Source organism: Bubalus kerabau, chromosome 2, assembly GCF_029407905.1.
Source record: "Bubalus kerabau isolate K-KA32 ecotype Philippines breed swamp buffalo chromosome 2, PCC_UOA_SB_1v2, whole genome shotgun sequence".
Classification (NCBI taxonomy): domain Eukaryota; kingdom Metazoa; phylum Chordata; class Mammalia; order Artiodactyla; family Bovidae; genus Bubalus; species Bubalus kerabau.
In genome coordinates, this window is record NC_073625.1 from 16,100,122 (window position 1) to 16,244,300 (window position 144,179).

Below are 144,179 nucleotides of genomic sequence, written 5' to 3' on the forward strand. Positions count from 1 at the left end.
TGCCATCCAGCCATCTCATCCTCTGTCGTCCCCTTCTCCTCCTGCCCCCAATCCCTCCCAGCATCAGAGTCTTTTCCAATGAGTCAACTCTTCGCATGAGGTGGCCAGAGTACTGGAGTTTCAGCTTTAGCATCATTCCTTCCAAAGAACACCCAGGACTGATCTCCTTCAGAATGGACTGGTTGGATCTCCTTGCAGTCGAAGGCACTCTCAAGAGTCTTCTCCAACACCACACTTCAAAAGCATCAATTTTTCGGTGCTCAGCCTTCTTCACAGTCCAACTCTCACATCCATACATGACCACAGGAAAAACCATAGCCTTGACTAGACGGATCTTTGTTGATAAAGTAATGTCTCTGCTTTTGAATATGCTATCTAGGTTGGTCATAACTTTCCTTCCAAGGGGTAAGCGCCTTTTAATTTCATGGCTGCAATCACCATCTGTAGTGATTTTGGAGCCCCCCAAAATAAAGTCTGACACTGTTTCCACTGTTTCCCCATCTATTTCCCATGAAGTGATGGGACCGGATGCCATGATCTTTGTTTTCTGAATGTTAAGCTTTAAGCCAACTTTTTCACTCTCCACTTTCACTTTCATCAAGAGGCTTTTTAGTTCCTCTTCACTTTCTGCCATAAGGGTGGTGTCATCTGCATATCTGAGGTTATTGATATTTCTCCCGGCAATCTTGATTCAAGCTTGTGTTTCTTCCAGTCCAGCATTTCTCATGATGTACTCTGCATATAAGTTAATAAACAGGATGACAATATACAGCCTTGACGAACTCCTTTTCCTATTTGGAACCAGTCTGTTGTTCCATGTCCAGTTCTGTCACTTCCTGACCTGCATACAAATTTCTCAAGAGGCAGGTCAGGTGTTCTGGTATTCCCATCTCTTTCAGAATTTTCCACAGTTTATTGTGATCCGCACAGTCAAAGGCTTTGGCATAGTCAATAAAGCAGAAATAGATGTTTTTCTGGAACTCTCTTGCTTTTTCCATGACCCAGCGGATGTTGGCAATTTGATCTCTGGTTCCTCTGCCTTTTCTAAAACCAGCTTGAACATCAGGAAGTTCATGGTTCACATATTGCTGAAGCCTGGCTTGGAGAATTTTGAGCATTACATCTTGTCAGCAATCCCACCTTTCAACTTTTGCTATAAAGTTCAGTTCAGTCGCTCAGTCGTGTCCGACTCTTTGCGATCCCATGAATCGCAGCACGCCAGGCCTCCCTGTCCATCACCAACTCCCGGAGTTCACCCAAACTCACATCCATCGAGTTGGTGATGCCATCCAGCCATCGCATGCTGTCGTCCCCTTCTCCTCCTGCTCCCTATCCCCCCCAGCATCAGAGTCTTTTCCAATGAATCAACTCTTCCCATCAGGTGGCCAAAGTATTGGAGTTTCAGCTTTAGCATGAGCCCTTCCAATGAACACCCAGGGCTGATCTCCTTTAGAATGGACTGGTTGGATCTCCTTGCAGTTCAAGGGATTCATAAGAGTCTTCTCCAACACCACAGTTCAAAAGCATCAATTCTTTGGAGCCCAGCTTTCTTCACAGTCCAACTCTCACATCCATACATGACCACTGGAAAAACCATAGCCTTGACTAGACGGACCTTTGTTGGCAAAGTAATGTCTCTGCTTTTGAATATGCTATCTAGGTTGGTCATAACTTTCCTTCCAAGGAGTAAGTGTCTTTTAATTTCATGGTTGAAATCTGCAATGATTTTGGAGTCCAAAAAATAAAGTCTGACACTGTTTCCACTGTTTCCCCATCTATTTCCCATGAAGTGATGGGACCAGATGCCATGATCTTTGTTTTCTGAATGTTGAGCTTTAAGCCAACTTTTTCACTTTCCACTTTCACTTTCATCAAGAGGCTTTTTAGTTCTTCACTTTCTGCCATAAGAGTGGTGTCATCTGCATATCTGAGGTTATTGATATTTCGCCCAGCAATCTTGATTCCAGTCTGTGCTTCCTCCAGCCCAGCCTTTCTCATGATGTACTCTGCACAGAAGTTAAATAAGTAGGGTGACAATATACAGCCTCAACGTACTCCTTTTCCTATTTGGAACCAGTCTGTTGTTCCATGTCCAGTTCTAACTGTTGCTTCCTGACCTGCATATAGGTTTCTCAAGAGGCAGGTCAGGTGGTCTGGTATTCCCATCTCTTCCAGAATTTTCCATAGTTTATTGTGATCCACAGAGTCAAAGGCTTTGGCATAGTCAATAAAGCAGAAATAGATGTTTTTCTGGAACTCTCTTGCTTTTTCCATGATCCAGCAGATGTTGGCAATTTGATCTCTGGTTCTTCTGCCTCTTCTAAAACCAGCTTGAACATCAGGAAGTTCATGGTTCACGTATTGCTGAAGCCTGGCTTGGAGAATTTTGAGCATTACTTTACTAGCGTGTGAAATTAGTGCAATTGTGCAGTAGTTTGAGCATTCTTTGGCATTGTCTTTCTTTGGGATTGGAATGAAAACTGACCTTTTCCAGTCCTGTGGCCACTGCTGAGTTTTCCAAATTTGCTGGCATATTGAGTGCAGCACTTTCACAGCATCATCTTTCAGGATTTGAAATAGCTCAACTGGAATTCCATCACCTCCACTAGCTTTGTTTGTAGTGATCACACCATCGTGATTATCTTGGTCGTGAAGATCTTTTTTATACAGTTCTTCTGTGTATTCTTGCCACCTCTTGTTAATATCTTCTGCTTCTGTTAGGTCCATACCATTTCTGTCCTTTATCGAGCCCATCTTTGCATGAAATGTTCCCTTGGTATCTCTAATTTTCTTGAAGAGATAAACTCCTCATCAAATCCTCCAAGGTTGAGACACACAGTTGTCAAGGCTAGAGCCTGCTGTGTCAAAGCTGTGCTTTTCTGCTTCATCCCAAACTCTGATTCCAAGACTCGGTAAACTTTCAGTAACAATTCTGGTGACCACAAGGGAACTGACTTGGAGGCGGTCTTGGGGCAGGAGTTCCTAGAGGACAGGTTACCTGGGACCCTTGCCTGGAAAGGACAAATCCGAGGTCAAATCCTCGTTCACCATCCCAGCAGCTGGAATACTGAGGCGGGATTAGACAGTGGAAGAGGGATGATCCAGCAGCTGCCAGGCCCTTTCTGCCTCATGGACAGTTGTCTTCTCCTGCCTGGACCATGCTGGACTTTCTACTCTGAGAAATCATTTTCAATGATTTTGGGGAAGGAGAAAAAATAGCATCCGACATCGCCGCACCTCTGCTGGAATCTGGGTAAGTCCCTGGGAGTGCGTTTCCAGGCTCCTTTGATTTTGTCCCACTGAGGAACTTTGGTTCTGTCTGGGAAACGTCCAGTTCCTGTCTGGGGATTTTTCTGCTTTGGAAATCCAGAATGTAAGGCACAGCTTTGACGAAGGTCGTGGGCCAAGTGGAACATGGAAGCGGCTACTCTGAGCTTTCCGCTACCTGCTTTTTCTGGCCTAAGGCTTCCATCTGCTGACAAGGATTCTGTTCTGTTTTCAGTGTGTGAGTGATCAAACATGCGAAGGACTTTTCCTCCTTCCTTCATCTTCTTCTGCTTCTTCTTTTTTTCTCTTTCTTCTTCTTGTTCTCCTTCTTTTTCTTATTCACCTCCTTCTCCTTTTTCTTTATTTTTCTTCACCTCCCCATCCTTATTCTCCTTCACCTCCCCCTTATTCTCCTTCACCTCCTTATTCTCTTTCACCTCCTTATTCCCCTCCACCTCCTTCACCTTCTTTTTTTTACTTCTCCTTCTCCTTCTCCCTCCAACTGATAGCTCTCACCCCCCAACCCCAGAGAAAATCTGGGCAGAGTAGTCAACCTATAGTTCTAAACCTCTGACTATGAAAAAAATAGAAATTCTATTGTAATTCTGTTTGCCCAACATACATGGCTGAAAATGAGGAAAGATGGCCTTTGAATGGTAGCCTAAATTACTGGACTATTCTCCAGCTACAGCTGTTTTGTCACAGGAATAAAAAGACAGGAGAAGTTCCATAGGTTCAGGCATTCATGCAGTTTGTAATAAAGTGAGCAGCTAGGTAGCAGGCTGATGATACAAAGAGGAAGGAAAGACATTTTGTCTAGAACTGGTTGTTTCTGAAAGGAAAGGAAAATCAGGAACACAGAAAAGAGTTGTACACGTGGTGTTTGTGGGACCATGTTTGCTGTTTGTGTGTGTGTGTGTCAGTGTTTACATTGACCCGTTTTCGAAAAAAGGGCTCATGTGTGACAACACCAGAGTGTCCTTCCCTATTGTGTCTGGTTTTGCCTATGAAAGAATGTTAGTTGCAATTTTGCCTTTTGGACTAGCCTTGTTAGGGGTGGTCAGAGCTCTCTTCCATCTTATAATCCCCCTCCCCCAGAGTATTTTTACAGAACTGAGAGATCTTCAGCTATGTCCCCATTAAAAGAAATCATTCCTCGCCACTGTGTTCAGGCCCTCTGGAACACTTCATCTATACCAGTCTCTAGTTTTTGAGACTGAAGAAAAAGGTGAGGAAAGAAGACCTCTTCAAACTCAAGCAGAAGACCATGAGATTTCTGGTTCTCTCTTTCAATTCAGTTCAGTTGCTCAGTCGTGTCCAACTCTTTGGATCCCATGGACTGCAGCATGGCAGGCCTCCCTGTCCATCACCAACTCCTGGAGCTTGCTCAAACTCACGTCCATTGAGTCAGTGATGTCATCCAACCAGCTCATCCTCTGTCATCCCCTTCTCCTGCCTTCAATCTTTCAATCTTTTCCAGTATCAGGGTCTTTTCCAATGAGTCAGTTCTTCACATCAGGTGGCCAAAGTATTGGAGTTTCAACTTCAGCATCAGTCATTCCAATGAATATTCAGGACTGATTTCCTTTAGCATGGACTGGTTGGATCTCCTTGCAGTCCAAGGGACTCTCAAGAATCTTTCTCCAACACCACAGTTCAAAAGCATCAATTCTTTGGTGCTCAGGTTTCTTTATAGTCCAACCCTTACATCCATACATGACTACTGGAAAAACTATAGCTTTGACTAGATGGGCCTTTGTTGGCAACGTAATCTCTCTGCTTTTTAACATGCTGTCTAGGTTGGTCATAGCTTTTCTTCCAAGGAGCAAGCATCTTTTCATTTCATGGCTGCAATCACCATCTGCAGTGATTTTGGAGCCCAAAAAGATAAAGTCAGCCACTGTTTCCATTGTTTCCCCATCTATTTGCCATGAAGTGATGGAACCAGATGCCATGATCAGTTTTCTGAATGTTTAGTTTTAACGCAACTATTTCACTGTCTTCTTTCACTTTCACCAAGAAGCTCTTTAGTTCCTCTTCACTTTCTTCCATAAGCGTGATGTCATCTGCATATCTGAGGTTATTGCTATTTATTCCATCAATCTTGATTCAAGCTTGTGCTTCATCCAGCCTGGCATTTCACATGATGTATTCTGCCTATAAGCTAAATAAGCAGGGTGACAATATACAGCCTCAACATACTCCTTTCCCGATTTGGAACCAGTCTGTTGTTTCATGTCCAGTTCTAACTGTTGCTTCTTAATCTGCATACAGATTTCTCAAGAGGCAGGTCAGGTGGTCTAGTATTCCCATCTCTTGAAGAATTTCCCACAGTTTGTTGTGATCCACACAGTCAAAGGCTTTGGCATAGTCAATAAAGCAGAAGTAGAGTTTTTCTGGAACTCTCTTGCTTTTTTGATGATCCAATGGATGTTGGCAATTTGATCTCTGGTGCCTCTGCCTTTTCTAAATCCAGGTTGAATATATGGAAGTTCACAGTTCACATACTGTTGAAGACTGGCTTGGAGAATTTTGAGCATTACTTTGCTAGCGTGTGAGATGAATGCAACGGTGTGGTAGTTTGAGCATTCTTTGGCATTGCCTTTCTTTAGGATTGGAATGAAAACGGACCTTCCAGTCCTGTGGCCACTGCTGACTTTTCCAAATTTGCTGGCATATTGAGTGCAGCACTTTCATAGCATCATCTTTTAGGATCTGAAATAGCTCAACTGGAATTCCATCACCTTCACTAGTTTTGTTCGTAGTGATATTTCATAAGGCCCACTTCACTTCACATTCCAGGTTGTCTGGCTCTAGATGAGTGATCACACCATCGTGATTATCTGGGTCATGAAGATCTTTTTTTGTATAGATCTTCTGTGTATTCTTGCCACCTCTTCTTAATATTTTCTGCTTCTGTTAGGTCCATACCATTTCTGTCCTTTATTGAGCCCATCTTTGCATGAAATGTTCCCTTGGTATCTCTCATTTTCTTGAAGAGATCTCTAGTCTTGCCCATTCTATTTTTTGTTTACCTCTATTTCTTTACATTGATCACTGAGGAAGGCTTTCTTATTTCTCCTTGCTATTCTTTGGAACTCTGCATTCAAATGGGTATATCTTTCCTTTTCTCCTTTGCTTTTCACTTCTCTTCTTTTCACAGCTATTTGTAAGGCCTCCTCAGACAGCCATTTTGCCTTTTTGCATTTCATTTTCTCGGGGATGATCTTGATCCCTACCTCCTGTACAATGTCACGAACCTCCATGCATAGTTCTTCAGGCACTCTATCAGATCTAACCCCTTGAATCTATTTCTCACTTCCACTGTATAGTCATAAGGGATTTGATTTAGGTCATATCTGGATGGTCTAGTGGTTTTCCCTACTTTCTTCAATTTAAGTCTTAATTTGGCAACAAGGAGTTCATGATCTGAGCCACAGTCAGCTCCTGGTCTTGTTTTTGCTGACTATATAGAGCTTCTCCATCTTTGTCTGCAAAGAATATTATCAATCTGATTTTGGTATTGACCATCTGGTGATATTCATGTGTAGAGTATTCTCTTGTATTGTTGGAAGAGGGTATTTGCTATGACCAGTGCATTCTCTTGGCAAAACTCTGTTAGGCTTGGCCCTGCTTCATTTTGTACTCCAAGGCCAAATTTGACTGTTATTCCAAGTATCTCTTCACTTTCTATTATTCCATTCCAGTTTCCTATAATGAAAAAGACATCTTTATGTAAAAGTTAATTTGTAATTTAATTGACTTAATTAATTGACTATTTAATTGACTTAAAAGTAAGTGGTTAAAAAATAAGCCTAAATGTCTATAAAACTGATCAAGATAAATTTTAGGACCACATGACCTGGGATATATTCAGTATTGAACTGATATCTGCTATGGAAGGTGGTTTGTGCTTATTACTTTGATTAATATAGACAACTCTTTAGAGTCACCAATGGTGAAGCAATGCAAGTGAGATAAGAGCTTTTGGGTAAGTGAAGTGAAGTGTTACTCACTCAGTCATGTCAGAGTCTTCACAACCCCATGTACTGTAGCCTGCCAGGCTTCTCAGTCCATGAGATTCTCCAGGCTAAAACACTGGAGTGGGTTGCCGTTTCCCCCTCCAGGGGATCTTCCCCACCCAACCTGGGTCTCCTGCATTGCAGGCAGATTTTTTATGTCTGAGCTACCAGAGAAGTGTATAGGAATAAAAAGTCTTTAGGAATAATTGTTTTAGGAATGTGTACTTAAGAGTATTCTCCTCAGCTACTTGGTAACTTAAAATTTTAAAGTTAAGTTAAATCTTAGAAGTTTAATTAAATAGGTAGGTCATTTTCAAATAAAATATGAAACATTAATTAGTGAATAGTGGCTTCCCCTTGGCAGAGAGGAAAACTAAAGATGCCTTTTTGAGATATTCTCCATAAGAAAACATGTTTTTAGAGTTGTGCATGATCAGGATTTTCTAAGATTGGATTAAATCTACTTGTGTAAGTGGATTTTGTTGGGAGTGGACTAAGTACAGTTTTATTGGAATACTGCTTTTGATAACAGCTTGTAAGTCCCTTTGCCTTTAAGTGATCTATATTTAACTAAGATTATTTGGCATGTTAAATGTAATTCTAGTTTTTGTTACCAAGTTCATTTACCAAGTTACACTGAAATCAGGTGCTTAATTATACCCTTTTAATTCTTTATGTCATTTATAATTATTGTACTCTGATGCCTTTGCAAAAATGCTTCATCTTCAAGAAGACTTATGTGAAGGATGCCTTTTGACAAATAAGTTCTCTGATAAATTTCACATCATACTGCTGAGCTGCATGTGGAAAAAAAAAATACTTAATGAAGAATCTGATGCCATCATAAAAAGCTAACAAAGGATTGGTTACTAAGTGAACTGGTGAATATAGTTATAATGTTTATGGGTTTGGGAGTTTTGTATTTTTTCTTTTTTTTAAATCTGAATTATTGCTAGTTTTGAGTCATGTTTTCCAGATATGGGAAAGCCTTCTTCCCAACCCCCTGCTCAGGCTAATTATTACTTAGAGCAATTGGGTAAATTACACATCTCCAGGTAATATTGAAATAGTTTTTTCTCTCTGCCTAGTCCCTCCAGAAATTGGAGACTCTTGGGTTCTGAGCAACCTTATCAGGTGAATGGGAAAGACAGTCTCCTGGCATGTGCAAGAATTTGATATTTGGGGAACTTCTAGAAAAGAGAAAAGGCAATGGCAACCCACTCCAATACTCTTGCCTGGAAAATCCCATGGACAGAGGAGCCTGGTGGGTTGCAGTCCATGGGGTTGCGAAGAGTCGGACATGACTGAGCGACTTCACTTTCACTTTTCACTTTCAAGCATTGGAGAAGGAAATGGCAACCCACTCCAGTATTCTTGCCTGGAGAATCCCAGGGACGGGGGAGCCTGGTGGGCTGCCATCTATGGGGTCGCACAGAGTCAGACATGACTGAAGCGACTTAGCAGCAGCAGCAGCAGCAGAAAAGAGAAATCCACCAAAACAGAATCTGATATAGGCCTTTGGCATAACTTTCCAGGACCCAAGAGGTCTTTTGGATATGTAGTCTGAGACTCCTGAGGAATTATGCCAGAGTCATTGTGGAGGGGCCTATCTGGTCAATGGACTAGATTTCCTTCAAAAACAAAAGTCTTGGCTTGACTATGTTCAATGGAGATGAGGATAATTTTAGGGGAAAAGATTATGTTTCAAAAGGTGTAAAATTCTTGATCTGTTAATTAAAGTCTGTATGTTTAGGAGAAGAGGAAAATTACATAGTGAAGTTATCAAAGTGTAATTACTCTTGATGCATCGCTGCTTGCTTTAGATATACTGCTAAAAGCACATGTACCATGCCTGTGTGACAGTTGGGCATAGATGATACAGTGTATGGTCTACTTCGCATGAGGTGGCCAAAGTACTGGAGTTTCAGCTTTAGCATCATTCCTTCCAAAGAACACCCAGGACTGATCTCCTTCAGAATGGACTGGTTGGATCTCCTTGTAGTCCAAGGACTCTCAAGAGTCTTCTCCAACACCACAGTTCAGAAGTGTCAATTCTTCAGCACTCAGCTTTCTTCACAGCCCAACTCTCACATCCATCTATGACTACTGGAAAAACCATAGCCTTGACTAGATGGACCTTTGTAGGCAAAGTAATGTCTCTGCTTTTTAATATGTTATCTAGGTTGGTCATAACTTTCCTTCCAAGGAGTAAGCGTCTTTTAATTTCATGGCTGCAATCACCATCTGCAGTGATTTTGGAGCCCAGAAAAATAAAGTCTGACACTGTTTCCACTGTTTCCCCATCAATTTCCCATGAAGTGATGGGACCAGATGCCATGATCTTAGTTTTCTGAATGTTGAGCTTTAAGCCAACTTTTTCACTCTCCTCTTTCACTTTCATCAAGAGGCTTTTTAGTTCCTCTTCACTTTCTGCCATCATTGGAAAAGACTCTGATGCTGGGAGGGATTGGGAGCAGGAAGGAAAGGGGACGACAGAGGATGAGATGGCTGGATGACATCACTGACTCGATGGACGTGAGTCTGAGTGAACTCCAGGAGTTGGTGATGGACAGGGAGGCCTGGCGTGCTGCAATTCATGGGGTTGCAAAGAGTTGGACACGACTGAGCAACTGAACTGAACTGAACTGATGGCCTACAAAGGATTTCCTCATTCACATACCTCTGAGCTTGTTCAACATATCTGATCAGTTTTCATGCAGCCTGAATTAACCAGGCAAATATAAAGGAGGTCTAGCACCAAGGGACACGATCTACACCTGTGGCAGAGAGCTAAATCAACCCAGCACCGAGGGATAGACATTTTGATCATCAATGTCTTCTATTGAAAGACTTGGAAGCAAAAAGGGAAATGACAGAGGAAAGAAATCTATGTGTATTGAGGTATGAGAAAGTCACTACAGCCTGTCCACAGTCTAACTTTTAAAAGCAGCCTATTTTGTGGCCTTTCACACATGCCTTGTACATCTGCTTTGACAGTGGGGAGGGGAAGGCATTTGAAAGCCAAACTGGAGTTACTAAGGTAAAACTAGTGGCCACTGTGGATGTGATTTCAGGCCTGTATTGTTGTGAACTTGAATTTTCTGAGCTTTGTCAGACTCAAGGATGCCACCAGGATTTAAAAATTCCCCCTGCCCTCTTCAAAGAGAGATTGGCTAAAGATTTAAGAGGATTACACCTGGATCAAGGTTGAGTGGAGGCCTTTCCAGCCAGAAGGAAAAAAGCAGTGGAAGTGACAAAAACTCTTAAGGACATTCCTATATACAGACCTTCCTTCTACTATTCAAAGCCAACAATGAATCTGCTTTCATTGCAGAAATAACACAAACAGCAAATAAAGCTTTAGTATTAAAAGGGAAGCTTCAGTCATCACAGAGACCCCAAACTGCAGAAAAGGCTAAGAAGATGAATCACACCCTGAAGAAAACTCTCTCCAAGCTATGCCTGGAAACTCATGTAAAATGGGACAAGGTCTTGACAATGTACTGGTGGCCCCTAGAAGTGGGCTAGGATTGAGTCTTTATGAAATTATGTACAGGAGACTAACATTGCTCATGCAGGAAGAAAATAAACAGGTGTCCAAAGCATTGGGCAATCGCTAACTGCTATGAATGGGTTTGTGCTCCACAGGTCTCCTCCTCACCTGGAAGCTCTCTTTCATTCCTTCAAAGCAGGAGATCAGGTGCTGTTGAAAGTATGAAAAGAGCAAGGACATAAGCAGCAGCTTAAAAAGAAATTGAAGGGATTCTATGACATTCTTCTTACTACTCACACCACCCTAAAATGGGATGGAGTGAAATCATGGGTGCCTCTCACCAGAGTAACAAGATTACCATAGCCTGACCAGCCAAGCGTGCCTACAACCAGAGAGCAGGATCCTGAGAAGTAGGCATCATTTCTAACTGCTAGATATGTGGTTAGCTTCCTACTTTCAGGTCTTCATAGGATTGCCTTGAATTGGGTTTTTCCCATACAAGGAAAGGTCTGAGAGCCTAATCTCTCAACTGTAAGTTCCAGTAGTCATTCACCAGTGAAACTCATCAAGATTGGGGACCAACTACCTGAGATGAGAGTAAGGGAATGCAAGCCCTGATCACACCCTAATCTAGTTAGTTAGTTCAGTCGCTCAGTCGTGACTTTGTGACCCCATGGACTGCAGCATGCCAGTTGAGACCATTGTTATAAAACCTTCATCAGATACTCCCAGGTTGGGACACATAGTTTTTGAGGGCAGAAGCCCACTGTGTCTGTCTGGCAAAGCAATAAAGCTATTCTTTTCTACTTCACCCAAAACTCTGTCTCTGAGATTTCATTTGGCACCAGTGTACAGAGAAGCTGAGCTTTCAGCAACAGAATCATTTTTATATCTTGGTTCTTCCCCCATTTGACTTCATGTGATTTTTTTCAAGCATCTTCTCCATACCTCAGACTCCATCTATTCTACTTACTGCTTCTAACATGGCCCTTCATTCTGATAAAATGTTATTGGTTGTTTTCAGTTCCCTTCCTGAACTCTACCATCCATTTTTCATTTTTGTTTTTTGTCATTGAATTCCTACATCTTTTTTTTCAGTTGTTTTTCCTCAAAATTCAGAGTATTATTTTTATTTTCTCTCTAGCATAAACACTAACTATATAATCTTAAGCAAGTCAATTGCATAAGAAAACAACCTCTCATCTCTGCAACAAAAGGCAGTAATATCTCTCTGACAGATCTGTTGTGAATATTAAAAAATGATGTTCAATGCATCTCTTAATCTATAAAGTACTTTACAAACTATTAACAACAAATGGCACATGATAACCGCATAGCAGTACATTTTTTTCCTAACCACTGCAAAGGTTATAATATTAATACAACAAAACCACTACTACCACCATTTACTAAAAACTTATCAAGTCCAACACACTGCATTTCTCACATACGTAGGTCATTTAATCTTGTCAATAATGCCATGAAATCAGTATCGGGGTGGATACAGTATACATTTTATATTTGGGATTACTGAGACTTAGATTAATTTGCCCAAAGCCATAGAGTTTGTAAATAACATAGAGTTAGGATTCAGATGATTGTATCCAACGCCAAGAACATGCTTTTCATATCACTCTAAGCCCTAATAAAGTGAAGTGAAGTCGCTCAGTCGTGTCCGACTCCTTGCGACCCCATGGACTGTAGCCTATCAGGCTCCTCTGTCCATGGGATTTTCCAGGCAAGAGTGCTGGAGTGGGGTGCCATTTCCTTCTCCAGGGGGTCTTCCCAACCCAGGAATCGAACCCGGGTCTCCTGCATTGCAGGCAGACGCTTTACTGTCTGAGCCACCAGGGAAGCCCATGCCCTAATAAGAAACAGACTAAAAAAAAAAAAAAAAAAAATTTTTTTTTTAAGCCCTAATAAGAAACAGACAAAAAAAAATTTTTTTTAGTTTCAAATTCCATATTCATTACAGCCTCTTCTGGTAACTTCCAATTTATTAATTGGTGCTTATCCATGTATCTTAGGTGTTTTTCTTTAATAGATTTTACTTTTTAAAATTCATTTTATTTATTTTTGGCTGTGCTAGGTTTTCGCTGTTGTGTGACCTTTTCTCTAGTTGAGGTGAGCAGGGGCTACTCTCTATTTGTGATGCATTGGCAGGTGGATTCTGAAGCACTGGGCCACCAGGGAAGTCCTTAGACTTTGCTTCTTAAAGCAGTTTTAGGTTCATGGGAGACTGAGTGGAAGGTACAGAGGATTCCTGTGTTCCCTCTGCTCCCTGCATGTGCACAGGCTCCTACGCCATCAACAGGCCCCATCAGAGTGGTCCAACTGTTACAAATGATGAAGCACTACTGATGTCCTTACCACTCAGAGCCCATAGTTTAATTAACTTTTCTAATTTATTTCTCTGCTCTTCCATCTCCTGATTCATCTTATTCCTTTGGAATACCAGAATTGGGAGACAGAGGCCATAAAGGGATTGGTGAATAAAAATTTCTCTTTCTGTTCTCCTTGTCCCTCTGCTAACATTGAACTGTTATTCTGGAGTTTGTTATTTTTTTCTCTTTTGGCCCACACCACATGGTTATGGGATCTTTGTTCCCTGACCAGGGGGTTGAATCCAGGCCCTCAGCAGTGAGATCACAGAGTCCTAATCACTGGACCGCCAGGGAATTCTCATAGAGTTTGTTATTTCTTTTGAAGTGATATTTTGTCTTTACATTAGGTTGCCATTTTCAAAGGCTCTCACAACCATTCATGTCATGGAGGTCTCATTACATTTCATTGGCAAGTTCAAGGAAGCCTGCATCTTCACGTCTAGTGCTCAGTTGGGAAGGAGATGGGTTTTGGACACTATCTTCTGTAGACCAGCCATACCATTCCCGTTCTTACAGAGTTAATAATTCACCCCTCAGCTTTAATTTAAAAGTTTCTAATTCATTAACAATGCAATTTTCAAAATGAGATTTGGTATGAGATGCTTAATAACTAAAATGCTCTATCAATCTTTTCCCCCCTTAGAATCTAGTTTCTAGGCTGGGATTTCAGACAGCCAAGCTCATGCGCCACAGGGCAGTCATCCGAACGTAGATGTCAGAATAATACTGACACCACAGTCTTCAGCAGCTCTTTACAGTTTACGAAACACATCCATATGCATCATTTCACTTCAGCTTGGCAACATCTTTGGAGAGGACCTGGGTCTGCCTGTAATTAATGAGAACCGTGAGTTACTGTTCTCTGGTCTCACCTTGGAGGTGGCGGTATTCGTCTAACCCAGACTGAGGCCTCTGGCCATTGACTACATTATGCGGCACTAATGATGCAATTAATTCCTACATTAGCTGACACATCATTCCTTAAAGTAAAAATTCTCAAGTTGAAATAAAAAAAAAGTTGAAAAGCCAAAGCGGAGGGCCAGCTAAAAAGACTGTATAAGGAGTCTTAATTCATTCCCAGTTTCTGTCTATTGTATTGACAAATACACTACTTTAATCTCTCCCTACCAGACCTCGTACACAGTGGTCAAGAGACCACTTTATTAGAGTTCCTTTTTTCATCCTTTGGTTGTGAGAAAGGTTATGGGTACAAATACCTCACCACCAGTATTAAAAGGACATGCTGGCAGGAAAAAAAATGATATAGTCAGTCTTGCTAAATTAGTTTACCTAAAATTGTATGTGTGAGTGATTTTAATCAAAATCTAATTTCCCCTCTTTTTAGAGTAACTGAAATGAGATTTTTCTAATTTACTTTTTGCGGTTCAAGTTTCTCATAATTCTTCGATGGTCGTGACAGCACCGTGAATGCGTCTGCCGCTACAAAGCATTAAAAAAAAATTAGATTTTCAAATTGATGTACTAAATTAAAAATGTTTAATGTTTCTCATCAAAAGGCACAGGAGTATACATGGGGCCTCCAGTACAGTTAAAGGCGTGATATTTTTTTCATCTGTTTCTTTAATTCACAACCCAGGGCAACTGTACTGTGAAAATTAACAAGCTCTAAGTAAAGAATCCTTGTAAGCAGTATCCTCTCAGATGCTTCCTTTTAATCTCCGTTCATGCCTTGACATGGTGACCCTAAGGATGTCATAATAAAAATGGATGATGGTGCCTTGGGTTTGTTTCTTGTTTATTTGCTTGTTGTGTATGGTGTGAGGTTGTTTTTTGTTTTTTGTTTTTTTTTTGCTTTGTTTCCTTCTCCCCCAGCTGGAGTTTGCTAGATGTTATTAGGGCTTCTGAGTCTCTGAATAATTGTAACTCTCAGGCTTGACTAGCTAATTCCAATGATTTAGAAAATCATATTACTCCTGTAAATTGGCTGTGTTGTTATATTAAAAATCCAAGCCTCTGCCCTTAGTAGATGTTTGCCGCCTAGCTCAGAGCAAGGCTGGACATATTCCAGGGGCCACGTATTCAGACTTAGGAAGATGACTCTGAAGGTGAAGAAGGTTTGGGAAGGCTTTTGGGTGGGGAGCCTGGATCTCAACCCTAGTATACAATAAATTCTCTCCAAGTATAATAACAGGATTAGAACTTAGCAATTTTTCCAGTAGTCATGTATGGATGTGAGATTTGGACGATAAAGAAAGCTGAGTGCTGAAGAATTGATGCTTTTGAACTGTGGTGTTGGAGAAGACTCTTGAGAGTCCCTTGGACTGTAAGGAGATCCAACCAGTCCATCCTAAAAGAAATCAGTCCTGAGGATTCATTGGAAGGACTGATGTTGAAGCTGAAACTCCAATACTTTGTCCACCTGATGTGAAGAACTGACTCATAAAAATAAAATAAAATTTAATTAAAAAAAAAAAGAGCACCTTGTACAAGACACAACCCTGCATATTAATCATCTAACACATTTGTGATTTTACTTGTTTATATGTTAAATATGTTACCTTATGAGTTGCCCCCACCCTACCCCCAACTAAAAAAAAAAAAAAAAAGAAAAGACCTGATGCTGGGAAAGATTGAGGGCAGGAGGAGAAGCAGGTGACAGAGGATGAGATGGCTGGATGGCATCACCAACTCGATGGACATGGGTTTGCATAAACTCTGGGAGTTGGTGATGGACAGGGAGGCCTGGCGTGCTGCAGTCCATGGGGTCACACAGAGTCAGACATGACTGAGCGACTGAACTGAACTGAACCCCAAGAAGCACTGCAATGGAATTGGTCCCCATGGTCCTTTCCACCCTCCTCCCCACTGCTCACCCCCACCATGTCCTCCACCTGCCTTTTTTTTTTTTTCTTGTGGAAAAACTTTAGCAAAAAGTAAGTTTAGTCAGAAAAGTAAGAACACACAGAAATGAAGGAAAACAATCATAGGAGACCAAATAATTGTAATGCAGTCATTAAGCATAGTCAAGGGCTTCCCTGGTGGCTCAGTGGTAAAGAATCTGCCTGCCAAGCAGGAGACTCAGGTTCGATCCCTGGGGCGGGAAGATCCCCTGGAGAAGGAAAAGGCAACCCCCTCCAGTATTCTTGCAGGGCAATTCCGTGGACAGAGGAACATGGCAGACTACAGTCCATGGGGTCGCAAAAGAGTCAGACACAACTTTGAGGCTGAACAACAATAACAACTAAGCATAGTCAAGAGCCTCTAGTTCCTTCTCAAGGGCTATAGATAATATTCTGAGCCATATCCTGTGAGCTGTCTTGTAGATACTGAAACCCCCACCAGGTGGAAGAAGTTACTATATGGTGACCAGACTGTAGTCATGACAGAAACTGCCACAACTCCAAGAACTGGCCTCAAGGAAATGAGATAAAAAACAAGCCTGGATCAGAAGATTAACTGTACCTGAAACAACCAAAATGACGCAGGTCAGACCACCGATGACCAATTGCAAGGTGACCACCAGAACAGACTGTGCTGTTTCTGCATGCAGCCCCTCCCTCTGTCTATAAAAGCTCTTGCCCCCTGATTGTCAAGGAGGGGAGTCAGCTTTTGGGCAAGAGTCTGCCCTCTGCCCCCTAGTTGCCGGCCTTCAGAATAAAGCAAACTTCCCCTTTCACCATCCTTGCCCCTCTATTGCCTCTTAAGCAGTGAGCAGCTGGACCCCCCTTTTAGTTACAGCATGTGGGAGTTGAGAACCACATCTTCCAGTGAAACTGAAGTTTAAATATTTCTGAGACCATTCTGGGTAAGATCCAGTTCTCAAATACTACAGATTTCTCTGCTTTTATAAAACATGACATGATGTCCAACTAGAGCCAAGACAACTACTCCTATACTCCCCCTCCCTCCAACACCCCTGGCATGGATAGTTAGTGAAACTGGGTCTCCAGGAAAAGGAACAGCTTGACCTAAGGCCACCCAGTAAATCCTGGCAGAGCCAAGCTGGGGCACTAGGGAACCTGGCATGCAGTCCAGTGCTATCTCCAGCCCCATGGAAATACTCTCCTACCCAGGACAGGAATTTCCTGGTGCCTGGTTTGGTTCATAGCGAAACCATCAGTCCTGACCTTACAAGTAAGCTCACACATGTTACCATTTGATGCTGAGTGACCTCAGCCATCCCTCTGGATCAGGAAAAGATAAAGAAAAGAGAAGGCAAGACTATAGTTTCTCTGGCCCCCGGAAGATCAAAACCTTCAACACATTTTTCTAAAGCCAATTAGCAACTCTAAATTGTTTTCTCTCTCCTCTCTCTCCTACCCACCCTTCATCAAACTTTATCAATTTCTCATTCTTTTCCCCCAGCTCACTTCACTCCCTTGTTTAGTTGCTAAGTCATATCCGACTCTGCAGCCCCATGGACCGTAAGCTCTTCTGTCCATAGGATTCTTCAGGCAAGAATACTGAAATGGGTTGCCATTTCCTCCTCCAGAAGATCTTCCTGACACAGGGATCGAACCCACGTCTCCTGCATTGGCAGACAGATTCTTTACCACTGCTCCACCTTTGTTGCTGTTGTTCAGTCGCTAAATCGTGTCTGACTCTTTGGGACCCCATGGACTGCAACAGGCCAGGCTTCTCTGTCCTCCACTGTCTCCCAGAGTTTGCTCAAATCCATGTCCATTGAGTCAGTGATGCTTTCCAACCATCTTGCCACCCTTAGGGGAAACTTAATCTTATGGGCTGTTAGGGCTACCTAAGAATCCGCCTGCCAAGCAGGAGACAATGGGTTCAATCCATGGATCTGGAAGATCCCCTGGAAAAGGAAATGTCAACCTACTCCATTATTCTCGCCTGGGAAATCCCCATGGACAGAGGAGCCTGGCGGGTTACAGTCCATGGGGTCGCAAAGAGACACGATTTAGCAACTGACCAAGCACTAGATAAATAAAGCTGTGCTATAATAAGCTATCTAAGACATTAACCTTCTAGGTAACAAAGTCTTAATCCATCTGTGGAGTAAATATCTCCAGAAAGCACCTACCTGCAAACACTAATGGTGGGAGTTTTGCTTGCTGCCATCCAGGAGAAGAACCGTGGCAAGTCATCTTGGCCTTGAGGTCACACTATGCAGATGGCATACCTGGCTTTGCTTCTCTGTCAACAGGTAAGGGTAGTCAAGACCCTAGCCCATTTTTTTTTCTTCCTTCATGTGAGCTATCACTTGATGCCACTTTGAGCCAAGATTCTCCTTATCCCTTCCCTCCAACCCACTACCAACAACTGACTTTAATTTCTTGTTTCAAAACAAAAATGAAAAAAATCCCATTATTCTTTATCCCTATTCACTTGTTCTGGGATTTTCAACATATCACTAGGCTATTTTATAGTTTCCAATAATTTAGTAAATTGTTTGCTTTATGGAAGCTGCAATTAAGCCAAGTAATGTTGTCTTGAGGTCACTTCTCTCTTGGCGTAGTTTAAGCCTAATCACAAGTGCACCTTTTGTTGTCGCCGCTGCAGAAAAGGTGATAGCTTCTTTCTGAAGAATGTGGTAGATACTGAAGCCTGAGGACAAAGGAAAAATCAGTTCTCCTAGAAAATAGAAATTTAATTATAAAAGAATTAGCCTTCTCTACTAGGGTGTAAACAAGCTCCTAAGAGCAGAGCTGTGTCTTATTCATCTCTGTTCAGTCCTCTGCAGTTTACTTATGGTAGGTATTCAACAAATGGGCTTCCCAGGAAGCACTGGTGATTTAAAAAAAAAAAAAAATAGGAAAAGCCACCTGCCAATGCAGGAGACAGCAAGAGACACAGCTTCGTTCCCTGGGTCTGGAAGATCCTCTGGAGTAGGAAATGGTGACTTACTCCAGTATTCTTGCTTGGAAAATCCCATGGACAGAGGAGCCTGCTGCTGCTGCTGCTAAGTCGCTTCAGTCGTTCCCGACTCTGTGCGACCCCATAGACGGCAGCCCACCAGGCCCCACCGTCCCTGGGATTCTCCAGGCAAGAACACTGGAGTGGGTTGCCATCTCCTCCTCCAATGCCTGAAAGTGAAAAGTGAAAGTGAAGTCCCTCAGTCGTGTCCGACTCTTAGCAACCCCATGGACTGCAGCCTACCAGGCCCCTCCGTCCATGGGATTTTCCAGGCTAGAGTACTGGAGTGGGGTGCCATTGCCTTCAGGCTGCAGACCATTGGGTCACAAAATAGTCAGACATGACTGAGCAGTTGAGCATGCAGCCATAGGATAAGAAAATAGGAACGAAGTTTCCAGTCATTACAAAGATAGAATCTGGAGAGCAGAGGGTGCTCAGTGACTCGCTGAGTAAAAGAGATTCAACTCCAAAGAACCTCTTGGAGTTTTCAAGTTAAGCTAAAACTTCAAGCTGAACCAAACAAGGAAGCAAAACTTCTGAATCAATGGCACAGATATGAAGAGAAATCTTGCAAAGATTCCAGGATTCTAGAGCTTCATAATGATTGATAAATATGCATCCAGGAATTCTCTGGTGGTCCAGTGGATAAGAATCTGCCAGCCAGTGCAGGGAACACGGGTTCAATCCCTAGTCCAGGAAGCCTAGAGCCTGTGCTCTGCAGCAAGAGAAGCCACTGCAATGAGGAGCCCACCCACAGCAATGACGAGTAGCCCCCTGCTCGCCACAACTAGAGAACGCCTGCACGCAACAAAGAAGATTCAGCAAACCAAATAAGCAAATGAAAGCTGGAAAAGCTGCAGAAAAATGCATCCAGCAAAATCTTGAAAATACCAACTCATCATTCCAAACATAGTAAACACTCGTCTTTAAGGTCTGGTAGTAGAGAAAAACACTATTTCAGTTTTATCTCTGCACCGAATTTTACACAGGATATCATGTAAATAAGAGTCTAGAGACAAAGGTACTTGTGAAACCACTTAAGGGAATAAACAGTTTTTAAACATTTTCAGAGCTCACACTGATGTATCAACAATAAAAGTTAATTACCTATCAGTCTGATACATTCACACAAAGATCTATATTTGGCAAAACACCCTGGCAACATTTTGTTAGCCTAGTGTATTTACTGTGCCTGTTTGAAAGTAATAAAAATGGCATTTCTGAAAAACTATCCCATAAATCAAACTATTCACTGCCCCCCCCACCCCCCAAGCACAGGAGATTTCCCTGTAAATCTCAAGAAAAATTTCTCCCTTATAAAAGTGATGCTGATTGGCACTTTAAGTAATGTTAAGTATAGGAGTCGAGGCACATTAACTAATCATAGTTTTAAACTATTAGAATTAGTTAGACAGGAACTTCCCTGGTGATCTAGTGGTTAAGAATCCACCTTCCAATGCAGGGGATGTGGGTTCGATCCCTGATCAGAGAACTGAGATCCCACCTGCTGCAGGAAAACTAAACTCGTGAGCCACAACTCAACTAGAAAGAACTTGGCATGCGTCAACAAAGATCTGTGTGCCACAACTAAGACACAACACAGCCAAAAATAAAATAAATATTAAAAAATAAAATGTATTTGTTAAAGGAAAAAGAAGAACTAGTTAGGCAAACTGTAACCCCCACACATATTAAAAAGCAGAGACATTACTTTGCTGACAGAGGTCCCTATAGTCAAAGCTATGGTTTTTCCAGTAGTCATGTATGAATGTGGGAGTTGGACTATAAAGAAAGCTGAGCACTGAAGAATTGATGATTTTGAACTGTGGTGTTGGAGAAGATTCTTGACAGTCCCTTGGACTGCAAGGAGATCCAACCAGTCCGTCCTAAAGGAAATCAGTCCTGAATATTCATTGGAAGGACTGATGCTGAAGCTGTAACTCCAATACTTTCTTTGGCCACCTGATGCGAAGAACTGACTCATTGAAAAAGACCCTGATGCTGGGAAAGACTGAAGGTGGGAGGAGAAGGGGACGACAGAGGATGAGATGGTTGGATGGCATCACCGACTCAACGGACCTGAGTTTGAGCAAGCTCCGGGAGTTGGTGAAGGACAGGGAAGTCTGGCGTGCTGCAGGCCATGGGGTCACAAAGAGTCGGACACGACTGAGCGACTGGACAACAACAACCCCCACACAATACTGATGAAGAAGTAGTTCCAAAGAAGTTAAACATTCTGCCCAAAGTCAAACAATAAGTTGTAGAGTTGGGACTTGAACACTTTTGCCTTCTTCCTCCCAAACTATACTAAATTCAGAAGATGCCAGATCCAGGGCTTTACGCTGCCATCTTTTGACAATTCCGGAATGACAGAGAAAGTTGCTATGGAACTGAGACCCACACTGACTCCAGTACTCTACCTGCACAATGATCCTGTCCACCCCTGTTCTACTCTTCCATAGAACAGCTCCTTTTCTAAAATATAGCTTGTGCTTCTGTACCATCCATAAGCCTGTTTGAGGCGGCATCCAATCATATACAGGAAACTTCCCTCCTTGGTAGTTTCATGGGGAGATAATGTAATTTTTTCCCTACTTGGCCCCAGAGCCATCAGTTGACAAGTCCACCATAGACGCCTGTGGTAAAGTGAAACATAAAGACTCTCTGGGTAGCAGGTGTTCCCTTTTCAATGACAGCTTAACTGGGGAAGAGTTGAGCAGGGCATGGTCGTTTCTCTCTGCTGTTTGCATCGGACTGAGAGCCAGCACAAACCTGCCTCGGTGGCATCGCAGGTCAGACCACTAGGTCAGAAATTTCCCTTGCAGCCAGTGGAGGGAGGAAGGGCTGGCTGCAGCCTGCACACCTGTAATGAGATTCAGAAAGGGAGGAGCCAGAGGAAAGAAGGGCACTCCCGGAGCTGTGCTCCATGATGAGGGCTTTAAGGTGGCAGAAGGGAACAAAATGTGGACCTTGCCTGAAAATAGTGGCCCATCTACATGTATGGAGCTAAAGAAAAGTGTCGTGTGATGGGATGAATGGAGAACAATAGGACTCATATATAGGACTGGGGTGACTATTTGCCCCATCCTTTTCTCTTCTTCTTTTCTTTTTTTGATATTTATTTGGCTACACAAGGTCTTAGTCGCCGCACACAGGATCTTTAGTCGCAGTATATGGGATCTAGTTCCCTGACTGAGGATTGAACCCAGGCCCCCTGCATTGGGAGCACAGAGTATTAACCATTGGATCACCAGGAAAGTCCTCCCATCCTTTTTTCATTCTGTAGATTTATGTCATTAAGCTCCTTCAAGTGGCTAAGAACCTACTAAAGAGTGGGAAACTAAAAGCTAATGTGCTTTAGCTTCTGTCTTCAATAAATTTATCATCTGGAAAACTAGGGAATATGTATACAAATAACTCTGAAGCACAGTAAAATATGACCTAAAAAGAAAGTACTTTCCTAATTCAAAAGCAGCAGAGGATACTTTTCTGATTGGGGGTAATAAGAAAGGATTAAGGGGAAAATGAATTTGCTAAAAGAGTGGAGTTTCTATAGATTGGGGAAATAAAAGAATTTTTTATGTTTAACAACCAGGATAAATCAAAGATTAGCACATCATGGAAATAGATCTATTTCATGTCAATATATAACCTTCTTAGGGCAGCCTTATTTATCATGTAAGAGATACCTCAAAATCTTAAAAGGATAGAATGATTCCTAGAATAATCTATATCCCCTGCTTCTAAAATGTCTTGGCGCATAATAGATCATCAACAAATATTAGATGGTTGAAGATGAATAAGAATTGATTTTAATTAGGCCAAAGATCCATGTCTAAGGAAACGTGATATCAGTGAGGAATTGGGCTGATGAGAGGTGAAACGATGAAAAGGCAGATGTTGGGCATTTTCATTCAAAGCATTTGATCTTTCCCAGTGGTCCCTGGGCAAACTGATGCAGACCATGGAAATGAAAAATAAGAGTATTTCAGGTACAAACTACCAAGACTTAGTTTTGTGAATAAGTGTTTAAAGCCCTCAGGCTATTAAAAACAGTGAACTCTCCTACTTAAGTTTCTAGGCACATTTGGAAAACTGCACATGATCATTTGGCTCCGACAAAGCTTTTCTACAGGGAGAAAGAGTGTCATCAAATAGAAATAAATTTTTGTTCTCTTTGATCATCATATGTCTCACTGTAAATTAATAAATTACCATTGTGTTTCATGGATCAGTGTTTGATGAACTTTGTATCCTGATTTCTCCAGCGTGGCTGAGTTTACTCATTTCTGGAACACCAAAAGGATCAGGCTTCTGGTTTTCAGAGCTGAGAGCAAGTTTCTGGGCCATGGGGAACCCAGCAAGTTCATGACATTCTGAAAGATCTCTCAGGAGTCAGCCTACTGACATCCTTTAATTAACTGATGGGAATGTGCTATGCTGAACCACACTGCACAGTTTTTGGAAAAATTAAATTGAAATTCAATAAATTTTGCACAACTTTCCAAGATGAGAAATAGATGAACTTTCAAACTGGCAGAGGAAATATTAAAAGCCTTTCTCTCCTATACTGATGGAAAGACCATCAAAGCAGAGTATAATACTAAGGGCATGTGTTCTGAGGTTAAACTGCCTGGGTTTCAGTACCGTTCTGCCACCTACTGGCTGTGCAATCTTAAGACAGTAATTTGATGTCTCTTCTAGTTTCTTCATCAGTAAAACTGATGAGGTATCCATTATTAAATAATTGTTAAATTTTTATTACTATTATTTATTGTGAGTTACAGAGAAATAATACTATTCATCTAATAGGATTAAGTAAGTTAGTATTTATAAATATTACAGATATCAGCTACTATTAAAAAAAAAAAACTGACAATACCAAGTGTTTGACAAGGAGGCAGAGGAACTGGAACTCACATACCTTACCAGTGGGAGTACAGAATGGTACAGCAACTTTGGAAAACACTTAGAATCTGAAGAAGAATGAATATATGTATATGTATAACTGAATGGAGATCCAACCAGTCCATTCTGAAGGAGATCAGCCCTGGGATTTCTTTGGAAGGAATGATGCTAAAGCTGAAACTCCAGTACTTTGGCCACCTCATGCGAAGAGTTGACTCATTGGAAAAGACTCTGATGCTGGGAGGGATTGGGGGCAGGAGGAGAAGGGGACGACAGAGGATGAGATAGCTGGATGGCATCACTGACTTGAGGGACGTGAGTCTGAGTGAACTCCGGGAGTTGGTGATGGACAGGGAGGCCTGGCGTGCTGCGATTCATGGGGTCGCAAAGAGTTGGACACGACTGAGCGACTGAACTGAACTGAACTGATAACTGAATCACTTTGGTATATACCTGAAACTAACACAAAATTGTAAATCAACTATACTCCAAAAATAAAACAAATGAACAAAAAAAGAAATAAAAACACAGTTGAAAACTAATTCATAGCCCGCCAGACTTCTTCCTATACCTGAAAAAGCAATTTTTAATTATAAAATGGCTCCATACCTTACATTTTGTTTTGCTTTTACTTAACACTATATTCCAAAAAAACATAGACCTGCACCCTCCATGTTCATGATTGCTAATTTATGCTACCAAGTCTCTGCTCCTGAATATTTACTTTGGCTCCAATTTTTGGCACTATAAGCCAAACTGTGTGGAATATTTCTGATACATGCAGCATATCTTTATACACACATTATTTCTTCATGGTAAACTCCTAGAATGGGAGTTGCTGTATTTCTTTAAATGTATATTATACAATTTTTCATTCAAATTGCCAAATGATTATATAATCTCCAGAAGATTATATGACTTATTTACAGCAGCTGTGAATGAAGTTTGGGGCTGTGATTCTGTGGTCCTTTTCCTTTAACATCTGACAGATCTGTTTTCCTAACTACTTTATAGATTATAAAATGTTCACCTTTTTTTTTTTGAAAGATTAATTCAACTTTGAACAATACGAAAATATGCTGTTTTTATTGGATGTCAAGTGATGTGAAACATAATTGGGAAGGTAAATCAACTGGAGCATCTAAAGTTACTTTTGAATTATTTGGGGGTACACTTCTGCTGGCCACTTTTATTGAGTAGTTCTGGGAGAAGTGACTTCATTTTGTAAGGGATGCATGCTCCCTAGAAAAATGGTAGTAATTTTTTATGAGTGTCTCCAGGACAATTAATCATGACATTTTCCAGTCTTGTTTTACTCTTCAGCATATTTATAAATGGCCTTGAGTTAAATTCATCCCAGTGGCCTTTCCCTTTGGGGTAGGAACCTAAGTCTTTGATTGACTACTTTCTTCTATAGTAGACAAATGGAGAGCCTCTGCATTTCCTTGGTCTGTTTAAGTCAAATATTTTGGGAGCCAATGAAGAAACACCACCCATTACAATCAGGCTGAGGCTACAAACAAATAAACAAAACCCTCACAAAGGATCTGTTCTTTACTTTGTAAATCATGTTTCATCACCATATTTCAATCTGTCATTAAAGTCTAATACAGTTTTGCAAGATACCTCTAGGCTCATTTCAAATAAGTCTTGGTCAAGAGAAATGAAAGCCAAATGAATGTTCAACAACTCGAAGACAAGAAATAGTAAAAATGAATGTATACTTTGCTCAGTCAGAAAAACTGAGTCTCTTCAGGGAAATGAACCTATACAGCTGCTAGCCTGTAATTTTCCAAGAAAATATTGCTTATAAGACCTTGAGTTACTTTCTTTAAAATCTGAACTTTCCAGATAATTAGATTCTAATTCATCCTACATTAATATAATTCAGAAGATTTGTCAATTACACCACGGAGATAGAAATAGCAACCTGGTAAGAGTGTTTGTATAATACACTGATTAATTACATAACGCAATTAGGATTGTTTTTCAGTTAATGTACATTAGTATCCAACTCTGTGCCAGGCTTTGTTTTAGGTGGTGGGGACACACACAGGCCCTTGTGATAAATCGCCATTGTCATGGAAAGCTGAGGAGCAGTCCCTTTGTGACGGTGGGAACCTCATGCTTGTTCGTGATGTAGTGATGACTGAGCAGAAAGCAAATTTAGTACCTCTCTTCCCTGGCTGATCCCTCAGCCCTGTAGTGCCCTGATAATTGAAACATTTTAACTCCACATGTTCTGGGAAAATGATTTCAGCTAAAATAGTTTCAGCTGTTTTGAAGGTGATGGTGCCAGTATAGTGGAAATTATAATAGTAGACATTTCTCAAATAATCAGAACCAGTGATTTATCCTAATTGCTCAACTCTTTCCTGAGATGAGGGTGGATGGGATGACAGTTAAGGGGCCTGTCCCATGTGAGGATACCTAAAAACCTGCTTCTTGGGGCCCTGGAAACTTGCCAGGCCTCTTGTGCCTCCCGTTCTGCAAGAGAAGCAATACCTTAACCTGCCTTCTGCTCCACTTTCATTGAGATCCATTGAGAAATATGAGAACAATGCCCTTGGGATTGTGACAAGGATAAATGACTGGGGAAATAAGGAAAGGGAGAGAGGGATGTCTAGCCACGATCTTCCTGGGACCACATCTGAAGGAAAAATGATCTGTGCTTCATACTTACCATTTCCAATACAGTAGTTTAAGGTTTCATCACCACCTTCTATTTCCTTTTCATTGGAGCATTTCTCTCCAAGGTGTTTATTCACAGCATATTGGTCTTAAGACCCACAAAGTCTTAGAGCTCAGAGATACCTTGGCGATCACCTAAGCTAAATCCCTGATTTTACAGAGGTGTTCCCCGGCCTGCCCCACAGTTACTGAGGGAAACAACAAGGCTAGTTATGGAGGGAAATGGGCAGCCCTGATCTCCTGAACCCCCGTCCAGGTTCCTCCAACACCACACATGACCTCTTTTTCAAGACTCCCACTTTCAAATCTAATGGTACCTACAAAGCTATAAGGGAATTATACCTTAACTCCTCCAAAATTGCCACTTATGTCTAATAATATAGTCTTAGCTTTCCTGTTAACGTTATTCAAAGACATCACGTTTGAACCTTCAGTGTTAAAATGGTACAGATGAACCTATTTTCAGAACAGGGATAAGACACAGAGGCAGAGAACTGACATGTGGACAGTGGGGAAGTGGAGCGTGGGACGAACTGGAAGAGCAGGAGTGCCATATATACACCACCATGTGTAAAATAGATAGCTAATGGGAACCTGCTGTATAGCACAGGGAGCTCAGCTCGGTGCTCTGTGAGGACATTGAGGGGTGGGATGGAGTGGGGAGAAGAGGGCCAAGAGGGAGAAGATGTATGAATATGTGTAGCTGATTCACTTCACTGTACAGCAGAAACTAGCACAACATTGTAAAGCAATCATATTCCAACAAAAAAAAGAAAGGAAAAAAAGAAATTACACGGGAATAAAGCAAGTTGTTAACATCAGAAGGATAACAAGAAAATACTTCTAGGATAAAATGTACCTTTTTTTGGTCAAAAATCCCACAATGAAAATGTTTATTCCGTGGATCAGCACTCAGGGAGTTCAGTCACTTGTATAGCCTAAAAGTGCTTAGACTCTAAAAAAAGAAATACCAATAGTACATTCACTTCAATTTCAACCGTATTTTGAAAGTTGATACATATCTTGCAATAATCTGAAGATGTGTAAATCATGGTACCTGCTCCCAGGAACTTAAGAGCCAATAGAGAAGATGTGTATAAAAATAAAGAGAGACTATGTCTAGGATTTCCAAGAAAGGAGTCACTTTACAGAGGTGATAAGAATTTGCTTCCTGGCAGAGGGAACATTTATGCTGGACCTTAAAGAATAAGATTTGGGCAGGAGACATACTGATGGATGGGTTGTTTCCGATAAAGGGAAGAGTCTGGTAACAAGAAACTGCCAGCTTTGCCTAGCAAAAGCTGAGATTCCAGGTGGCTGAGTTACTGGATACATCCCTAGTGCACAGTGGGAGAAAAGACTTCAGTTAACAGGAAGATACTTAGTGGAAGGCATTAAAGACCTCACCTGGAGTTCTTCTTTTTCCCCCTAATTTGGTGGGCATTTCAGACTTCAGGGTAACAAGGGTACATTTACAGAAGCATTTGTTCCACTTGCAAAGCCTTGCCCCAGTGCAGCGTGCATCCTGCGTGCAGTTTCACTGCTTTATCGATCCACCAGCAATGACCTCATTATGTTTGGGTGGACAGGAATCAGGAAGTCTGCAGCCTATTTTGCTGTAGTTCAAAGATGTTCCAAACACCTCTGTGGTTCCTAATTATAAACCTTCCCGTGGTTCCCGGAGCTGAGTTTTGGGCATCCTTAACCCAGCAAGAAAGCTTTGAGAGTTAACAGACTGAGTGTTATCATTTAATTCAACTTCATTTTTTTAACTTTTTATTTTATATCAGAGTGCTGCCAATTAACATTGTTGTATTAGTTTCAAGGGCACAGCAGAGCGACTCAACCATATATATACATGCATCCATTCTCTCCCAAACTCCCTCCCATCCAGGCTGCCACATAACATTGAGCAGAGTTCTCTGTGCTCTACAGTAGGTTCTTGTTAGGTATCCATTTTAAATACAGCTGCGTGACCTGTTGATCACAAACTCTCTAAGTACCCTTTCCCCCAACCCTTCCCCCTAGTAACCATACTGTGAGTCTGTTTCTGTTTCAGAAAAAAAGTTTATTTGTATCATTTAAAAAATTAGATTCCACAAATGAGTGATATCATACAACATTTGTCTTTCTCTGACTTACTTAACTTAGTATGATACTCTCTAGGTCCATCTGTGTTGCTGCAAATGGCATTATTTCATTCTTTTTCATGGCTGGGTAATATTCCATTGTATATACATTCCTTAAAAAACTACAAATAGGACTACCATATGACCCTGCAATCCCACTCCTGGGCACATATTTGGAGAAAAACGTGGTCTAAAAGGATACATGCACCCCAGTGTTCACTGAAGCACTGTTTACAACACCCAGGACATGGAAGCAACCTAAATATTCATTGACAGATGAATGGATAAAGAAGGCATGGTATATATATATATATATATATATATATATATATATATAAATAAACTTCATTTTTATAACCTTTCCAAGATTGTTGTGGTTCTTACTGTAAATAATTAGAATAAAATGTTCCAAATCCAGAGTTATCCAGTACCTCAGCCTAGAGTCTCTGAAGGACCATCTTCTCAACTCTATACCTGAGGACTGCCACGACCCTAATGAAAAAAGAGGATTTTCTGCACATTTTCCTGAACCCCACCCTGTGTGGGATTTATCTATTCCCCCAGGATGCTGTCTGTCAAGGATTACTCATTTGTGTGGGTGGTAGAGATATGACATAAACATCTAAGTCTTTACACTGTTTTTCCATCACTCCAGCGAAATCCCAGAAATGACTCACCTGTCATTGGCACATGTGTTATCTTTATGCTGAACCACAGGAAGAGAATCCACATACTCAGCTCTGCTTGCACATGGGCAGAAATGTGTTTGTCCTTTTTTAAAATATTTTTATATTTATTCAGCTGCTTTAGGTCTTGCTTGCAGCACACAGGATCTTCACTGCATCATGCAGGATCTCCTACTGTGGTGCGCCGACTCTCTAGTTGTGGGCCAGCTCCGCGGCATGGGGATCTTAGTTGCCCCACCAGGGATCGAACCTGTGTCCCCTGCATCGCACGGCAGATTCTTAACCACTGGACCACCAGGAAAGGCCCTGTCCTTCTTTAGATTTGGTCTTAGACTGTAAGCCCCTTTGCTGGGCAGAGGATGGTATTAGGTTTTTCCCTCGTTTTGCAGCAATTCTATTGCTTCCTCCTTCTCTTAGATGTCTCTTTCTTAGTTCCAACACAGTGTGCTGCCAGAGGAGCTGAAACATCTGGAAAAAAGAAAAACCTCCCTGCAAAGAGCCAAGCAAGTCATATTCGACCTGCTTGCTAAGGAAGACTTTGACCAACTCCATTTCAGGGAGAATAAAACTCTCCCAGCTGTATCTTCAAAGAAAGAGCAGCATTTTCTACCATGTTATAATCGTTCTTAATCAAAGTGCATTCCTCCACATCCACTTTCATCTGCTTCATTAGCTATGATTTTAATTTAAATATTAGATGTTACAGAATAATAGAATGCTTAAATCCTTCCATCCTAATTGCATTAACGTGTTAAATATCTCTGTATCAGTGACTCCAGTGCCAAGTTCTGAGCAGGTTACAAACTAAATCTGAGATGATGTCTACACCCTAAACTAAAGATCATATGTTGTTTCCCCCCTAAAGCAATGCTAAAATAATCTAGCCGGTTATTTTCAACTCCAGGGTGCAAAGTAATAGCAGTTCTCTTTATGGATATGTGATGTGAACTATTGACAAAATTACCCCATAATTACTATGTGGAGTCAAGGTAATTACATAGCAATTGTCCTATAATTATTGGATTTTGTATCTGATTTATAAACTGAAGTATGAATTACATGGTAATTAATACTAGGTCTTCCCAGTGTAATTTAGTTATTATTCATTAGTTCATTAGTAAATCTTGTAATCACACAAATCAGTGTGTTTCAACAATAGAAATCACTATATAAACCTCTAAGACTTGGGAATCTGACTCATGCATTAAATAACTCAAAAAAAAGTGTAAAGATATGGTTTGACAAAATTAACCAAATAAGTGCTCAAATGTGATCTTAATCCAAATTACAGTATGTAGGAAACATACACGCATAACCACCCACACATACATATATTTATCCTTATATTTATCTATTTATGTCAGCTATCACCAGTTTCACATCTGTTGCTAGCAAGCTGATGAATGTGGGCATTGCTTACTATAAAGCCTATGAGTGAAAAAAAGGTATCAGACATCACTCAGAATATTTTCATACAGTTGTCTGCATCTTTGGTCACAAATAATAATCACCTGGGGAGTTTTAAAATACTGATTTTTGGATCCACCCCCAGAGATCCTGACTTAATTGATCTGAGTCATTAGAAGTTTTATAAGTTCCCTAGGTGACTACAATGTATAACCCAAATGATTTTTATTTGCAGCTGTGTTGAGCACTACTGGCTTTGAAATATTGCTAGAGACAAGACTTAAAGATTGCTTAATATTTGCAATTTCCAAATCCCTGAAGTTAATTTTTGAACAAAAAAATCAAAGAATTTTAAATATATCACTGTTGATAATAAAGCTTATGTGGCTTGCCTACCTTGTTAAATGTGTTCTATAGCTTATGTTAATTTAATTATTTATTTTTTAAAATTTTTATCAAAGTACCCACATACATATTTTTATATGTGCCATGGAGTAAAAGTAAAAAATAAAGATAAACAGTGTCATGGGGCTCATAATAGAAATCAATATTTCCTCCATTCTAATACCCAGTTCTAGAGACAATCAATATTAACTCTTTTGCCTGTATAAATAATATGCTTATACTGCTATACTTGATTTTACAATTTTATAGTTTATCATTTGATGTCCATTCACCTAACTTATTTCCCCCACCACACACACCACACCCTCCACCAACCTCCCAAAGCACTTAAACCACAGTGTTGGTAAAATCAATAGTAAATGCTCACATAATTTTGATGGTAAATAGCCTTGACATCTGTAACTTGCACTACTTCAATATTTATAACTGAATCATGGAAAGAGGTGTATTTGTTCAATATTCCATATGCCTATCAGTAATTCCTCTCCCAAAATATCCAACAGAACTCTGAAACATTTTTACTAATAAAAAACCAAGAGCAATTGAGCACATATGCACCAGAAACTATTTTAAGCCCTCCACATGTATGAATTTAATCCTCACCTCAACCCTATGTGGTAGGACTATTATTATTCCATTTTGCAAAAAAGAGAATTTAATTCATTAATTTGGCTATAAGGATAGTAAGTGATAAATTGAGTTGAAAGCCAGGCATTCTAGCTTCTGACAGCTGAGCTCTTCACCCTCACAAAATGCAGGCAGATGAAGAACCTCGTCCACCCCTGCCTGGCGATGCTCCAGTATGGAACAGCTGCTTTTGAAAATTCTGTTCTGTCCTATTGCAAATATTTTTGTTATAAGGGTAACAAAATACCCTTCTACCCTTATCATGGGAATGCCCCTCACCCCCCTCCCATGGGCATCTTGTTTCCTGGACCTCATGTCATACTCCTTCTAGTGCTGGACCCATTTTTATATTTCTTTTTTTGGCCATACCACATGGCATAAGGGATCTTAGTTCCCCAATCAGGGATCAAACCCACGCCCCCTGCAGTGGAAGCTTGGAGTCTTAACCACTGGACTCTCAGCAAAGTCAATGCAAATTTTTTTTATTAATTACAGTGAATACTTAGTTAATCCTTCATACATGAAAACTCATGCTTTTTACTTTGCAGAAATTTTATTAAATTATTTCTTTGTTATGCCCTCTACAATTTCTCTTTTCTTTTATTCTAAAATTCCTATAATTGACACCAGGGCTCTTAAATTGAGCCCCCAATTTTTATCATTTTTTCATTTCATACATTCCGGGAATTTTTTTCAACTTTATCTTCTAACTCTTCAACTGAGCAGCACTGTTTACAATAGCGAAGACATGGAAGCAACCTAGATGTCCATAACAGGTGAATGGATGGAGAAGTTGTGGTACATATACACAGTGGAATATTACTCAGCTATAAAAAAGAATGCATTGAGTCAGTTCTAAAGAGGCGGATGAACCTAGAGCCTATTATGCAGAGTGAAGTAAGTCCGAAGGAGAAAGACAAATACTGTATACTAATACATATGTATGGAATCTAGAAAGAGTACTGATGATCCCTCGTGCAGGACAGCAAAGGAGACACAGACATAAAGAACAGACTTTTGGACTCAGTGGGGAAAGAGAGAGTGGGATGATTTGAAAGAGCAGCACTGAAACATATACATTACCATATGCAAAACAGATAACCAGTGGGAATTTTCTGTATGATGCAGGGAGCTCAAAGCAGGTGCTCCGTGACAACCTAGAGGGGTGGGAGGAGGAGGGGGGTGGGAGGGAGGCTGATGAACGAGTGGACATGGGTATGCCTGTGGCTGATTCACATTGATGAGTTGCAGAAAATCATCACAATATTGTAAAGTGATTATCCTCCAATTAAAAATAACGTAAAATTTTTAAGAAAAAATATTCTGCTGTTATATTTTTACATTCCAAGAGTTAGACCTGGTTCCTTTACATTGCCTTTGGGTAGGGGGCAGGGGTTGTTGTTGTTGCTTTTGGTCAGTCTATCCTATTTTAGTTTTATGGATATGTCAACTTTTATGGATCTGAGAATATGGATCATAGCTTTGCTGGTTGTTTTGTATGTTTTATTTTAAAATTTTCCTTTGCTCTCTGCATTGTTTCTGTGGTCTCAAGTTTATTCTTACTCATTTTGGTTGATTTTTGACACTGTCATGTTTGATGCTTTTCTTGATTATGCAGTAATCCTTGTCTTAATGCAATATTGAGGACTGAGGCATTGAGCAACTAAATGGAACTTCTGGGTATAAGGTAGATAGTCAATAAGTGAGCTCCACTATCATCTGTCAGGGCCTGACCTTTTCACTGGGGGACATCCAAATGTCAGTATCTATAGATCTTTTATTCTAGGAACAGCCAACTTCAGCAGAGAGGAAGGTCCCAATTTTCTGCTATGCCAACATAAAAGCAGTAAGTACCTGGCTACAAGCACTCTTGGAATGGTGAGAGCTGAGAGATGGCCAGGGAGCCGTGGGTTCTGACATTTTAGTGTATGCATTCTCATTTCACATCTCCTGTTCTCTTTAAGGTAAATTGCTCCTGCTCATCACTATACCCGTTATCCACAAATCCGGATTCTCAAGGATTCAATTTCTCTAGAAAACCCAGCTGTCTTTGCAAGGGTTTAGAAGGCATCCTAAGGGCTCTAGTCACCCTTCCTGCAGACCTTATTCAATCCTCCTGTTTTCTCGTCCTCTTTTTTAAAGATATTTTTATATGGACCATTTTTAAAGACTTTATTGAATTTGTTACAAGATTGCTTCCATTTGATGTTCTGGTTTTTTGGCCACAAGACACGTGGGATCTTAGCTCTTTGGCCAGAGATCTAACCCACACTCACTACATTGGAAGGCAAAGTCTTAACTACTGGACTGCCAGGGAAGTCCCTCTCCTCATCTTTTATCTCAGCTTTCAGGTATCTCAGTTTTCTGAGATTTTCTGGGTAGTTATGCAGCAAGACTTGTTCCTTGCTGGCTTCCTCTTCTGCAAATTCTTCATTTCTGATTTCCTGCTTTATTTAGATTTCTATGTTTCCATCTATAAAGATGGAAAATGTTCTATATTTCAAAAAGATTAATTTTTGTTAACTCTCACATTTTTTTCATGAGTATAAAGTTTTTGTTTTTTTCCTCAAAGAGGGATTTCCAGAGGTAAAAACAGACATTTTGGCAGGTTTTTTAGAAAAACTCCAATAGTTCAGGCTAGGTCTTGGTGGGGAACAGAAGACAAACTCAAGCTGGATAACAGGAAAGTTTAGTGAAGGTGTCTCTTTAGGAAGGTATGAACAAGGACAGCTTAGCAATCTGCTAATGACAGCATGAGTCATTAGCACCCCTAAGGATAATGAACAAAAACCGAGAAAACTTACACGAACTCAGAGAAAAAAATGGATGGAGAGAGATTTGGATGGAGGATATGACTTATTAGATTATCAAAAGGGCCCCAATTCTTTTCTTGTGCAAGGGCATAGCATCCCTTTGCAATGCAGCTTTGTAGTTTTTTTACGAAAAACCAGAGTGTCTTCCCCCGCCCCAACCTTTGCATATGAGCTGATCTAGTGTTTTATCAGTCAACAGAATGTAGCAGATGAGGCCCCAAGACCTCTGGTGTGTTTCACTTGCTCCTTTAAAATCCCACCCAGGGACTTCCCTGGTGGTCCAGTGGTTAAGAACTTGCCTGCCAATTCAGGGGACACAGGTTTGATCCCTGGTCCGGGAAGATCCCACATGTGGTGCAACTAAACCCATGTAGGACTATTGAGCCCTAGAGCCTGTGCTCCACAACAAGAGAAGCTGCCACAATGAGAATCTTACCCACCACAAGTAGAGAAAGCACCCGCATAGCAATGAAGACCCAGCAAAGCCAAAAATAAATAAATAAACCCACCCAGCTTCCTTGAGAATGACCTAGAGTCTTGCTGGATGACAAGACACAAAAGTCCTTATTTCTTTTGTCCCAGCTGATAGTCAGACAACTGCCAAATTTTAAAGGATGCCATCCTGGGCCAGTCAATAGCCAGATCACCTACAAACTGGCCACAGATTCCAAAATGACCCAGCCACGCCAGGCTCAGACCAGAACTAGCCAACTGAGCCCAACATAATTTTCCACCCCACAGAACCATGATCTAAAGAAAGCTTGTTTTTTTTTAACAGTCATTAAGTTGGGAAACACTTTTTTTAATGTAGCAGTTGCTGATTGATATAAACTTTTACTCAAGAGAAGTAGCCAAGGTAGAAAGTCATCAGAATAAATGTCCTGACTTACTCTTCCTGCCTTTCCTGTCACCTGTGAGTGCCTGCTATTCATCTAACTGCAAAGTGAGAGAACTCATTGATAGGTTTCATATTGGTCAGTCTCCCAATGCACAGAGTGGGATAAAGAAAGTCAGAGGGGGGGCTTGAAAGAAGAAATAAGGAGAGACTCACCATACCCACTCATCTGTTTTCTAATTCAATGAAAATCTAGAGTTTTTAACTGTAGACTTAAAAAATATTAACAACCTAAAAGTTGAGAGTTATGTTTTTATTCAGCAGAAATTTTTAGGACTTAAGCCCAGGAGACAACATCTCAGTTAACCTTGAAAGAACCGCTCTGAAGAGGTGAAGGGAGGATCCAGGTTATATAGAAGTTTTGCAACAAAGGGCAGGTAGTCTGAATGTCAAAAGATTATTGCAAATTAAAGAAAACCAGATGTCCCAAGTTAAAGAACTTTGTGCTTTTCTATGTATAGGAAGATGCAAGAGTCTGGGCTCCCTGAAGTCATTCCTCTGATATGCCCTTCAGCTATCTGAGGTTAGTATCCTGTGTTTTCACAGCTTGTGTTTCCTCCGGGCTCACCGTGGGGAGTGGCTGCGGTCTGGTGGCTGCTAGACGGCAGGTATTCTTTCCTTCCTGAGTTCCTTCAGGGCTCACCATCTGTGGTGGCTACACTTGCTAATGACTGTGACATCATTTGTTTACTGATACAGCGGGGAATATTCCACTTCCCATGACCAAGTGTCTATAGTTACACTGGAGACTCCAAAAAGAATATCAAAACAAGATTTGGGAACAAGGAATTTTTACATAATGGTTACAAGAAAAAGATGGGAAGGAGTGTGTTTATACCAAGTCTACTTTCTTGTATAGACTCAGGACAAGGATTAATATCTTGTTCTGCCTTCTCAACACATATTTGCAATTATACATTATAAATCATAGGAAAATCCCTGGCAGTCCAGGAGTTGGGACTTAGCACTTTCGCTGCAGCGGCCTGAAGTTCAATCCCTGGTCGAGAGACTAAGATCCCACAAGCCATGTTGCTGCTGCTGCTAAGTCACTTCAGCTGTGTCCGACCCTGTGCTACCCTATAGACGGCAGCCCACCAGGCTCCCCCATCCCTGGGATTCTCCAGGCAAGAACACCGGAGTGGGTTGCCATTTCCTTCTCCAATGCATGAAAGTGAAAAGTGAAAGTGAAGCTTCTCAGTCATCTCTGACTCTTAGCGACACCATGGACTGCAGCCTACCAGGCTCCTCTGTCCATGGGATTTTCCAGGCAAGAGTACTGGAGTGGGTTGCCATTGCCTTCTCTGCCACAAGCCATGAAGTATGGCAAAAAAAGAAATTATAAATCATGCACTCAAGGTATGATCTGCTTAAAATATTATGGTAAGCCTTGATTATATAAAAATCCAGCTAACCTAAACAAAATTCAAATTTCAGTCACACTTCATGGTTTTTTCTTTTAAGTATGAGAATATTAATCAGAGTGGATTAGGTGTGGATGCAAGCCATAGAAAACTTGAAATAACATGACTTAAATAAAATAGAATTGTATTTCTCTCTCACAGAAATGATGTCTAGAGTTAAGCAGTTTGGGGCTGGGCTCATTCTAACTCCAGACTCTAAACACGAGGCTTTTACATCATGGTCCCAAAAGCCTGCGTGCTCCCATCATCACATCTGCATCCCAGGCAGTAAGAAGGGGTAGAATGGAGTAACAGAAGCGCTTATCTGTCGCCTGCAGATACTTCCCTCAAGCCTAACATATCTCTCCAACTTGCATTCCACTGTTCAGAGCTTAGTAACCTGATGGCCCCTGGACACAAATAAGGCTAGGAAATGTACACTTTAGGGCCATGTGCTCAGCAGAATACTTGGGGCCTAGTGTAAAGGTGAGGGGGGAAGCAGATAATAGAGAACAAATCATAATTAGTCTCTACCTCAACTTCTATTAATTAACTTTAATTATTCAACTACTAAGGTCATGTTATAATCAACACATCTCCAACTTTGTGGCCTATATATACCAAGTCTACAGTAAAGACATTACTGATGAGCAGATTGATCATTTGAAATCTGTGAACATCTTTAATTATCAATTTCATTTTTGTGTGTGACATTGAATTTCTAAGGCAGGAATGTGGACAAGAATGGTTTGGTGCTGTTTTGTTTTGGTAAGAAAGATTCAATGGTGTCTTCAACTTGACCCACAGTAAACATTAGAGATAATTTTGGCTGCAAGTTATAGAACAGTGGCTTAAACTTTGCAGAAACATATTTCTCTCAGACACAAAAGTCTAGCGGTGTATAGTCCAGGATGTAAGGATGAATTCAAAAATATATTAGAAATCCAGGGTCCTTCTTTCTTTTTTTCTCTGCCACCTTCAATTTGTAGCTTTCACCTGTGATGGGAGATATTCACTCAGGTTTCACCTGTCACATATGTGTTCCAGCTGGCAGGAAGTAACAAGAGCTGAGGGCAATGTATATCTCACCTCTCAGAGGTATTTCATGGCCAGAAGAGGGTAACGGGCATTGCAAATGGGTAGAGGATGGGGAAGAAATAGAATAAGATTCACAGAGTGTTGATAACTGTTAAAGCTGGGTAACAGCTACCTAGCAATTTATTATATTATTCTTTCTACTTTCCTAAAATTTTGGCATTTTCTGCAAGATAAAAGTTAATCAAATAAAATGAAAAATATCAAAAGGATAGCTCTGGAAGCTTCGAATGGCTTCTCTTTATATACCAAGAGCTAAACTTTATCACATGCCTACGTCCAGCTGCAAAGAAGGCTGGAGAATGCAATCATTAGTCCTTAGGTCCAGGTGCCCCGTTACAAAGAGCTTTAGTTGATCACATAGAAAGAAAGGGACCATCAACACAGGCGGACCACTGACAGTCTCTGCTATGCTCACATATGATAAATTATGAGCACAAAGTGAATCATTAACATCTGCCCTCCAATCCCTTCCATAACATGAAGGTGGCATTACTGTTCAGCATGTATATAAAATAATGTAACAACAGTGAAGGGCTTCCCAGGTGGCACGGTGGTAAAGAATCCACCTGCCAGTGCAGGAAACTTGAGACTCCGGTTCAATTCCTGGGTAAGGAAGATCTCTTGGAGGAGGAAGAGACAACCCACTTCAGTATCTTGCTGGGAAATCCCATGGACCATGGACTGAGTGGGCTACAGTCCATGGGGTCACAAAGAGTCGGAAACAACTAGCCACTGAGCACAACAGGAAAATGGGGCCAGAGTACCTGACTGGTGGTAGACACTCGATACGTGTTAACGTCCTTTTTCTACTGATTCTGAAGACCAAATGCCTCAGATTGATAGACAGATATGTATATATGTACACGTACACACACACATACAAGTAGGACTTTGATGATACAAATCACTTCAACAGAATAAAATAACACCATCCTCAGTGAATTACAAACCTTGTTCTAAGAGCAGTCCTGTGTGTCGGGGTGTTAATCCTCATGCTACCTGAGCTTGCACTCCTTTTTTTTTTCCCTTGGCCATGGGATCTTAGTTCCCCGAGCAGAAACTGAGCCCTCGCCCCTACAAAGGAAGCTCAAACTCCTCACCACTGGCAAGTCAGGGAAGTCCCTCTCACTCATCTTGAACAGAAGTTCTCAAGCACTGGTGAGCATAAGGATTTTCCAGGTACTTGTACAACACAGACTCCTGGCTCCCACGCTAAACCTCCTATTCCCACAGACTCCAAGGATCTTGTTTTCACAAGAAACTTAAACAAGGAACCCAGGCAGTTGGTCTCTAGCAGAGAGGGACTGAGAAAAGATGAGTGGCACACATTATGAGGCACTTCAAAGATGCCCATAGGAGAATTCGATTCATCGGTCTTCAGATTGGTTTTCCTAGGAATGCAGAAACTTTTTTTTGCTGTGTGTTTCCCAGGAAAATTCTAGCACAGCCATGGGAGAGCAAGTGCAAACACCTTACACTGTCCCTGGAGTCCCATTTGCCCTCTGCAGAAGCACTGGGTCTCCAGACCACACCTTCAGCCACACTGCTGTTAAACAAAAGTCTGGTCGTTTAACCCGAAGCCATTGCAAACTCACTGTGAACAGCGTCACCATGGACACTGGCATTGTTGTTGTTCAGTCAATAAGTCGTGTCCAACTCTTTGCAACCCCCATGGACTGCAGCACGCCAGGCTCCTCTGTCCTCCACTATCTCCCAGAGTGTGCTCAAATTCATGGACACTGGCTTAGAGATGCTTCCATTTTCAAAGAGAATGTGAGCGGTGGAGCCCTGTAATGCAGGTGGAGGGTATAAAGCGAGAAGAGGGAAGACATAAGATTGTAATTTAAAAATGATTTATGAGTGCAGAGAAGAGTGCTTCAGCTAATCGTTTAGAAAGAAGCTGGCTGAAATTCTCCTTCCTACCCATCAGCAGGGCAAGGTATCATTAGACCCCAAGCAACACTGGACACACCACATCCCAAGACCACACCTGCTTTCTTTCCATGTGAGCTTTCACCACCTTGTAGGGAGAGAGAAAGCCATCTAACCGGGTGACTCTGGACGGAGTGTTAGGCAAATAGCGTTCCGCTTCACATCAGGTGATTTCTTCCCAGGAAATCATCGCTGTTATAATAGCAAGACAATTAGGGAAGCAGTGAGAAGGATTTGATTAATACCGCTTCCAGTTTTTCTCATCTAACAGGAAAGTGGGTTTCTATGCCAGAACAGTCAAGAGGCTTAGATCCCAAATGGGAACAGGAGTGGCGGTGTCTTTTCATATATGTAGTGATGTATCTATGCGAGTGTGGATGTGGGTGGATGGGTGGGTGTGTACATTTTAATTGCTTATTATAAATCAAAAGTAATTAGGTGCATATTTATTCATAGTTTCCTCACTACTTTGCAGATCTGTGGGAAGTGTTTATTGCAAGACGATTCATTTCATTTCACTGCAAAATACCATTGTAGGTATACAGGGAGTGAAGCTGTTCAGACAAGAAGTGGGTAACCCGTAGACTGTCCAACTCCTAAAGCCTCAGTGCCCTCAATGATGGTACAAGGGCTGTGAAACCTCAACCTGGAAAACATCCTAGTTACTGAAAATGTGCTTTGCAAAACCCACACGCGCATACACGTACACATAAGAACATTTTCAATAAGGCTTAGCATTGCTTCACAAACATAATTCTAACGTGAATATCCTTTAATATATTGTCTTTTCCTATTCGTTGGGAAAAGTCTATTTTTTATGCATCCTGTGTAGTAAAAAAAAAAATTGGAGCACTCCAGTGTTCTTGTCTGGAGAATCCCAGGGACAGGGGAGCCTGGTGGGCTGCCGTCTATGGGGTCGCACAGAGTCAGACACGACTGAAGCGACTTAGCAGCAGCAGTACAGCCCTATCGGAGAAGGCAATGGCACCCCACTCCAGTACTCTTGCCTGGAAAATCCCATGGATGGAGGAGCCTGGTAGGCTCCATGCAGTCCCTGGGGTCACTAAGAGTCGGACACGACTGAAGTGACTTAGCAGCAGCAGCATAGTCCTATAGGCAATTTGGTATAAAGTAAGACTATTTGCTTTTTTAAAATTTTTTATTTGCGTTTAGTTGCTTTACAATGTTGTGTTAGGTTCTGCTGTCAGCAAAGTGAATCAGCTCTACATATACATATATCCCCTCTGTTTTAGATTTCCTTCCCACTTAGGTCATTACAGAGCCCTGAGTAGCGTTCCCTGTGCCACACAGTACACTCTCATTACTTATATATTTTATACATGGTAGTGTGTATCTATCAGCACCCCGTTTTTCTTTAACATGGTAGTGTGTATCTATCAGCACCCCGTTTTTCTTTGTGGTTCCAACACTAAATAATTTGCAAAGAATTTCAAACCAATATAAAGAAAATGTAAAAAAGAATCATAGGAATGAATCCCCTGGAACACCAATGATTTTATTCACCTGACTTTTAATTATGAGCCAGCGCTTCAACATCACATGGAGACTGTCTTAATCATTAAGTCCTGAACTCACAAGTTAGCATGTTTCTCCCACCTCCGTTGTTTGGGACATCATCACCCACTGAGAACCATATCTATTTAACCAGCTTCCTTCCAATCATTTCCCTGATTGCTCTGTCTCTTTCTCTCATTTTCTCTGAATCCACGTGCACATAACAAATACACACATCCATATGTCTTCTCTAGCCATCCAATTCCATGTACCCTTGGGCCCAACCTTCCTTAATTACAGAGTGTATAAACATAGAGTCCTGAACAATCAAATACATTCTGGGTTTGCCTTATGGAAAGTTGTCCCATTTCTATTTAGTCTTTTTACAAATTTTTTTTCCAGCTTAAGATATAATTAACATATAACATTGTATAAGTTTAAGGTGTACAAAATGATAACTTGATATATGTATAGATTATGAAGTGGTGGCCACAATAAAATTAGTTAACACCTAATTTTTAATTAGTTATGTGTGTGTATGGTGAGAACATTTAAGGTCTACTCTCTGAACATTTTTCAAGTACATGTAACAATATTGTTAGTTAGAGTAACCACGCTGTACACTAGATTCCCAGAACTTACTCATCTTATAACTTCTTATAACTGGAAGTTTTTACCATTTGACTAGCATCTCCCCATTCCACCTCTTCTCTGAGTCCCTGACAACCACCAATCTGGTCCTTAATGTATATGTCCAGGGATATGGATAGGTCTGCTGCTGCTGCTGCTAAGTCGCTTCAGTCGTGTCCAACTCTGTGCAACCCCAGAGATGGCAGCCCACCAGGATCCCCTGTCCCTGGGATTCTCCAGGCAAGAACACTGGAGTGGGTTGCCATTTCCTCCTCCAATGCATGAAAGTGAAAAGTGAAAGTGAAGTCGCTCATTCGTGTCCAACTCTTTGCGACCCTCTGGACTGCAGCCTACCAGGCTCCTCTGTCCATGGGATTTTCCAGGCAAGAGTACTGGAGTGGGGTGCCATCACCTTCTCCACATGTATAGGTCTACACTTAGTGATTTACTGTGAAATATCATAAATATAATTACGCTCAAAAATGTAATAGGAGAAGGCGAGGGTGGGATGATTTGAGAGAACAGCATTGAAACATGTATATAACCATATGTGAAATGGATTGCCAGTCCAGGTTCGATGCATGAGACAGGGCACTCAGGGCCGGTGCACTGGGATCACCCTGAGGGATGCGATGGGAGGGAGGTGGGAGAGGGATTCAGGATGGGGGACACATGTACACCCATGGCTGATTCACGTCAATGTGTGGCAAAAACCACTGCAATATTGTAAAGTAATTAGCCTCCCAATTAAAATAAATAAATTAAATTTTTTAATGTAATAGGATAATTTAAGATACTGGCCTATTTTAGTTATTATTGTGCAATAAAACACCCCCAAACTTACTGCTTTTCTTAAGAGGGGACATTATTTTGGGGGATCCTATCCATTGGTTGGGTGCTTCTTGCAGAACTCTCTCTGTGCACACCATGTGGCTCACCCAGCTGGAGGGGCTGCTGGCAGTGAGGCTCAGCAAAGACTCGGATGGCTCAGCCCCTCACTCTCTGTGGCCTTTCATCCTGGCTTTTGACATGGCAACGGCCTAGGGCCACATTCCGAGAATAAAGCCCCGATTTGCAAGCATTTGACTATGTCTTACTTGGGTCATTGGCCAAAGCAAGCCAGTGACCCAGGTCAAGTCCATATGGGAGAGGAATACATAAGTTCTTGAACACTATAAGGTAAGACTCATTGGAAGTTAACAATCTTCCACGTGGGCCAGTATCATATAGTTGCCCAAAGATACAGGATACTGTCCCTTCCTATAAAGAATCAGGTGTATGAATTCAGTCTAAAAATGTTTACACTCTGTATTCCGTAGGACACATTTTACCTTGAAGACAAATGATAACCACTCCTGGTTATAAAAAATGATTGATCGTTTCTTTAATATAAGATACACATACCTCCTGCCATGAACAAAAATGAGAAATAGAGAATGAAAAAGAGTAACACGAAGAAGACATTTCAGGAAAGAGTCCTTTTTCTTATCAGCTAACATTTCCTGTTTATACACTCTCCCTAAGATCCTGACCAACAACTGTGACTCTGTCTAGATTGGTCTGAGATTTGCAGGTGTCCTCTTCCAACTTTTCCTCTTTATCCAGTGTCCTTACTTTGAAGTGTAGGAATAGGTTGTTATTGGGGGAAAAAAATCTAAGGGTAAGGAAAACAAGCTGATGAAGCTCCAGTTTCCTGGGAAAGAAGAAACAAAGAAATACTTTTTCTAAGTAATTTGTATTGGACTATACTTGCTTTACAATGTTGTGTTATTTCTACTGTACAGCTAAATGAATCAGCCATGCATAGACATAGAACCCCTCCTTTTCGGACTTCCTTCCCATTCCGATCACCACAGTGCATTAAGTAGAGTTCCCCGTGCTCTACGGTACGTTCTCATTTCTTGTTGTCCAGTCACTGAGTCATCTCCGACTCTTTTTGTGACCGTCTGGATCACAGCACTCGAGGCTTCCCTGTCCTTCACTATCACAGTTATCTATTTTATTAACAGTGTATATGTGTCAATCCCAACCTCCCAATTCTTCCCACCCTTTACTTTTGCCCTTGATATCCATACATTTGTTCTCTACATCTATGTCTCTATTTCTTCTTTGCAAATATCATCATCTATACTGTTTTTCTATATTTCACAAATATGTGCTAATAAATGATATTTGTTTTTCTATTTCTGACTTACTTCACTCAGTATGACACCCCCTAGGTCCATCCACATCTCTACAAATGACAAAATTTCATTCCTTTTTATGGCTGAGTAATATTCCATTTTTGGTAACTCAAACGATAAAGCATCTGCCTACAATGTGGGAGATCTGGGTTCGATCCCTGGGTCGGGAAGATCCCCTGGAGTAGGAAATGGCAACCCACTCCAGTACCCCTGCCTGGAAAATCCCATGGACTGAGGAGCCTGGTAGGCTACAGTCCATGGGGTCAAAAAGAGTCGGACATGACTGAGCGACTTCACTTCTTCTTCTTCAATATTCCATTTTTTTAAAAATGAAAGAAAAGAAAGAAAACAACTTCCCTAAGGTCACACAGCTAATATATTGCAGGATTTGGACCTAGATGGTCTGGAATCTAGAGCTGACATACTCCTCAGATCAGGAGGAAACATAACAGATAATTAACAGAAGTTTCCTGGATGATGAACTGAAGATAATTTACATTTTCTTTTTAAAAATGCCCTGAAATTCCCAATTTTTCCTAATAATTATAATAAATACATGCAATTAAAAAAAAATAATAATCAAGTGGAATGAAACACCCAAAAAAAGAAACCCTGAGAGAATCAAGCAAGCAAGTGGTACCCAGGGGGAACTTGTGGAGGAGAACAGTGGCTCTTATTGGCTGGCTCTCTGCCTGAGTTATTCCTCAGGGGAATAACATGAATATGTTATTCCTCTTGCCCTTCTTTGTTGATCCCTAAGGACCAAGGGAAGTTCTAAGCCTAATAAATTACTTGAATTTTATCCAGAAAGTAAACTTCATAAACTGAACCAAACACTTTCATTTTAAGCACATGTGGACATTATTTATAAAAATTTTAATACTAACCCCAGGGAAGGAGGTTTTTCCTAGACTGAATTTTTGAGGTTGTCTCATTAACAGACTCCCTGCCATGACTTGACTTGCAATCTCATCTGAAACAATGCTGCAGCTGTTCTGTAAAACCAAGATCTTCTAACACAAGAGATGTGACGCCAAGGAGAAGTACCATCAATGTAGTTCAGATGAAAGTCACTTCCTGGAAATGGGCTGCAGGAGCAAAACTCCCCTTCCTGTCAAATCTCCAACCCCAAATGCAAGTAACTAGAGGCAGGAGCTTGGGCTCAAAGCCTGTTTTAATGCACTGGGCTATCTAATCCTATAACTGGATCCTGTTCACTATTAATTAAGTAGTAAAGTTAGACTCCCTTTGAGGCTTAAACATCTGCTATGGAGGAAGACTAAAATCTCTCTGTTGAAAGAAAACCAGAATCGCGTGGGAAATTCTCAGATGGTCTGGATCAACAAGAATAATTTTATTGTAGGCTTGACATTAAAGGAACTAGGGTGAGTCAATCAAGCCAAATACTTTAGCTCTGCAATACCAATGTGTGGTTTATGGAGCCAACTCTAGATAAAGCCATGAATTGCTATCTAATCCACACTTAAGCCTCCTAATATTGAGAGCTCAGGATCCATGCTGTCAGCCCATGCTTGTTCTAGCCATGCCAAAATAGAGCTGCTAAAGACCTGAAACCTATTGTTGCAGTACCATCTGGGCCCAAAAGCAGTGAGTACCAGCCCATGCCATAGGTCTCCATGGTTACTGTCTACTCTCCTGTAAACCTCTTCTAACCTCGCTTCTGCCCCATCATTACTCCTCAACAGCTCTCCCTAAATGTACAATGACTACATCACAAAATTTACAGATTATATTTAGTCTTTACCCTTCTTTGACTTTGCTTTTGACCAAAATATTATCTATTTTATTCACTTTTAAAATATTTCTCAAATAAAATTATTTATGATAGCTTAATTTTTAAAAAATGTCTGTTAAGTATGTAGCAATGCCCTTTTTTTCATTCTTGATATTGGTTTCTTTATTCTTTCCTTCTTTTTAATCCAACTGAATTACTCTTCAATTTTACTTTCCAGTTCACTAGTTCTCTCTTCAGCTGCATATACTGTTGTTTGGCCCACATCGTCTGCTTCTTTTTAACTGACAAAATTGCATTTTACTTTAACATTTTTATTTGGTTGTTTTCAAATCTATATGGTTACTCATCTATTGCCATGGTCCTTGTCATTTTTGTCATTCCATTCTTTAAATATTCATGCATAGTGTGGTACACAGAATAACATACTTCCCCCCACCCCCCGCAATGATATTCTCATTCTAATACCCTAAAGCTGTGAATATTAACTTATATGGCAAAAGGGATTTTTCAGATGTGATTAAGGACCTTGAGATGGGGAGATTATCCTGGATTATCTGGGTTGGCCCAGAGTAATGTAATCATAAGAGTTCATAATTTTATAAGAGAAAAGCAAGAAAATGAAGTCAGAAAAAGGAAATAGGACAATGGAACCAGAAGTTAGAGTGATGCACTTTGAAGATGCAGGCAAGGGCTGCAAGCCAATGAACGCAGGCAGCCTCTAGAAGCTGGAAAAGTAACAGAAATGTTTTTCTCCTTTGATGCCTCAAAAATGAACACGTTCCACCCAACACCTTGATTTTATATGTCTAAAGTCCAGAACTGTAGAGGAATAAATCTATGTTGTTTTAACCCACTAGATTTGTGTTAACAAGATACAGTAACAATGGAAAATCAATACTCAAAGTTATATCCATATATAATAGTTCCATCGTCTGAAATCTTTTTTTTAATAATTAAGCTTTTTATTTTTTAATATAAATTTATTTATTTTAATTGGAGGCTAATTACTTTACAATATTGTATTGGTTTTGCCATACATCAACATGAATCCGCCACAGGGGTACACGTGTTCCCCATCCTGAACCCTCCTCCCACCTCCCTCCCCATACCATCCCTCTGGGTCATCCCAGTGCACCAGACCCAAGCATCCAGTATCCTGCATTGAACCTGGACTGGCGATTCATTTCACATATGATATTATACATGTTTCAATGCCATTCTCCCAAATCATCCCACCCTCTCCCTTTCCCACAGAGTCCAAAAGACTGTTCTATACATCTGTGTTTCTTTTGCTGTCTCGCATACAGGGTCATCGTTACCATCTTTCTAAATTGCATATATATGTGTTAGTATACTGTATTGGTGTTTTTCTTTCTGGCTTATTTCACTCTGTATAATAGGCTCCAGTTTCATCCACCTCATTAGAACTGATTCAAATGTATTCTTTTTAATGGCTGAGTAATACTCGATTGTGTATATGTACCACAGCTTTCTTATCCATTCATCTGCTGATGGACATCTAGGTTGCTTCCATGTCCTGGCTATTATAAACAGTGCTGCGATGAACATTGGGGTACACGTGTCTCTTTCAATTCTGGTTTCCTCGGTGTGTATGCCCAGTAGTGGGATTGCTGGGTCATAAGGCAGTTCTGTTTCCAGTTTTTTAAGGAATCTCCACACTGTTCTCCATAGTGGCTGTACTAGTTTGCATTCCCACCAACAGTGTAAGAGGGTTCCCTTTTCTCCACACCCTCTCCAGCATTTATTGCTTGTAGACTTTTGGATAGCAGCCATTTTGGACTCTCCCACAGAGTCCAAAAGAACTAAGTGCTATCTCTCTCCCTCAAGATGGCTTGTGTGCCCATAATGTTGATTTTGACCTGTGGAAAACCTCAGAATCTAAATTGAGAAGACATTCCTCTTTACATGCAGTTCAGTTCAGTCGCTCAGTCATGTCCGACTCTTTGCAACTCCATGGACTGCAGCACACCAGGCCTCCCTGTCTATCACCAACTCCCGGAGTTTACTCAAACTCAAGGCCATTGAGTCAGTGATGCCATCCAGCCATCTCATCCTTTGTCATCCCCTTCTCCGCCCACCTTCAATCTTTCCCAGCATCAGGGTCTTTTCCAATGAGTCGGTTCTTTGCATGAGGTGGCCAAAGTATTGGCGTTTCAGCTTTAGCATCTGTCCTTCCAGTGAATTTTCAGGACTGATTTCCTTTAGGATGGACTGGTTGGATCTACTTTCAGTCCAAGGGACTCTCGAGAGTCTTCTCCAACACCACAGTTCAAAAGCATCAATTCTTTGGTGCTCAGCTTTCCTTATAGTACAAGTCTCACATCCATACATGACTATTGGAAAAACCATAGCTTTGACCAGATGGACCTTTGTTGGTAAAGTAATGTCTCTGCTTTTTAATATGCTGTCTAGGTTGGTCATAGCTTTTCTTCCAAGGAGCAAGCATCTTTTAATTTCATAGCTTCAGTCACCATCTGAAGTGATTCTGGAGCCCAAATGTATAAAGTCTATCACTGTTTCCACTGTTTCCCCATCTATTTGCCATGAAGTGATGGGACCAGATACCATGATCTTCGTTTTCTGAAATTGAGTTTTAAGCCAACTTTTTCACTCTCCTCTTCCACTTTTATCAAGAGGCTCTTTAGTTCTTCACTTTCTGCCATAAGGGTGGTGTTATCTGCATATCTGAGGTTATTGATATTTCTCCAGGCAATCTTGATTCCAGCTTGTGCTTCATCCAGCCTGGCATTTCTCATGATGTACTCTGCATGTGAAAGTGAAGTTGCTGTTGTGTCTGACTCTTTGCGACCCCATGGCCTATAGCCTATCAGGCTCCTCCATCCATGGGATTTTCCAGGCAAGAGTGCTGGAGTGGATTGCCACTTCCTTCTCCAGGGGATCTTCCCTACCCAGGAATTGAACATGGGTCTCCTGCATTGCAGGCAGACACTTTACTGTCTGAGCCACCAGGGAAGCCCCATACTCTGCATATAAGTTAAATAAGCAGCACTATTTGTATATTATTATTTAGTTTTGCTCTAGTTTTGCTCTATTATTTAGTTTTGCTCAGAGGCCTTACTTCTTTGGGATCTCCACAATTCATTCCCAGTCTCACATGGTGTATCTGGGAGTCTTGAGTTTAACTCCCTCATTTTCTCAACTACCCAAAGCACTTTGTTTCTTTAGTGCATGCATGCATGTGTGCTCAGTCACCAGGCTTCTCTGTCCATGGGATTTCTCAGGCAAGAATACTGAAGTGGGTTGCCATTTCTTTCTCCAGGGGATCTTCCCGACCCAGAGATCGAACTCACGTCTCCTGCATTGGAAAGCAGATTCTTTACCGCTGTGCCACCTGGGAAGCCTTATTCACCTATCCTCAAAAAACACACTTAACAGAGGAAAGTTATGCAGGTGCAGGTGGTGTAAAATCCCTGCAGACAACCTCTTCAAATGCGCTCATTGTTTACAATTTTAGTTTCAGTTTATATTATTTCCTTCTTTTTTTTAACTTGCCCCTTGAAGATCTTTCTTCTTCAGAGCCCAACTATGCAAAAAAAAAAAAAAAAAAAAAAAAAAAAATATATATATATATATATATATATATAGTGAGAATTCCTTTTTTTTTTTTTTTCTTTCAGTAGAAAGCCTTTTTATTTTGGGAGGGCCCATGGTTGCTCATTCTCCATCTGGTAACTACAGTAAAAAGCACAACAAAATAAAGCAGGTAGAAGTAGAAATTAGCTTCTGATCTAGAAAATTAGCCTTGATCTGGAAAATGCTTTGTTTTCTAAAGCATGGAACAGAAATCACCACAAGTGGATTACTTTGCATTTTTGGTTAGGAGTATAACTTCACTCTCTTACTCCAGGGCCACATCAACTATCCAAATTTTGGGGACCTCCCTGGTGGTCCGGGGGTTAGGACTCTGCACTTCCATTGTGGGGGGCATGGGTTTGAGCCCTGGTTGGAGAATTAAGATCTCACATAATGCACAGCACAGCCAGAATAGTTTTTTTTTAATTAAAAAAAAAAAAAACTATCCAAACCTTTTGTTCACAGGGATTCTGAGGATCTCACCATGTCCTAGACTATCATTCTGGTCCATGTTACTGATGACATCACTTGAGTAGAACCTGGTGAGCAAGAAGCTCCAGGTACCTTAAATGTCTTGGTAAAACACAGGTGTGACGGCAGATGGGCAATAAACGGCAAGATGATTCAACTCAAGGAACTGTCTGGAAGTCCAGTCGTGTAGGCTGGACATCCTCCAAAGTGAAAGACAAGTTGTTCTACTTTATATCCCCAAATACTACCAAAAAATAAAATAAAAGGGCTGAGCACTTGGGGTCAGTTAAGTTCAGTCATTCAGTTGTGTCTGACTCTTTGCAGTCCCATGAGATGCAACACTCCAGGCCTCCCTGTCCAACACTAACTCCTGGAGCCCACCCAAACTCATGTCCATTGAGTTGGTGATGCCATCCAACCATCTCATCCTCTGCCATCCCCTTCTCCTCCTGCCCTCAATCTTTCCCAGCATCAGGGTCTTTTCAAATGAGTCAGCTCTTCGCATCAAGTGACTAAAGTGTTGGAGTTTTAGCTTCACCTTTTGAAATCAAAACTTGTCATTTTGGATGTGTTGCTCTGACTCATGTACCAAGGATGAAACTTCTTCTACAGTTTATTTATTTTGATTTTGGGTTGTGCTGACTCTTTGTTGCTGTGTTCAGGCTTTCTCTAGTTGCAGCAAGCCAGGGCTATTCTCTAGTTGTGGTGCTCGGACTTATTGTGGTGGCTTCTCTTGTTGCAGAGCACAGGCTCTAGGGCTCATGGCTTCAGTAGTGGCGGCTCAGTGGTCGCAGTTCACGGCTCAATCGCCTCACTGCCTGTGGGATCTTCCCTGACCAGGGATCGAACCTGTGTTCCCCACATTGACAGGCGGATTCTTAACCACTGGACCACCAGCGAAGCCCAAGGATGAAGCTTTTAACTGAAGTCCAGAACTAGAGAAAATCTCTACTGATCCAGGTTAAAGTGAGCCCTGGCACTGATTTGGTGCTTTTTGTTTGTTTGTTTTGTTTTTGGCCCAGAAGATTCAATGATTCTTGCAATACCTATGACAAATTGGAATTCTGTGAGTGATGCCCTGGTATGAAAAGTTCTGCAGTGATTTTTTGAGCAGCAATGATATTAATATCTGTTTGGGAGTTAAAAGATATTTCATTATAATGATAGAATTGGAGTCAATTTCATTCACATGAGCAGGTCCCTCTTGTAAACTCAATCACATGACATAGTTTAATCATTTTAAATTATTTCTGAACCCTCCATGACAAAACTCAATCATGCATAGGGGCTAGTAGTTGAGAAGTCAGTCCAGGTCAGTTTCTAGAAATGTGTAATATACAGACTGCATAGTAGATCTTGTTAAGATACAAAACTAAGTGACAGAAATGCAGTAAAAAAAAAAAAAAGAGTAATTCATGAACTATCGAAAAACATATTGGTCTTCCTCTTCTCCCATTTAAACAATATTCTCTAATTTTCATTCTGTGATTCTAGAGTTTCTTTCTTTCAAACATCCGGGAATTCAAAGACTTGGTAGTGACAGTAAGATGATTTCTTTCTCAACACTGGTTAATCTTAAGTTCATTTCTTTCAGCTCCTTAATTCAAATGTAGCTCACAATCAAGGTTCAACTGACATCCCTAAATGCAATCTTTTATTAAAACAACCAGAAGAGAGAATTTTCTACCATCTTAAGAAGATATGATTTCCATGATAATAACAGCAAATTACAAGAATAAGAGAAAAATTAATTTTAATACTGGTAGTGTCTTCAGTGAAATTTCTCTCCTTCTGCTAATGCATAATGACCACAAAGGAATTGAATGGGCCCCCGATGGGAAGTGTAAGAGCACATCAGATGGGCCTGATGATAATGGATAGGGCCTTAAATTAAGGAATAATAGGTACATGAAGCACTTAAAACTGGAATAACTGAGATCTTACTGTGGCCATTACTTTTGGCCTTAACAATGATCTCATTTTAGGGTTTAAAGCCACATTTTGAAGGGAAAGAGCAGAGAAACAGCTAGTTTCTTTTAACAAGGTTTTGCCTCTCGATTTATGAAAATACCAGAACTGTTCCCTTTTTAAAGTCTATGCTTTATCTCTGTGATGATGGAATATAAAAAAATCACGGTTTATACACTATTGGTACTATTTATAAAATAGATAACTAATGAGAACCTGCTATATAGATAGCATAGGAACCCTGAGTGAACTGTGACCTGAATGAAAAGGAAATCCAAAAGGGAGGAGCTATGGGTATATGCATGGCTTAAGAGTCAAACACGACTGAGCGACTGAACTGGACTGAACTGATGGCTTAAGAGTCGGACACAACTGAGCGACTGAACTGGACTGATGGGTGATTCATCTTGCAACTTTCATAAAAACTGATTTAAAAAAATAAAAAGCATTGACAGATTTGAGTCATAGCTCAGTCTCCTGGTTAAGTGACCTTGGCTGACATTTAACTTTTCTAATCCTCAGTTTCTTCATCTGAAATATGGTCATAACAATAATATTAATGCTCAAAGCTATTTTGAGGATTAAAGAGCATGTCCTCCTTCCTTCTTCTCTCATTAAGGTTGTAGAGTTTCACGAGGCAACTTTCAATTGGTCTTATATTCAGGAAACGCTCAAAGTATAAAGGCAGAATGGGAGGACATACACTATTTTCACATCTTTCAGTAAATTCTCCTATTTCACAAGTATTTCTGGCAATATTGCAAAGATCATAATGTGCCCTTCGTACTTAGGCCTTTTTTTCCTTTGCCATTTAGACTTCAGTGACATGGATGATGATGGAGTGTGAGGGAGGAAGAAGAGCGCTGAACACGGCAGCCAGGAAACCTGGATTTGAGTGCCAGCTCTGCCAGTGGCTCAGCAGGTAAACTGTCAATGCAGGAGATGCAACAGACATGGGTTCCATCCCTGGGTTGGGAAGATCCCCTGGAGGAGGAAATGGCTACCCACTCCAGTATTCCTGCCTGGAGAATTCCCTGGACAGAAGAGTCTGGTGGGCTACAGTTCATGGAATCTCAAAAGAGTCGGACACAACTTAGCAACAAAACAGCAACAAAAGTCCTGTGTGGGAGGTTATGTTTGCTATCTTTATTACCTAGATGGGGAAACTAAGGTTTACAGAGAATAAACTTATTTTTAAGAAAATACTTTCAAGCATCAAGAACAAAGCTAATGCTTTTGATTGGCTCTTCCAGTTTGCTTGTTTGGATCAAGCTCCAGATAAAGCCCAGCCTTTCCAACTGATGCACATTTTGGCTTGTCAGGCTTGTTTAATTTATAAACACCTGCTTTCTTTCTGTCTTTCTTCTTCCTTTCTTTCCTTGCTTCCTTCTTTCTTTTTTAAAAAATATTTATTTATTTATTTGACTGCTCTGGGTCTTAGTTGCAGCATGTGGGATCTGGTTCCCTGACCAGGAATCGAATCCAGGCCCTCAGCATCGGAAGCATGGAATCTCAGCCACTGGACCACCTAGGAAGTTCTCCCTTCCTTCTTTTTCTTTTTATCTTGCAAATTACTTGTTAAGGAAACTGAATCATTTGTCTTGTACAAATTCCAACATTCTGACTTCCACTAATTACACCTCCATGTTGTCGTCAAAGGTATTGCTTTGTTCTTCGAACTTCCTGTGCTGCTGGCTTGACCTAGAGGAGTGACCAGATTCAAGTTTGATTTCTTAGCAAACTGTTTCTTAAGAAGTGTGTGCTCTTCCATGATGAGGTCCCTAACGCCTGATTCTTTCTCTTTTTATAGTGTTAGCAGCCACAGATGTTCAACGTCTAGATCCACTAGTTTCACTGCTGCTGCTGCTGCTGCTAAGTCACTTCAGTTGTGTCTGACTCTGCGACCCCATAGACAGCAGCCCACCAGTTTCCCCTGTCCCTGGGATTCTCCAGGCAAGAACACTGGAGTGGGTTGCCATTTCCTTCTCCAAGGCATGAAAGTGAAAAGTGAAAGTGAAGTCACTCAGTCGTGTCTGACTCTTAGCGACCCCATGGACTGCAGCCTTCCAGGCTCCTCCGTCCATGGGATTTTCCAGGCAAGAGTACTGGAGTGGGGTGCCATTGCTAGGGGATGACAAATGGTGATATTCTAATTTCATCTTCCTTCTTCATTAACTAGCAGGAATACTTCTATAATGATTAGTTTCCCTAAATCTACCATTCAATTATCCAATCATATAGTTCATGGGAATAACAGCATAAATGCTTGACTCGTTCCCTTTTTCTAATTTCTAAATTCTTTCTCTTTTTCTAAAACTAGTATTTAGAATACCAGTTTTCTAAATAAGTGGATTCACTGGCAACCTTCCATGATGAACAGTTAGGTTTGTTTTCTCAGGGTTATTATTAACTGATGGTAAACTCATGGATTTAATTCTATGTGTATTTAAATTTGGGCTTCCCTAGTGGCTCAGATGGTAGAGAATCTGCCTGCAATTAGGGAGACCTGGGTTCGATCCCTGGGTTGGGAAGATCCCTGTGTTGGGAAGATCCCCGAAGAAGGGAATGGCTACCCACTCCAGTATTCTTGCCTGGAGAACTCCATGGACAGAGCAGCCTAGTTATGTTTACTGATATTCATTTAATCCATATTTAACCAAACTCAAGTTGCTTCTTGAAACTTTTTGGCAAAACCCTAGTGGTTCTTGATAGCTGCATTGCTATTTGCCCAAACAACATTTTCCAAATTAATTTCACGTTATTTCCTTTCCCAGACATCTTTCCAAGGATTGCTGGTTCCTTTTAGTAGAAGTGGTATTTAAAGACAACAATATGCACGTTGCCACTGAATTGAGCAGGGCTTCTCAAGTGGCTCTGTGGTAAAGAATCCACCTGCCAATTCAGGAGATGCAGGTTCGATCCCTAGTCGGGAAGATCCCCTGGAGAAGGAAATGGCAACCCACTCCAGTATTCTTTCTGGGAAATCCCATGGACAGAGGAGCCTAGCAGGCTGTAGTCCATGCAGTCAAAAAAACTTGGACATGACTTAGTGACTGAACAACAGCAACAGCTGAATTGAGCATTCCTTCTAGACCTCTTTCATAGACAGAACTAAGAAAACAATTAAGACAAAATACATGATGAGTTTATACTCATTTCAATACCACTTCAAATTCAGACCTCAAAGTTCATACTTAATATTTTCAAATTTACATCTCTATTTCCTTTCTCCCACATAAAGAAATACAGTTCTCAATGATGCCAGGAATGATAGAATTAGATTATCCACAGACACTTTTTAAATTCATTCTACAATATACACAATATTTACAAGAGCAACTACAACTATTGCTGATCATATTAAAAGCATAATCAGTTTAAGTGTTTTTTTAACAGTTCTTCTTGTTCCTACAGTACATGCCACTAGAAACGTACAGTCAACTCACTGTGTTTTAAAGTCCCTTGAGTATATGCATGGCTGAGTCCCTTTGCTGCCCATCCGAAAATTCCACAACATTGTTAATCAGCTGTATGCCAATATAAAATAAAATGTTAAAAATAAATAAATAAAGTCTCTTGGAAGAGCTAGAATTCTAACTCAGGGATTATGACTCACCTAACTTACTCCCCAGTCTATATACCATTAGTCAGGACCCGAAATTTCCAACCGACTTGAGACAGATGATAAGAGCTTGTAGACAGGACAACCTTTGAGATCCCCCACCACTTCTAGGGCTTCCTGGGTAGCTCAGCTGGTAAAGAATCTGCCTGCAATGCAGGAGGCTCCAATTCGATTTCTGGGTTGGGAAGATCCTCTGGAGAAGGGATAGGCTACCCACTCCAGTATTCTTAGGTTTCCCTGTTGGCTCAGACAGTAAAGAATCTGACTGCAATGAGGGAGACCTGGGTTCGATCGCTGAGACCCAGATTCGATCCCTGGGTTGGCAAGATCCCTTGGAGGAGGGCATGGCAGCCCACTCCAGGACTTTTGCCTGGAGAATCCCATGGATAGAAGAGCCCAGCGGGCTACAGTCCATGGGGTCACAAAAAGTAGGACACAACTGAGCGACGAAGCGCAGCACAGCACCATTTCTAAGTTAATACACTCCTAACACCACAAGTACAGGTCCCACCAAAGCTGTGTGCATGGCAGATCTATACTGTGATTACTTTAGTTATATAAACCAGTTCTTAGTGCCAAAGATTTATGAAATTGATGAAACTTCATGTGTTTTCCTAAGAAACAAATTAACCCATGCAGAAATACCAAGCTTCGCAAAAGCCATTGAGAGTTCTCTCAACCAGTACTGTATACCCCAACCTTGCTCTGAACAGTTTGACTTCTAAGAGCATCTAGTGATAATTCCAAAGACCTCCACCTTCCCTGTCATCACTTTTTTCTATTAATAAGACAGCACAATACAGTGCTTTTCAATTTATTAAGCAATGTCACACTGTTTTGAACCAGTTTACATTCCGCCAGAAGTGGATAAGAGATCCCGTTTTATTTCTCCACATTTTCACAAAGGGTAGAGAGAGACCTTTTATTAACTTTTGCCCATCTGGTAGATATGCAATAAAGTTTCATTGTGATTTCAATTTGCATTTCACTGAATACTAATGACATTGAGCATCTTTTTATATGTTTATTGGTTATAGGTTACCTCGTCTCTGAAATTTATATTCCTGTCTTTTGCCCATTTTAGAATTTAGTTGTTTTCCTATTGCTTAATGATTCATAAGAGGTTTTTATATGTTCAGGATACTAAATCTTTGTCAGTTACATTCGTTGAAAATATCTTCTCTCAGTTTATGGTTTGTCTCTTTATGGTGTCTTTTGATGAACAGAAGTTCTTATTTTTAATGTAGTTGAATTTATCAAACTTTTCCTTTATGTCTGTGCTTTTTTTTAACAATCATCTTGTGAAAGAAGTCATTCGTAGCCAGAAGTGGTAGATACTCTCCCACACTTCTTCACAAATGTTTATAGTTTTGACTCTCTTAACTTTCATGTGTGCGTGTGTTCGTGCTAAGTTGTTTCAGTCGTGTCTGACTCTGCCTACGGACTGTAGCCCACCAGGCTCCTCTGTCCCTGGGATTCCCTAGGCAAGAATACTGGAGTGGACTGCCGTGCCCTCTTCCAGGGGATATTCCCAACCCAAGGATTGAACCTGCGTCTCTTACATCTCTTGCACTGTCAGGCGGGTTCTTTACCACTAGTACCACCTGGGAAGCCCTCTTAACTTTCATATTCATCTTTAATTCAGTAGGCCTGTATTATTGTGTATGGTTTGAAGTAAGAGATCCAATTTTATTTTGTTCATATGGATCATGGTTTGCTAGACAGTTCATTTTTCTATCTGATGGTCTGCAGTGCTTCTTCTACTGTATATGAAGTTCCCATGTAATCATGAACCTGCTTCTGATCTAACTACCCTGCTCTAGAGGGCTATTTGTCAGTCTCTACCAATGCCACACCATCTTAATTGCTCTAGCTTTATGATGAACCTATTTGGAGCTTCTCAGGTGGCACTAGAAGTAAAGAACCCACTTTCCAATGCAGGATACGCAAGATGCAGGTTCAATCCCTGGGTCAGGAAGATCCCCTGGAGAAGCAGATGGCATCCTGGTATTCTTGCCTGGAGAATCCTATGGACAGAGGAAGCTGGTGGTCTACAGTTCATAGGGTTGCAAAGAGCTGGACAAGACCGAAGCGTCCTAGCACGCATGTACAGTGAACCTATTTACAGGGCAGGAATAGAGATGCAAACAGAGAAAGGACTCGTGGACATGGTGGGGAGGGAGAGGGTGGGAGGAATGGAGGGAGAGGGTGGGAGGAACTGAGAGAGTGGCATCGACATATAGACACTATCGTGTGTAAAACAGGAGCCAGTGAGACACTGCTGAACAGCACAGGGAGTTCAGCTCGGTGCTATGATGACCTAGAAGGGTGGACGGAGCTGGTAGTGGGAGGGAGTCTAGGGAAGGAGGGAATTTATGTGTGCATGGAGCTGATCCATGCTGTCGTACAGCAGAAACTAACACAACGTTGTAAAGCAATTGCACTTCAAGTAAATAGAATAATTTTTTAAAAAGAAAAATCTTGATATCCATTAGGTAAGGGCCCCATTCCACACAACATATTTTTTGCCATTTTTTGAGGAATGTCTTGTCTATTTTTGACCCTTCCCCACTCTACATAAACTTTAGAATTATATTTCCAAGCTTCCCAGAAACACTGAGATTTTTGTTGAAATTTACTAAATATATGTAAATTTTGTTCAATCTGGGAATTAAATTTAATGCAATCTTGGAATAACTGACATCGTCATGATATTAAATCTTCCCATCCAAGAACATTATTATATATAATTTAGAAAACATTAAGCAAGACCTTGTTGACTACCTATTCATAGGTATGCATTCATTAAAAGTATAAAGAAAAGAAACTGACAGTATAAAAACAGGAAATGATTCATTCAACATCCAGTGGTTGTCTGTGAGTACAAGAGAGGAATGTGTGATAAGGCTTTCTCAGAGAAAACACAAAGGCATTTCTAAGGTAATAGTTTATTTCTTAACCTGAGTGGTGGTTATGTGAATGTTTATTCTAATATCATTCTTTAAACTGGATATATACATTTTATAAACCTTTTTGTATACATGCCATGTTTCACAAGATAAAATTTAAGACATGCAATAAAGGAGGTATTCTCCAAACCAATTGATTTAGGACAAAAGTGTTACAATTTTGAAATTTTTTCTTCACATTATACAAACCTGCAGGAATTGTCTATTAACATTTTCAAAAATAGCTATGCCCCTCTATGTACCATGGGGAAAGGCTTTCTTTGTTTAAAAAAAAAAGTGATTTTGACATTCAAATTCAACTCCCAGCATTTTAGAGTGTACTATCTCTTGGTGAATTTGAATCATGCCTCTTGTTCTACAAGTAAAGTTCAAGTCAAGATGAGTATACATTCATTCATTCACTTATTTGCAAAATATATGCATAATTCATTGTGCTGGGAGTCTGGAAAATATAAGAAGATAAATATGGGCATTTCTGAATTGCAAGAAGGATTTATTAAGTAAAATGAAATAAGATAAATGCTCAAAAAACTGTAGTACCTGATTGAAGTGGAAGGAGGAGGAGGAAGAGGAAACAGCACAAAATTTTGCAAGGGGGTTCAAAGAGGGTGAACTGACATCTGATTGGAGGACATAGGATTGGGGAAATAGTCATAAACTTTTTGAGTCTCTAATAAGACTATTCTAGGGGTGTTGTTTAGTCACTAAGTCCTATTTGATTCTTTTGCAACCGCATGGACTATAGCCCACCAGGCTCCTCTGTCCATGGGATTTCCCAGGCAAGAATACTGGAGTGGGTTACCATTTCCTTCTCTGGGGGATCTTCCTGATCCAGGGAACGAACCTGCATCCCCTGCATTGGCAGGAGGGTTCTTTACTACTGAGCCACAAGGGAAGCTTTATTTCTTTAGTTTAATAACATGCAAGAAAATATGTATAGATTTCAACCTTTTTACTCATCTTCCAAGTTTCTGTCTGGTTGAAAGAAGACATCTGTTAGATTTGTAATTACCAGGCCTGTTCTTCTCTGGCTCCACACTGTCTTGGTTTCAGGTTTTCAAACTGCAAAGAATTCCATCTCTAGTCCAACCCTACCACGATAGAAAACCACACAGCCTTAGGAATTGCAAATGGAGCACATTTTGAGAGGGCAAAGAGGTTGCTTTCTCACAAAGGTTTTACCTGCATGAAAGCCTGGAGCCAACCCTGCATAATTTATATACACCTGTGAGAACAAGCCTGAAAAGAAGCCAGTGCTAATTGACTGAACTGACCATTCAGTTGGCTGCTCTGGTTTCATGGAAACCTGCTCACACATTCAATAAATTCACTGGGGGTAATACATTTTAAAAAATGATTATCTGATATCATATTGCCTATTGTCTGCTATCTACTTCCTCTCCAACTCCCTCCCTTGGACCCTAAATGGCTGTTTGACTAAATTTTTCTGTTTTCAATTAGTTTCACTGGTTCTTTGTTTACATGACCCATTAATATCCCACAGTCAATGGAAAGGGTGTTCAGTTGCCAAAGGGGCTTAAAAAATTCCTAAGAGATACGAACATGATGGCAGAAAGAGGCTGCCTGTCCTACAAGGGGTCCTACAAAGCTAATGTCATTTTTCTCACTTCATATCCCAGAGCCAAAGTCTTCCATGGGACAAACCCAGCAATCATTGACATTTCCAAAATGGCAGCACTAGTGATATGAAGAGCGCTTCTCCTCTGAAGGCGCTGGTGATTTTTAAGCCTGGGAACAGATTGGAGGCTGTATTCTTGGCCCAGTAGTGCTGCATTTGCACTTATTAATGCAAAAGTATGTAATAATTAAATGTGGGACCAGCAGCAACTGCTGCCATGAGAAACTTAGCTCCCAACTGTATACTCAAGGAAAGTCCAATTGCCCACTGAAAGGATTAGTAGATCCATATACCATTCTGAATCCTGGGCACTGTTTCAACCTTCCCCAAATTATGTAAGTTGATAATAAGGAGCAGCCTGACACATTGGCAGAGTAAGTATGAGCTGGGAAAGCCAGAGCAGATGAAAATGTATTCCGTCTCTTTGAAACAGCTCTTTCCTTAGGATGTCTTTAAGATTGCAATTGATGGAATCACATCATGCTATGCTGGGTAGGCTTTACGAAGTCATTTTGCTAGGTTTTTAGTTTACACTGCAGAGCTGACTCAGGAAGCTAAGCCTCTATAGTAGCTTCATGATGGTTCATTAACTGTGTCACCTTGACTGGACCACAGGGAATCCAGATATTTGATCAAACATTACTCTGGGTGTCTGTGAGGGTGTTTCTGGATGAGATTAACATTGGAATCCATAAACTATGTAAAGCAGATTGCCCTCCCTATATGTGTGAGCTCCATCCAATCTGTCAAAGGAATGAGCAGAACAAAAAGGCAGAATAAGGGAGAATTCACTCTCCTTGTCTTTATGTCTTCTAGCTGGGATAATGGTTTTCTCCTGTCTGAGGACTCAGGGTCAGTTCTCCTGGTTCTCAGGCCTTTGAGAAAAGGTCTGCAAAACTCAGACTGGGATTGTACCATAAGCTCTCTTGATGTCTCCAGCTTGCCAACTGCAAATCTTGAAACCTCAGCCTCCATAATGCCATGCACCATTTCTTTATAATAAATCTCACTTTTACCTCTCTCTCTCTCCCACCCTCCACCCCCCCAACCCTGCCTCCCTCTTCTATTGATTCTGTTTCTCTGGAATGGACTAATACTGCCCACTATCATACAATCTTTGAATGAGGACTCCATTTGTAATAATACAGACTTCCACATGTCCATTCAGCAACTGTAGATCCTAACCATCAAACACTAAACAAGCACTGATTTCTTTTTCATTCAGAAGAAATAATATTTTTGTTTTAAAAAATGATTACTGAACAGCCTATATGTCACTCAAGTACAAGGGCTTCCCAGGTGGCTCAGTGGTAAAGAATTCACCTGCCAGTGCAGGAGATTTGGGTTTGACCCCTGGGTCAGGAATATCCCCTAGAGAAGGAAATGGCAACCCATTCCAGTATTCTTGCCTGGGAAATCTCATGGACAGAGTAGCCTGGCAGACTACAGTCCTTGGGGTCGAAAAGAATTGGATATGACTAAATGTATGTGTCTTTTTGTTCTGCTTTTTGTTCTTTTTGTTCTGCCTTTTTGTTCTACTCAGCCCTTCAACAATTGGGTGGAGCCCACCCATATAGGGAGGGCAATCTGCTTTATATAGTCTATGGATTCCAATGTTAATCTCATCTAGAAACACCCTCACAGACACCCAGGGTAATGTTTGATCAAATATCTGGATTCCCTGTGGTCCAGTCAAGTTGCTAAAACAAGCCACTAAAACAATGTCTCCTGCTTCCATCCTTTATTGCTAGGACTCCACAAGGAGTATAGGATCAGATAATGGGCCTGCATTTGTGGCTGAGTTACTCCAATTGGTTTGCAAAGCAGTAATTAAATGGAAACCACATACAGTGAATAGGCCGCAAAGCTCAGAAATGGTTGACAGAATGAACCAGACTATCAAGGTGACTCTGGCAAAATGGGTGCAAGAAACTGGCACCACCTGGATGGACATGTTGCCATTAGTGTTACTGAGGATCAGAATGACCCTCTGGGTCACACGGGTATTCCCCCTATGAGATAATGTTCAGGAGGCCTCCCCCACTTATTCGGGAAGTAAAGAGAAATGTATTACAAAGAGGAAGGAGGGAGGTGTCGTGGCAACTGGAACATTCACACATGCACTCAAGTACAAAGGACCTAAAATAACCCCACTCAAGGACCCTGCCTCACAGCGTCATGCTGCTGTTGCTAAGTTGCTTCAGTCGTATCCGACTCTGTGCGACCCCACAGACGGAAGCACACCAGGCTCCCCTGTGCCCGGGATTCTCCAGGCAAGAGTACTGGAGTGGGTCGCCATTTCCTTCTCCATCACAGCATTATAGATACAAACAAAACAAGTGGCCTTCGAACTTATGAAAACAAATTCCCTCGAGTACTTGATTCTTTTTTTAATTTGTATTCTCCTATTTAATTTGCACTAGGCTTTCCCTTGGTGGGTCAACCCGCTTCAACAAATGATAAACCAATGGAGACTTTACAGTAATCAAGAAACAGGAGCTAAGCCTTACCGCTGAGCTTACACCAAGGATAATTTGAAACATTCTCGAATTGTCAACATTTTCATGGATAAGAATATTATGGAACAGGAACTTCCCTGGCAGTCCAATAGTTAAGACCACCTTCCGAAGCAGGGAGGTGCAGGTTCAATCTTTGGTTGGGGAGCTAAGACCCCACAGGCTTCTTGATCAAAAAAAAAACCAAAAACATAAAACAGAAGCAATATTGTAACAACTTCAACAAAGACTCTGTAAAAAAGAATATTATGAAACAAAAAACAGAGAACTTGAAATTCTATACACGGAAGTCCTATTGAAATCAAGGTTGATTTGATGGAGTATAACTAAATATATGAAGTAGTAGACCTTTGTGCTATACGACTCTGAGTTCTCTTGAGTGCCTTCTTAAATTCAACCACAGCTTGGAAGCAATTCCAGTCACCCCAACCTTCCATGACCTTGACAGACTCTCTCTCCTTGAACGATGTCCCTGCTGGTGTCTGACATTCAACTGTGGATACCTCCTTGTCCTAAAACCAGAAATATTCACTGGCTACATCTCCAAGAAAATATTATTAAAAGAAAGCATTTTCCACCGACTTACTAGTTCCAATTCTCACCCAAAAGTCAGAATTAAAATGTGTCACATTACCTGAAGCCACCCTAAGGAGTAAGGTGAGTGTTTAAGGAGGCATATTAACCCTAGTGACCTTTGAATGTCAAGGCACTTGCCCTGGGAGTCACGATTTCCAAGATCTTTCGCCATTGCCCCCAAAGAGTCAATTTAATTTTCAGTAGGCAATGCCCCACCTCCCTTGTACCTTACAAGGTTTCCTACTGAGAGAATAAATTGAATTATCATTTTCATTTAGCATATTGAACACTTTTGCAAAGCGAGTGAAAGTATAGCAAGACTAGGTCCTGTTAAAAATGTTTAAAAGGGGGGAAAAGGATTTCACGTTCCTGTCTAGACAACATCGTTCGATATGACCTATCAGGAAATATTTTCATAGTTCTCTATCTGCTGAAATAGTCACATATAAGATAGGGGACAGGTACATAAGTTTTTCCTCTCCACTACCCCGCCCCCCAAAATCCGGGTCACGGTTGAAGTAAACTGTCCCAGAAAGACTGCCATCTGAAGTGTGGGCGTTCCCATCACCCCATGGGCCAGAGCAGGAGGGCACAGAGGCCTCTGCAGAAATAGACCTTGGACAAATGCAGCTTTCAGAAAAGAGGAGGGGCAAGCAAAGGAAACCAAGCACCGAGGGTCCTGCGGATGAATCCTGGCAAGGCAGAACCGTCCCTGGCAACAAAAGGCTCAAAATAATAAAATACAACATTTACATTGCCCATTTGCATTTAGTGCTCGTTAAACTTCCTCGCATACGAAAGATAATGACAGATGCAAAGTGAGTGCCGAATGCTGCAGGTCTGTCAGTGGGGACTGGGCAAGGTGCCAGCTCCCCAGATTGAACCAAACAAGGCCACTCCATGCAGGGCTGGTGGAACTGGGAAAGAAGTGGATCCAGGACCTCTGGACCTGCAGCGAAATTGACAGAAACCCGGAAGCTAAACCTGCGACAGTGAATTGATGGCGACAGTGGTGAGTGAGTAAAGGAATGCAGGTTCTTTAGTCTTCAAGTAGACTTGAGATGGTCCATGTAGCTTGATCTGGCATTTTATGGCCGTCTTCTGCACAGTTTTCTATCTGGGCAATGTTGTCTACTGGAACCAAAGTTTCTTGAAACCCAAAATGGGTCAATACCAGCATGGCTGGTATTGAAGGGTAAGAGTAGGTGTGAGTCACACAAGGGGATTGCATTCCAAAGCAGTGCAGCCTGCCCCTTGGAGACTCCACTGTTTCGAGCTTTTTCCTGTGGATGCGTTCTGACATCTCTCAGGTCCCACCTAAAATGTGCTGTTGACGGAGTGACCGACTTTTTGACAGCCCAGAAGCCCTTTCTTAGGCAAACCTCCTCAGGCTCTCTCTCACCAGCATCCCAACGCCATGTATTTGGAAGAAACATTGATTTTTCGCCAGCGAACAAATTCATTCCAGCTGCATTAGTGAGACTGGGTGGACAGAAGAGTGGAGACTAGTGACCCACTTTCAGATCTTCCCTCTCTCTCCGACTCTAAGTCCCAAGACATGATGCCACAGACACGGTGGGACCAGGATAAGGGAGGCGGGGTGGGGGTGGGCGGGTATTGTTGAAACCCTCAGGCCAACCTCTTAGCTCTCTCTCTGCAACTGCCCTGGAAAAGGGCGGTCCCCTTTGCTTTCCAGCAAAGCCTGCTGCAAACACATCACCCTTTTTTTAGGTCGCTGGCAAGCTCTCGCATAGCTGGGACCTAAGCCCCAGCCTCCTTACCCCAGCAGAAAGAGAACAAAAGCTTCCAGGAGCTAGAAACAATGAGCTCCCCATCCTTCCCCCTCTCCCTGCACTCTCCCATCCCATCCTCACTGGTCCCAACCCTTTTTCCTCCTCCAGGTGGAAAATCACCCAGAGAGCTTCTCTCTCATCACCAGGGCTTTATTTATTTATTTCGTTACGAGGGTGATGGCGTTTACCTGCCTTGCTTTTCAGAAGCTAAAACGCTTTGGCAGCCAAGAATGAAAGTGTTTGTCTTAATTCTGCCCTCTCGGCAGGAGCCGAGGCAGAAAACGGCTCGCCGCTTCCTCAGCTGCTGAGGCTGCCGCTGTTGTGGCGAAGATAAACAGCCCATCAGCGCGGAGCTGAAAAGAAATAGAGAAAAGGGGATGGGAGTCGTTTAATTACTTTGAATGGCTTTTTGTGTTCTGTGTGATTGCTTCCTGTGATACAGTAGTTTCTCATTCTCCATGCAAGCTCCGTGTTTCTATTCAGAAGAATAAGATTGGAGCAGGAAATTGGCTTTCAAGAGTGAGAGTGAGAGAGAAACGGCTGAGAGGTCGCGACTATTTCCATCAGAGGAAAAAGCCAGGGACGGGCATTTCCAACCGCGGCTGAGCTGAGCCCGGTGGTGGGCCAGCTGGGGAACCTTGTAGTCTGCTTCTCTACTCTGCCCTGGGGCAGGGGGATGACCTCACTTCGGTTCAGTTCAGTGGCTCAGTCGTGTCCGACTCTTTGCGACCCCATGACTGCAGCAGGCCAGGCCTCCCTGTCCATCACCAGCTCCTGGAGTTTACTGAAACTCATGTCCATCCAGTAGGTGACGCCATCCAGCCATCTCATCCTCTGTCATCCCCTTCTCCTACCTCCCTCAATCTTTCCCAGCATCAGGGTCTTCCAGTGAGTCAGTTCTTCACATCAGGAGGCCAAAGTATTGGAGTTTCAGCTCCAGCATCAGTCCTTCCAATGAATATTCAGGACTGATTTCCTTTAGGATGGACTGGTTGCATCTCCTTGCAGTCCAAGGGACTCGAAAGAGTCTTCTGCAACACCACAGTTCAAAAGCATCAATTCTTCCGGCGCTCAGCTTTCTTTATAGTCCAACTCTCACATCCATACATGACCAATGGAAAAACCACAGTCACTGGGAAAGCTGTCCACTGGGTTGGGCAAAGATAGAGCATCTCGGAGTTTAGGACAGGTTGGAGCGGCATCAGGGAAGGTACACAAGCAAAGCCAGGATTATTCTGGGTTGCAGGCCAGTGCCCTGTACTCTTCCTACCTAGGAAAGAGAGAATGTGTGTGTGTGCAATTCCCTTTCAAGTTACCCATGATAGGATAGATCTTAGTATCTAGGCTGAAACCCAGGAGATGGCTGCTCTTTAGTTCTATATTTCTTAATCTTACTGTACTATTTCCATAAATTGAGAACATGTGGTTCATAATAATGTTACCTCTGTATATGACAAAATTATGTGATCAAAAGAGATACCTAGCCCTGAGTCTCAAAGAAGCAAAGGTTCCTGTTTTATGCAATCACTATGACCCTTAGCCAAATTCATCTATTTTTTCCATTTACATTAAATTGCCTTCTAAGAAAAAAAAAAAAAATACTTGAATCCGCTAAAGGAGTTTGTTATTAGAGGAAGCCGTATGATAAATCCTTTTGTAATACAAATAATATGTTTCTGTAAATTCTAGTTTTTATATATTGGGTTTGCTTAAATTACAGTAAAGCTGTGCTGGGGCATTTAACTTAAGGATTGAGATTTACAAGCCCATCTAGAAAATTGAGAGCCCACTGCGAGAGCATTCTTCAAAAGGCAGGGGTGGGGGGGGCAAAGTTTGGAAAAGAGAAATTATGTCATCTCTACTGATGAGTTTACAGTGACAAGAAAGGTAGAGCCCTGAGGTACCTGGAACCTTTACACAGGCAGGCAGGTTGGGCAGTTCCGTGAAGCAAGCCCTGTAGATACACTTCGCAGTCTTCAAAGTAACAGACTCATAATAACATCCACCATTGTTATTACAAGATGCCCATAAACGTGCAGCATTAAAGTCTGGGCAATTCTTTTAGCCAAGGAAGCCACTGAGCTCTGAAATACCACCCTTCTAGACTCAGAAGTCGAAAGACTCAATGTTTGCTTCAAATCCAGAAACCCACACAGCACCAGTAAATGTGAGGAACATCTAACACCAACAGGCAGAGAATTGGAGAGAGTTCACAAAGGGAAACTTCTCCAAGACAATGCAACACAGAAAAATTGCTCAGCCATTCAAGAAAAAATATGCCTACAAGAGCATTCCAAGCAGTAGAACAGGGGAAGCTCAGGAAAGAAATTAACAACTAAAAACACAACAAAGTGAGGACAAAGTGAACCACAACTGCTGGAGGAGAGCCGTAACACAACAATGAAACGGTGGGAATGGAAAACCTATCTTTCCTCCTCCCTCATCTCCATATGCCTCTCCTTGAGTTCTTGCCTTCAAGCGCCCTGTCCCAGGGGCCCTTATGCTGCTCTTGGCTGAGCTCAATGTCCAGTCACATCAACCCCCATGCCTACCTCTGGGAGGAAAAGACCTGAAGATGGAGGAGGATCAAAATAGCAGAGCTGCAGCCTCGATGCAAAAGGTAGGTTCAGAATCATACATGAAGGACCACCTGCAGCCTCAAGACAACTCCTGAAAGCCATAAGGCAGTGGAAAAGGCTCTGCCATGCAAAATCATCCCATGGGGTGGTCACGATGTCCGGGGCTCCGCAATATTCCCACTTTGTGTCATGGTAATAAGAGTGAAATGGAGCAGGACACTTATGGTCCTTGCCCCCCCACCCCTACCCCATGTCCTCAGTCTGTCTTTTGTCTGTGGAAAAACTTTGCCAGAAAATCAGAGAAATGAGAAAATGTAGAAACAAGGGAAACAGTCAAAGGAGACCAAACAATGATAGTTTAGCCATGAAGCAAAGTCAAGGACTTTTCATTCCTTCTCAAGGGCTATAGGTAATATTCTGACCCATATCCGGTGAGCTGTCTTACAGATACTGAAACTCCCACCAGGTGGAAGAAGTTAACTACATGATGACCAGACTGTAGCCATGACATCAGCTGCCACTATCCAAGAACTGGCCTCAAGGAACTGGGAACAAACTGACCTGGAACTGAAGACTGACTGTACTTAAAACAATCAAGATGACGCTGGTCAGATCACTGCTGACAAATTTCAGGATGACTGTCAGAACTGTTTCTATATGTAGCCCTCTCCCTCTGTGTATAAAAGCCCTTGTCCACTGGCTGTCAGTGGGGGTGGCAGGGGCGAGGGAGAGAGTCCACCTTTGGACAGGAGTCTGCCCTCCCCCGCTCCAGTTGCTGGCATCTAAAATAAAGCAAACTTTCCACCAAACTTGCCTCTTTACTGGCTTTTGATCAACAAGCACCCAGACCCCACTTCTGGCTACAAGAGGAAGAAAGGGGTAAAAAAAAAACACAAATTTGGGGCCCTGAGTATCTCAGCTGGAAATGGCGTATATCCTGTAAGAGTGTTGTCCTTCAGAGTCCCCAGGCCACCCTATGGTACCAGATCAGGAAATCTCCAGGCAGGGGCCACGTGGCACGTTGATGGAGGGCAGCAGAAAAGGTCAGAGGGGGATAGATAACAAGGAACGCACCCCACATACATCACATTGGTGGATAGAGGAGACAGGAAGTGGCATCGGGCATTTGGTAAGCATGTCCAGGAACACATTCATCAGAACAGGAGGTATGTAGGGGATGGAGGAGCACTGACTGGGATAGCCGACTTATAATCTCACCCTTGATGCTTTTTATTTATGATTTTTTTTCATGTGGACCCTTTCTAAAGTCTTACTTGCATTTGTTACAATATTGCTTCTATTTTTTTATGTTTGGGGTTTTTGGCTCCCCAGCATGTGGGATCTCAGCTCGCCAACCATGGATCACACCTGCACTCTCTGCAAGTGTAGCAAGCAGAGCATTAGTCATTTGGTTACATCCAACACTTTGTGACCCCATGGACTATAGCCCGCCAGGCTCCTCTGTCCATGCAATTCTCCAGGCAAGAATACTGGAATGTGTAGCCATTCCCTTCTCCAGAGGAATCTTCCCAACCCAGGGCTCGAACCCAGGTCTCCTGAATTGCAGGCAGATTCTTTACTGATTGAGCCACCAGGAAAGCTGCACACCCCCAGAGCTGGAAGGCAAAGTCTTAACCACTGAACTGCCAGGGAATTCCCAGTCTCGATACTTTTTGACCATGAACTTTTGGTCACATTTGTGCAACAACAACAATCAAAACAAAACAAACAAAACAAAAAAAAAGCAGGTCCATTTGACCTTAAGACCTTGGAAAGAATATCAGCCTGGGAATCCAGTTCTAATCCAGGTCGCTCTTCAACTTCTTTCTTTGAGCTTGACTTTCTTCACCCTACAGTAAGAATGGCTTCTAACATTCTGATTCCATGATTGCTTTTACCCTTTCAGTTCAGTTCAGTTCAGTTCAGTCGCTCAGTCGTGTCCGACTCCTCCCAACCCCATGAATAGCAGCACACCAGGCCTCCCTGTCCATCACCAACTCCCAGAGTTCACTCAGACTCACGTCCATCGAGTCAGTGATGCCATCCAGCCATATAATCCTCTGTCATGCCTTTCTCCTCCTGCCCTCAATCCCTCCCAGCATCAGAGTCTTTTCCAACAAGTCAACTCTTCACATCAGGTGGCCAAAGTACTGGAGTTTCAGCTTCAGCATCATTCCCTCCAAAGAAATCCCAGGACTGATCTCCTTTAGAATGGACTGGCTGGATCTCCTTTCAGTCCAAGGGACTCTCAAGAGTCTTCTCCAACACCACAGTTTAAAAGCATCAATTCTTCGGTGCTCAGCATTCTTCACAGTCCAACTCTCACATCCATACATGACCACAGGAAAAACCATAGCCTTGACTAGACGGACCTTTGTTGGCAAAGTAATGTCTCTGCTTTTGAATATGCTATCTAGGTTGGTCATAACTTTCCTTCCAAGGAGTAAGCATCTTTTAATTTCATGGCTGCAGTCACCATCTGCAGTGATTTTGGAGCCCAAAAAAATAAAGTCTGACACTGTTTCCACTGTTTCCCCATCTATTTCCCATGAAGTGATGGGACTGGATGCCATGATCTTCATTTTCTGAATGTTGAGCTTTAAGCCAACTTTTTTACTCTCCACTTTCACCTTCATCAAGAGGCTTTTTAGTTCCTCTTCACTTTCTGCCATAAGGGTGGTGTCATCTGCATATCTGAGGTTATTGATATTTCTCCCGGCAATCTTGATTCCAGCTTGTGTTTCTTCCAGTCCAGCGTTTCTCATGATGTACTCTGCATATTAGTTAAATAAGCAGGGTGACAATATACAGCCTTGACGTACTCCTTTTTCTATTTGGAACCAGTCTGTTGTTCCATGTCCAGTTCTAACTGTTGCTTCCTGACCTGCATATAGGTTTCTCAAGAGGCAGGTCAGGTGGTCTGGTATTCCCATCTCTTTCAGAATTTTCCACAGTTTCTTGTGATCCACACAGTCAAAAGCTTTGGCATAGTCAATAAAGCAGAAATAGATGTTTTTCTGGAACTCTCTTGCTTTTTCCATGATCCAGCGGATGTTGGCAATTTGATCTCTGGTTCCTCTGCCTCTTCTAAAACCAGCTTGAACATCAGGAAGTTCACGGTTCACATATTGCTGAAGCCTGGCTTGGAGAATTTTGAGCATTACTTTACTAGCGTGTGAGATGAGTGCAATTGTGTGGTAGTTTGAGCATTCTTTGGCATTGCCTTTCTTTGGGATTGGAATGAAAACTGACCTTTTCCAATCCTGTGGCCATTGCTGAGTTTTCCAAATTTGCTGGCATATAGAGTGCAGCACTTTCACAGCATCATCTTTCAGGATTTGAAATAGCTCAACTGGAATTCCATCACCTCCAGTTTTGGTTATTCTACATGAGTGTAGTATAGTCCAGGTAAAGGAAACAAATTTTTTTCAGAGCAAAGGGCTGAAAAAGTCAACAAATAACCCAAATGTTGCTCCCCTAATGGACTAGCCTAAAGAGAATGTTTCACAAACCAAGTGGTGGTCCAAGGTCTTAGGGTATCCATCGCCTAGAAATGTGAAGACTAGAAAGAAAACATTGTATTAAACTGTAAAATCTTCAATAATGTGAAGAAGGTAAAAACAGATTTATTTGCCAAGTCTCAAAATACTAGTATAAGGGGACATCTTTTGAAACTTTACAGAGGAAGTTGTTCACCCAAAGGGTAATAAACTTAGCCAATGCATTACACCAATAGGTCCTACGGGAGGAAACAAATGTATGAAGTGCTTGAAACAGTTCTAGAAAGTTTTATGAATGGCCAAATCATGACAGGCAACAACATTATAGAGGACTGGAAACACTGAAGGTTTACATCTGGGAAAACAATAAAGTTGGCCCTCATCCCTGAGGGCCTTCGAAGTCAGGTTAGGAAAAAATCAGCTGAGTGTTCTGCCGAGAGTGTGGCAAGTCTTCATTTCAGTAAAATGAAAGGAACATCATAACAAGGAGAAAAAAAGATGCTCTGGATGAAAGACAACTGAAGATTGTGCGGAGGTGTGCTACACCAGTGACGGAAGCGGGTGTTTGGCTCAGCCCTGTCATGATGTACTTTGCTTCTGTCTTTGAGGGGGGGTTGGATTGACATGTGATGAATTCTAACTTGGGTCATATCGACCCAAGTTGTATGAGATGTTGGCTCTAATAAAGAGATTCTAGGAGGAAAATACCCATGTTAGTCCAAATTACTGCTTATCTCTGTTGCTGTTGAGTTGACGCCCTGTGGACTACGCCCTGTGGTCTCTCGTCGTCACCCAAACTTTGGTGCCACGGGAGTCACCATTCTGCACAATCCCCTGCGCGTTGTAACCCAGTCCCGCACTGCTGGAAAACAAAGAGCTCAACATGCAGCGTCTGAGACATGAGTCACAGTCTCACTGCAAGCCTCAATATGAGAAGACGTTCTCAGGTTGATAACACGTTAATGGGTGTTCTGCCTAGGTAAGGATTTTTCGAAAGGGGCCCCAGTACATTTCCTTTTCTCTTTGCATTTTAATCAGCTTGTCATTTCATTATCTGCATTCTGTGTCGGCTGTTTGGGATCATTAGGCAAAACCTAGTGATCGCTGCCTATTACTCAGTACGTTTGCTCTAATAAGCTTTCGTAAATAAAACCCAAAGAGATGAAAAAGGCCAGTGGCTGATTACATGCAACCAATTTGGTCTCATTAGGTTCTTATAAGGAGAAAAAGTAAATATAATCTTTATAAATCATACAGCTATAGCAGAGATGCCTGGCAAAATTCATTAGTTAAGATAATAAGAGTGAAGACCATTTAACGGTGCACAACAGTTTGGTTTTTGAAGCCGTTAAGTACTGTTTCATCCATTATAAACTTTTACAAAACTCACAGATGTAATCAGGCAGGGGAAATCATATATTCTTCCATGATTCCCTAAGGTTTGGGCTTAATAAATTGCTATTAAAACAATGATAAAAATAACTAATGCTTGTCTTGAATCTTTCATTCAAAGACCCTTGAGTGACTCGTAAAACATTAATTTATTTTCCCTTGATGCCCAAGGCCTAGATAAAGTTTATTCAACCTCTTTTACAGAGGGTACCATTAAGGCTCAAACAGATAAAATGATAAACTAAAATTCAAAACAAACAAAAAACTACAGCAAAATTGAAAGCCAACAAAGAATATACCCTAAGGTTATTGCTTCTCAAGTCAAAGTAAAGTCAGAATTTTCATTAAAAAAAAAAAAAGACCGTTGCCTCTTTTATTACTTTGCCCTAGGCATATCTCGATTTGATTCTTGGGTGGCAAGTAAGGCAAATGTTCATGGCTAGACTTGATTATTGCTTCCCAACTGAAGAATATGTTCCGGATAAAAACAAAACAGCTATGGAGAGAGTGTAGAACTTGGAGGCAGGCCGCCTGGTTTTAAGAAGTGGCTCTGTTCCTTCACTCTGTGAACTTGAGCAAGTCACTGAATAGACTCAAGACCCTCCCAGGTGAGGTAGGGATAACACTGCTATTTGGAGGGAAGGAAATGATTAATATCAGAGAGAAAACGTCTTTGCAAACTTTATAGTGCTGCCAAATATTATCTCTTTTTTTCCCCCAATCTTTCCCTCTTGTTCGTTGCAGTCAGCCCTCCCCTCCATAGGAGCAAGGGCTTGACTCCAGAAGCCCCAGCTCACACCAAAATCCTCGGGTGCTCAAGTCCTTTACGCAAAACAGTGACCTACAGTGGACGTGGTTGGCCCTCCTTACTCGTGGATGCAAAACCTGCGAATGTATTAATAAAATCTGCAGATGAAAAGTCCACAGATACAGAGGGCAGACTGTACATGCTATGATGTGGTGAGAATTAGTCCCATCTCCCAAAATTCCCACCTTATTTTTTGCAAACACCTTTAGGACTGTTCTCAAGCCTTTGCCTAACGGGTCAGTAGGATGCCCAGTTCACAGCACCAGGAAAACAGAGGCTATGTTAATGAATGAGCACGTCCCCCTGGGTCTCCACATTTCTACCTCTAGTTAGACATCAGAATGTGATTCGCACACTTGGCCTAAATCTGTCAGCCCAGGAGGAGACAGGTTTTCTAGACAGCCAGGAAGAATGGACAGGGAGAGGCAGTAATGGGCTCTCTTCCCTCTGTCCCTTCCCCATTTGGGTCAGGTTGCCATCTCCCCTGTGACATCACTGCCCACCTGCTCCCTTCAGCCCTGATTTCCATTATTAAGCGCTGCCTTCCGGGTCCAAGGAAAGGCCTCTACCGCAGCCCAGGTTCCCACCGCAGTAAACATCCCAGCAACAAAGAGAACTGAGAGGGTGGGGGCGGGGGAAGTAAAACGGAGAGAGGCGAGTATTATCTTGGGGACTTTAGCTCTCCGGTGAATTATCCCTGAGCTTGCTATGTGCACACAGAGCAAAGGAACTGAAAGAACCACTGGCTTTAAACAAAGCATACGAGGTTAAACAACATATCGTGTCCTTTGGGCTGCATGGAGCGGCTGTGCCTAGGTGGAGAGGGTCGTGATGTTAGGAAGTGGGTAACAGGAGAGCAGCAAGAAGAGGCAGCTGTATTTTATTCAATATTCTTTTTCTCCTCTCCCTCCATCTTAAACATATCAGGGATATAGCTACAAAGTGCTTCTTACAACAGGTGCAACAGCGCCACCTAGAGGCCAAGATGTAGTAACTGTCCCTCCAGCCAGGGAGAGGCCAGTACTGAAACGGATTACCCCCGTCCCCTGGCACTGCCTTTTTAAGAAAGCTTCCTCCCACTGGGCTCGACGCCAGCTTGCCCGGAAGGCAGTCCGCAGACAAGACTTGGAGGAGCTGCCTGCAAAGCAGAGGATGCCAGGGGCCGTCTTTGCTGACAACATGCAGCACAGGGCAGCTCCTCCTGAGTGTAGCTCCTAAACATAAAAGCAGAAAAGACCTTCTGGAACATAGTCTCCAGGCCTCCCCTACTCCCATCAAAATGCAAATTTCCTGTAGTTTTTCCTTCCTCTGTCCTATGCTTCGCCTGTTAGGATAATTCATGCAAATTTTATGCATTTTGCTCAGAGGCATCTAATTAGACAGATTAGCTCGAAGACTCAGTAACCTTCTATTTTATTCTTCTAAAAAGGAGGTTTTGTCAGTTAGGAACCTCTCACTCTGACCGGGCAGCAGGCTCAGCCTGTTGGCCTGCGAACTGGAGCTCACAGGTCTGCCCGCGTGCGAAGTCCACAAACATCTGCATTTTGTGTGTGTATCATCATCTGCTTGCTTTTAGGGGCGCTCCTATGCCTTCATGTCCAAAGTCTAGCACAAATGCATGGGCATCAGTCAATGCACCCAAAATGCCCTTTTCCACGAGCCAAAGGGAAGTGAAAAGTTAGCTCAAGAAGGTCCAAGGAGTAGGAACACCTGATTGGCATAAGTGCCGAACAAAGGAAATGAAAGAGAAAAACATGCCTGCATGTCCTCCTTTGTTCCAAAAATGAACTCCAGTTCTTGTTGGCACGCTGCCAGCCTGCATTCCAGAAAGAAAAAAAAAAAAAAAACAACTCACTTATCAGGGAAAGATAAACCAGAGACGGGAAGGCTAACAAGCTCTCAGATTGACAAAAGCATCGTGGGTTGCCATGGAAAGAGATCTTTTTAAACTGTGAGGGTCATTATCCCCTTCCTTTCAAAATCCACCAGGTGTGTCAGCCAAGGATCTCATTAGACAAACAAGATTCCTCGGAGCAGCATCTGGAATGACCTCCCAACACGCTTCCTTCCTTGAAGAGTCTGCCAACTCCCAAGAGCCATTCATATGTGCATCTAAGTCCCCCACTTGGATCAAACTCCCTGAAACAGACACCCGCTCTCCCAGCACACAGCAGTCAGTAAAGCTTTTGGGTCAGAGAGTACAAACTCACCTGCCTGTCTGTGCCATTTGATGGTGACCAGTTAGCCAGAGATGGTGACAAGTTGCAGAACTCCACTTGCCTATCTGTAAGGAACAGCCATTACTCAATTTCAGCCACTTGTCACCCAGAGGCACAGTATTGCTGGATTGTTTACAGTCAGTAAAGAATCTGCCTGCAATGCAGAAGGCCCAGATTCGATCCCTGGGTCAGGAAGATCCCCTGGAGAAGGGAATGGCAACCCACTCCATTATTCTTGCCTGGAGAATCCCATGGACAGAGGAGACTGGCGGGCTACGGTCCATGGGATCCCAAGAGTCGGACACAACTTAGCAATTAAACCACCACCAAAATCTGTAGGTGTATGTGAAATTTCCTGATTTTTAAATGCTGGTAGCAATTTAAAAAAAAATGTAAAACCTAGTGCTGAGCCAAATAAAACTTGACCAGAGGCCTAATTTGACCTTGAAAATGCCAGGGCAACCCCTGCGTTGGGTCATTCACAGACCCTGAAAAATATCTTCCAACCCCAACCAACTCTTATAACTTCCTTGCCTACTGAGGGCAGAACATTTCAGATTTCCATGCTTTTGTTTATCTTGCTTCACCTGTCTGAGTTGGTCTTTCCTGCAATCTCTGCTTGTCAAAATCCAATATCAAGGTCCAACTCAAATGTCAGTCTGTTTGTGAAATCTGCCAGGATCACTGCAGTCAAAATTAATCATTCCTGTAACACTTCGTTTTTATCTTTTTTTCTTACACTTAGCAGATCGGCCTCACAGGAGGGGTAAGCAGTGCTGGTGTGAGTCCCAGTCATGAGTCCTGGAGACTTTGTATTTTATCCAATGTATCCTCTCTCTCTGCCCAGTGCCCAGCACGGAGCCTGTGTGGATGGTTGGTTCGACTTTTCTTTGTGCAAGTTATTACATGAGAAGCAATACATGCAGTTCACTGACTAAAAACACTAAAAAACTCAGAACACTTCAAAGATGTTTAATTCAATCCCTGCCTTGCATTAATCATGTCAGGTGATCAGATGATAAATCCCGAGTACTTCTGAAATTGGGTTTATTGTTGTTCAGTTGCTAAATCGAATAAACCCATGGACTGCAGCACTCCAGGCTTCCCTATTCCTCACCATCTCCCGAAGTTTGCCCAAGTTTATGTCCCTTGCATCGGTGATACCATTCAATCATCTAATGAAATCAGGTCTACACAGTGGTGATTAAATCAACAGCTATTCAAATAAGGTGCATCACTTTGCCAGACCCCAGAGATTTGTTATTATTACCATGAATATTATGACTTCCAAAGTTCTTTTTCTTTTTTTTTCATGCTTTCATCCTATGTACCCACTACACTTTCTGGCACAGAGAAAGTGAAGTGAAAGTTAAATTGCTCAGTCGTGTCCTACTCTTTGTGACCTCATGGACTATACAGTCCATGGAATTCTCCAGGCCAGAATACTGGAGTGGGTTGCCATGCCCTCCTCCAAGGGATCTTCCCAACCCAGGGATCAAACCCAGGTCTCCAGCATTGCAGATGGATTCTTTACCAGCTGAGCCACAAGGGAAGCCCGGCACAGGGAAAGGATTCAATAAAATATTTGGGGAGTTTAATCACCATCATTGAAACAAGTCTCTAATGAGCACCTACTTTAAAAAAACAGCACACTCTGAGGTGGTGATGCAGGCAACACTCTCTAACAGCTACAATCCCATTGGAAAGCAAAATATATTTAAGTGAAAAAAAATTTTTTAAACACCATCCATAGGTGGTAAATGCTGGAAGGTATTTCTTGAGCTCCATTCCCATGGCATGCCTTTTGCTAAATGTTGGGAATTCAAAGAGAGCAAAAAGCAGTGCCCACTCTCATGGAGATTTGAGTATTACATAGAGGAGTTCGAAATGGAAAGGTCATTGTGGACTAAGCCATCGGAAAAGGTGCAATTTGATATCACAGGGAGCAGGAAGCTAGTAAATTCTAGATGGAAATTGATGCTCTATTGTTTTAACGTTGAAGATGTTAATGGAGGGAGAATGTCAAATAAACTGAAATGTTGCAGAAGGGAAAATAGTCTAAAATAATGTTACTCAAACATCCCAGCGGCCTTTCTGGGACACAGGAAAGTAAAACTTCCTACTGCTGAACCTTGGGATCACGCCTAGCTACGACCAACAGTGATGATCCAAGGGAGGGATGAGTCGGGGGGGGGTGAGGTCCAACAGTAAGACCAGCTCTGCCTGGTGCCTGTGGTTGCCCTTGACTCTCTCCATTCTGGGGACACAGGTGCTGAAGGAAGGAATGGGTGAGACAGACCCCCTGTTCTACCCTAGCATCATCTGGCTTCTGCCTTTCATGTCTCAAAAACACTGCTTTCTATCTGTCTCAGTCCATTCAGCCTGCTGTGACAAAAATACCATTACCTGGGTGGCTTATAAACAGCAAAAATTTATTTCTCACAGTCTGGAGGCTGCAGAGTCCAAAGTCAAGATGCAAACAGATTGATTCTGATGAGGACATTTTTCATGGACAGCTAAGCTACCTTCTCCCTAAGCCCTCACATGGCCAAAGGGACAACTTAGCTCCCTGGGTGGGCCCTCTTCTTACAATGGCACTAACCCCAATTATGAAGGCTCCACCCTAATGACCTAATCATTCCCCAAAGGCTCTGCCTCCTAATGCCATCACTTGGAGGTGAATTGGGGGGAACACAGATGTTCAAACCATAGAAGTATAGAAACTCCCATCTCTCTCATGGATCACCTCTGTCTATTCACAAACTTTCCAATCCCTGGGTACAGCTTCCCTCTTGGGGATAGGGATAGGATTATGACCACAACCATGACCATTGTTCACCCCTTCTGTTGCCCAGCTTGCATTTGGTCAGTTGGTTAGGAAAAGCAGTGACAAAGGAGTAAGAATAGTCTTGGTTTCAGTGTAAGTCTCTCTCTCTCCCTCTCTTTTTTTTTTCACATGGCACGTTGCATCTTAGTTCCCTGACCAGGGATTGAACCAACCATGGATGGAACTTGCACTCCCTGCAGTGAAAGCTCAGAGTCTTAACCACTGGATCTCCAGACTTTCTCTTCCAAGAGAGTAAGTTGATATCATGACATGTATTTGCCTTAGCCCACGAAACAGAACAAGCCATCCACCAGACCTGAATATGTATAGCTTATAACTATCCTATAAAACAGACAAAATGCAGTTAAGGAAATAAGAAAGAATGAGAAAGGCAGGGGGATGGGGGGGAGTGGAAGAAGGGAGGAGATCAGCATAACAGGTAAACAAATAAAATAAGAAGGATTTATTGAGAGAATCTGAGGTGCATCTGGAGTTGCTGGAAATAAAAAGATGAGGAAAAGGGGAAAAAACAATTAGATAGGATCAAATCCCTGCTTTGCAAGCCCATGCTCTGACAATAATTTATTCTTTAAAAAAAAAAGAGGCAGAAGGAGATCAGAAGATGGGAAAGAAATAATCAACACAGAAGTGAAGGTGTCAACCTGAACAGATTTCAAGCTGAAACAAAGAGTTTATATGATTATCTGTAATTACATGGAGATGTATAAACATCTTGGACAAGTGGTACCAGTAGAACTCCAGTTCTTCCTAGTGCCTTATTAGTTTAGTCTTTTGATATTTATTTTACGTTCTGCCAGCAAAATTTTTTGTCCTAGCTGATGTGTTTGGCAAATCCTTTATTTGGGATGCTTCCTGATTTCAATATTTTTAGCTGCACTGGTTTTTTAATCATGAGGGTATTGTTTCTAAAGCAATTATTTTATGTGCAACCAAAAGCAAAACTGAAGCCCAGTCCAGATTCATCTGTCATCCTCTAAGCAAGGGGCACAGGAGGAAGAGGCAGAAAACTGCCCTTGAGGACCAGAAAATGAAGGGGTCTCAGATTTTTCTTATAACACATGGTAGGGGGTGACCTTTGCTGCTCTCACCCAATGTCATTGATTGAAAGCGGCAAACTGCAACTTCATCTGTGTTCATCAGAAATGGAGTCTCATTTACTCCTCCCACCTTGAAATCAAGCCTCTTTGCAATCAGCCGGCTTTCTGAGTGGCCTACGGTTTGGATGAGAGGCACAAGAATTAACATCTTTCTAGAACGAAATGTAATGTCTTACCGTTCGACTGTTTTTCTGAGGAAGCAGTAGCACCCGTGGTTTGGGGTATGCTACTGCTAAGTCATTTCAGTCGTGTCCGACTCTGTGCGACCCCATAGACGGAAGCCCACCCGGCTCCCCGTCCCTGGGATTCTCCAGGCAAGAACACTGGAGTGGGTTGCCATTTCTTTCTCCAATGCATGAAAGTGAAAAGTGAAGTCGCTCAGTCATGTCCGACTCTTAGTGACCCCATGGACTGCAGCCCACCAGGCTCTTCAGTCCATGGGATTTTCCAGGCAAGAGTACTGGAGTGGGGTGCCATTGCCTTCTCCGGGTTTGGGGTATAGAGGCTTGGAATTAGCACCTGGAAGGAAGAAGAACTGAAACTTCCCAACTGATGTCATCTTAAGCCATCTCTAGACCAACATCTTCAAAGCCCCCCTCACAAAGGGCCAGGAGCAAATCCATCCATTCCCTGAGGTCCCTGTTGCTGGTTTCCATTGCCACTTCCCCAAAAAAATGATGGGGAAAAGACAGGGTCAAGTCCTTTGTGGCAAGGCAGACGTACACATAGCCATCAGCGGGTAGAGAAACGGCCCTAAAGACTAGGCTCCAGGGTCAAGTCCATGTTTCAAGCCCACATCTAGGCATCAGATTGTTTCTGTCACAAAGCACTTCCTTCTAAGAATATTTAAATTGATTCAATAAAGGCATTGTTCAGAGAGGAAATGTGCAGTACAACCAACGCAGTCATTTCTACAGCAAACGAATTACGGGCTGAAGAACAATGCGAAGTCTCTTTGCCAATTGTCCGTGGGAAGGTGCTCATTTGGAGTCATTACCTCATGTGTCTATCAGAGGGGATCTGCGCCAGGCCGTCATGAGGCACCGTTCCCTTTCCTTCCGAAACAGTGTTTGGTGACTTGGCTCTATCACAGCTGTGAGACTCTGGTTCAAGGAGCTGCTTCAGATCCAGCTTTCTGTCTTTCTAGAAAGTTCAAAGCCAACCAGGCTACAATTATCAGGGCAGATTTTAAAACCCGCAAGAAGATTTTAAAACAGGTAAGAAAGGAGAGAGAGGGGCAATCCCAGAAAAAGAGTTTTCTTGGGGAATCCCGCTACAAACTGAAGGCAGGAGTTGCTGCCCTTAGGGGTGGGAGGGAAGGTCCTGACAGTGCTGTGGTTGCCTCAAGGAAAGTGTATAACACCGGAAGGCAGGGAGCCTGAGGTAAAACAGCCAGACGGTCTCCATCCCAGCATTGATTTTATTCTGTCACTGTGTCCCTTCTGCTCAAAAACTCTCCATGGTCCCACTGCCTTCAGAATCATATCCCAGCACACAGTTCTCCAGAGTTGACAAGATGGCACCAGCCACCCTTACCTGCCTTCGGTGTTCTCCCTCTGTGACAGGTATCTTCTGTCCTGCCCTCCACACCCGCGATCTACCTGTCTGCACTGACTCGCATCCTGGGGGCCTGACCTGTGGGATCCCATCCAGTTCCCGCGGCAGGTGGCGTCCTGGTTGGGCTCAACCAATAGGGGAAGAGGGGCGGAGCCAGGCAGGAGGGTCGGAGGGACGCGGCTGAGGCGTCCATTGTCCTAGTCTCTTCCTTTTCCGTACCTTTAATCCTGCCGCGCCCCTCTTATAAAGGGCCGTGCTCCCTGAGAGGCAGCTCCCTCTACCCTGCGCTCGCTGGTTCTAATGACCATTCTTTCCCTCAGTTCTAGAGGATGAGGTTAATAACCCTCCCTCTGCCGTCACCCCACTGCTTCAGGTTGCTCATAAACAAATCATGCTCCTCTTATCTATTTGGAACCCTTCATCTGTTGGGACTCTCTCTTTCCCTCAGTCTGCCTCCTTCTGGATGAGAAAACTGAGTTTCAAAGAGGTCAAATTGGGAAGTTCCTCAGGACTTGAAGCTAATAAGTCATTGGACCAGGGGTTGAACCCCACCAGTCTGGCTCCAGGAACTTCTAGGGTAACCCCTGACAGTAACACACTAGGCTGGAATTGTATTTTCACCTCCACTCCCATCAAAGTCCTATCCACCCCACAAGGTTGGGCTCAAGTTGCCCCCTCCCCACAACATCTCCCTGACTTTGTATCTCCATTATAAGTTCAATTTCTACAAAGCAGAGTGTCTGTGTCCTCCCCCCTTGGAGACATAAAACACATTGTTTCACCAAGTCCTTTCAGGATTCAGGGGTTTGCTCTTGTTTCTCTGATGAACAGCAAAGCTCTTGGAGGACAAAAATTGTGGCTTCCAAATAATTCCCATTGTCCTTAGCCCATTGAAAATCCAGTGGCCTGTATTAGCTGAATATACGAACAGGAAGGAATTTCTATGGCTATTTATATTGCCTGTCAAAACGAATAATTTCCCCAGCAATTCTTCTTAAATTTAAACTTGGGGGGAAAAAATTGAGCAGTGAAGAGAAAGGTGACAAACTCTAAATAAATAGCAGTCACCTGGGAGCCAGTATATTTCCTTTACAGCAAAGCTTGCTTAAGATTCCAGTCAAAGTCTTTTCTGAAGAGCCGTTCTAGCTTGGTAGCTACAAGACAAATTTCTGGGGCTAGATGGCCAAGTTCAAGTCTTGGTTCTGCTACTTGTTAACTGTTATATTAGGAAACGTAGCTAGTCAGGCTCTGTGAGCTTAGTTTTCCCATCTATAATATGGGGAGAATAGTAGTCCCCACCCCTATCTTGTGAGGATTAAAGAAATTAACACAGAGAAGCACAGAATCTGATATACTGTGTTCAACATATGTCCTTTATTTGCAATGGTAACATGATTATCCTGTCCTGTCAGAACTCTTCCTAGGACTTCCTAAGAGCTGGAAGTTTCCAGGAAAGGCAAGGTAATACTCTCTAGTATTTATTTATAAAGACTCTTACCTTAAGGAGTTAATAAGCTCCACAGACTTAATCTCAGTCTAGTGAATATGTGACAATGAAGTATTTTCATGTACAGCTGGAAAAAATGGGGAGGGCATTTTTGGTGTATTAGATACTATTTTACAGTTGAGGAAACTGAGGCACCAAAAGCATGCTGCTATTGCTAAGTCACTTCAGTCGTGTCCGACTCTGTGCGACCCCATAGATGGCAGCCCACCAGGCTCCCCCATCCCTGGGATTCTCCAGGCAAGAACACTGGAGTGGGTTGCCATTTCCTTCTCCAATGCATGAAAGTGAAAAGTGAAAGTGAAGTCACTCAGTCGTGTCCAGCTCTTAGCGACCCCATGGACTGTAGCCCACCAGGCTCCTCCATCCATGGGATTTTCCAGGCAAGAGTACTGGAGTGGGGTGCCATTGCCTTCTCCGACCAAAAGCATAGAAGAGCCTAATTATATGCATGTTGACTTGGCACCTGCAGTTCACCCATCTGTGCACTCAGACTGCTGGAGGATGCAAATATGCAGCACACCCCCTGTCTAAGATGACCCAGTACAGCAGAATCTGAGTTCTGACCCAGTTTTTGACACATCACCTAGTACTCAAAGATCAAGAAGCAGCTCCAGGAACTTCCCTGGCGGTCCAGTGGTTAGGACTCAGCACTCAAAATATAGGGGGCATCAGTTCAATTCCTGTTCAGGGATCTAAAATCCTGCGTGCTGCACTGCACATGTTTTGCCAAAAACATAAATGGAAGCTGCTCCACTTTTTGAGAACAAGCTATCAGTCTTTTGAGAGGTGGATGGGTAGACATCCATCAGAAAAAAACTATGATAAAGCTGGGGCCACCGCAAATCCATTGAATACTGCAACTGACTCTGATTTGCTCTTCTCTTCTACGCCTGCCATTCAGCCAGTCACCCCTTCTGTGTTGAAAGGCTGATGGGGTGAGAAGAATTCCTTGACAGGAGAGCAAATAAAGCAACTTCCATCCTTGATGGGTCTCTTTCTTCTTTATAATCTTACCTTTTTATTACCTTCATTAAGCATGGCATGCACAGAGGACCTAAAAAAAACGAGCAAGAAACAATCTGAGTGTGGGTTTGGCAGCCGCTCTCCTTCCCCAGAGAACTGAGCTTATACACATAGTTTATTACCTTCTCATGCTCCTGAACACTGCTTACAGCCATATAATATCTTCTGGTGGGTAAATGAGGAACAGCTCTCTCTAGTCTGTCAATCAATTCTATTTTCCCCTTGAATCAAGGAATTTAACAGCTTACCCCTCTGACAGCTGAGGCAGGGTTTTCTTCCTGCTTTCCTGCCAGGGTTCTCATAGCAGGAAGAGGAATAAGAAAAAAAGCTGTGTCCTGAAATTGCCTTGGTCCTGTGGCCACCAGAAAGGGGAAAGTCAGTACACATTCCTGCAGCATCACTAGCTAGAATGTGGCTGCTGAAAAGAAAAAGCGTTCACCTTTAACTAGAGCTTGGCTGAGGCAAAAATGGTGTCCTTTCATTATGGTGATCCAGACAGACTCCAGATTGCAAAGGGCAAGAGGATAGAGACAGAAAATAGAGGGACTTTCCTGGTGGCTAAGTCCAGTGACAAAGATTCAGCACTCCCAGTGCGGAGGGCCTGAGTTCAATCCCTGGTCAGGGAACTAGATCCCACGTGCAACTAAATACCCAGTGCAACCAAATAAACATAAATAAATAAAAATGTTTAAATGGACAAAGGATATGAATAGACATTTTGAAAAGAAAAGAAAATAGAGACACATCAAGGATAAAACTATCCATCTCCCTTTCTGAGAAAAGGCACTCCAGCCCATGCTGAAGAAATGTCTGGTCATCTTTAATTTTGTTGTAGTTATTATTTAATATTGGTTATATTCTCTGTGCTGTACAATATATCCTTGCAGTTTGATTATTTTATACATAGTAGCTTGTACCTCTTAATTCCCTTTCCCTAATATTCCCTCCCCTTCCCTCTACCTGCTTGTAACCACTAGTTTTTTTCTCTACATCTGTGAGCTTGTTTCAGTATTGTTCACTAGTTTGTTTTACTGTTTACACAAGTGATATTATACAGTATTTGCCTTTCTCTGTCTGACTTGTGTCACCAAGCATAATACTCTCCAAATCCATCCATGTTGCTGCAAATGGCAAAATTTCATTCTTGTTTATGGCTAAGTGATTCCATTCCATTTCCTCTCTCTATCTGCCTGTCTATCTTTCGATCTATCTGTACAACACATCTTCTTTATCCATTCATCTGTTGAAAAGCCACCCATTTCATACTGAAGAAATGCCTGGTCATCTTTAATTTATGTCGAGTTTTACTAAACCACTACTGTCTTTAAAGTATTTGACTAGATTCTTGGGAGAAGAGATGCAGAGATAAACAGGAGGGCTTGTCATCTCTTCATGGTGACATGTGGACCTTACCTCCTTCAGATCTTTGCCCAGATCTCCCCTTCTCAATGAGGTCCACCCTGACTATCTACTATTTTTATTTTTTACATATTCATCTATTTATTTATTTGGCTGTGCCAGGTCTTAGTGGAAGCATGTGGGATCTTTTAGTTAATGGCATTCAGAATCAAGTTCCCTGACCAGGAATTGAACTCCAGCCCCTTGACTGGGAGCATGGAGTCTTAGCCACTTGACAACCAGGGAAATCCCCTGACTGCTTTCTAAATGCTGCCACTGTCCCCCTCCAGCACTCCTGATACCTCTTATCTTAGCATTTTTCTTCCCTTAGCACCTATCTCCTTCTGACAAACTTTATATTCACTTACTTTATTATGTTTATTACTTATTGTCAGTTTCCACACACACACACCATCCCCAGGACAGAGAATCTTTGTGAGTTTTATCCCCTGATGTACTTTAAGAACGTAGGACAGTACCTGGCCCATAGTCAACATTCAATGAATAGTCATTGAACAAAAAATTTGTGTCTCTCAGAGCCCAAATACATTCCTTTCTACATCCTGAAGAATCTGCTGGAATTATTAAGGAGAAACTGGCCTTTTCTGCACTGAATGCTTCCAGGAATGTAGACAATAAACCACCCAAACCCTTGAACAGGTTTTGGTTAATGAGTGAATGCATCCTCACAGCTCACACATCTCACTGTGTGATTGACTTGTCACAAAACAATGTCCTATGGTTTCCCTTCACAGATCATCCCTCAGTCAATAAGCATCTGGGTCATATGAGCAGCTTGATTCAGATGTTTTATTTCTGAGCCTGATATAATATCTTTTTTATTTTTTTAGCAGAAGTACATTCATGGTGTGATGCAGAGGACATGTGCATTTAGGAAACACATTCTAGAAGTTCCTTCAATTCTCTTACATGCCAACAAGCACGAATTCCAAAGGTCTCTAATAACTTTCAATGGATTACACAGTTTAATCATTAGCAGATTCCTGGAGTCTGATCCCTGAATGAAGTTGTAAATATCCACCACTCCCCTAGACTCAGCAACTGGGTTCTGAACAAGGGAAAACTCCCAGCCCATCCCAAACACACTCATGGACCAGCACAGACTCAACACTGCTCCTACCCAATACTCCTTCCTCAGGCTGCCCTCAACTGGCATATCCCAGTTTAAGGACCACTTCTAGAGCATCCATCCAGGAACTGTGGCAGGGAGCCAGATATTTGTGTCTTAGGATAAATGATCTGAATTTCCTAGGTATGAAAAAGTTCTCATAAAGCCACAAAAATTGGTTAATGGCAGTGAGATAAGATCACGTTGCTTCCATTGCTGGACCTCACAAGTGACCCCCACAACTTGATGCACCTGCCTTTGATTTGTCAACCATTCTTCTCCTTGGGCTCCCCTTTCATTTATGATGGGATTACTCAAGGACTGATGCTGAAGCTGAAACTCCAATACTTCGGCCTCCTGATGCAAAGAACCGACTCATTAGAAAAGACCCTGATGCTGGGAAAGGTTGAAGGTGGGAGGAAAAGGGGATGACAGAGGATGAGATGGCTGGATGGCATCACCAACTCAGTGGACATGAGTTTGAGTAAAGTCTGGGAGCTGGTGATGGACAGGGAGGCGTGGTGTGCTGCAGTCCATGGGGTCGAAAAGAGTCGGACACGAGTGAGCAACTGAACTAACTGAGATAACTAACTCCTGAGATAACCAGTTCCAGGGAAAATAGTGGCTCTGCTAGCTGATTCCTTGGATTCCCTATTTTAACTTCTCAAAAATTAGACCTTCGTGATCTTTCAGTTCAAAAATTATCCAAATCTCTTGTTAATATGATCCACCATGCTAAGGTCTTGAAGCTGTAAAGACACACCGGCTTTGCAGACCTGCCTTTCTACCTCTGAAAGAGAAAAGGTACCAGGAGAATAAGAAAGCACTAATTCTCTGCATAAAAAAAAAAAAAAAAAAAAAAAAAAAACCTCATTAAAGGCCAGGTATATCCACCCTGTGGCCCAGCAGTAATAATGTTACCCCTTGGGCTTGACCTAGTTATTGGAACTATGAAATCTTACACCAGCATCTGTCAAAGCCAACTAAAATCCCATTCTCTCACTATTTAACTCTTGCCTTCTCACACATGTATCAGTTACTTTTTGCCAGGAAACAAACCCTTCCAAATGTGGTGGCTTAACTGCATTGCCATTTAGGCCATGATTCTGCAAGTCAGCTGTCTGGGCTGACTCAGCAGGGCAGTTCTGATGTGAGCTCAGCCCACTCTCAGCTGGGATCATTTGTGTGTCTGAAGTCAAAGACTGAGTTTCTGAGTGTTGGCTCAGTGCCAGCTGAGGCAGGAAGGGAAACTGGGCCACGTGCCCCATTCTACAGTGGGAGGCCCTGTCTTGATCGCATGAAGGTTGAGGGTCTCATTGTACAAAGTGAAAGAAAGTGAAATCACTCAGTCATGTCTGACTCTTTGCGACCCCGTGGACTGTAGCCTACCAGGCTCCTCCATCCATGGGATTTTCCAGGCAAGAATACTGGAGTGGGTTGCCATTTCCTTCTCCGGGGGATCTTCCCGACCCAGGGATCGAACCCGGGTCTCCCGCGCTGCAGGCGAACGCTTTACCATCTGAGCCACCAGGGAAGCCCCTCATCGTACAAGCACCTTGCAAATCTGTGAATGCTTTATGTCTCTTCATGTTCAGAGCAAGGCACAAACCTAGCGGAAGAATTGAGAAAGACTCCCTTTTTTAAAAAGGCTACAAAGTCACATTGCCAGGGCCTGAATCCAGGGAGGGTAAAAAATTGCGGTAATTGCTTGCAATGTTCTACCAAGATATGCATGGAGATGGTTGTGAGAAGCGTGAAGTGCTGACATAGGGAAAAGATTGGGGATTTCATAATCACTAAGTCATCTAGTCATCTCTGATCGCCTCAAGAGACTGTTGGTTGAAGACACCTGAGTCACACCTACCATGTACCAAGCAGCCTTCTAAGCAATGACGACAAAAAACAGATAATGTCCCAGCTTACCATCTACTGCAGGACAGACAGACAATAATACATAAATGTCTGAGAGATCTGGCCGTACATGCTATAAAGAAACGAATAATAGCCAAAGGTGTGAAGAGTAACGAGAGTGGGTGTTGTTATATTTGGAGTAATTATGGATGGTCTTATGGATAATATATTGAAGAAATACTTTAACGTTGATGGGACAATCCATATGGATGGCTGGAGATGAACATTCCAGGCTGAGGGAAGGGTAAATGTGAAATTTCGAGGCAAGATTATCTCTGCCTCACTGAGTCACAGCAAAGACACTAATGTGGCTGGCATGGAGCCTGTGAGGGGGCAGAGAGAGAGGATATTCGGCAAGTGTGCATGGCCAAACTGGCCTGGGAAGTTTAGAATTTATTCTGACTATGAAGTCTTTATTCTGGCCCTTGGCCAGTTTAGACCAGAGATGGGGGTGACCTGATCAAAGTTCTTTTAAACGATCGCTACACCACAGAATGCAAGAGCAGAGGAAGGAAACCAGCTGCCAGGCCATGGTTCTGATCCCACTGGGTTCCCAGGCTTCATGGATCACAGCAAGTAAATACACCCCTCAGTTCTGTTTCTGACAGCCCATGTTGGATTCCAGTTGAATTTGGCAAGAGGATGGGGTGGGCGGGTTTGGGCATTAAGTCTTTACTGAATTTGTTACAATATTGCTTCTGTTTGGGGCGGAGCTTGGGGGTTTTCCCTGGTGGCTCAGTTGTAAAGAATCCATCTGCAATGCAGGAGATGAAAAGTTCAATCCCTGGGTTGGGAAGATCCCCTGGAGAAGGAAATGACAACCCAGTATTCTTGCCTGGGAAATCCCATGGACACAGGAGCCTGGCAGGGGTGGACTATAGTCCACGGGGTCGCAAAGAGTCAGACATGACTTAGCGACTGAACAACAACAACCAATTTTATCATTCATCTTATTTTATTAGGGAGGGAAGCTGGTATCCAACCATCTCTGCACAGAATGCCCGTAATGACTGATTGCACAGCCTGGGAGTATTGACTGGCAGGGGCAAGCAGGGTGCAGAGTGGGTCTGCTGGCAGGGGGTTAGGAAGTGAAATTTACCTTCTCACTGTGAAGTTCACTTAAAAATAATATAAAAGCACATTTAGCGATGTTGTAGTAAAGAGGATCCCAGTAACTGGAATTTTTCACAGATTTCTCTGCCACATACTCATAATGGGTGGGGTGGCAGGTGGCCAAAGGAGGGGGCCAAAGCTCCCACAGCGGCCCCATGCAGGGACCAAGGCCTTCCCATCCCCTCTCCATCCATCTCTGACTCTCTCCAGGTGGGCAGAAATGCCACTGTTCATTAGAGCAAATGTTTCAAACTCCTTTTAAGAGAGGGCTCACAAAATGATCCTCCAGGATTTACTTCTGATGGCCAAATTAGAGAGCTGGAAGTTTAAATGAAAAGACTGAAAGGCCCTAAGGGCAGACAGCTAGAGAAATAAAGAAGTTCTGACACTGAGTCTGGGATGTCTGTCCTCCTGAGATCTCCTTTATGTAATCCATAATCGTTATCAGGCTGCCTCGCTCCAGAGCCCCATGCTACCATCATGATGCTAGGTAGCTCTGAGCCTCGTGTTCTCTCATCTTTAAAAAAATGAAAACATTTTCTGGGTCAGTGTTTGTTAAGTTGGATGCCAACTTTGGAATCACCTGAGGAGTCTGTTTAAAGTTGCAGAATGGGACTTCCTTGGTGGTCCAATGGTTAAGAATCCACCTCCCAAAGCAGAGGACATGGGTTCAATCCCTGGTCCTGGTAATAAGATCCCACACATACAGGGCAACTAAGCCCCAGGCAACACTTAGAGAGAAGCCCACCCCTTACTGCAATGAAAAGTCTGCATGCTGCAACTAAGACCCAACACAGTCAAAAATAAATGCATAAATAAATATTTTTAAAAAAAGAAAAGAAAATGTAGAACATTGGGCCCATTTGAAACCATTGGAAACCAAGATGCAGAACATTGGAACCCACTGGAAACCAAGAAAACTGGATACCCAGAATCTGTTTTTGTAATAGTCCCTTTACAGTCAAGTTGGAGAGAGAAATTTCTGTGACACACAACTCACCCACGCAGAAAAGGAGGCTACAGTCCATGGGATCACAAGAGTCGGACACGTCTTAACGACTATACCACCGCCACCAACCTGAAAAGTCAGTTAGGGACTTCCGGTCCAGTGGGTAAGACTCCACTTTTCCAAAGCAAGGGGTCCCAGTTCCATTCCTGCTCAGGAACTAGATCCCACAACCAAAAAGCTCACGTGCCATAAGGAAGATACTGCAAGCTGGAACTCAGACCCAGTGTGGCCAACATAAATAAATACATGTTTTTTCAATACCACCATTTAAAAAAAAAAAAGTCAATTAAATTGCACAAAGTCTAGTGATCACCACCCCCCAACCCCCCTCCACCCCCCACCCATCACCCAGGTCAATGGAGCTCTATGCCAGGAGAAATGTGCGGGAACATTTTAGGTTGTCACAGAGGCTGGGGACTATGGGCAGGTAGAGCCTGTAATTGCTAAATGGTCCATAGCTCTCCAAACAGGTCCAATACAGGAGAGTTGTCCTCCAGGTACAAGAATGGTAGCCATGGAGAAACACAACCCCTTACCCATAGGGGAGGTAGATCAGCGTCTAAGTCAAGAGTTCTAATGGTTCTTCGTTCCCCTTCCCCCAAAACAGGAAGGAATACTGAGTAATCAGGGTCTCACCCAGCTCTCTCTAACTCAGTTTCAACTGCCTGACCTTTTTTTCTTTTTTTGGCCAAGGAGAAGGAAATGGCAACCCACTCTAGTATCCTTGTCTGAAAAATCCCTTGGACAGAGGAGCCGTCGGGCTACACAGTCCATGGGTCATAAAGTCAGACACAACTTAGCGACTAAGCGACAACAGCCTAGCATGCAGGATGGGACACCAGCCCCTCGCAGTGGAAGCACAGAAGGTTAACTACTGGACCACCAGGGGATTCCTCGGCCTGAGCATTCTTACTGAGATTCAGTTTATAAGAACTATGGCAAATCCAGATGTTTATCTCCAGTGGGGGAGAGGAAACATACTGGTATTTGGGTTGTCCTCCCATCATCTATCTGAATTATATTGAGTGTGTTTTTGTCAATTACGTAGAGAATTCAGACCAGGGCAGTTTATCTCCAGCTGTGCATGATCTTCTTCCCTAACTGGAGCATGAAAGATTGCAACAGTGTAAACAAAGCCAGGACTAAAATATGTTCCTTCTATGAGTCTGTACCTAGTAATGGTTATATTAATCGCCATTATCATTGTAGTTACCCTCCTCTGCATCATCAGCATCAATTCAGCAACTGTTTCTCTTGGTGATGTCTCCTTATTACAACATAGTATTAATTGTATCCGAGTTGATTTTCTGCTCCTACTTCTGAACAGCTGTGTGGGAGTAAATATCCCTCAATGAAACATCAGCTCAGGCTGCCAGGACTCAGGAAATTTATCCAGATGTGAGCAGCAAGTCCAGGGGGCAGCTGTGGAATAGAATATACCAGCATCGCCTGGAAAATCCCATGGATGGAGGAGCCTGGAAGGCTGCAGACCGTGGGGTCGCTGAGGGTTGGACACGACTGAGCGACTTCACTTTCAATTTTCACTTTCATGCATTGGAGAAGGAAATGGCAACCCACTCCAGTGTTCTTGCCTGGAGAATCCCAGGGACGGGGCATCCTGGTGGGCTGCCGTCTCTGGGGTTGCACCGAGTCGGACACGACTGAAGTTACTCAGCAGCAGCAGCAGCATCGATGCTGAATTCTGTGATCAGTGTCCAGTCTGAGGAATTCTGAGAATTGCTTTCCAATACAGTGAGCCATCCAAGAGTTAACAGCTTGAGTTTTACTTTCTGTTTAATATAGGTCAGAGACATTATCTCCGAAGGAACTTTTGTCTGGCTCCCTTTTAAAAATTAAAAAATAAAAATGCAACCTCCATCAAGAGAAAAACCACATGGATTCCCTAAACATCTGATTAAAAACTATAACTATCCCAAATTTCTATTGTGGTTCTTGAGAAACAAACCTGTCTCAGCACTTTAATTTTTTTTTTCTTAAGTACATTTCAAAACACTTTAGTTTGTCACTTCCCCAAATTAGAGCTCTTGCACTTTTTTCCCTAGACAGACCAAGGCAATTACATTTCAAAGCAACAGCTATTTCTGTCTCTCCCTTTAGAGTCACCAACTGACTGGTGAAATGCCAGAAGACCTGTTGATTTGTATCTCTTTTGCTGCTTTGTATCCGTTCTGTTGCCTCTGGGCTTCACAAAAGGTCTTTACTTTATTTTGTTTCAAGGATCATAGCACAAAGTTAAGATTCAGGTCACTTAGCCACTCCTCTTAACTGTTTGTTTGTTCTTGTGACTCTGGTGAGGTTACCTGAGCTACCACTTCTTCATCTAAAAGTGGAAAGAAGCGCTAGTCTTTCGGTGCTCCCTAGATGAGCAGCAGTGAGGTGCAGAGGGCTACCGTGGGGCTGATCGCAACAAGCCCTCTCACGTCCTCTAGGACAGGGGTCCCCAACCCTGGGTGCTGGTCCATGGCTTGTTGGGAACTGGCCACACAGCAGGAGATGAGCAGTAGGCAAGCGAGTGAAGCTTCATCTGTATTTACAGCTGCTCCCCACACTTCAGAAGTCACTGTCTCCCAGCACTCCCAGGTGGAACAGTCTAGTTGCAGGAAAACAAGTTCAGGGTTCCCACTGATTCTGCATTATGGTGAGGTGTATAACTATTTCATTATATATCACAATGTAATAATAATAGAAATAAAGTGCACGATAAATGTGATATGCTTGAATTATTCTAAAACCATACCTCTACCGCCCTGGTCCATGAAAAAAAACTGTCTTCCATGAACCAGTCCCTGGTGCCAAAATAATGGGGATGGCTGCTGTAGGAGGGCACATCCAGGGGAAAGCTGCTGGAAAGTCTATGTGGTATCCGACAGAAGACTCACAATATCTCCTCTGACCCCACTCTATCCTTTCTAAGAAACTGTCCTAGGAAAGGCCCTCATGTCTGGCTCACATATGATAAGTTTTTACATATGAATGCAGTTTGCATCATTATTTACAAGAGTGAAAATTTGCAACCAATCTAAATATCAACAATATAAAACGATGGTTGATAAATAGTGAATGATGATACCTCCATTCGATGAAATATGATGGCGCTATTAGATTAAGGTTGTCAAAGATTTTGTAATGCCATTGGAAAAATTTCAAACTCGTTTTTTTTTTAATTGGGGGAAAATTGCTTTACAGTGTTGTTTGGTTTCTGTCATACAACAACACAAATCAACCATAATTATACATATATCACTTCCCTCTTGAGCCTCCCTCCTTATCCCATCCCTCTAGGTCATCACAGAGCACCAGGCTGGGCTCCCTGTAAACTAGTTTTAAATAAAAGAGTAAAAATCACTCGATTTGACTTTTTTCAACAGTTAGCATCCACACAAATGCATGTGTGTGTGTGCGTGTAACATGCACGTGGATAAGCGGCGTGGTGGGAGAGACTGAGAGAGAAAAATACACTAAAAATATTTATCATCTGATATGCTCTTCTGTGATTTTATTTCTTCATGTTTCGAATTTTCTAATAAGAATATTCATTACTTTTATAATCAAAAAAATTCATTTTATTTTAAAAGCTTAATTGATGAATGAAACCATTAAAATTATACTTCAAAACAGTTTGAAAATGTGGGGAAATGCCTATTAAAAATGTCAGAGTAGGGAATTCCCTGCTGGCCCACTGGCTAACCCTCAGCCCTTCCACTGCCTGAGGCACTGGTTCAATTCCTGGTGGGGGGGCAGAGGTCCCACAAGTCTCGAGGTGCAGCCTAAAGTAAAAAGGAAACACATTAAAATATTAGCTTTCATATTTCCAAATGGCAGGATTAGAGTGACCTTAACGTTTTCCTTAAATTTTTCTGAATTAGCACACAGCAAACAAAAAGGTATTTCTTAAAGAATGAAAAACACAAAGGTGCTGAGACTGGCAAAACTGGGCACTTTAAAATAAAACTCTTTTAAAATATTTTTTGCACACAGTTAAAATGAATTCCCTCCTTGTAGATATAATACATATGGCTTAATTAAGATTTTTTTGTTTATAGTTGAGTTACAATACCGTGTTAGTTTCAGATATATAGCAAAGTGATTCAGATATGCATATATATGTATATGTATGCTGCTGCTGCTGCTAAGTCACTTCAATCATGTCCAACTCTGTGCGACCCCATAGATGGCAGCCTACCAGGCTCCCCCATCCCTGGGATTCTCCAGGCAAGAACACTGGAGTGGGTTGCCATTTCCTTTTTTTCAATTATTTTCCATTATTATGTTATCTCAAGATATTGGACATAGTTCCCTGTGCTATACAATAAATCCTAGTCATTTATCTATTTTATATATGGTCCCTCGTGGCTCAGAAGTTAAAGCGTCTGCCTGCAATGCGGGAGACCTGGGTTCGATCCCTGGGTCGGGAAGATCCCCTGGAGGAGGAAATGGCAACCCACTCCAGTATTCTTGCCTGGAGAATCCCACGGACTGAGGAGCCTGGTGGGCTAGAGTCCACAAGGTCGCAAAGAGTCAGACACAACTGAGCGACCACTCACTCACTCAGTGTCTATCTGCTAATCCTATACTCCAAATTTATTCCTCCCCCATATAGCACATATATTTTAATACATGGAGTGGGAAGAGACTTGCCTTATTCTGAAGCAAGTGAAACATGGCCAAGCAAAATATCTCCATAACCCAGGAGAATAATTAGAGCCAGCTGTTGCACAAACAGCCAAACCTTCTATCTCTCCCAGATGTGGAGCCGCCATAACCAGCCAGCCAGGGAGGCTGTGGGGATTCCCCTCACTGTATCGGGACTGGGAGAGCCTGGTGAGGTGAGGCTTTCCAGCAAGCAGTGGAGTGTCCAGAAGTCTCGTCTCAACACCCAGCAGCACCGATTCCCCAGCCTGCTTAGAACAGCCTCTCATATTTGCTCATGTAACGGTGTGGAAAATCAAGCTGTGATTCATTAGACATATGATTGTGAAGGAGAAAATCCATCACTCTTTGGCTTTGAGAAAAGTTGAGGAACCCTCATTCTGAGAAACACATTTTTTCAAAAAATAATTACGTCCTGAGGACATGGGATTCATGCTATAAAATGGACCCGTTCCATAATCCATGACATATATACATGCACTTGTACCTATATTGAAAATCTTAGATAAATAGGTATAACCTATTCATCTTTGTCATATATACATATATATAGAAAGGAGGGGAAATGCAGATTCTGTTAAAATTATTAAAATTGAATTTTAACTTTACTAAGTATTTTTGAGCTTTTTTTTTTTTTCCTGTGCAGAGACATGGGGAATTTTTTTTAAAGTCGGGTTTTTCCCCTGTCTGGCCCGTAAAGAGACTTGGACCCCCTCGTTTATAATCCCCTAAACCGGCTCAGCCTTTGCCCGGCTCTCACGGTCTCGGTGTCTCCTTCCGAGCACACAGAAAACTGATGGCTCCATATGTGATGGCAGGCACTGTCTACCCGAAGCATATGTGTTCAATCAACTTTAATACCCCTACAGTCCGGAGGAAGGGAAATGCTAGGCCCTGGGAATAATCATCGTTTCCATTACATTAGCGAGGTTTGCTGGTGTGCCAGAGGGGCAGGGCTCTCTCCATCACTCTGCTAACACTGGCTGGCAGCTCGGAGAAGAGCATGGGTGCCCATCCAGGCAGGCACTGAAATACACGCCTTCTGCTCTCGCTCTTCCCGATCATCTTCCCTCTATTTTCCCCCTTACCTTGGGGTCCCAGAGTCTACTGCAGTTCATGAAGAAAGTGGCTGAGCTGTTTTCATCAATGCTGCCTTAGTAAGACTTTCTATTAAGAGAATAAAATCAAAATGGGTGTCTCATGTACACACTGCTATATTAAAAAAATAAATAAATAACCAACCACAAGGACCTACTGTATAGCACAGGGAACTCTGCTCAATGATGTGTGGCAGCCTGGATGGGAGGGGAGGTTGGGGGCGAGTGGATACATGTACAGGTAGGACTGAGTCCCTCCACTGTTCATCTGAAACTGCAACAACGTTGTTAATTGGCCAAACCCCAATACAAAATAAAAAGGTTAAAAACAGAAAAAAACCAGTGGTCTTTACAAGCCAGGGATATATTGGTGAGTTCACAGGAAGTCCAAGCAAGGAAGATCCTGAGAGTACTGGGGACCCGTCAGATAGGCCAGCAGCTGCCTGGCCAGGCTGGGATCTCCAGGTTTGCACCACGGCTCAGAACAGGAGTGTAGGGGTGCCCCCAGCTCCCACATGGTTCTCTCCAAAGGACACTTTTGGAGGGGGTGCCTGAGAGCCCCAGAGATGACACAGAAGCCTGAGTTCTTTTCTGGGCTCTCTCGCTCCCCATGCAAACCATGTGAGCTATTTGATTTCTCCAAGTGTTGATCTCCTCTTTTGCTAAGTGGGAAGAAATATATCTGCACTTTCTACTCATGGCACTGTTGTGACAATAACAGGGATAATAATTGTGAAGGCTCTTTGTACGCATCACGAACTAGGATAGTAACTAAGAAGTGATGTTAAAGAGTATTGAAGTTTTCTATATAGTTGACCCTTGAACTGCATGGATCCACTTATACACAAATATTTTTCAGTAGTGAATACTAAACTACTACACAATCTGCATTTGATTGAATCTGCAGATAAGGAAGGTTAACTACAAAATTACACTTGGATTTTCCACTGAGCAGAGGATCAGGATCCTTAGCCCTGAGTTCTTCAAGGATGAATCATATATAGATTATCTCCAAGCTGAGCAGGGTTGGGAAAAATGCACCTTCCATTACACTGTAGGAACAAGGACAAACAGGTTTAAATTTTGGTAAATTTTACAATTTACCAGTCTATATCAAAAGGCATTCAATATGCACATTCCAAGACACTCACTTCATTGCTCTTATTTAATTTTCACTTGCAGCATGCCAAAGTGACATGCGGACTGAACCCGAAACTCTTATATCTCCTGCATTGGCAGGTGGGTTCTTTACCATTAGCACCACCTGGGAAGCCCTCAACTCAATACTTGTCAGAGTAATTCTAGTGTTGAGAATGTTGCCAATGACATTTGTATTCCAGTAACTTCATATAACGGAGAAGGCACTGGCACCCCACTCCAGTACTCTTGCCTGGAAACTCGCATGGACGGAGGAACCTGGTAGGCTGCAGTCCATGGGGTCGCTAAGAGTCGGACACGACTGAGCGACTTCCCTTTCACTTTCCACTTTCATGCATTGGAGAAGGAAATGGCAACCCACTTCAGTGTTCTTGCCTTGAGAATCCCAGGGACGGAGAAGCCTGATGGGCTGCCATCTATGGGGTCGCACAGAATCAGACACGACTGAAGCGACTTAGCAGCAACTTCATATAAAAGTAAAATCAATTATATAATTTTAAGTTACTTATTGAATATTTTATATATAGTAGTGTGTATATGTCGATCCCAATCTGCCAATGTATCCCTACCTGCTTTCCCCTTGGCAGAGGTTGCCTGTTTTAAAGACACTGTGACACAGGTTAATCTAGTGCCCACTCACCACCAGCAGTCCTCAAGCTTCAATTTCTTCTTTAAGAGTGAGTTTGCTCCACCTATAGAAAGTATGTTTTACTTGTGTCTCAGTTTTAACTTTTTGCCATTTGTTCCATGGCACTATAGAGCATGTATGCGTGGACGCTAAGTCGCTTCAGTCGTGTCTGACTCTTTGCGACCCCATGGACTGTAGCCCGCCAGGCTCCTCTGTCCATGGGGTTCTCCAGGCCAAAACATTGGAGTAGGTTGCCATGCCCTCCTCCAGGGGATCTTCTTGACTCAGGGATCGAACCCGTGTCTCTTATGTCTACCTGTATTTTCAAATGGGTTCTTTACCACTAGCACCACCTGTGGAATTCTCCAGGCCAGAGTATTGGAGTGGGTAGCCTATCCCTTCTCCAGAGGATATTTCTGACCCAGGAATTGAACCACAGTCTCCTGCATTGCAGGCAGATTCTTTACCAGCTGAGCTATCAGGGAAGCCCAATATAGAGCATATACAGTCAAATCATAGAGACAGGAAGTAGAATGATTGTTATCAGGGGTTGAGAATAGGAGGAAATGGGGACTTCTTTTCAGAACAATGTGAGTCTGTTTAACATTATTGAGCTATAAGTTTAAAAATAGTTAATATAATCAATTGTATGAGTATTTTATCATAGTTAAAATTTTTTAATTATAAAAATATTTATAGCATACATTTCTGTCATGTCAAGAAGAAATCACAGTCTGAGTTAAAGATCACAAACTGATCTCTTAAAAGCTGCTTGTAATCCCTAGATGTGCCTTGTTTGGTCATAATAAGCTTTTTTAAATTATGCTAATATCTTAAAATTCCACAGAAGATCCAGATTTCAAGTGCCTTCTGAGAAGGCGGGAGACCTGGTGTCTCTGACTCACTCCCAAAGGCCACCGTCATCTGCGTGGAATAGAATTTCCTCTGTTAGATGTGACACGTGCGCTCCAATCCACCACATCCCTCACCCCTCCCTATGGTTTTGTAATGAGGTTTGTTAATTTCTTGGTCCCTGAGGCATCTGGGCTTGCCTCCCTTGTTAAGCAATGGGACCATGGCAGAAACACCCAAGATGACTGGGAATGTGTGCTAAGAGAATCAAATAATACAAGAATGTCATGACCAAGGGAAGTTTTGGAAGACAAAGAAACTAAAATCAGCAAAAGGTAGGAATGACTGATCTCGAGACCAATAGTCAAAAGATCTGGGTTCTAATCCCAGCTCTGCCACTCAGAGAAGAGGGGCTCCAGCCACAGCTCACCATATCTTTGGGCTTCTGAGTCCTCATCTCTGACCTAAAGGAGGAAAGCAAACTGATGTCTTAACATCTGGTAGATCGAAGACATGGGTCAGTAAAACACAGCTCAGGTCAAATCTAGCCAGCTGCCTGTTTTTGTACAACCCACTAGCCAGGAATGATTTTTTACATTTTTTTAAAGTGGTTGGAGGGGGAATAAAAGCCAAATGAAAAATAATGTTTCATAGTACAGGAGAAGTATATGAAATCCTAATTTCAGCAGCCATAAATAATAAAGTTGTATTAGAACACTGCCACCTTTATCCATTTACATACTGTCTGTAGCTGCTTTTACACTCCAGCAGCAGAGTTGAATAGGTGCAGCAGAGACTGCAGTCCACAAAGCCTCAAATATTTACTAGCTGATTCTTTATCAGAAAAGTTTGCTGAGCCTAGTCTAAAGAATCCTTCCAAGCTCCTCCATGAATATATCAAATGCTACCAGAGAATTCCTCACTCGTGTTCATATAAAGCATTCTTTCTAAAAGAAGTTGAAGGTTCCAGGTGATTATTTCAGTAGCAAGCTGTTTAAAATATGACCAAAGTATTTACATAGGCTCTTTTTCCGATGGAAATAGTAACAACTCACTTAAACACACTGTCTGTTGCAGGCACTTCACAGGTGTTATGTCATTCAAATTCTCTGCAATCCCTTGAAGCAGGTTTCATCACCCCCCTTTTTAAGGTGAGCAAACCAAAGCTTAGGAAATTTAAATATTATTCCCAAGGTCAAGCAGTCAATAAGTAGTCAAGCGAAAATTCAAGTCTTGTCTGACTCCAAAGCCTAGTTCATTATAAACGCCCTCATGTAGAAATCAAATACCCATCCCCAGAGAAGCCAGACTGAAAAATAAATTGAGATTAGCACCCCACCTCTGCACCCAAATTTTCTTTTCTCATCAAACTCATCCCATCCCTAATTCTAAAATCCATGCAAGTATCAGATTTCAATGTCTGATTCTCCCCTTAAATTTCATCTTTCTCCTTCAGAAACATTGCCATGGAAGCTGAGAACACCCAGTATCCTTTCATTTGCTGATGAGATGATAAGTCCTTATGAAAATAAAATAAAATAAAATCCCACCAGCCACCGATGTGCTCAGTCAGTGGCAGGTAAACCCATGCTACCTTAAAGTGGCCTTAGTATGTTCTTGCCACTCTTGATAGCTGTTTATTCCCAGCCTTAAAGCTTCCACTTTCGAAGAGGCAGTATTTTTTTCACTTCTGTAGTTAAATAGGATTTTCTGGAAATAAGGGAAACTCCTCAAGCAGTACACATGTGCCTTTAAGCAAAAGTAAATCACAAATGAAGGGATAAAGAAAAAGAGTGGAGATAGAACAACGGTAACAGAAGTGAAAAGAGACAAACAGGTAGATGGAGGGAAGAAAGAAAAGAGGAAGAATCGGTCCATAGAAAAGACAGAAGAGAGGATGAGAGGACAGAGGGAAGAAAGGAGAGAATCATTTTGTCCCAGAGGAGAAAGAAAATGCCCGACCACCCCATTTCCCTAGTCCTTTTCCCACCTGGATTTTTCGGCAACAGTTCCAATTTGAATCCAAATAATGTCTGAGATTTGGGATTCTCTAGTAAACTAGCTCTGACTCCCTAATCCCAGCACCGGATGTTCAGGGGTGTTGGGAGTTGGAGTTAATTAATTCAGCCACCTGTAACACTCATTCAGATGTTGTTACCGTCTCATCTCAGTGCAAAGTTATCAGCAGATGTTGAAAGGGTTTTGCTCGCCTCGAACTTCCCCAGCTCTGAAAAGCTGTGTCTTTGCCTTCATCAGCAACCTCTTTCACCCCTGGCTCCTTCATTTCCAAGTGCAGATCTTGGACCTCGGGTAGGGATCCTGGAGAAGGAATACTTCTCTACACTCTCTAAACTTTTTTATTTATGACCTCTTTACTGTGCAGGTTGCATGCCCATCTTGCTATGGAAAACAGAAAGAAAAACCTGTATTAGGTGAAGAGGGTGTGATTTCAGTTTCTCAAACACAAGTGCTTATTACTTTGTGAGAGAGGGCAGATTCAAAATAATTTTGCAAAAGAAATTTAGGGCTGACCTGATGGCACTCCCTTAATTTGCCTTCACACAGATGAAGAAACCTGCTTTTCAAGAAAGTGACCTTGGGATTTCTCTGGTAATCCAGTGAGTAAGACTCCATGCTGCTAAGGCAGGGGCGTAGGTTTGATTCCAAGTCAGGGAACTAAGATACCACATGCCTTGTAGCATAGGCAAAATAATAATAATAATAATAATTTTTTAAATAAATGAACAACAAAGAAAGAAAGTCACCTTGCTGGTGTCTCCTTAGATTTTTGCTGTCATGTCCAAGTGCAGTGTTTATAGGCACTCACCCTGAAAACATTGAGGATAGTCATTAGGGAGCTTAAAAATATTAATACTAAACTCCTGAAACTTCCCTGGCAGTCCAGCAGTTAGAAATCCACGCTTCCACTGTAGGGGGCATGAGTTCCATCCCTGGTCAGAGATCTAGGATCCCCCATGCCACTCAGCCAAAAAACAAACAAGCAAACATGTGTGTGTGTGTGTGTGTGTGTGTGTGTGTGTTTATACTAACTACCAGTATTAACTGCAAGTTTTAAGAGGTATAATATACAAGGTGGCTTGTTTGAAGGACACCAATTAAAATCACTCCTCAAACTATTTGCTTAGAATATTCTAGGACCTTCTCCGGAGAAGGCAATGGCACCCCACTCCAGTACTCTTGCCTGGAAAATCCCATGGATGGAGGAGCCTGGTAGGCTGCAGTCCATGGGGTCGCTAACAGTTGGACATGACTGAGCGACTTCACTTTCACTTTCATGCATTGGAGAAGGAAATGGCAAGCCACTCCAGTGTTCTTGCCTGGAGAATCCCAGGGACGGGGGAGCCTGATGGGCTTCTGTCTATGGGGTCGCACAGAGTCGGACACGACTGAAGTGACTTAGCAGCAGCAGCAGCAGGACCTTCTCCAGCCAGGATAACATGTGAGGGTCTTTCTGAGACAGATAAGACATCTAAGTAATCTACTATTTTGATCCTATTTAGTAGCCACTCCCAAAAAATATCTTATATATATTTCTATCTATATTATAGTTGAGAGAATTGAGGCTAAATTTAAATTTGGGGAAGAATTGAAATTAAAACCCACATCACTTTATCCCATTTCTCCAACTTTTAGAAATAAAATAATTTATTCCAGGAACACAGATCCCCTCTAGTTTGCACAGTAAGTGCTTGACCAGTGCGCAGTTTAAAAATCTCCATACGTCTCCTCCCACCTTTAAAAAACAAGGCCATTGTGTAAGCAATCTGATTAAACAGAATTTGTAATATCCCGGTAGACATTGAAGGACATTAAAAATGGTGGTCACTAATAAGCATGCTGGCATTGCTATCTGCATTTTAAAGGATCTCTTGAGAGAAGGAGAAAGGTTGGTCAAGCACAATTATCTTGTATAGCAGTTAAAATTTTAACTACTCCAATATGTTGGTGGTGAGATTTAATCTTAGGGTAAGGATACCTTTAGCAACCACTGGGATTTATCATGCACACAAAGCAATTTAGACACACATGGTTCTTGCCTTTTAGAATCTTTCTCAAATGGGATTCCTCTCCATGGATCCTCATTTGTATGGGTGGAAATTCTTGCTAAGAAAACAAAATGTCTTTCAAAATCCCAGGTTGTTACCAACTTGTCATATTGGAAAGATAATACAATTTCAGCTGCATATTCCCTCTCCAGTCACAAGTTAATGAGATAATGAGCTCAGTTTAATTTCCTGGTAAGGACACCATTTTCAAATCACAAGGGCCCCTGACAATTCTGGCATTTCTCGCTGCCTTTTTAGTGTCTTCTTTTTTTGGCACCCTTCATTTGCAAAGGAAAAATAGAAGATGCTAGTTCCAATTTTAGCATAATCTTTCCCCAATTTAAATTTCATCTTAGCCTATATTTTATTCATGTATCTGGCCCCACTGTCCACTTTTTCATTCATATATTATAGAAAGAGAGAGAAACAGACAGGCAGAGACAGAGAACCTGTAATGAACAAGATACCCTACTAGGAACTAAAAATACAGAGCCCAGTAAGAGCCTGTTCTTAGGCATTTAGCCTCGTGTAGAAAACTGACCGAACCCCCATACGCAATCTGTCTGGTGGATGAGGTGTAGCCATGGTGGGTGAATATAATCCTGCTTGGAGGAATCAGCAAAAGGCTTCTTAGAGAAGGTATATCTGAGCTGAGCCTTCAAGGATGAATAAGAATATCCAGCATCAGTGACGGAAGATACAGATGCTCCCTAAACTCTTTAAATGTATCAGGGACTTAGGACATATGGCTGAAAAGCCAAAATGGATGAATATATCCTGATCCGATGAGGAACTTGAATCCTAGGTAAAGACTCTGAACTTTATTCTATAGTTATCAGGGATTTTTCAACAGGGGAGTCACAGCATCCAATGTGTATTTGAGAAGAAAAAAATAAATTTGCAGGAGTGGTTCAAGTAGAGTAACAAAAAGTGAAGTCAGAGAAACTTGGCAAAACGTTTCAAAGACAGAATAGGATGTTGGGATAGAAAAAAGAGAAAAAGGGGTGTGTGTTGGACATCTTGCCTCCTCTTTGGATCACAAGCAGGTTGGCCATGAACACTGCCGTTCTCCATCCTTCTACCCTTTATATTCTATAAACAGTTGCCGAAACCTTGTGCACACTTTGGCTGAACGCTAACAAGGGTCCCCTGCATCCATCTGAATCTCTTTTTATTTTTGAAAATGAAGACTGGCAGATAATAATATCTCATCGGCTCAATCCCCCAAACACCAGCTGGTGGCCTCTTCAGGATGACCCAGAACAAGGAAGAGGGAGCGTGGATGACCGTGTTTGCCGCTGATTAAGTCTGACTGCGGGCACCATAAGCTGCCCCCGGCCAGCTGGCATTCTGTCACCTTCCGGCAGACACCTCACGTCCATCTTCATCTGCACCAAAAGGCAGAGTCTCACACCTTTCATCAGAATAATGAGCGAAGATGCCCGCAATAACGAGATTGGAATCTTTGGGGAGATGGCGTCTCTTCCTAATCATTCCATCTGATCAATTCTTCATTCTGTCTCTAGCAAGTTAGAAGGGGCTCGGTGACAGACATACCTAGCCTCCTGACAATCTCTCCCAATTCCGGTTTTGAATTAATTCTCTGAATTGGTACAGCGAAGTCTTCAGGATAATTTAGGGCAGAGGTCTCCAGGCAACACGGTGGAATTTAGAGACATGGCTGAGTGTTTCCAAGTTACCCCTCTTGATGAGATTTCTCTGGAGAAGGTGAGCACAGCCTGATAAAGGAACTATTCCTGCCCTCTGACACTTTAAGATCTTTAATTTTAATTGGAGAAAAATTTCTTAACAGCACTGTGTTGGTTTCTGCTATACAACGACATGAATCAGTCATACATACACATATATATATATATATTTTTTATATACACACACACAAGCGCACACACACACATATATATATCCCCTCCCTCAGGGGCCTCCCTCCCCTTCCCCCATTCCACCCCTCTAGGTCATCACAAGGGCTTCCCTGATAGCTCAGCTCAAAAAGAATCTGCCTGCAATGCCAGAGACCTGGGTTCAATCCCTGGGTCGAGAAGATCCCCTGGAGGAGGAAATGGCAACCCACTCCAGTATTTTCGCCTGAAGAATCCCACAGACTGAGGAGCCTGGAGGGCTACAGTCCACGGGGTCGCAAGAGTCAGACACAACTTAGGGACTAAACCACCAGGTCCTCAGAAAGCACCAGGCTGGCACCCTAATATCTTAACTAATTTTTTGGTCACAGTTTTACTGAGCTATAATTCGCATACCGTAAAATTCACCTTGTAAAAGTATACAATTCAGTAGGCTTTAGTATATTCACAAAGTCAGGCAACCATCATCACTATGTAATTTTAGAACATTTTCATCACCCACAAAAGAAAGCCCACATTCATAGCAGTTACTCTTCTTTGCTCCCACCCTCCAGTCCCTGGCAACCACTGAACTACTGTCCATCTCTCTGAAATTACCTATTCTGAACAGTTCATTTAAATGGAATCAGACAACATGTGGCCTTCTGTGTCAGACTGCTTTCATTTAATAGAGCATCTTCAAAGTTTTTCCATTTATCCTTTGACCTAGCGACCTCATTTCTGGGAACAGGTCTTAGATACATTTGCATATGTACTAACTGGTGTGTGTAAACATTTTTTTCCAGCATTGTCTAAAATAACAATGTGTTTGAACAGTGCAAGATTCCCTCAGTGAGGAACCATTTAAGTTACTTACAGTACATTCATATAATAGAATCTTACACTATGTAACTTAGAATGAAAAAGCTATCTATATACAGCTGTTATGGAAAGATTTCCAAAATGCATTGTTAAATGAAAAAAAAAAAGATTCAGAGGACTGTATAGGGTGTATTTCCTTTTGTGTAAAATGTTGGGTGTTGGGGAAATAAAAATACATGTTCCTATTTGCAGAGGATGGAAACGGGCAATGGAGACATGAATAGAATCAAAATTGTTAGCGTGTACATATTATGTTGTTTTCATGTATGCTCCATCTGCATGTATTACTGTTAAAATTGTTTTAAGTAGGCAACTGTGAAGATCGTAAACCTTCTCCAGGTAAGAAAAAGCCTATATCTCCCTTCCCTTTAAAAGCACCCTCCGTGTGAAGAACCATCCTACACTGTTGGTGGGAATGTAAATTGGTACCACCATGTTGGAGAACAATTTGGAGGTTTCTTAAAAAGCTAAAAATAGAGCTACCATAGGATCCTGCAAGACCACACCTGATCATATATCTGGAGAAAACCATAATTCAAAAAGGTTTATGTATGCCAATGTTCATAGCAGCGCTACTTACAATAGGAAAGACATGGAAGCAGTCTAAATGTCCAGAAACAGAGGAGTAAATAAAGAAGATGTGGTACATACATACAATGGAATGTTACTCAGCCATCAAAAAGAATGAAATAATATCATTTGCCGCAGCATGAATAGATCTAGAGATGATCATACTAAGTGAAGAAAGTCAGATAAAGACAAATACATATGATATCATTCATATGTGGAATCTAATTTTTTAAATGATGCAAATAAATGAACTTATTTACAAAACAGAAACAGACTCAGAGGTATGGAAAATGAACTTACGATTACCAAAAGGGAAATGTGGGGTGGGGAGGATAAATCAGGAGCTTGGAATGAACATATATACACGGGACTATATGTAAAATAGATAACCAAAAAGGACCTGCTGTATAGCAGAGGGAACCCTGCTTAATATTCTGTGATAATGTAGATGAGAAAAGAATCTGAAAAGAATAAATGTATGTATAACTGAATCACTTTGCTGTACACCTGAAACTAGCAAAACATAATCAACTGTAATCCAATAAAGTGTTTTAAATAAATAAATAAAATCACCCTCTCCTCATAAGGTTCTCTTTTTGCCTGTATAGATTACCATGTGTATATATGCTCACACATGGAGAGAAAGGCTTGAAGGAAACTGAAGACTTTCTATTAAATCTGCTGAAGGGATAAAAAGTCGCAAAGCCATCCAGAAGTCCCTAAGCACTTGAAAAAGCTGGAGAGAATGTTTCTAAGCCATTCCCAGGGATCAATGATTTTTTTCTGTTGTGAGTGTGTGTTAGTTGCTCAGTAGTGTCTGGTTCTCTGTGACCCCGTGGACTGTAGCCCGCCAGGCTCCTCTGTCCTTGGAATTCTCCAGGCAAGAATATTGGAGTGGATTGCCATGTCCTCCCTCCTCCGAGGGATCTTCCTGACCCAGGTATCGAACCCAGGTCTCTGGTATCTCTTGCATTAACAGGCAGACTCTACCACTAGCGCTACCTGGGAAGCCTTTATTATTCTCTGGCTTCCCCACCACTCTCCTAGGTTGATGTGGCCTGAGGAAATGCCTGTGTGTGTGCTCACCCCAGGCTCCTGTTGTTTCTAGCCACCTTGTTTGCTGTTCTTGGTCTTGGCAGCTCTAGGAAAAGAATACAGCCATTCTCTCATTTCCTTCTCAATGCTTCCTTTGACCTGGGTAGTTGACCCTAAGTGGAGAAAGACGCCTAGACTCTTCATGTGGCTTCAGCCATCTCCACTGAGGCCCCTCTACCTTTGGACCTAAGAGTTACTCCAGGGGATCTGCTACCAACAGTAGAGCAACTAAAGAAAAATAGTAACTGTTATTGTGGGGGTTTGAATGGTCGGTGAAATGACTTTACATGAAAACATGACCTCATACCACTGATCGAGACTTTCACTAGACAATGGTGAAATGGAGGCAGATGGAATATAAAAAGCTTTTCTTAGTTATCACTGTACCTTTGAGATATGTAGCTTTTAGGAAAGAGAAGAAAATATCTTTCCTGCAGAGAAAGACTCCCTGGCTAGTCTTTTTGTTCTATTCAGGCCTTTAATGGAGTGGATGATATCCTCCCATATCAGGGAAGGTCATCCTGTCTCCTGATTCAAACTCTAATCTTATCTGAAACACCCTCACAGACACACTTAGAAATAATGTTTAATATGTGCTCCCTACATCCCTGTCAAGTTGACATATAAAACTGACCATCACAATCACCATCTCTATACAAATCATTATCTGTACCAATTCTTTTGTTCAGAAGAAAAATGAGGGACTTCCTGGTTAGGACTGAGTTTCCACTGCAGGGTCCACAGTTTCGATTCCTGACACGAAACATGACCAAAAAAGAAGAAAAGAAAAAATTTGAACAACTTACAAATGTCTCCTCCAAATTCCATGCTTTTGAATGTGTGTGTGTTTAATAAGCATAATTATATAGGCAAAATCCTTAAACCTATTTAAAATAAAAGTATTACTTAATGGTAATGTTATTTCAGGCCATTCTGCTTCTGACATTCTCTGAATCGGTTTTAACAGGCTACACTTATTTAAAACAATAAGTGAAAATGCAATTAAGATATTTCCCAATAACACTGAGTTATCAGGCTACAGACAATATTATTGTGTAATCATATCTCTATTTTTAAAGATAAATAGATGTTTTCCTGTGAATACAGAAGGAGGTTGTAAGAATACAAAATAACCTAATTACTAAGATTTTTAAAATTCTTATCTCTAGGTGGTCGAACTGTGGGAGAGATGCATTGTTTGCTTCTTGTTCGTCTACATTTCCTAAACTATAAAGACCAGGCTTTATTTTAAAGAAAATAAAAGATTTTTTAAGCAGAAGAATGTCTCATCTCCTTGAACAATCATGACAAGGGTTTTAAAATCTGAACCTGTGCTTGTTGTCAAACTTTAGATTTTGCCAAATGCAGCAACCCACAAGAATTTTTAAGGAGTCTAGTCTTATAAAATACGGTGTCCTCACAAAGTTAGTTGAGTAAATGTTCTCTCAAATACATGGAATGAACCAAGAAAGAAGATGTCTTTTGGTCCACGCAACCTTGAATCCCACCCAAGAGAGAAATGAAAAGCCACAAAAAGACTAGAAGGATTTGAAAAGAAAAGAAAAAGACTGGATGGATCTGGACAGGGTTTGGCTCCAGGAGAGGGGAGTCTGATGAGGGATGGAAGAAGGAATGTCAGGGAGATATATGCTCCATCTTTGGAACTTGAAAATTCTTCAAAACAGAACTTAAACTCAATAAGTGTGAAAATCATGGTTAAAGAATGGAATTAAATGTTATAAACACCGACACAGTAAAAATAGTAGTTGGGAGGTTGGGAGGAGAGAGGAGGTGCAGAAAGCTGTTTGGAGTGCTAATTTCTTCATCTGCATAGAAAGGAGCCATTCAGCACCATCAAAAACGGAAGTATCCACACAAGGGTTTCCATTTTCTAACTTTTTTTCCCTTGTCTTTGCTCATAACCTTAACAAGATCTTTTCAAAACCTAAAAACTCTTGAGGTGAGGAAACATCTATGTAAGTCCAGCAACGCCTAAAAATCCACTTGTTTCTTCTGCTTCCGTTGACTTCATATAAAACTAAAGTTAATATGTTGCACAAAAAGCAGCAATATTGGCTGGATTCTATTTTACGGAATTACTCCTTTCTCTCTATCAAAATGTCCAGTGCCTATTTATAGAAGGATGAACATTTTAATGCGACTGTGGAAAAAACCTGGGAGGTGGAACTGGGGTATGAGAACTTTTGTTCTTTTTCCTATGCTCTTCTAATTTTATTTTAAAAATTATCAAAAATAAGAAGTAAACATATATTTCTATAAGAAGTATACAGATTCCTATATGAAGAAAGCAGTCACCTCAGAGACAGAGGGTTGTTTATGTATTCATCTGAAAAGGATTCTGGCGTCTTCGGAATAAGAACATTTTTAGAGCTGTAATTTCACCCCTCCCCACAGTGCCCTCTGTTAGACATGAGGGGAGAAACATGGTCTGATTCCAAGTTTCAGAGAAATCTAGGACTACTAGTAATTTTTGTAATTGTCCTTGTTTGGTTGAAAAGAATGAAATAATTAACTTGGCATATTCATACAAAAATCTATCCAGATTCCAATCAGGAGAAAAAATAGAGAAGAAAACAAAAAGAATGAAATCATTTATTGACAAAGGCATTTTGCCACTCTGTATCCATCATACCCATATACTCGTCATCTCAATCCACCACACTCACAGGCAAACAAACCTCTCTCTCGTATCTCTTAAAGATGCTTACTTACTTTTTCAAAGACTTGTGCATCAGATCCCATCATAGACCCCTGAAAGAAATTCATTTAACTTTCAGACAACCACTGCTACCTCATCTGCTATTGTCAATGGGTCAACTTTAAGAATAAGGACTGGATGTGGAAATATTAGAATAAGATGATCCACCCTAGCCAGTTAACTGTGGTTACTTGGCTCACCAGAATCTTCAACAGGGTGATGAGGGTCGAAACAAAGCACGTTGACACATACCAGTGTCATATGCCAGAAGACAGCCGGCACTCAATTCCCAAAGGCACATCCTGAATAGGTAGAGAAGGAGATAACTAGTGGAAACTTTTCAGAAAGAAACCAGCGGTTCTATGCCTATCTTACAACTTGCAGAGTTCAAAGTATTCATGGTTTATATTAGATCTGTTTTCAAGACTCAAAAGATGAAATAGCTCATGGTCTAAGAAACAGGGCTGATTATATTAAATTTCACATCAGCCAGAGGCACTCTTTCTTCCTTTATTGGTTTGTTATTTGTTTATACGTGGCCTCATTCTGAAAAAGAATTTGCTATTGACTGGGAAAATGTTCACAGGACCAACCGTGGTCTGGAGGAAGCAGTCTCCCAGCCTCTGGTTCTTTAGGCTCATCTTCCCCATCACTGCCAACCCCACGGCAGACAAGGAGCCACAGAGACCCAGGAGTCTCCTGTAGCTTTGCCCCAGTCTCCTCTTCAGATTCTTGGATCTACAAGATCCAAGAGACTCCCTCCAATCCCAGGATGAGGTACTTGTTCCTGATCCCCACAGGATTTGGATCTTAACTTTTCTTCTTCCTTCCAGTTTTCAGCATCTTATGAGCCTTCAGCCAGAAAGCTCCCCCGAACTCTGACTCCACAGAACCCAACACCTAACATGGCCCTTTGACTTCAGTCCCTTTTGAGTCAACTCCACTCACCCAGAGAACAGTACTGAGGCCAAAACGGAATGTGCTGGCATTGAAGAGAGATATTTCCTTCTAGGCTCAGGTGGACCCACCTCCAATTCAGTCTGTCTGTCTCTCTCTCTTTCTCTCATACTTTCTCCCTAGCTGCAGGGTCCTTATCTGCAAATGAAGATTGTAATGTCTGCCCTGTCAACACCCAAGTTCCTGTGTTGAGCTAATCTAACAAAGTGCTGAATGTGAATGCAGTTTAAAACCTTGTAAGAGGAGCTTCCCTGGCAGCCCAGTGGTTAAGACAGTTCTTCCAGTGCAGGAGATGCAGATTCAATCCCTGGTCAGGGAAACTAAGATCTCACATGCCTCTTGGTGTAGCCAAAAAAGAATTTTTTAGTAAACAAAATAAAAACAGCAGGAAAAAAAAAAACCTTAAAAGATAAATGTAAATGAATATAATAAGTCAAAACCTTGAATTTCATTTTGGTCTATTTTAAATGTGTTAACTTTATAATTTTTTTAAAAAAGAAAAATAAAAACTTCTCTGTTGGAAAAAAAAGAAAAAGCTAAATTACTATTCTGTCAGTAATTTGCCATGATTTGGGGTAAGTTCCTTGACCTTTCTGAACTTCAATTTCATCATCTGTGGTCTTAATCAATGCTCTTTTTAAATTGTTTTTGCACATAACAGAAGCCTCCTTTGACCTGAGGAAAAGGAGATGAGAAATAAGAGAACACCAGTCTTTTATACAGAACCCAAGGACAGGAAGTCCACTCAGGCTTCATGGGCAAAGAAGGCCAAGAGACACAAAGTCCTCAGGAATCCAGTCTGTCCCTTCACCTCTTTTTGACCTCATGAATCATCACATCTATGTCTCTTTACAGACTGACTTTCTCAGAATCTCCAGGCATAAGGCATAAAACGGTGGTCACCACTTCAGTCAACTGGTATCCATCCCTGGGGCAGAACAGTTGATTGATTGACCTAACCTGATCCAGGATCTACACCTGATCCACTCATCAAAGGTCAAGAGAATGGTGTCAAAAAAAAACATGGCCACTGGGACCTGTTGAGAGAGAAGCATTTCCAGAGACGAAGGGCATGGTCTCCACGGAGATCAGAAACATGTAGTGGGTGCCATGCTGCACCATGAAATCCCCCCTTCAGAACTGAATGGCTGGCTCCCTCAGTGTCTGGGGGTGCTGCCCACAGCTATCAGCACTCTTTGGGAATTGTTCTTGAACGAGGGGAGCCATCTTGCTTTGCCCCAATTGCACCCCTTCCCAGAGACACCACACATCTAGGGATCTGAGCCCCTCTCCCAGTGTGGGACTCAGGAAGGCCATCCCAGCTCCAGAACTCCCCGTGGGCTTGCTGGGGCCTCTGTGGTGACTACACTGCATCCCTGCTTTTCCCTCGACCCAGTGCCTGCTTCCTTCCTCCCATCCCTACCCCAACTCAGGCATTAAACCCTCATAAATTTCCCTAGTAAATTGCCCACATGCCAGTCTCCACCTGAGAGCCTGCTTCTTGGAGAATCCAACCTGCCATGTGTATGCACTACATTTGTAACACAGAGATGCCACTTTTAGGTAACGACTGTCACATGATTCCCATAGAGAGCACTCAATATTAGTTTCTTCCACTCCTATCGGCTTTCCCAAAGGTCAGTTTCACAGCAAACCTGCTACTAAATTCTCCAGGATCAGGGCTCTTTTCTGTGTGACCCTGATTTGAGGCCAGAAATGGTGACGACCCCCAGAATCAGCTTCCCTGTATCAGATGGCAAGAGCCATGCAGAGCATCAGCAGCAGGACCAAAAATAAGAACCCGGAGATTTTGCCTGTCCACAACCTGGAGCCCTACTCCTTCTACAGGCCCATCTGCACGATCTCACCTGGCCTTACTCTTTCTGGAAGGTTAAGCAGCAACCATGCATTCAGCACCCACTCTGTACCTGACTTATATCTTAGATGGACAGATGAGGTTTGCATTTATAAAAGTATAATCAGCAACACAAGACACTGCAATGATGGATGTGCCCAGGACTGGAGCAGACCTTGAATAGAGGCATTTAGAAAACAACAATATCATGTCTTAGGAGATAAGGGAAATTTTCATGGGAAGATACCATCAAGGACTTGAAGAATAGAATGGATTAATGGATTTAGAGCTTTGGATAGCCAAGGAAGGTAGTGAGGATGATCCCTGAAGCAGGCAGTTCAGTTCAGTTCAGTTCAGTCACTTAGTTGTTTCCGACTCTCTGCGATCTCATGAACCACGGTATGCCAGGCCTCCCTGTCCATCACCAACTCCCAGAGTCCACCCAAACTCATGTCCATTGAGTCGGTAATGCCATCCAACCATCTCATCCTCTGTTGTCCCCTTCTCCTCCTGCCCTCAATCTTTCCCAGCATCAGGGTCTTTTCAAATGAGTCAACTCTTCGCATCAGGTGGCCAAATTATTGGAGTTTCAGCTTCAACATCAGTCCTTCCAATGAACACCCAGGACTGATCTCCTTTAGGATGGACTGGTTGGATCTCCTTGCAGTCCAAGGAACTTTCAAGAGTCTTCTCCAACACTACAGTTCAAAAGCATCAATTACTCGGCGCTCAGCTTTCTTTATAGTCCAACTCTCACATCCATACATGACTACTGGAAAAACCATAACCTTGACTAGACGGACCTTTGTTGGCAAAGTAATGTCTCTGCTTTTGAATATGCTATCTAGGTTGGTCATAACTTTCCTTCCAAGGAGTAAGCGTCTTTTAATTTCATGGCTGCAGTCACCATCTGTAGTGATTTTGGAGCCCAAAAAAATAAAGTCTGACACTGTTTCCACTATTTCCCCATCTATTTCCCATGAAGTGATGGGACCAGATGCCATGATCTTAGTTTTCTGAATGTTGAGCTTTAAGCCAACTTTTTCACTCTCCTCTTTCACTTTCATCAAGAGGCTCTTTAGTTCTTCTTCACTTTCTGCCATAAGGGTGGTGTCATCTGCATATCTGAGATTATTGATATTTCTCCCGGCAATCTTGATTTTAGCTTGTGTTTCATCCAGCCCAGTGTTTCCTGCAAAACAGGACAATATTCAGGCCCCCTAGTGGTCCATCATCTCCATGTATCTTGAAGCTCTTGAAAAGCAAGAGAGGACTAAGACCCCCACAGTTGTTCAGGCTGCAGCCCAGGACAAAGCATATCGAAGGAATCATGAATGTTATGTGATGCTTGTGATTTAAATAATCAAATGGCCCCAGGGGGGAGGATGACTAGAAGGAGAGATGCATGAGGTCCCTAGACCACCCACGGTCCTTCACAGGGACTGTGCAGCCTGGCACTGGACTTTGAGTCTGCAACCTTAGAACTCTATTAGTTACATCATTTTCTTTAAGCATCTTAGAAAGAAAAGAAATAGAGAAAGTGTCACAGATTCTAGAGAATTCACTCAAAGATCAAAACCCGAGACGTCTTCTGGTGAAGACTAGATTCATGTCTGGAGCAATACAGTAGGGTAAGCATGCAGCTAAACACCTTACAGACAGGACGGAACGGGCATAATATTTGCAACAACCTGAGGAAGTACAGGGAGAAGGAAATGGCAACCCACTCCAGTACTCTTGCCTGGAGAATCTCAGGGACAGAGGAGCCTAGTGGGCTGCCCTCTATGGGGTCGCAGAGTCCGACACGACTGAGGTGACTTAGCAGCAGCAGAGGAAGTACAGACAGAATTATTCCCATTCGCAAGTGGGGAAATTAAGACCCAGGAATGTTAAGGAACTTTCCCATCATCCAAGAGCTAAGTATTGAAGTGCCAACTTGCACATCCACCACCAGGGCCTGGGCTTATTCCCTCTCCTTCTACAGCTGCCCTGTTGCCACTTACAGGTGGGAGTGCTGTGGTCTAAGGCCTGAAATAAGGTCAATATTATATGCTTTCCCAGTATCTGGTGTTTGGCCATCCTGGAAATTCTAGGGCAAGAATTCCTCTCTCACTTATAGGGTCAATAGAATACATTTAAATCTAGCCAAGCCAGAAATGAGAGGCAATACCAACTGGGCAGTGGCCAGTGGCCGGTGGAATACTGTAATAAGATTTGGTACAAGAACAAAGATGAGAACAAACAGAAGACCAAATGATGACCCTGCCTAATTTGTGTGTGTGTGTGTGTGTGTGTGTCTGTGTGTCTGTGTGTCTGTGTCTGTGCAGGCAGGCACATTACCTCCATCAACTCTGTGAAGCTGGGATAAAGAAAAACATTCAAATGAGGCAGGAATGAGTAATTGACGATCATAACTGTGATTATAAGGCATAATTACAATTAGCTGCACAAGAGTGCTAATCATGGAAATAATTACATGTCAGCTTTCCTCCTAAAGAAGAGAGAATATAATTAAGTGGCCCAAAGGAGGCGACGAAAACATGTCTCTGGGTGACAGAGGTGTGGGGTGAAGGGCTGATGTTTGAAGGGGCAAAACTTTCTCAGTGTCTGAAATGTATCAACCAATTTCTTCCACCAAAATATAGGAAAGTAGGTAAGAATAAAACATGGCTTGAGGCTTTTTTTTTTCCAAACAAAACAAACCCAAACTTAAGATATGAAGCAGAACAACATAGTAATTGAAAGTCAGACAGACTTGAGCTCAACTTTTAAAATTTTTACTCATAACCAGCTCTCTGAGATTCAACAAGTTCAGTAACTTCTCTTCAAGCCTCAGTTTCCTCCGTAATAAAATATTCATCATGCATGCCTCTCCAAGTCGTTGTAAGGAAATAAAGCTTGTAAAACTCACATGCAGTACCTTACCCATAGTAAGCTCTCAATAAATGTCTGCAATTGTTACATAACAGAGAAAACAGAAGAAAAGACAGGTGTGAGAAAAATCCAAGGATGTCTTGTTGAGTTTTTCTGCTTTGGTGCCTGTCTGAATTCAAAAGAATCCTAACATTTCTTTCCTATACTTCCAGAGTTTCTTGTTTTCTTCCTGAAAAGCTTCTATTTTTTATTTCCCTAAAGTCAATTGATTTTAAGGTGTGAGATGGGAGGTGGGTTTATAAGCTGTGTTTCTTGGGAACGTGGTGACAAGTGGCTGAGAGAGGCCAGGTCAGATAGAGTTGCTGGTTTTTGCTTCCTCAGATGCTGGCTGGCAAGCTGCCCCCATCTCATTTATCTACTCACCCATTCATCCATATAATTTCTTTGTTTTTTTCAATAAAGGCAATGGCATCAGTTCCCTGTCAACTTTGCGTACAGCAATGGGTAAGATAAACATACGTATGTGCTTATTGTGTTAACATGAGAATCTTCCTGTGTGTGTTTCAGCTGAGTCTTGAAACTAAGAGATGCCATATTCTTAAGTGAATACATTGTAGACATTTGAAAGGAAGAGGAATGTTGTTGCTGTTGCTCAGGGGCTCAGCTGTGCCCAACTCTCTGCAACCCCATGGACTGCAGCACGCCAGGACTCCCAGAGGGATCCATTTCTTGTATCAATGACTTTCTTTCACCACGGCTTGTATCCATCCACTTGGCTTCCAGTGCTCTGCCACGCTGACTCAGGACTTCTGGATCTGGCTATGTGACTAACTTTGGTGATTGGAATATCAGCAAATATGATACAAGCAGAGGCTTCAAAAGCACTGTATAATTGAACTTGCTCACACTCCTGCTTTTCTGTCATTGCCATAAATACGTGACCAGGCACGCCTTCTGGTGGATGAAAGACACATAGCACCATCACCCCAGCCGAGCCCAGCCCAGAAACGCAGTTGACCTCCAGATATGTCAGCAAGCTCAGATGAACAGCACCCTAGCCGACCACACGAAGGACACAGACAACAAATATGCACATCGTTATATACCATGAAGCTCTTGCAACAGAATTCTTGTGACAATAAATAGCTGGTAAATTTTATAATACTCAGTTAGAACGAACTTGTGGTTACCTGGGGGAAGAACAGGGGGAAGGCATAGTTAGGGGGTTTAGGATCAACATTGGTATATTGCTATATTTAAAATGGGTAACCAACAAGGTCCTACTGTATAATACAGTGAACTCTCCTCAATGTTATGTGGCAGCCTGGATGGGAGGGGAATTTGGGGGAGAATGGATACATGTATATGCATGGCTGAGTCTCTTCGCTGTTCACCCAAAACTATGATTTCAGTTCAGTTCAGTCGCTCAGTCATGTCCCCCTCTTTGCAACCCCATGGACTGCAGCAGGCCAGGCCTCCCTGTCCATCACCAACTCCCGGAGCTTACTCAAACTCATGTCCATTGAATCAGTGATGCCATCCAACCATCTCATCCTCTGTCATCCCCTTCTCCTCTTGCCCTCAATCTTTCCCAGCATCAGGGTCTTTTCAAATGAGTCAGCTCTTCACATCAGCTGTTCAAAGTATTGGAGTTTCAACTTCAGCATCAGTCCTTCCAATGAATATTCAGGACTGATTTCCTTTAGGATTGACTGGTTGGATCTCCTTGCAGTCTAAGGGACTCTCAAGAGTGGTTGCTGCTGCTGCTAAGTCGCTTCAGTTGTGTCCGACACTGTGCGACCCCACAGACGGCAGCCCACCAGGCTCCCCTGTCCCTGGGATTCTCCAGGCAAGAACACTGGAGTGGGTTGCCATTTCGTTCTCCAATGCATGAAAGTGAAAAGTGAAAGTGAATTTGCTCTGTCGTGCCCGACTCTTAGCAACCCCATGGACTGCAGCCTTCCAGGCTCCTCCGTCCATGGGATTTTCCAGGCAAGAGTACTAGAGTGGGGTGCCAAGAGTGGTTAGTTATGGTTAATTGACAGTACTCTAATATAAAATTTAAATTTTTTATATTTTATTATGCTCAGACAACTCCTATGACCTTCACCCACACCAAAGGCATAGAAGTGGAAGAAGAGGAAAGATTTAGAAGGAAAATTTCTCTTTAAAAAGTTGTACCGTATGCTCCATTCCCAAATGAAGGAAGCAGGATTTCAGCGGGACCACTCAGAGAACTGCAGTCTGATGGATCTGGGCAGGGGGTGTGCTGGCTGAGTGTTGACAAGTCAGCTGAAGGAGACAGACTCCAAAGATAGCCACCTGCAAGCCCGGAATTTGTTAACATAAAGGATGTATGAGAGTTTCAACTTGGGTACTACTGACATCCAGGGATAGATCATTCTTTGTTGTGTGAGGCTGTCCTTTGCCCTTTAGAAGGTGTGAACCCAGGTCTCCCACATTGCAGGCAGATTCTTTACCAGGGAAGCCCAAGAATACTGGAGTGGGTAGCTTATCCCTTCTTCAGTGGACCTTCCTAACCTAGGAATCAAACTGGGGTCCCCTGCATTGCAGGCGGATTCTTTACCAACTGAGCTATGAAGGAAGCCAGGAAGCCTGAAGGTATTGCCAAATTCCCAAGCACTGAGGAAGGAGTAAGTGACCAGGCAGAAGGCAGGTGTATCCAGCAACTAGAAGGAAAAGCATGTCCAAAGAGCCAACCAGAGTGGCGTAAGATAGAAAGATTCTATTTTAAGTATCTCCCAAGCTTAGCTGGAAGCCAGCTCCCAACAGTGTCCATTAAGTAATATTCTACCCCTCTGGTCCCTCCTTCTGCCTCTCATCTCTAACCTGGAAGGATCAGAAATAACAGGGAGACAGAAAGAAGCAGAAGATGTAGGAGAAGCTGACCACCCCCTCTTCATCTGCTGGAGGCTTCCCTCGTGGACTTGGCTAGGGCTGGAGCAGGGAGAAGTCTTAGCTGTGAGTGAGAATTGACTCACTGGTGACTATCAGGCAGTAGGCGTTCTGCTTTCTGAAACTATTAATAGGCTGTTTATTACTGAAAAGAATTGTTGGATTTTATAAGACCTACGAGTGACCAGAAAAGTCAGCAGATGCTTGAGGTGTTATCCCATGGCATCAAAACCAGCTTCTGTGAAGAGTTTTAAAGAGGCGATGGTGGGGTGGGGGTTGAGGAACAGTATTGGCTCTCTGGTTAATTTCCACTCATCTCCATTGTTCAGAAGACCAGATACCCATACCCCTTGGTAGAATCCCTTGTTACCACAAGATCAAGATCCATTTCATTTCTGCCCACCCCATTAGTTCTAGCATACACCCAGCATTCTCTGCTCCCTTGCAAAACACCCCCACAGGCTCGATGCATACGCAACAGCAGCAACCAACACAACCACCCACAAGTGTGGAGCACCACAAAGCGAAACGCTGACTGCTGGGGACTTCTGCATGAGTCATCTCAGGCCCCTCAGAACACTAGTGACGGTGGGCTTAACTGACAGTGGTCTTAAAGACTGTCCCTCTTGGGTGGCCAGCTCCCAGTCTGTTGCCATGAGTGGCTACATTTGAAATCCTCCCCTCCACGTGTTCCCCACCCCCGACCTCTGCTGCTTGAGCCTCAGCCTTGCGGCGAGGTCACAGGGCCACAAGCCATCATTCAGCAAGGCAGGTCCTTGCCTGCCTCAGGCTCCCAGGGGGCGAGTGTCATGAATCACAGAAGTGTCCTCCCCTGGGAGCCAGGGTGACAAGGTCCTTGAATTTATCTCACATGAAATGAGCTGGATTATTTGACTAGGCTGAAGGAACGCAGTCCATTAATTCTCAGAGATAGCTCTTGGCACTTGAGGATTTTATTCTGAGCCCACATTGCCGACACCCCACCTCCGTCTCCTTTCCTGAACCCTAATGGCATGCCAGGGGCTTCACTTGCACTCCCCCATGGCTTGATGCTACAACGAAGCACAAGACCACCCTTCATGCAGGAAGAATACAAATATCACTTAGCCTTTTAATGCTCTTTTATTAACCCCCCTGCTCTTGCCATCTCACTACTCACAGCCAACTCCCACCTTCATTTCATGAAACATCAAAAGTGTAAACCATAAAAGAAAAAAACTGATAAATCGAACCTCATGAAAATAAAAAACTGAAAAAGAAAAAAAAAAAGCACCTGTGAGGAAAATGACGAAACAAGCCACAGAGTTAGAGAAAATAAACATTACACTACATATTCAACAACAGACTCAGATCTAAAATATATACAGGAGTCTCAAAAATCAGCAATAAAAAGTAAACAATTCAATTAGAAAATTGGCATTGCACATGAATAAACACTTCTCTGATAAGAATATACATACGGCAAAAAAGCACGTGAAAACATACTCGACATTATTAGCCAGTAGGGAAATGCAAATTAAAAGCATAATAATACATCATGACACACCCATTGAAATGGTTAAAATGAAAAATAGTGGTAATATCTTATGCTGGTGAAGATGCAGAGAAACGGGACCTCTCACACCGCTGGTAGGGCTAGAAATGGTTGAGCTACTCTAGAAAGCAGCTTGGCAGTTTCTTAGAAACTAGTAAGGCCTTACTGTATGACCTGACATTGCACTCTTGTGCATCTATGCCAGAGAAATAAAAAATTATGTCCAAAAAAATCCTGTACATGAACGTCCATAGAAGCTTTATTTTTAACAGTCAGTAAATGGAAACAACCAAAATGTCCTTCAAGAGGTGACTGGTTAAACAGTGGTACATCCTCACCATGGAATACTACACAGCAATAAACAAGGAACAGACTGGGACTTGCCTGGTGATTCAGTGGCTGAGAATCCACCCTGCAATGCAGGGGACATGAGTTTAATTCCTGGTGAGGGAACTAAGATCCTACATGCTGCATAGCAACTAAGCCTGCAAGCCTAAGCAACTAATGAGCCCTGATGCCACAGCTAGAGAGTCCATGTCCCCAAGAAGGAGCCCACATGCCACAGCTAAGAGCCAAGGCAGCCAAATAAATAAAGAAAAGGAGCAAACCACTGATACAAGTAACAGATGGAGCTCGAGGGCATTCTGCTAAGTTTAAAATATAAAAATCAGTCTCCAAAGGCTAAATACTGCTTGACTGCACTTACATGACAGTCTTGAAATGACAGTATTACCAAGAGAGATATAACAGAGGCATGATTGCCAGGGGTTAGGGCTGAGAGCGGCCATGGGTGTGGCTATAAAGCAAGAGCACAAGGGAATTATTAGTGGTGATGACAGAATTCATATCTTGATTGCAACCATGGTCACATAAATGTACACATGTGATAAAGTTGCAAAGAACTGCACATACATGTTCTTATTGTTTAGTCACTAAGTTGTGTCTGACTTTTCTGTGACTCCATGGACCATAGCCCATCAGGCTCCTCTATCCATGGAGTTTCCCAGGCAAGAATACTGGGGTAGGTTGCCATTTCCTTTCCCAGAGGATCTTCCGGACCCAGGGATCAAACCTGTGTCTCCTGCATTGGCAAGCAGGTTCTTTACCACTGAGCCACCTGGGAAGTGCTCTATATACAACAGATCAGATCAGTCGCTCAGTCGTGTTCGACTCTTTGTGACCCCATGAATCGCAGCACACCAGGCCTCCCTGTCCATCACCAACTCCCAGAGTTTACTGAGACTCACATCCATCGAGTCAGTGATGCCATCCAGCCATATCATCCTCTGTCGTCCCCTTCTCCTCCTGCCCCCAATCCCTCCCAGCATCAGAGTCTTTTCCAACAAGTCAACTCTTCACATCAGGTGGCCAAAGTACTGGAGTTTCAGCTTTAGCATCATTCCTTCCAAAGAAATCTCAGGGCTGATCTCCTTCAGAATGGACTGGTTGGATCTCCTTGCAGTCCAAGGGACTCTCAAGAGTCTTCTCCAACACCACAGTTCAAAAGCATCAATTCTTCGGCGCTCAGCCTTCTTCACAGCCCAACTCTCACATCCATACATGACCACTGGAAAAACCATAGCCTTGACTAGACGAACCTTTGTTGGCAAAGTAATGTCTCTGCTTTTGAATATGCTATCTAGGTTGGTCATAACTTTCCTTCCAAGGAGTAAGCGGCTTTTAATTTCATGGCTGCAGTCACCATCTGTAGTGATTTTGGAGCCCAGAAAAATAAAGTCTGACATTGTTTCCACTGTTTCCCCATCTATTTCCCATGAAGTGATGGGACCGGATGCCATGATCTTCATTTTCTGAATGTTGAGCCTTAAGCCAACTTTTTCACTCTCCTCTTTCACTTTCATCAAGAGGCTTTTGAGTTCCTCTTCACTTTCTGCCATAAGGGTGGTGTCATCTGCATATCTGAGGTGATTGATATTTCTCCCAGCAATCTTGATTCCAGCTTGTGCTTCTTCCAGTCCAGCATTTCTTATGATGTACTCTGCATATAAGTTAAATAAACAGAGTGACAATATACAGCCTTGATGTACTCCTTTTCCTATTTGGAACCAGTCTGTTGTTCCATGTCCAGTTCTAACTGTTGCTTCCTGACCTGCATACAAATTTCTCAAGAGGCAGGTCAGGTGGTCTGGTATTCCCATCTCTTTCAGAATTTTCCACAGTTTATTGTGATCCACACAGTCAAAGGCTTATATGCACACAAATGAGTATATCTAAAACTACTGAAATCTGAATACTTTTTGTGGGTTGACATTTGTACCAATGTCAATTTCGTAGTCTTGATATTATACTCTAGCTATGCAAGATGTTACTGTTGCCACAAAAAAAAAAAAAAAGGGTCTTTCCTATATATTTTCTTTTTTTTTTCTTGTAACTTTCTATGAATTTCCAGTGATCTACCAAAAAAAGTTCTTTAAGAAACATTGTTTTTAAACAACATATTTTTCTAAAGACAATTTTCTTTCTAATCCACTAAAGACAGCTTCAGAGATAATTCCATTTGAATTTATTATTTTTAAATTATAATCTGGGTTCAGTTACAGAATTTCCTTCCCTAGAAACTAATCTTATTCTTTCTCTGTCTTAGAGCATCCAAGTCTCTTGAGATAAGTTATATGGAAAAGGGTCTTGTAAAACCAGGAGGTAATCATTAGTAATATTATTATATTAGTTACTTCTTCTGTACGCTTATGAAGGATGAGCAGCTTCATCCTGGAAGAAAACAGACCCTGGAAGAAAGATTCTCTGTGCTGAGTTACAGAGAAGGAAATTAGAGTTAATATAAATGTAAATTCTGCTTTCATTTGCAAAGAATATGTGCTTCTCCCCATCATGACAGGGCCAGCATCAGAAAAGAAGCAAGAATACTGCATTAAACGGGCTATGAAGATGAGGCTGGGACTTCCCTGGTGGTCCAGTGGTTAAGACTCTACAGTTCTGATGCAGAGGGCACAGGTTCAACCCCTGGTCTGAGAACTATAAGATCCCACATGCTGTGTTGTACGACCAAAAATAAAGTAAAAAAGATGAGGCTGATCACAGAGTTTATCTTCACAGGTCCAAACCCCAGCCCTACCACATTCCAGCCTTGTGATAATGGCCATGCGACTACATTGCTGTGCTTCTGTCTCATCCTCTTTGAAATAGGAATAAAAATACCCCCTACCCCATATGTTTGTCATAAGAATCAGTGACATCCTCATAAAAACAATGCCAGGGCTTGGCACACAGTAAATGCCCCATAAATGCTGGAGTCTACACCCCCTACAAAAGAAAAAACAACAAAAAAAAAAAACTAAACACATCAAGTTGAACAAGTTGGCCACACCTATGAATTCCCTCTTACTGTGGACCCTGCCCCAAATCTCCCACTACGACCTCCCTGACTCCAACAGTCACTGTGTTCCAGACCTTTCCCTCTCTTACCCTTTTCAAAAACTTACTCTTTGTAGGATCCATTTCCTCCTGATGTAAATGGTGGCAATTGGAGAAGCAGAACCTTGAGCATCTGTGGGTGATACCCTGGATGTAGGACCCGAAGCACAAACAGAGAAACAGAAAAGATGCTCTCTGTTTAGACTCCTCCTGGTACAACCACAGGACCCAGGACAGGTCACTCTACCTCCCAGGCTCGTGTCCTCACAGGAAATGAGAGATGAGAGGGCAGACCAGGTCAGACATCTGCAAGCTTTTTTTGTAACAGGCCAGAAGGTAAACATTTTAGGCTCTGGGGGCTAGGTGGTCTCTGCTGTAACTTCTCATCTCTGCTGCCATTAGGAAAGCAGACACAACACAATGGGCTTGTCTGGGTTCTAATCAATTTTTACTCTAAAAAACCAGTTTGGCCTAACAGCTACAGTGTGTTGAGCCTGGTCTAGATCAACAGGTCCAAATTATCTCCCCACTGGGAATCCCTTTCATTAGCTGTCACCTTGTGGGTGCCGTACTTAGAATTATTGTATCTATCAAATCCACTGCATTGAGTCTGGGTAGAATTAGTTCTCCAACTTAACTATAAGTATACTATATGATGGGCTTCCCTGGTGGCTCAGATGGTAAAGAATCTGCCTGCAATGCAGGAGACCCGGGTTCAACCCCTGGGTTGGGAAGATCCCCAGAGAAAGGAATGGCAACCCACTCCAGCATTCTTGCCTGGAGAACTCCATGAACAGGGGAGCCTGGCCAGCTACAGTCCATGGGGTTGCAAAGAGTCAGACACAACTGAGCAAACAGCACTTTCACTTTCATACTGTATGATAACTATTTTATATTTGTACAAAAATAAGCTCTGCTTTCTATATATATATATGTGTGTGTGTGTGTGTATAACATATTATAATCCCAACCAGAGTTTTCTAGTTGCAGATAAGAACCAGTGTTAACACACTAGGTTAATACATTTCTGACCAAAATAATAAAACCCAACATTCAAGTTAACCTATTTGACCTAAACATGGATAAATATAGGTACAGAAAACCACTCACAAATCTAATAAAAACTTCAAAACAGCTTAGAGGTCTAGGAGTCCCACTGAGTCAGACCCTTCACATCACTTTTCTTTTTCAAAAAATATTTATTTGGCTGCATTTGGTCTTAGTTACAGCACGTGAGATGTTTCACTGCAGTGCAGACTCTTTCTCTAGTCATGGTGCTCAGGCTTAGCTGCTCTGAGGCATGTGAGGGTCTTAGTTCCCTGACCAGGGATTGAGCCTGGGTCCCTTGCATTGCAAGGTAGAGTCTTAACCACTGGACCATCAGGGAAGGTCCTCATATCACCTTTTTTAATTTCATAATGTCCAAGCACTGGTGTGTGACTGATGGTATGGCCTTGGATTGGTCTCGTCTCATTTCTAGGGCTTTTTTGCTGCCTCATGAAGAGAACACAGTTGGATGGTCTCCACAATCCTGTCATTTTGTGATTCTAAGACCCTAATCCTTCAAATGCATTGGCTAGTCTAGGAGACAGCTCTCCCAGGTAACCGCTATTATAAATACTATCAAAATGCGTGTCTCCTTCCTAAGGACCCTTCAGGATGATTCCTAAAGGCTGTTAGGTATCAACCCTCAGGCTTCAGCCCCCAAGAGGACACAGGGATGTTTGAGTTAAAGCTGGATTATGTGAATTCTTCCAATTATACCACAAAGTCTGGTCCTGCCCCCTGAGGCTTCAGATTCAAAGTCTTTTCTGAACATTCCCATGAGTGAGCCCAAATCTCTGATGACTCGAAAAGGACCCTGATTTTTTATGAGACAGCAGACTGCCTTCTGCCTGAAGGGAGTTCGGGGAAACACGTTAGGTCAAACACAATAAACAAAAATGCAGCCCTGAGTGTCCCGCTCTGGCAGTCTCCTTCCTACCATCCTGGTTGGGAAGATCGCAGCACACAACTGTGTTCCACACTCACAGGGAAGGACCAGTAGAAAGGCCAAAGGTCAGAAGAGAAGCCAGTCAGGAGCAGTCAACAAGCACACCTGCCTGGCAGGTATACAGCCCTGTGTGCTGACAAGCCAGGCAGCATAACTCTGTGCATGCAACGCAGTGGAAAATCCCACAGGGCTGCATTCTAAATATGACTGACGCACGCGAATTTTGGAAAAATGAAGGTCGTGAGTCAGACCCCAACTTCACCTGTGCACCCCGCCCCGAGTCTTCTCAGCTGCCAATCATAAGGCACTTTGCATATTCTCTTTCATGTTTGTTGAGTGGCCTTGCTCCTCCTGATTTTTATACCTTGTAACAGAGGCCAGGAAACTTTTCTGTAAAGGGCCAAAGAATGTCAGGCTTTGCAGGATACATGCTGTGTCACAGTTCCTTAGCTCTGCCGCTGCGGCCTGAAAGCAGCCACAGACATCGGGAAATGAGTGAATGTGGCTGAGTTCCAATCAAGCTTCATTTACAAAAACAAGTGGCCCCTGGATTTAGCCCTCTGGCTATAGCTTGTGGATACCTGCTCCATAATAATACTTAATGGTTCCCGCCACCCAGAAAAAAAAGCCTATGCAGGAGGCACCTTTATTATGCCCACTAGACAGGTAAGGAATCCGAGGCACAAAAATGAGAAATACTAACCCAGGTCCCTGAAGGTGGTGAGTGCCTGTGCTGGGTGCACAGGGAGGGATCCACCACCCAGACCCATAGCCACAGTCTCATGACCATCTCCCTGGGCACTGCCTCACAGCTGTATGTTCATCCACCCTGAGGGCTCCATCCCTTTGGAGTCGCAAGGTGGTCTGGCCATTCTGCTGTCTCTGTGCTGAACAGTCTCTAACCAACCCCCCACCAGACAAGGAAGAGCTATGCATCATGCCCTCTAGGTCCTCGCTACGGGTGGGTCCACTGACAAGAGGAGTAAATTGATGGTTTTTACCTGTGTAGTAGGAACTTTATGGCCAACACCATCCTCTTCAGTGACCCAGGTTAGCAAATAACCCAGAAACCAAGAAATCATCACCTGGCCTGGCTTGTGGGCGTGTTCATCCCAGACCAAGGTCCTCTCTCTTCCACCTCCAGAATCAATTTAAATTCATTTGATCCTAATCATTTTTCTCATCATCGATATGACCACTTGCATAAAAATTTTTTAGACTAATGTATCTTGAGAGGATCAGAAACTTGCTCATATAGGCACCAATCTGTATAATACTCTTCATGCACATGTGCATGGTAAGTTGCTTCAGTCATGTCCAACTCTCTGCGACCCTTGGGACTGTAGCCCGCCAGGCTACTCTGTCCATGGGATTCTCCAGGCCAGAATACTGGAATGGGTTGCCATGACCTCCTTCAGGGGATCTTCCCAACCCAGGGATCCAAACCACATCTCTTATGTCTCCTGCATTGACAGGCAGGTTCTTTACCATTAGTGCCACCTGGGAAGCCCATGATACTCTTCTCTGTGGCCAATTATACCTGGTGCTCTGGCTTCCTCTAGAAATCAGTAACCAGCAGCCACCCAATGGACAGCTGCTAGAAAATCTCCCTCCCAAGCTATCAGTTGAAGATGCCTGACTCGGGGTTGGCTCACAGGGGTTCCTTTTTTTTAACTGCTGGGCCACCTTTGTGCATCTTTTAAGGGCACCAAGTTTCTCCCAGAATCACTCTGATGCATGACCCCGAGGCCCCAACTTTCTCTTCCCAGTGCTCCATCCATGCATTAGCACTATGATTTTTTTAATCAGCTCTGTGAGACATAGCGACTTCACTTTCACTTTTCACTTTCATGCATTGGAGAAGGAAATGGCAACCCACTCCAGTGTTCTTGCCTGGAGAATCCCAGGGATGGAGAAGCCTGGTGGGCTGCCATCTATGGGGTCGCACAGAGTCAGACACGACTGAAGCGACTTAGCAGCAGCAGCAGCAGTGAGACATAGACTTAAAATCAAAACCCCAAAGAAACCGGGACTCATGGAGTAAAGTAATTCAGATCTCTACCTGGACGTATGGATTGAATCCTGATTTCCAGCATGACCACAGTCAAGTAGCCAAGAAGACCATTTACCACCAGCAACCTGCCTATGTTTCCCAGGTCATACCAAGATGCTGTATGGAAACTGGCTTTCCCATTCCCAGTTTATTGATCTCCTCTTGAGTTTAGGTGAACAAGAAGGAGGCTACCTACCAAGCCCTGAGTCTAGAGGATCAGACCTTCGGGAATAAATGCACCAGTCATGGTAGCTCCAGCAAGCCCATTTGGGATTTCCAAGGATCTCTCCAGATTCAGAAGCGACATCTCCTGCAATTCTGAGGGCCTCCACCAGGACTAAATGTATCTATATAGCCCAAGTTCAGCCCAAGACCACAGAGAGTCTTTGCAGCTACCTACTCTTCAAAGAAGAATCACTTTAAGCTCAGATTCTGTTCACCACTTCAAAGAGAGTCCTCCTCTTAGGAAAACTCCACAGAAGTCATCCTTGATAAGGATTCAGGAAAATCTTCCTGCCCACACCTTGGAAGCTGCAAAATAATGCAAAAATCTCAGAAAGATACCAATAGAAGTCTTTCAAGGGCAATCTTTATCCCACAGATACTACCAGATTTCTGGAAAGCTATTTAATGTGGGAGAGACATCTGTATTATTAGACTCACTGACAAATAGATAGATTATAGGTACATACTACATGCATACATGCATACAGAGATGATGCATAATAGACAGACATACACATACTTACATATCTATATACATATATATTTAATTCATAGATAATAGATACATTATATACATGATAGATGATAAATATATACATACATATGTACATACAGAGATGATAGAAAGAGAGATAGATAAATAGATAATAAATAGATCCATATATATATGCATAATAAATACATACATACAGAGATGATGAATGTGTGTGCTAAGTTGCTTAAGTCGTGTCCACCTCTTTGTGACCCCATAGACTGTAGCCCGCCAGGCTCCTCTGTCCATGGGATTGTCCAGGCAAGAATACTGGAATGGGTTGCCATTCCCTTCTCCAGGGGATCTTCCCAACCCAGGAATCAAACCTGCATCTCATATGTCTTCTGCATTGGCAGGCAGGTTCTTTACCACTAGCACCACCTGGAAAGCCCTAAATAATGAATAGATAAATAGAAAATGGACTGATACATATATACATACATACTTGCATACATAACTGATAGACCAACACAAAGATATATACAAATTCTATGAATTATTTGAAAGCAATGTACAAATGTTTTCAGCTCAACAGAAAGATGAAAAACATGGCATGACCTCCTTGTTTCTATAGGGACTAACAAAAAGCTAAACTGTCCCTTCTCTGGGTCTTAATGCACAATTATAATAAATTCAATGTAACCTGCATCAATTAAGCTCTTTCCATGTACCTGGCTCCATGCTAAGAGATGAATCCCTTAAAAATTTCCCAGTCGAGCCGAGAAAACTCATGAACGAATAACCATCATATCAGGCAGCTATAATAAGTACTATAATAAAGATACAAAAGTGCAGAAAAATAATAGGGTTGTTTGCTTTGTTTTCTCAAGGACCATGAATTTTAAAAATTTACCGAGGCATCCAGTGAGGGCAAGGGCTAATTGGCAATCTTCAGAGCTTAGAAACAACAAATGAAATGAAAGCAGGATTTCTCATTCCCCAAAATAAAACATACTGAATTATGACCACAGTTACTTTGCAGCACTCCTAGAAATGATCTAAACATCTCTTCCTCATTTATGACCTGAAAAACTCTGTAATCATAGGTCAAACTCTAGAGGAAAGACTGAAATAAAAGCTCACCATCTTTTCACTCATCGTTCTTTTATTTCTGTACCTCAGCCTCCCAGGTCATTAAAGCCCTTCATTTCTAGATTTCTGCAACAAGAAAGGCTTTTGCTTATGGACAAGACCAAGATGAATCAGGATAATAGCCTTCCACAGACACTTGAAGGGGTTTACTTCTCACATCCACAAACATGATATTAAGCCCTTGCCATATGCCTTACACTGTGTCAGATTCTGAAATCAAGAGAACAACAAGACAGGACCCACAGTCTCAGTGAGCCCAGAGTCTAGTGGAGGGGAGAAGGGAGGAAGGAACAAGCAATATTTGAAAGTGATGAATGCTCTAATATTTTCAGGCCCATGGGATTATATGTGCGTGCATGCCAAGTCGCTTCAGTTGTGTCCAATTCTTAGCAACCCTATGGACCCACCAGGCTCCTCTGTCCATGGGGATTCTCTAGGCAAGAATACTGGGATGAGTTACCATGCCCTCCTCCAGGGATCGAGCCCACATCTCTTGTGTCTCCTGTATTGGCAGGTGGGTTCTTTATCACTAGCATCACCTGGAAAGCCCCAGGGGGTTATAAATTCAGTCAGTTCAGTCACTCAGTCGTGTCCTACTCTTTGCAACCCCATGGACTGCACCACAGCAGGCCTCCCTGTCCATCACCAACTCCCAGAGTCTACCCAAACTCATGTCCATTGAGTCGGTGATGCCATCCAACCATCTCATCCTCTGTCATCCCCTTCTCCTCCTGCCTCAATCTTTCCCAGCATCAGGGTCTTTTCCTATGAGTCAGTTCTTCACATCAGGTGGCCAAAGTATTGGAACTTCAGCTTCAGTATCAGTCCTTTCAATGAATATTCAGGGCTGATTTTAAATCAGGGGATTATGTGAGCATCCAAATACTACTTCTTACACACAAGGATAAAGGGAGAGGCTAGAAAACCAACAATATTTTAGAAACAGTCAGTTACTCTAGTGCTTGGGGTTTGGTTTCCTACATAACCTCTAGTCCCCTTTCTAATTCATCTCTCCTCCCACCACTAGCTAGTTCTCCTGACGTTTAATTGTAATTGTGTTAATCTCCTGCTCAAAGATTCACAATTCTTCTCTTGATTATCAAGCAGAGTCCAGATTCCTTAGCATGGCACCTGAGCACTCCCAAACCCAACCTCCAGCTGCTATTGCAGCCTTGCTTATCTATTCAGTAAATATCTAGTAAGTGTCAGGGACTGTTCTGGACATGAGAGATACTGGAGAATGCAAGACCATCAAGATTCCTAGCTGCATGAGACATAAATAAGCTACAAGGATATATTGGAACTTTCTTGGTGGTTCAGTGGTTAAGACTCCAATCTTCCACTGCAGAGGGCACAGGTTAGATCCCTGTTCGAGGAACTAAGATCCCACAAGCCCCATGACACAGCCAAAAAACAAATAAATAGGCTACAAAGGTATATTGTATAACATGAGGAATACAGCAAATGTTTCATAATAACTACACATGAAGAATAATCTTTAAAAATTGAGTCACTATATTGCATACCTATAACTTATATAATGCAATATAGTCACTCAATTTTTAAAGATTTTTCTTCATGTGTTGCTGCTGCTAAGTTGCTTCAGTCGTGTCCGACTCTGTGCGACCCCAGAGATGGCAGCCCACCAGGCTCCCCTGTCCCTGGGATTCTCCAGGCAAGAACACTGGAGTGGGTTGCCATTTCCTTCTCCAATGCATGAAAGTGAAAAGTGAAAATGAAGTCGCTCAGTCGTGTCCGACTCCTAGCAACCCCATGGACTGCAGCCTTCCAGGCTCCTCCATCCATGGGATTTTCCAGGCAAGAGTGTTGGAGTGGGTTGCCATTGCCTTCTCCATTCTTCATGTGTAGTTATTATAAAACATTTGCTGTATTCCTCATCAACTATACTTCAATTTTTTAATGTCAATTAGAAATTTTCTAAAAAGATTCCTAGTAGAATAGATAAGCAAGCAAGCAAAGATTTTAAATGGTGATGAATGCTGTGCAGGAAAAAGAAATTGAGTGACGAGATGACAGGGAAGCTGGTTAGAAGGGGTGATTAGGGACAGCATCAGAGCAGGTGACATTTAGGCTGAGATGTGAATAACAAAGGGCAAGTCACGTGACTCTCTAAGGGGTAAGGGTGTCAAATAAAGAACCAGCCAAGATAAAGACCTGACAGAACCAAAAAGAAGACCACAGAGGGCAGATTAACTCATCCATGAGGAGCAGTGTGAGAGGACTATGGGGAGGGGCCACACCTGGACCACTTAGGCTTTGCAGGAAAGGTGAGAAATTTAGATTTTTCTTCCATGTCTGGTGAGAAGACATTAGCAGATTTTAAGCAAGGAAGCAAACCACTGTGATATTCAACTTAACAGGGGTAGTTTGGCTACTCTGAAGACAAGAGATGGAACCAAGGCAAGGGAGGAAGCCAAGAGCCCAATTGAAAGCTGAGGTCAAGTTCAAGTGAGAGATGATGGTGAGTTGGACCAGAATGGGAGAAAGAGAGTCAGAGCGATGAACTGATTCTTGGTATGTGGGAGATGTAGAGTGCCAAAATGTACTCTTGGATCACACACGGGAGGCAGAGGAAACAGAGGAGTGAAAGACATCAGAGACGACTTCCAAGTGCTTGGCGAGAGCAAGCAGGCTGACATGGTGCCATTGGTAGAGTTCTGTCCTGGCCTTTGTGTGCCCTCAAGCGCCCAGGCACCCGAGAGTCAGCCTGGATCACATGTCACCTCTCGCGCACAACCTACTCTTTTCTAGTATGTTTCATTGTCCATTTCCTTCATTTCTGCATTTTCAAACCCTAGACACAGTTCAAGACTCAAAGACACTGTTCTCTCTCCTGAATTCATTTGCTGAAATTCTCTTATATTCACAATGCTTTTTCAAAAATATCTATTTATAAAATTTTTTCATTAAATATTTATTTGGTTGTGCCAGGTCTTATGGAAAAGGCAATGGCACCCCACTCTAGTACTCTTGCCTGGAAAATCCCATGGATGGAGGAGCCTGGAAGGCTGCAGCCTTCCACGGGGTTGCTGAGGGTCGGACACGACTGAGCGACTTCACTTTCACTTTTCACTTTCATGCATTGGAGAAGGAAATGGCAACCCACCCCAGTGTTCTTGCCTGGAGAATCCCAGGGACAGGGGAGCCTGGTGGGCTGCCGCCTATGGGGTTGCACAGAGTCAGACACGACTGAAGTGACTTAGCAGCAGCCAGGTCTTAATTGCAGCATGTGGGATCTAGTTCCCTGACTAGAGATGAAACCGGGGTCCACTACACTGAAGTGTATAGTCTGAGCCACTGGACCATCAGGGAAGTCCTCCCACAATGCTTTCTGTACTTCAGTTACCACATGTATTCCATCCCACCTTGTACTAGTGTTATTAATATTGTTGCTCAGTCATGTCTGACTCTTTGAGACCCCATGGGCTGTAGCACACCAGGCTTCCCTGTCCTTCATCATCTCCCAGAGCTTGCTCAAACTCATGTTCATTGAGCTGGTGATGCCATCCAACCATCTCATCCTCTAGTGTATTAATATTACATGTTATATTGATACTGTTGCGTCCATGTATGCCATCTCTACCCATAAACTATAAGCCTCACCTGCGACTATCTTCTCTTTATATTTGTACCCACCATGAATCTTTTCATCCACAAATATTTGTTGAAGGTATGGATAATATTGCCACCTAATGCCTGGAAAATCCCATGGACGGAGGAGCCTGATAGGCTGCAGTCCATGGGGTTGCGTAGAGTCAGACACGACTGAGCGACTTCACTTTCACGCATTGGAGAAGGAAATGGTGACCCACTCCAGTGTTGTTGCCTGGAGAATCCCAGGGATGGCGGAGCCTGGTGGGCTGCCGTCTATGGGGTGGCACAGAAACCTAAATTAAAAAATCCTTGTTTAGTTTCTCAGTCCTAGACTGCCTTATGACAACTCTTAGGGAGAGCTGGGGGATTATTCTATTTTCCCCATGAGAGAAGTGAAGTTTGAATAACTTGTCTAAGAGACACCAAGGTGCCAGAATTAGCATTCATATCCTTGGAGTCTCACAATATTACAGTCACGTGGATTGTATCCATCTCCACTTTGGATCCTACAACGAGCCTACACAGTACCTTGTTTCATCAAACCTAAAATGCCAATTCTGAGACCCAATATTATTTTATGGAACACTAAAAAAGAAAAAGTGAGGTCCTTGAAACTTTGACACCTGCCCAAACACCATCTGTTACAAGGGCATCCTGATTTCAGAGATGGTAAAATGTGAGAGAGAAAAAAAAAAAAAAGTGCATCTTCAAACTCCATTTTATAAGTGAGGAAACCAAAGTTTAGAGATCATGAGCACTGGCCCAACAGCAGACACCAGGCACGGGGCGGAGTTCAAAGGCCAACTCGGGTTTCTCAGCTCCGAGATATGTAGTCTTAACATATTAGCAGGGCGTCCTGGTTGGTGTCTTTGGGGTATTTCTTTTTCATTTTTATTTATTTATTATATTTTTGGTTGTGCTGGGTCTTCCTTGCTGCAAGAGGTCTTCCTCTAGTTGTGGCGAGCAGGGGCTACTCTGTAGTTGCAGAGCATGGTCTTCTTGCAGTGACTTCTCTTGTTGCAGAGTCAGGCTCTAGGCACACGGGCTTCAGTAGTTGCGGCTCATTGGCTCAGTCGCTCAGAGGCATAAGGCATCTTCCCCGACCAGGGATCAAACCCGTGTCTCCGGCATTGGCAGGCAGAGTCTTATCCACTGTACCAGCAGGGAAGTCCTTCCTGGGGTTTTCTAAGGAAGCGCAATCACAACAGGTGAATGTAAAGAAATAAAGATCACACGTGGAGCCCAGGCTGAGTCTGTGTTGGACACTAATGCATTGGCCCGAAGTCCACAACTTCCTGGGCTTTATTGAAATTAGGAGGGGACACTGTCTGGCTGAGCGCCTTCTCTGTGGGGGGCCCTGCCCAGAATTGTCACGGATAATGGTAATTTATGTTTTCTTCCACACCTGCTCTCTTTCCTGCTTTAGTCAGCTGCGAACTCAGCTTCTCCCCAGGGCGAAGTGAGGGAGGGGCCGAAGCAAGGGGAAGGAAACAGCTCTTGTTCACAGCAGCTCAGCTAAATTGCCTTTGCCCTCTTTTGCGTAGAGCAATAAAGTGTTCTAGAAAATGCAGCATGGATTTTTAATTTTCTCCTTGTCACTGGGTGCTGTAATCACATAATTAACCAAGTGCTAGAGATAGTCATTTATAGCAAATGGGCAAAACAACCACAGAGGTGAGCTACCCGGGACCCGAAAGGTTTCATCTGCCTCTCGAAAAGCCGCGTGTAGACAGAGGTTCACCAGTCCTGGACTGGTTGGGACTCGATGCCCAAAGAACGCAGCGTGAGGATACAGGAAGGTCATGGAGTCTGTCCTTCCAGATGAATTGCTGTCGGCTCAGTGGTTTAGAAGGCCCTGAGGTAACAGGGATGGGACCGGACGCCAGGCCAAGAGGCCACAGGCTAACTGTGCTCATCAATCCCTTTACCCGGGACATGCGCCGTCGAGATGAGGAGCATCTATCTGCCTGGCCCCTGTCTCACCCCGAGACGCTGTTCCTGTTGGACCCCTCTTCTTTCAGGTACATTCTTTCCTTCCTCCCGTTGTCGACCCCCTCACCTATGGCCCCTCACTGCTACCACTAGCGGAGCATTTGACATCGTGTATCTTGGAAACAAATAGCAAGAAGTTGTATATATATATATGGGGTTCCTGTGGTTCAGACAGTACAGAATTGGCCTGCAATGCAGAAGACCCAAGTTTGATCCCTAGGTTAAGAAGATCCCCTGAAGAAGGGAATGGCTACCCACTCCAGTATTCTTGCAGGAGACATAAGAGATGTGGTTTCAATCCCAGGGTAGGGAAGATCCCCTGAAGAAGGAAATGACAACCTGCTCCAATATTCTTGCCTGGAGAATCCCCATGGACAGAGGAATGATCTATCTATTTATATTTATTCATTTTTATATGTTTATATATAGCTACCATATATACATATATATGTAATATATACAAATAAATAGATCTAGATAGATATTGGAGAAGGCCATGGCACCCCACTCCAGTACTCTTGCCTGGAAAACACTATGGACGGAGGAACCTGGTAGGCTGCAGTCCATGGGGTCGCTTAGAGTCGGACACGACTGAGCGACTTCACTTTCACTTTTCACTTTCATGCATTGGAGGAGGAAATGGCAACCCACTCCAGTGTTCTTGCCTGAAGAATCCCAGGGACGGCGGGGCCTAGTGGGCTGATGTCTATGGGGTCGCACAGAGTCGGACACGACTGAAGCGACTTAGCAGCAGATAGATATTACAGAAAATACAGTTGTCTGTATTTTTAAAAGCCTCTGATGTCCACCAGACTTTGAGGACCAGTGCAGTGGACTGAAAAAAGGAGAGAGATGGATGGTAACTGCAGTCATTTTTGAATAACAGTTGCCTCTGATTGAGGCTCCAGCACTAATTCAGGTAAGGACAGTCATGCACATTGGGAGCATCTGCTGACAAAGGCTAACTTGTCCTCATTTATGGCTCCCTTTCCCATGAGGGGCCCTAGCCCTGAGGCTTGGGTGACAAGTTGTGAGGTTTTTGGGGGGGTTTTTTTTTTATTTGTTTGTGGGGGTTTTTTGGCCATAAGCGTGTAGCATTTAGTTCCCTGACCAGAGATTAAACCCCTACCCCTTGCATCAGGAGCTCAGAGTCTTAACCACTGGACCAAGCAGGGAAGTCCCAGAGGCCAGAGTGAAGTGGAACACAGTATATTCAAAGGATGCCTATTACCCTGGATTTTCATTTCCTGGACATGTCCTTCAGGCCAGCTTCACCTGATAAAAGCTCAGAGTCTCCCTAAAATGAGAGAAAAGGAAGTGATTGTTGGCTCCCTACCCTACCTCCTCGCCTTGAAATTGTTTTTTTCCATCCTAGCCCCACTGGCTTTAATTAGGAGTGAAGGCTGCATGCAGACTGGGGACAGCAGGCGGTCTTAGCACAAAAATGTGTTCAATAAACAACTTTGGATGATCAGAGGTCACCGCATCTGTGTCTGCGTCCTTGTCCCCCAGCTCCTGATTTCTCTCTGGCCATTTTGTCTTACCATTTATACCTCATTAGTTATACAGAAGCCACTAGTTCAGAGTCCTGTGGCTGTCGGCTTGGGGTGGGCGGGCGGGGTGGGGGGGATGGGGAGAGTCGGGAGGGGCGTCCTGTCTTCAGGAGAGGTTGAGGATCAGGAGGTGGGAAGTCAGAATAAATGAAATTATACTGCATGTTCACAATCGGCTGTTATTAAGGCATCTTATAAGTAGCTATTATACAAATGCATTACAATGACCAAATCCTGCAGGCTTGAGTGCCTTTATACTCTGGCCAACAGTGGGTAATTTTTTGGACCCAAGAGGCATCAGCTACATTGAAAAGAGCATGAAGTGCATTGTTGCTGTTCAGTCGCCCAGTCATGTCCAGCTCTTTGCGATCCCATGGACTGCAGCACGCCAGGCTTCTCTGTCCTTCACTATCTCCCAGAGTTTGCTCAAACTCATGTCCATTGAGTCAATGATGCCATCCAACCATCTCATCCTCTGTCGTCCCCTTCTCTTCCTGCCTTCAGTCTTCTCAGCATCAGGGTCTTTTCCAATGAGTCAGTTCTTCACATCAGGTGGCCAAAGTATTGGAGCTTCAGCTTCAGCATCAGTCCTTCCAATGAATATTCAGGATTGATTTCCTTTAGGATTAAGTGCATATTGCTAAGTAAAAGAAGCCATCTGAAAAGCCTTCATGCCTGATGATTCCAACTCTACAACATTCTGGAAAAGGTAAAACTACGGAGAAGGTAAAAAGGTCTGTGGTTTTAAGAGGGAGGAGGCAGAAAGGGATGAACAGATAGAGCACCGAGGATTTTTAAGAAACTATTTTGTGTATTTTTATAGTGATGGATATATGTCATTCATACATTTGTCCAAATCCGTGAAATGGGCAACACCAGACCGAACCCTAGTGTCTGTCAACAAGGACTTTGAGTGATGATGAGGTACATTGCTTGATGGTACCAAATGTACCACAGTGGTCAGGGGCTACTGTACATGTGTGAGAACGGGAACATGTGTATGGGAACTTGTGAATTTTCTGCTTCATTTTGCTGTGAACCTAAAACTGCTCTTAAAAAAAAATAAAGTTTAGGGACTTCCCTGGCAGTCCAGTGGTTAAGACTCCACACTCCCAATGAAGAGGACACAAGTTTGATCCCTGGTCAGAGAACTAAGCTTCACAGCATGACCTAAAAGAATTTTTCTTTAATTTTTTAAAACAAATAAAATCTATTCATAAAACAAAGAAGCATTAAACTTGGACGCGAAAGAGATGGACTCTAATTTTATCATGGTATTGGTCACAGGCTGGCTGTGTCGACTTGGGCAAGTTATACTAGACTTCTCTGGGTCTCAGTGACACCATCTTTAAAAAATGTAGAGGAGCTCGGAGACATGTGTGAAATTGTCATGCACATCCCTGGAGGAGGGAGCAGGACCCTGCCCATTGCTGCACTGTTGTTACTTTCTGCCTTCCCTCACTTCCCTAATTAGGGACTGTTTGAATCTGCCCCTTGGAACCCAGGGATGATCTCAGCCACTCCCTGCCTTCCCAGGCCTTCCCCGGTAGCTCAGCTGGTAAAGAATCCGCCTGCAATGCAGGAGACCCCAGTTCGATTCTTGAGTCGTGGAGATTCCCCTGGAGAAGGCATAGGCTACCCACTCCAGTATTCTTGGGCTTTCCTGGTGGCTCAACTGGAAAAGAATCTGCCTGCAGTGTGGAAGACCTGGGTTCAATCCCTGGGTTGGGAAGATTCCCCAGGAGAAGGGAAAGGCTACCCACTGCAGTATTCTGGCCTGGGGAATTCCATGGACTGTATAGCCCATGAGGTCACCAAGAGTCGCACACGACTGAGCAACTTTCACTTCACAGCCACTCCCTGTCACTCTCCTATCACGGCAAATAGGACCATCAGCTGCAGGAAAGCAAGTTCAGGGCTCCCACTGATTGTGCATGATGGTGAGTTGTATAGTTATTATATCTCACAATGTAACAATAACAGAAATAACGTGCACAATAAATGTGATGTGCGTGTGTCATCCCAAAACCATCCCCCCCACCAGGTCCGTGAAAAAATTGCCTTCCACAAAATCGATCCCTGGTGTCAAAAAGATTGGGGACCACTGTCCTAAACTAGGAGACAAAGTAATGACCGATCCGTCAGCAGACTAAGGGAACGCAAGGGTCTGGGGACTGGCCATACTCCTCTGTAGCCACCTCCTCAGAAAACAGGAGGGCTGCCGGTCCAACCCAAAGTGGTTTCCTTAACTTGTCCCAGAAGGAGGAAGTGGGGTCCCCTGGGGAAATAGACATGGGCGTTTCCTGCTTGCCTCCACTTTATTCCTTTTCTGGAGATTCCCTGTCCCCCCCGAATGCTCAGCCTGCATGCAGGGACTCCTCTGTGACTGTTCCAATCAATAGCTAGCTAATGACGGTCTCCTTCTGTTTGCCCCTTGGCTGTGAGATTGCAGAAGGTACAACGTGTGTGCACCTGCACGCATGCGTGTGTTGTCTGCACAAGGATCTTCAGTGTTCTTCAACTCTCTGGACGCCCAGGGGTCAGTGAAGTAGGAAGAAAGGGAGCCCCTGGCTCTGGGCTAACAGGACCCTCACACCCTCCCCAGACTCTCTCAGGCACCACTTACTGGGCTGACAGCCACCACCAACCGCAGCCACACCTCCCCATGTTTTTCCCAGGCTGAAATGTTCAATCCATCGGGCGTGCCACCCATAGAAGCTGGGGCAGCCGACTCACGGGGTTTGAGGGAAGCAATCACCACCACAGCTCCTTCTCCGGGCAGTTTCATTTGAGCCCAGTCCACTGCATGAAGCCTGTTACACATCAATCCTTCTGAGGTCTTTCCTCCCTCGATGGCTTTGCGCTGCACTTGGCTAATCCGTAACTCCCAGACAAGTCACATATATTCAGAAACGCAGCCACACAGAACCAGGCTGCCTGGGGCAGGGGGAGCATCCTCCTGAAGACACTCAAGAAGATGCACAACTTTCCCCCTGGGTTCAGGACCACTGAGGGGACTGCAGCCTCGCTGACCAGGTCAGATGGTGCAGAGCCCGCCCTGAGGAGATGACACGTCAGAAGAAAAGAGACATCCATCTGCAGTGTCCCCTCTTGCAAGCAGGCAGGCCATGGTAGTTGAAAGGACAATGGTTTAGTTTATTTGCATTTTGTTTTTAATAAAATAGGGGCTTCCCTGGTGGCTCAGACGGTAAAGCCTGCAATGCTGAAGCCACGGGTTCATCCCTGGGTCAGGAAGACCCCCTGGAGAAGGAAATGGCACCCCACTCCAGTACTCTTGCCTGGAAAATCCCATGGATGGAGGAGCCTGGTAGGCTGCAGTCCATGGGGTCACAAAGAGTCAGACATGAGTAAGCGACTTCACTTTCTTTTCTTTCTTTAATAAAATAAGCCACAAGAGTCCAGTGTCCTGGACTTTTTCAGGCTGCACTGCTATCCATATGGGGTGACTTTCTTTAAGCCTCACCTTTTTCTTTTTTTTTTTTTTTCAGTCTTTTTTTAATTGGAGGATAATTGATTTACAGTGTTGAGTTGGTTTCTGCCTGATAACAACATGCATCAGCCATCAGTATGCACGTATCCCCTCCCTCTTAAGGCTCCCTCCCACTGCCTCTGTATCCCACCCCTCTAGGTCATCACAGAGCATGCAGCTGAGCTCCCTGCGCCATACAGAGCTTCCCACTAGCCATATATTTTACACATGGTAGTGTATATATGTCGGCGTGGTTCTCTCAGTTCATTCCACACTCTCCTTCCCCGCTGTGTCCACACGTCCCTTCTCTATGTCTGTGTCTCTATTCCTGCCCTGCAAATAGGTTCATCTGCACCATTTTTCTACATTCCATATATATGTGTTAATGTCTTTTTTTTTACATCTTTTTAAAGGTAACTGAGCTTGAATCTTATGCATTCTCCTCCCATGCCCACTTTACTTATTCACACTCACCTGTCTGTCCACTCCACCTGCCCAAAACATATGCACTTATAACAAGTTCAACATCCTTCTAGAAGAGACCAGAGAGGCCAAATCTTGTAAAAAAAAAAAAAAAAATTCTCTTGAGTAAGTCCACTGAGGCACTGGGGGTGTTAAAACCGCGATAAATAAAAAGAGGGAAATTCAGGACTTCCCTGGAGGTCCACTGGTTGAGACTCCATGCTCCCAATGCAGGTGGCACCGGTTTGATCCCTGGTTGAGGAAGATCCTGAACGCCATGGCCAAAACATAAATAAATAAAAGTTACTTCCCTGATGGCCCAGTTGTTAATGCTCTGTGCTTCCACTGCAGGGGGTGCTGGTTTGACCCCCGGTTGGGGACCTAAGATCCCAAATGCCACTTGGCCAAAATTTAGGGAAAAAAAGAGGGAACTGAGGGGGAGGGGCAAAGCATACAGAGACAGAGGTCAGATACAAAGACATGTGTATGGAAACTCCACCCAAATAGGCTATATAGGCATCCTTATGCCTCAAAATTTTAAAAACCCAGGGCCTCAACCCACGCAGTGAACTCCATCCCCTGTGCAAAAACAGGGAAATGGCGCGCTCAGGATTCCAGCATCCATATTTAATTTGTTAACACGCGAGACATCAGAGGCATCACTGTGAACTGGAGGCATCAATATGATTTAAACGGCTGCCACTTAATGCGGTGAAAAGGAATCAATTGTGCCCTGAAAACAGAAGACAAGGAGGAGCGTCATCCTGTCGGTTTCCCGGGAAATAATGAGCCCTATTAATAGCTGTTAACATGAATCAACGGATCACTCCTCTGTCAGCGGCTGTCGGGCTGGGCCCCGGACTCAATCAGTAAAGAGAAAGAAGCTGATGATTCAGGGAAAGTCTCAGCCAGAGAAAGAGGGCAGGGGCTTGGCCCCTGTTCCAAACAGAGCCAGCTAGCGCCTCCGAGGGAGGAGAGAGCATTCAGCCGAGCAACAAGGCCGAGGGAAACATGCACCAATCAGAGACAGAAAGGTCAACCAGAAAGCCCCGTACGGGGTTCATAGCCAAGAAAGTGAGAAAGTGAAGTCTGAGGCTCCGACTTTGCGATAAAGACTCCAACTCTTTGCGATCCGGTGGATTGTAGCCCACCAGGCTTCTCCATCCATGGGATTCTCCAGGCAAGAATACTGGAGTGGGTTGCCATATCCTTCTCCCAGGGATCTTCCAGATCAGGGATCGAACCCAGGTCTCCCGCATTGCGGGCAGACGCTTTAACCTCTGAGCCACCAGGGCAGACCCCAAGAAGTCGTAAAGTGTAGGGCTCCCAGCTCCCTAAAGACGGAGAGTTTTGATCAGCTGCTGCTGCTGCTGCTGCTAAGTCGCTGCAGTCGTTTCCGACTCTGTGCGACCCCATACACGGCAGCCCACCAGGCTCCCCCGTCCCTGGGATTCTCCAGGCAAGAACACTGGAGTGGGTTGCCATTTCCTTCTCCTTTAATAGGCTAATACCATGCTAATGAAAGGGTTTATGAAGCCAGATCTAACCAGTTAGGAAGACTGCCGGGTTTTGTTTAGGGTACAGCTTAAGTTTTGATGGTGTGATCCCCTACCAGGTATGTGACTGTACAGGTGTGTTTTTCCTCTGCATTTCTACAGGTTTAAAATATACTCACACAAAGTATTTTGCAACGTCCACCTCAAAGGATGCTGTTGTTGTTTCGTCACTAAGCCCTGTCCAACTCTTTGCAACCCCAGGTACTGAAGTCCTCTGTCCATGGGATTTCCCAGGCAAGAATTTTGGAGTGGGTTGCTGTTTTCTTCTCCAGGGGATCTTCCCAACCCAGGGATCGAACCTGAGTTTCCTGCATTGGGGGCAGATTCTTTACCACTAGCGCCACCTGGGAAGACATGTCAAAGGATAAAGAGCTTCTCAGTTCAGTTCGGTTCAGTCTCTCAGTTGTGTCAGATTCTTTGCGACCCCATGAATTGCAGCACGCCAGGCCTCCCTGTCCATCACCAACTCCCGGAGTTCACTCAGACTCAGGTCCATAGAGTCGGTGATGCCATCCAGCCATCTCATCCTCTGTCGTTCCCTTCTTCTCCTGCCCCCAATCCCTCCCAGCATCAGAGTCTTTTCCAATGAGTCAACTCTTCACATGAGGTGGCCAAAGTACTGGAGTTTCGGCTTTAGCATCATTCCTTCCAAAGAAATCCCAGGGCTGATCTCCTTCAGAAAGGACTGGTTGGATCTCCTTGCAGTCCAAGGGACTCTCAAGAGTCTTCTCCAACACCACAGTTCAAAAGCATCAATTCTTCGGTGCTCAGCTTTCTTCACAGTCCAACTCTCACATCCATACATGACCACTGGAAGAACCATAGCCTTGACTAGACAGAACTCTGTTGGCAAAGTAATGTCTCTGCTTTTAAATATGCTATCTAGGTGGGTCATAACTTTCCTTCCAAGGAGTAAGCATCTTTTAATTTCATGGCTGCAGTCACCATCTGCAGTGAGTTTGGAGCCCAAAAAAATAAAGTCTGACACTGTTTCCACTGTTTCCCCATCTATTTCCCATGAAGTGATGGTACCAGATGCCATGCTCTTCGTTTTCTGAATGTTGAGCTTTAAGCCAACTTTTTCCACTCTCCTCTTTCAGCATCATCAAGAGGCTTTTTAGTTCCTCTTCACTTTCTGCCATAAGGGTGGTGTCATCTGCATATCTGAGGTGATTGATATTTCTCCCAGCAATCTTGATTCCAGCTTGTGCTTCTTCCAGCCCAGCGTTTCTCATGATGTACTCTGCATATAAGTTAAATAAGCAGGGTGACAATATACAGCCTTGACGTACTCCTTTTCCTATTTGGAACCAGTCTGTTGTTTCATGTCCAGTTCTAACTGTTGCTTCCTGACCTGCATATAGGTTTCTCAAGAGGCAGGTCAGGTGGTCTGGTATTTCCATCTCTTTCAGAATTTTCCACAATTTATTGTGATCCACACAGTCAAAGGCTTTGGCATAGCCAATAAAGCAGAAATAGATGTTTTTCTGGAACTCTCTTGCTTTTCCGATGATCCAGTGGATGTTGGCAATTTGATCTCTGGTTCCTCTGCCTCTTCTAAAACCAGCTTGAACATCTGGAAGTTCACGGTTCACGTATTGCTGAAGCCTGGCTTGGAGAATTTTGAGCATTACTTTACTAGCATGTGAGATGAGTGCAGTTGTGCGGTAGTTTGAGCATTCTTTGGCATTGCCTTTCTTTGGGATTGGAGCTCCTGTAAGTCACAAAGAATAAAAAGAAGATCTCATTAATTATAATTACTGATATTTATGAAAACTTTACTGGATGCCAGGCATAGCCTGAGAGCTTTCAATTGTTGTTATTGGTGTTCAAGTCGTTAAGTCATGTCTGACTCTTTGCGACTCCATGGACTGCAGCATGCCAGGCTCCCTTGTCCTCCACTAGGTCCTGAGTTTGCTCAAAGTCATGTCCACTGAGTAGGTGTTGCTATCTAACCAACTCATCCTCTGAAGCCCCATTTTTCTTTTGCCTTCAATCCTTCCCAGCATCAGGGTCTTTTCAAACGATTCGGTTCTTCACATCAGGTGGCCAAAGTATTGGAGCTTCAGTATCAGTCTTTCCAATGAATATTCAGGGTTGATTTCCTTTAGAATTAACTGATTTGATCTCCTTGCAGTCCAAGGGACTCTCAAG

At 42.7% G+C, this 144,179-nt stretch overlaps 3 long non-coding RNA genes across 4 annotated transcripts; 1 reads left to right on the forward strand and 2 right to left on the reverse strand.

Annotated features, from left to right (window-relative positions):
• Positions 1-45,739: 45,739 nt before the first annotated feature.
• LOC129643043 (uncharacterized) lies at positions 45,740-63,353 on the forward strand. The gene is made up of 3 exons (XR_008710033.1): positions 45,740-45,931; positions 52,949-53,055; positions 62,787-63,353. It is a non-coding gene; the product is annotated as an uncharacterized LOC129643043 (long non-coding RNA).
• Positions 63,354-80,275: 16,922 nt separating this feature from the next.
• Positions 80,276-81,924, reverse strand: LOC129643042 (uncharacterized). The gene is made up of 2 exons (XR_008710032.1): positions 81,228-81,924; positions 80,276-80,834 (listed from the first exon to the last, which is right to left on the reverse strand). It is a non-coding gene; the product is annotated as an uncharacterized LOC129643042 (long non-coding RNA).
• Positions 81,925-93,901: 11,977 nt separating this feature from the next.
• LOC129644609 (uncharacterized) lies at positions 93,902-100,824 on the reverse strand. 2 transcript variants are annotated; one of them, XR_008710873.1, is made up of 3 exons: positions 100,735-100,824; positions 96,098-96,176; positions 93,902-94,126 (listed from the first exon to the last, which is right to left on the reverse strand). It is a non-coding gene; the product is annotated as an uncharacterized LOC129644609 (long non-coding RNA). The 2 variants fall into 2 exon arrangements; XR_008710872.1 differs by lacking the exon at positions 100,735-100,824 and adding an exon at positions 96,265-96,380.
• Positions 100,825-144,179: the final 43,355 nt, after the last annotated feature.